Here is a 143049-nt window from a genome sequence, read left to right as displayed (position 1 = left end):
TTTAGCCAGATGTACAAATCTATGTTGAACGGTGCTGTGAGGACAGTTAGTGCTGGTAGGTTGATGCTACTGGGTTTTGTTACATCTCAAATGATTGCTCATTTCAGGAAAAACCCTGATCCTGGTGGGAGGCCTCCTAATAAAATACGATGCCGGGGATGAGGATCGTGATGGGAAGGTTTATTCCATGTGTGTGATAACGACAGAGTTGTGGTCCACGAGCAGAGCATGGATAGCAAGACGACACTGTGGACTGATATAAGTTAGTACATTCAGGCTTGTCATGGTTGGACTACACACTGGAATAGCTGTCATCTGTCCTCTAGGGATGACTGACGAGCAGGCTATACATGTGGTAGTGGAGTTTTGTTAGTCTGCCTCGGCTGCTGACGATAATTCATAATACGCCTGTGAATAATAGTATGCTTGGGGGGCGGGTGCTGAGATTTGCTGTAACACTTGGGGGTACACATTCATCACATTAATTGCATTGGCCCTGCTGTGTGGGGGATGCCCTGTGTAGCTTCAGTCACTCAGGAAAGACATGTGAGAAATCCAACTTTGTGACTAGGGCTGTTGTTTAAATGGTGGATCCTGTTGGATAAAATAATTTTGTACTTGTCCATGGCTGGAGTATATTAGATTAAAAGTAAAATCCCACATGAATAGTATGGATGTGGTGGGGTTTGTTGGAGAACAGTTGTTGGGTGCTTCTATAACTTGTGCATTCAATTTTCTTATTAGAATGGAAATACTTGTACAATGTCAGCTTGCTAATAAAATCATGGAATGGTCAGTAGAATGATAGTGAAAATAGGGTTTATTAGCATAGTAAGGATATCAAACAACACTGATAGCAGAATGTGGTGTAATGTGGCAGCATGAACACTTTTAAGTTCTTAACGGAACGATCAATTCCTGTGATTCTAGGAATAAGAGTTCTTAAACCTCTTTTATTTACTGTTAAGATAACTCTTTTGTCAAACTTATCAATGTTTTGGTGGGATGACCGATGCACTGATGGGTAGTGAAACATACACAGGGCTACTGTTAGTGTTAATTTTTTTCATAGGAGATGTATAAGTTGATCATCTCAAAATTGTGGGTAGGCTATTCAAAGCCCCAGGAAGGAGGTTGTTAGGAGGAGTGTTTGAATGACAACATGGGCTGCATGTAATTGGCCTGTATATAATTCTGTTATCTAGGGATTTGAGATGCTCCTAAAAATAGATTATGAAAATATTTATTATCATGATATAGACCTAACCTGCTATAAAGGCCAGAGAAAATAGACCTGCTACATACTCTACATTGAAGCTGGATACAACTTTTGAGTCTCCTTCTGTTAAGTCTAATGGAGCTCCGTAGATTTTTGCTACAGTAGAGGTAAATAAAAATCTGACTAGGAGTTGGGAGGGGACAATTAATCAGATATTCTTGTGTAATAACTGAGAGTACAAATGATCTATTTATCAGTAGGAATGATAAACCAATAACTGCTAGTTTACTTCACATGAGATTGTCTGTGCTGCTGCCCACAGAGCTCCGGTGAGTGTGTATTTTTAATATGAAGGTAATGCAGATCAGGGGGTGGAATACATGGCTAGGCTTCATACAGCCAGTATGAGAAGTGTGCCTAGGTTCACATGAGCAGACAGTGGATAAGGAATGGGAAGAGGAGCTCCTAATGTGGAAGCCATGGTTAAGGCCAGCATTGGTGCAACTATATATATATAATGTACATTGATGTATGATATATATAATTTAACACTGTGTGTGTGTGTGTGTGTGTATATATATGATGATTGGGCCTCTCCAAATTTCCAGAACCTAGGACATCCCTTCAAATAATATGAGAAGTGAAACATGGATTAAAAGTGTAATCATTAGTAAAGGAATGGAGGTTATAACCCTATTCTTAGGAAGAGGACTTAGACTTCAGGAAATAAAGGTTTTGTTTTCATGCAATTGCTGAGATCTGCTACCCTAACAAACCATGTTCTACTGTAGAGTATGTAGAAATTATTTAAATTGTACTGTATCACCAATTAATTTGAAGGTGTTTTTGTAAAGTGACCCTTAACTCTCCTGTCCTCTCATACTGGGACAAATATATAAAACAGAAACCAGTCGAGATTACTCCAGTCTGAACTCACATCTCACAGAACTCTAATCATTGAATAAATCATTTACAGCAGTTGCAACATTGGGATATTCCGATCCAGTTCTGAGGCTATAAACCCTATTGCTGAAATGAACTGTAAATTTGGATTGAACGGTTATCCCTAGAGCACCTCGTTCTGTTAATCAATGTACTGGATCAACACATGCCACAGCATTTTCAATAGCTGGTCTAAATGTTAGTCACTTGCAGTTTGGAGTTTGTTTTATTCACTGGGGCCTCCACAACCAAATATTTTAAGCCATTAAAAGCTGTGTTATTCCTTAATATTCAGTTACTGGTCAGGCAGTGCCTCTAAGGCCAGAAGTGCTAGAGGAAATCTTCCTGGTAAACAGGCAGGACTTGTGATCACCACGTTCCTTTTACTTTTTTTTTTAATCTTTCCTAGAAATTCATACCTGTGTTAGATTAAGAATTACTTTTATAAATAATTAAATATTGATTAGCATTTTTTGCTGTAAACTATCAGTAACTTACTCATTCTGATATAAGCTTATGCAAGGAGAAATATTTCTCACTGCCTATATGAAGAGTATTGCTTTTACTAATAGATTAGTCCAGTATTAAATTATGAGGGTTTTCTCTTTTTTTTTCTTCTTTTCTTTTCCTTTTTTTTTTTTTTTTTTTTTTTTTTTGCTTTTGGTGTTGTGAATACTTTCTTAATGTGTGGCTGTTTTTAAGCCAGCTGCAACATTGTTTATACTGATTCTCTAGAGGTTTTATCCTGTAACTAAAAACCTGTATCTTTTAAAAAAAAACATTAAAAATTATATTAAAAGTTATATTCTTAATTAATAATTAAAACTGAACTAAAGTCTTTTCTGAACAACCTGCTGTCAGCAGCCTTGTTAGGTTTATTACCTCTACTCATAAATCTTCTATTTTACATATAGATGACTCTGTTCCACTGAACTGTTCATAATTACCTCATCTGGGTTCAAGGTACTTAACTTATTTCATCATTCCCTAGTGGTGCTTTATACAACCAGATTTAAATGTCTATCTTCTATACTTTAGATGTTAAATGAATCTTTAATTTAATTATGACGGTTAAATTTGGTAGGAAGCCTCGGCTAGTTTTAGTTCAAATCTTTCATAAAGTATGGAATTGACTGGGTGTAAATCAGGTGCTTTTCTTTAAACTACACTTTGATGTACCCAAGCACACTTTCCAGTGTGCCCACCTTGTAATGACTCCTCTCCTCTTTAATGTCTACTACTTGTTAATGGGTTATGAAAATTTATCGCTATTTGAGGAGGGTGACAGACTGAGTGTGCCTGCTTCATGGCCTGACTGTATTAGGCACTCTTAAGTTACAGCTAAGTTCTCCTTTGGTATTTCATCACAATTTTTTATATATTATTTTGTACTCAAAGTAGAAAATGAAACACTTATCTTCCCATCCCGTAGGTTACACCTAGAGCTAATGTTTTTATACCTGGTCATTATGATCACTATTCCTCCTTTTGGGAGTTTGCTGAAGATGCTGGTACATAGACATTACAGACTGTGTTCATGAGAGTGGTGAGGCTTATCAGGTTTTGTGGATTATAAACACCACTGGAAGCACCACAAATCCTTTTAGTTTTTTTGGATTATGCTAGTATTCATTTGGCCAATAATTTTGTTATAATCATTTTATTTTGATCTAAAGATAAGTATAGTTGGATATCTACCCCCTTACTAACACAGGGATACGACTTTGAATCTTTACTAACCTGTAATAAGGAATGTTACAGTCATTTTAGTAGCTTATTTTCACTTTAGCTATGGCTTTGCACATCGTAGCTAGGACTTAACTTTATTTTGCAATACTCTTTAGCACACGTCACACTGACTTTCTATTATTTGAGGTTCATGTTATGACAGTGGTACCTGGTGAGACAATTTACCAACCCTAATTAGTTATGATAACCTAGTCAAACTTTCATTTATGGCTTAATTATTATCACTGCCACTTCCCATAGGGGCATGGGTCAGTGAGGCATTGAAAGATGCATCCAGGGTGCTTGATATCTGCTGATTTTACTCTTTTAAAATATTTAAAGGGTGTTCTCACGGGAATGCAGAAACTTGCATGTGTAATTTTATTACAAGTTATTAGAAAGGCTGGAATGAAATCTATATGTTTATGGAGTTAGTAAATTCATCCAGGCATTTTCACTGCCTTGCTTTAATTATTAAAGCTACATCAACAGGTTGAGTAGGATTTTCGACATGAGATTTCTGTATTTATCTGAAATCTTGGTATTTGGTATAGTACTCCACATTGTGTTAAAATTAGTATTAAATACATAATATTTCTTTTGGAGACTGTTACAGTGCACTGTGTTTTTAGTTTTGTTCAAAGTAAACAGCAGATCTAGGGGTATGCCTATCGATATAAGCCTCATATATCTAAGCAGTTGGCGGATACAGTTAAAAGGCTACTTTGTAGTTATAGTAACTGGGTGGGTGAAGTAAGGGCAGTATGTTTGTTAGGTGAGTCAGTTGAATCTTACATAGTTACATCCTTTGCCTTGTTTGGAGGGGTTTGGCAAGGTGATAAGGAAGACAAAGTATGAGATTAAGCAGTAAGCAGGAGGTTGATACAGCAAGCTATGTACTGATTTGCATGTGGACATGGATGTGTAATTTCTGAATGTCCTGTGACCACTGACTCAACACATTATGATGGTCGATGACGTTGGTAAATACTATTCAATTTAAGCTGCGCTACAGGTTACTTGACTGTGTTAAGATCTCTGATGATCATAACTGAGTCACAGCTTTCCTCCAATGACTATCACTTGGTTAAGCAACTTCCCTCTTATACATATACATATATGGCAAAAAATTTAACACAGGAGTCCAAACAAAAAATGCTGCACTACACTAATAGTCAAGGCAGCATGATTTGAAACAGCTCAAAGGTAGAAACTATTCAAATGTCCATCAATGGATGAAAGGATATGCAAACTACAGTTCATCAATAAACTGTCATATAATTCTGCCATTGAAAGGAATAAAGTAAAATGGTGCAGCCACTGTGGAAAACATCTATCACCTGTTGATTCAACTTCAGAGTGTAAACCCAAAAGATTTGAAAGCAGGGACTGAAAAACACATTTCTACAGCCATGTTCATACCAGCCCTATTCACAATGGCCAACAGACGTAAGCAACCCAAGTGTCCATCGATGGATGATTCCATACACAAAATGTAGTATATACACATTGAAATAGGATTCAGCCTTTAAAACGAAGGTAATTCTGACACATGTTACAACGTGGATGAACCTTGCAGTGATTCAAGGGAAACAAACCAAATCAAACCAAAAAAGGACAAACGTTCTATGATTCTAAGATGAGGTATCCATATAAGTCTAATTCAATAACAAAACATACAATGTACTTGCCAGGAGATTAGGAATTCATGTCTGATGGATACAGTTTCACTTGGGGAAACTGAAAAAGTAGTGGAGATGAGTGCTGAGAATATTTCTACAACAATGTAAATGTAGTTAATATCCAAAAACAACATGACATGAATGTAATGAAACTATATACTTAAAGCAGTTTAAATGGTACACGTTATATGGAATAGATTTAATCACAATGAAAAACATGAAGTACTGATATTTATTACAACATGGATGAACAATGAAAACATCCTAAGAAAAAGAAGCCACCCAGATCACACTCATCGTGTACCCTTTAATTCAATCAAAGCTGGGGAAATAAGGGAAAGTCTCAAGAACAGTTCCAGGAAACAAAAAAACACTGGATCGGATTGGGAAAACCCATTGCCATACAGTTGGAGCAGGTGCCGACAGTGGAACTGAGCCTGTGGACTGCATTATGAAGTGAGAACCATAATGAATCCTCATTTGGATGTTATGTGGTGACACAGAGTGTCTCTACTCAAGGCAAAAACACACTAGAGATTGTCATGAGAAGTGGCATACGTGCTACATCAATGATGAGTGAGAAACCTGAGCTTACAGATGAAGAGTACACTGTACTGCTACTGCACACATTCTGTATGTTTAAAATTATTGGAAAGTAAATAATTTTTTTAAATCAACCGTATCAAAATCATAACAGGAAAGTAGAGAAAACATCAAACTTCACTATAGAGCCCAAGCCTTTCTCCATTTCCAGTTGATCCAAAATGGTTAAGCTAATCACCCTTGCAGGAATCTACATATTATTGAGACACTGTAAGATAATTTCATAAGCCACTGTGTCTTGGTTGTTGTGAAGGACTTGGATGTGATAAAAAAAAAAGTGGTAATTTTGAATTCTACTTTTCCGCATCAACATACCAAAAAAAAAAAAAACCTGTTAAAAAGTAATCAATAACTTTAGTCAAGTTACATGATACAATATCAATATACAAAGATCAGTTGACTTTCTACACAATAATAAAGAAGTTTCAGAAATATAAATTAATAAAGCAATTCCATTTAACAATTGTACCAAAAATAAAATAAAATAAAACCCAGGAATAAAATGAACCAAGGATGTGAAAGGCCTGCACATGGAAAGTTAGAAAACACTGATAAAGAAATTGAAGAGGATGCACACAAAATAAAAGCTGTGCTCATGCCCTAGAAGAACATTACTATAACATTCACGAAGCCTAAGCAGTGTACACATTAATTGCAAACTCTACCAAACTCTACCAAATGGCATTTTCTTTCACAGAAACAAAAAACAAGAAATCCTAACATTTGCATGGAACAAAAAAGAACCTGGAATAGCCTAAGCAACCTTGAGAAGGGAGAACTCAGTTGGAGGCGTCTCCGTCCCTGGCTTCACAAGACGTTAGGAAGCCACGGTCCCCAGCAGAGATACAGTAAGATATTGGCACAAAAATAGGCACATGGACCAGAGGAACAGAACAGGGAGCACAGGAATAAACCCATCTTTATGTTGTCAGTTAGTCCATGGCAAAAGAGCCCAGAACACAAAATGGGAAAAGGACAGTCCCCTCAATAAACGGTGCCAAGAACATGGGACACCATACCCCCCAAAATTACACTAGACACTGTCAACACTAGACACAAAATCAAGTAAATCTGAAATTTTTCCACATCAAGCCCCTGCTGGATCCTCTGACAATGGACCTCCTTAGTTGCAATCACACACAGGAAGCCTCTCCCCAGTTTTCCCTCACCTTTTATTGCCACAGTGATGCCTCCTGGTGATTCTTGAAGACGTCTGGTTCCTGTCTGGGTGGACCTGGTTGGTCGAGTGTTGTCCTGAAGCTGAAGCCAAGGCGGGTCCTGAAGAGACCCAGCCTCCACCAGCCCCACAAGGAGCCAAGTTCCCACAGGAGTCAAACCCCCCAGTGAGACACGTGCACCTTGAGGGTCAGAGAACAGGCGTGGTGCCACCCGCTAGCCAGCTGGGAACTGCAGGCCACAACCACTCAGGTTTTACCACTCACACCAAAATGTACTCTAAATTGTTCATAGACAATTATAAAATGCACATCTGGGATTATTCTAAAAGAAAACATGTAAGGAAATCGACATAACCTTGTCTAGGTGACGAACTTTTACAAAAATCCCCAAGTCTATCCACAGAAGTAAAATTTATACCATGGAATTTAAAAAATTAAAAATTTAAACTCTGTTTATGACCTTATTCAGAAAACCTAAAGACAAGACACATACTGAGAAACATAAATTTACAAAACACATAACTGATTAAGGATTTGGACTCAAATTACACCAAGAACTTTACAACAAACAACCCCAATAGAAATAGGTAAAGATCTTAACAAACACCGCTCCAAAGAAAACACAGATAATAAATATGCATACAAAAATGTTCTCAAAAATCATATACCAGTAGGAAATAGCAAACTAAAACAACGATGATATAACACTGCACACTCATTAGAACCACTAAACTCCAAAATAATGACATTACTTGTGATTGATGGAAGATGAAGAAAACCAGGAACTCTCCCTCACTGCAGGTGGAATGCATGTGTGGCTACTTTGAAAGACAGTTGGTCAGTTTTTTCCAAAGCTACTCAATGCTCACCTGAGAATCCAACATTCCACCTCTAGTATTTAGACAATTGCTTTGATAAAGTGTCCAAACAAAAACTAGCACGCAATTATGCACAGCAACTCTACTCACAATGGCTAAAATCTTTAAAATATGAGAATGTCCTTCCGTGCATGAATACACAAGCATTTTGGGGTACACCCATGGAAAGAGGACAAATGACACCCTAAAATACATCTCTTTGGCATGAAGATTACAATGGGCAGATTTCTTGAAAAAAATAAGACACATGAGACTCTATGAAACCCAAGTCAACTTTGCCTTTTGTGAGGCAAATTTACATTTATAAGGGAACTCTCCATTTGAAAAGTAACCTCCCTTTCTGTACCAGGAATAAAAGAAAGACCAAATCTAAAAAAAAAAAAAAATTATCAATAGAGAAGGCTAAGACTTAAATCTATATGATGAACATAACCTTCCTTTCTCTTGCTGTTAGAGAAAGATGGTATTTCAGGTGAAGTCGTGGGTCATTTCAGGGAAATACTCAATTTCCTGGGCATCTCCCATGCTTCAAGTAGGCACACAAGTTCTTGAACTTGTTCGTACCATTATGTAAAGGTAGTTAATACCACAAAAATGTGTACTTGAAATGATTTCAGTTAAAAGTGTCATATGCATTTTTAATCACAGTGAAAATCATGTACGGATGTAGAACTGATACAATTTACACCATTACCAAACACTGAAAAGATCCCTAGTGAAAAGAGCCATAAAGAAAAGTTTCACCAGATCACATGGTCACTGTGTGTGCTTTACACCCATCAAGGCTGTCACAGTGAGAGTCTCAGTAACAAACCCAGAAACAGAGAACAAGCAGCTGGACCAAGTGGTGACAGCTGAAGGGGCCGGCAGGTCACACAATAATGTGGAAGCCACACGGCTTCTTCACTGGTGGGTTATATGACGGCTCCTCAGGAGACTACCCCTGTTTGGGGTAAAACGCCCTACGGTATTTTGTATAAAGTGGCAACTGTGAGTAGTTTTTACCAGCATAGAAATCACTGGAAAGTCCATCACTTTTCAAAACAACCATATCAATCCCACAGCAGAGAAGTTGATAAGACAGACATCAAACCTTGCTATAGAAGCCAAGACTCACCCAGACCGAGGTCAGCCAGAGGTGTGATGCTCATTGCCCTTGTCGGAATCCACTTGTTATTAAGAGGCACTGTGGGAGGAGTACACCCGTGGCCAGCAAGTCTTGGATCCTGTGCATGACCTGGGATGCAGGAGAAACAGTGAGATTTTAACATTACAGTTTTCCGCAACACTTAACAAACATTTGTTAAAATAAATAAATTCAGTAAAGTTCAGTAAGAAATCAATGTACAAAAATCAGTTGCATTTCTATACACTAATAACCCATCAGAAGGAAAATTCAAGGAAACAATCACATTTATAATTGCATCAAAAAGAACAAAATATCCAGGAACAAATTTAACCAAGGATGTGAAAGACTTGCACTCAAAAAACCATAAACCATTGAAAAAGAAGTTAAAGAAGACACAAATAAACAGAAAAATGTTCTGTACTCATGGATTGGAAGAATTACGGGTATTAAATTGTTGATTCTACCCAAAGCTATTAACAAATTCACTGCAACAACAACGTAATGTTCAATGATATGTTTCACTGAAATAGAAATAACAATCCTGTTATTAATATAGGACAACTAAGGACCCTGAACAGCCAAACAGATTCTGAGAAAGGAGGACACAACTGGAGGCATCTCCCTCCCTAGCATCAAACTGTATCACGGAGCTGTAGTGACCACAGCAGTGAGGAACTGGCACAAACACAGACACACGGATGAGAGTAACAGCATAAAGAGCCCAGAGATAAACCCGCATGGCTGTGGTCAGTGAATTCATGAAAATAGGGCCAAGGACATACAAAGGGGGAGGGACACTCCCCTCCATAAACATTGCTGGGAAAATGGGACACCAAGCACCAAAGAACGTCACTGGTGACCATCTCGACTGCACACAAAACTAAATAAAACCCCAGTTTTCTACATCAACCTCTTTCTGAGGTTCCTCTGAAGACAGAACTCCCCTGAGCAGTCAGCTGCACACAGGAAGCTTCTCCCCACTTTGTCTCTTTTTCCTCTTATGGCACCTTTTCACAGTGATGCCCAAGAAAACTCAGCCCATGACAGCATGGACACAGTGCCACTGTCTAGAAGACGAAGCTCTGACAGTCCTGAAGAGACCAAGCCCCTGCCTGCTGCGCAAGGGGACAAGTTCATGGGCAGAATGCACCTGTGCCCTGTGGGTCAGAGGTGGATTTGGCGCCCCGCTGTGGACCATCAGAAAAGTTCAGGGGACGCTGAGTTCACAAAGCCCAGGGACCTCATCCTGAATGCAGTTCTGCTCTATGTAGCGCCTTTGGAAATCCAAACTGAAACACAGCCAAATAGCTCATTATGCTGTCTCAAAAACTGGCTAAGGAGCAATTAATTAAAAAACGTATAGAATGAAGAGAACATAGACACAGACTTTAAAACTGATAGCAAAATTCACTCAAGATTGCCCATAGACAAATTTAATTGGCAAAACTATAAATATCTTAGGAGGAAAAGGGAGAAAATCTATAAGACCTTGGTTCTGGTGATGAGTTTAAACTCACAACAACAAGTGCCTATCTTCACAAAATTAATGACATGGACTTTATAGAACTATAGACGTCTACTCTGTGAAAGGTCTTATTCATAAAGGCAAAAGAGAAACCACACACTAGGAGAAAGTATTTGCAAAACACATATCTGATAAAGAATTTTTACTCAAGTTATACCAATAAAATCTAGAACAAACAACCCCATTAAAATGGGTAAAGACATAAGCAAACATCTGGCTAAAGAAGGTACACAGACAGAAAACAATCATACAAAAATATATTCAAGATCCTACTGGAATACAGGTACGGCCAACTTTGGAAGACAGTTTGGCAGTTTCTTCCAAAGCTAAACAGTCTCAACTTACAATCCAAAAAAAATCATCTCTTGAATTTAGTCAACTGCTTTGAAAAATTGTTCCAATAAAAACTAACATCAAGTAATGCACAGGAGGTCTATTCATAACGGCTTAGAAACTCAAGTGGTCAGTATGCCCGTCTGCAGATGAACTCATAAGCAAAGTAGTGCACATTCATGCCACAGGGAGCAGAATGTGCCACCCCCCAAATAGGTCTGTAGCCTAATGACTACTACAATCTGAGTAATTTAAAAAAAAAAAAAAAGATTCTCAGAAAACTGAGTAGAGGTTGCCCTTTTGTGAGGGAGATTTCCATTTCTTACAGAAAAAAGCCGATTACGTGATCAAGTAAGTGGTAGTGTCACCGGATGGAATGCAGGATGTAACAAAGGCTGTGTATTAGGAATGTATGAAAACACTCAGTGATGCCAGTGGAGCAGAAGGGGCCGGCCTCAGTAACTGCAGGAATGAACGGAACGTGTAGACTACAGGGAAAACATACTGCACATAAACAGTGGGATCTGTAAGATCCACCCCACAGGGGCAGGAGCTAAGAATGCTGAAACCAGTCTTCTGGCGTAGAATGAGATATGAATTGAATGGGTGGAAGCTGGTGGGAACCAGGATTCTACTGTCTGACTGGGAGTTACAGATAAGCTGGGGCGGGGGGGGTGCACACTGTCCATATGATGATGGATCAAGTTGGAGGCATCAGTATAAACCTGTCTTCTGCTTAATATGAATATAGACATTTCCACATAGAAATCTCTATAATTAGGAGTGTATACTATTGGGGAGGAGGAAATTTCACTCTCTATCCCTCTTGACTTCTTGTGGCTGGACTAATAATAAAACTAACGCAAGACAGAGCAGCAGAAGAAAAAGACATTTTAATTCCTACACACATAATTCTCATAGAAATGGGAAGTACGAAGTAGTGAAAACAGGCAGATTTTATACATCTAGAAAACTATAAATTTGTTAGGAATTGACAGCCCAAAGAAGTGTAGCTTCTGGGTACTCAGTGAAGAATCTAAACAGAGTCTGGGCTTGGGGTGGTAAATTAAAGGAGTTACAAGTTATGCTTATGTGTGCCTCAGAACCTTTCATGTGAGACTTATTTCCTGCTTTTAGGGAGACAGAGCGGGGGTCAGAGTGTCCCTCTTGCTTTGGCCATTTCTAAGTAACTTAAATTTAAAACACTATGTGGTTGTGGCAGATTGGGGGGGAGGGCGGTGCTCCCTGAGCAACAACATACACTAAGGTGGGAGCACATGCACACATTTCCTTGCACTGGCATCTGAGAGCATTTTCCTTCTATGTGTAAGTTCTTAATACCATTCTCTAATAAAGGGAGTCAGGACTCTTTGAAGAAATGGCTTATACTAGGACTGAGACAGTCAATATATGAGCCAGGATCATCTTGAGTCTTGTATCAGAAAGTAAGGAAGTACCAGGGGAGAAAAAAAGAAAACCCAAAATATGGAATGATCTCAAAGAAAACAGGAGCCAATGAAAGAGTTCTCAATGGCCAAAGCAGGAATGAACTGAGCAATCAAACCTGTGGTGCTGGATTATAACCAAAAGATTAAAGTAACTATCCAGGTGTCCACAATGGTGAAGTTAAATGATGACATAGTTTTTTTATTTTAATGGGATTGAATAGAAAACTCCTATGCAGAAGATTTCTTAATAATCTATGACATCCACCAAGGAGGTGGAGCTAAAGCCCCCTCTCCTGAAGTGTAAGTTCCACATAGTGACCTCCTCCTGTTTAGGTCAGAAGCGAGAAAAGTCCGAGATCCCCCTGCTGGGCATGTATCCAGAGCAACACTCTAATGTGAAGAGATACATGCACTAACTGATTTTTGTTTTTTTACCACAGTGAGCAACATTAAGTTGGGGGGGGGGGAAATTGTGTTTTCAACAAATGGTGCCAGGCAATTGTCTATCCAGTGAAATTTTTTTCATTTCCAAGAGAAAGGAAATTGGATCCTTGCTTGATACCACATGCAAAATTAACTCAAGTTACATAAAAAGCTTATACTTAAAGAGTGGTACAGTGACAATCAGCCCTCATCTGCTGATTCCACATTTGCAGAATCAGTCACTTTCAGATAAAAAATAATAATAATAATTTGAGAACTTTCCATAAAGAAAAACTTGAATTTGTGGCATGCCAGAAACTATTTAAATAACATTATATTTTCTTCACACTTATTTACATATCATTTACATTGTATTATTCATTATAAGTGATCTAGAGATGATTTTAAGTATACAGGAAGATGTGCTCAGATTATTTGCAAATACTACACCATTTTATATAATGGATGTGAACACTGACAGATATTTAGTATCCAGAGGGTTTCCTGGAACCAATACCTCACAGATAGGGAGGGAAGCTGTATACACTGTCAAAAAAACAATGGGGATAAGTCATCATGAACTTGGATTTAGCAATTTTTTTAGATCTGATAACAAACACAAGCAAGTTAAGAAAAAATAAATTGCCTTTCCTCAAAATTAAAGACTTTTGTACATCAAAGTTTCTCTTCAGAAACTGAAAAGACAACACACAAAATCGAAGAAAATATTTGCACATTATATATTTGAAAATAATTTTGTCAAGAATATATCAAGAACTTTAACAACTCATAAAAAGACAAAACAAACCCAATTTTTAACATGGTAAAAGGACTTAAATAGACCCTTCTCTACATGCAAACTAAAAAAAAAAAAATCTACAGTATATTGTATATATGTATTTACATGCAATATACTGTATATGTGCAGTCAAACAGTAATAATTCTACTTAATAAAAATCAAAAAGATAAACACCAATAAATGAATAAAATTAAGTATTTTTTAAATAGACCCTTCTCCAGAAAAGACAAATAGTCAACAAGCACATGAAAAGATGTTAAAAATCAGTCGTGATGGAAATGGAAATGAATACCATAATGCCATGCCTTTTCAAGCAAACTAGAATCGCTACAATCAAGAAAACTAAAAACAACAAATATTGGCCAAAATGTAGAGAAACTGAAACTTTTAAACAATACTTGAAAAATTGGAAAATGGTACAGCCCATGTTTCCAGTTTTGTAATTTCCTCAAAAAGATAAGAAATATGGTTCCCTTATGGTTCAACAACTTCACTCCTAGATAAAGACCCCAAAGCATTAAAAACAGGTGTTCAAACAAAAAAAGTTACACAAATATTCACAGCAGCACTATTCACAATGGCCCAAAAGGTAGAACAATTGAAATGTCCATCAAAGGCTAAACAGATAAACAAATAGGGTATATCCATAAACTGCCATGTTATTCTGCCATATGAAGGAGTAAAATGGTGCAGCCAGGGTGGAGAACCATATAGGAGTTCCTCAAAAACTTACACATGGGGTTGACGTGATCCATCAATTCCACTTCAGGATATATGTTCAAAATATTTAAAAGCAGGAACTGGAATAGAAACGGGTACACCCATACCCATGGCAGCACTAATCACAACAGCAAAAGGTGGAAATAACTCACCTCTCCATCAACAAATGAATGGATAAACTAAATGTGGTGTATGCACAATGGGATACTACACAGCCTTAAAAACTAAGGAAATTATGATGCATGCTACAACATGGATAAATATTGAAGTCACTGTGCTAAGTGAAACAAGTCAGACACAGAAGGACAAGTATTACATGAGTCCCCTTATACAAGGCATCCAGAGAAGTCAGATGCGGAGACAGAAAGAGTGTCACTGCCAGGGGCTGAGGGGAGTCAGTGTTCACTGGACACAGGGCTTCACTTGGGGAAAATGAGTAAGTTCTGGAGACGGATGGTGAGGCATCTGTACAACAATGTGAATTTAGTTAATACCATAGAACTGCATAGTTAAATGTTTAAATGGTAAATGTTACGTTCTGTATTTTTAATGACAATGAAAAATGTGAATGAATCACTAATGACTCAAATTGGATAAAGATTGAAAACATTCTAAGTGAAACATTCTAAGTGAAACACAGAAGATGCCACCCGGATCATATTCATCTTGTGCGCCTCAAATCCATTAAGACTTTGAAAAAGAGGGAAACTCTCAGTAATTGTTTCAGAAAAAGAAAACTGGCAAAGAATGGAAAAAGGATTTCCGTAAGCTGGGGCAAAGGGGAAGGCTGAAGCGGGCCTGTGGCTGGGGTTACAAGGTGAACCATACAATCTCTTCACTTGGGGTTTATGTGCTGGGTCCCTGGGGGAGTATCCCAGTGTTAGGTAAAACCCACTGGAGTATTTTACGTGAAGTGGCAAATGTGAGTACTGCAAAATGCTATTTAAAGTATTTTACATGCAACTTTGCAAGAAAACTTTATAAGAAACTGTATGAGAAACTGAATTACTTTTGAAAACAAGTATGTCAACACCACACCAAAAAAAAGCAGAGGAGACATCAGATTTCCTCATAGAGGCAAACCCTTAACCAGATCCAGTTCACCCAAAGTGCTGATGCTCATCGCCCTTGCAGGAGTCCACACGTAACTTTGAGGCACTGTGGGAAGATTAGGAGCTGCTGTGTCTTAGGTGCTGTGGGGACCTGGATGGAGTCCAAACAGGGTAACTTCTGATTCTAGTTTTCCACATCAAACCATCAAAAAACTCTTAGAACTAATGAATTATTCAGTAAAGATACAAGATACAAAATCAACACACAAAAATCAGTTGTCTTTCTACACATTAATAATGAAACATCAGAGACATTTTTTAAAATCCCACTTACCATTGCACCCAAAAAAATACCTAGCAGTAAACTGAATCAAGGATGTGAAAGACCTGCACACTGAAAATTCTAAGACACTGAGGAAAGAAACTGAACAGACGCAAATAAATGGAAGGATACCCTCTGCTCATGGACAGAACGAATTAATGTTGTTAAAATGTCCATTCTACCCAAAGCAGTGCTCAGACTCAAAGCAAGCCTCATCAAATCACTATGCCCTCCACCAGAAAACAACAGAACATCATGAATTGACTATACTTCTATAAAATAAAACAAACTTTAGTTGCATTTTTCACAGAAACAGAACAAACATTCCTAACATTCACGTGGAAACACAAAGGACCCTGAACAGCCAAAGAGATTCTACAAAAGGGAAACAGGCTGGAGGCATCTCTCTCCCTGACTTCACACGGCATTACAAAAGCACAGTCACCAAAAAGTTGTGGAACTGGCACAACGACAGGGACAAGGACCAGAGAGAGTCTGCAAACAAACCTACGGGGATATGGTCAGTTAACTCACAAGAAAGGAGCCAGGAACCTGCACCGGGAAAGGACGGTCCCCTCGATGAACGGTGCTGGGGAAACTGGACACCACACGCCAAAGAAGGACACGGCACACTGTCTGCACCACACACAGAACCTGACTAAAACCCACAGCGTCCCGCATCCAGCCCTTCCTCTCCCGGGGCCTCTGAGGAGGGATTCCCCTCAGCCGTCAGCCCCTCAACGGGAAGCTTCTCCTCACTTCCCCTCACTTTTCCTTCCTCCTCACCTTCCCTTCAGTGCAGCACCTCCTGTTGGGTCCTGAGGAGACTGGGCTCCTGTCAGCGTGGACATAACCCCCTGTTGTCCTGAAGCCCTGGCAGGTCCTGAGGAGACGTGGCTCCAGGCAGCTGCACAGGACGCCATGTCCTTGGGCAGAACGCACGCATGTTCCCGCCGCAGCTGGGGGAGGCAGGCTCTGGGCCCAGCCAGCCAATGGGGAAGCGCGGGCCCAGCCGCCATCACAGCCAGTGGAGGCCCCGCCCCGACAGCGGCTCTGCTCAATCATGTAAACTGGAAATTCAAACTGAAATAGAGCCAAATATCTGTAACTTCCCCAAATGCTTAGAAACAATCAACTGGAAGCCCTACGGAATGAAGTGAATGGAGACACAAACTTTAAACCTTACACCCTTGTTTACTGAGCTTTCATGGTAACCTGCCGTAAATGACTTCCTCCCTCCCCGAGGCCTCGCTTTTGTTTTCAGCTGAAGGTGTATTTAAGGTGATGCTTCTGGCCATTTCAGGGAGAGACTCAGTTTTCCTGGGTCTCTCCCCTGTATACAGGAGGTATGCATGTTATTAAACTTGGTTTTTTTTCTCCCGGCAATCTGTCTTATTAGGGGCTGGGAGGTCTTGTCCCAGAACCTAGAAGGATAGAGGGAAAGCTGGTTTTTCCTCCCACACACACGCAATGGAATTCTCCTCAGCAATAGACATTACACCATCAGCCCAGGGAAAGACACGGGTAAGGCTTACTCGTGATGCAGGAAACCAGATGCGGGGCATGAGGAGGGCCGTGTCCCAGGTCTCACTTGAGCCCCTGGGACGTGCCCCGCCAAGTGTGGGTCCTTGGCTTCACGCAGGAAAGAATTCAAGAGCGAGCCACAGTTGAGTGAAGGTAGATTTATTCAGAGAGATACATTGAAAGGCAAGAGAAAGGCCACAAGGTGTGGGGGTTGGGTGCTCAGATTGAAATAGGTACATATTCCTTAGACAGAATGCAGCCCATCTCTGAAGAGGGAGAGAGAGGGGTGGCCATGAGGCGCCCTGTTGCTGGTTTTTATGGGCTTGGTGGCTTCATATGCTAATAAGTGGAAGGACCAGTCTAAGGGGAAGGGGTTGCGATTCCCAGGGAGCTGGCCATTTCCCACCCTTTGCCCTTTTGTGGCTAGCCTCGGGACTGCCATGGTGCCTGTGGGCATGTTATTCACCATGTTAATATATTACAGTGGGCGTATAATGAAGCTCAAGATCTGCTAGAAGTTAAATCTCTCATCATCCTGGGCCTCAAGGCCTACGGGAGGTTGAATCTTCCACCATTTTGATGTTAACTGCTGTGGCATTCCTTGAGTGGCTGTGTCCTGCCCCCTTCCTGTCTCACTTGCATGTTACTAAGTGAAAGAATCCAGTCCGAGGAGGCTGCACACAGTATGACCCTATTTACGACAATTATGGAAAAGGCAAAACTACGCACATGAGCAGATCATGGGGTGGGGGTGGGGGGGTTGAAGTGTTCCATGTGAAACTTTAGGTTGGTGTCACTATAAGTATGTCCAACCCCACACCTTTGCAAGGCCCAAAGGTCAATCATAATCTATTCAAATTTAGCAGTTTAGGGTGTAGCAGCATCGCAGGGTGGAACATACAATGTGACAGAATCTAACTGTATTAGAAATGGGTGGAAAAACTCACAGTCAGTGGTGGGGCAAAGGGTGCTGACCTAAGTGAACTTCGGAAACACACAGAACAGTTCTGTGAAGGCAGAATGGACCACTGTTAACCTGTGGGCTTTGTATTATAAAGTTCTTTCTGGGATGTAGTAGCTAACAATTCTGAAACCACTGTGAATGGAACCTGGAAAAGAGAAACGAGTTGATAAAGGGCAGGTGGTGGGAGCCAGGCTCCTCGCTGTGGGAATGGGAAGTCACAGATGAGCAAGGGGAGAGCCTTGGCCCTCATACTCCTGGATCTGAGTTTCCTAGGTGGATGGTGTGGGGAGTGGACTGGCCAGGGGAAGGCACAGCTCTTTACCCTGGGAAGGCCCTGCAGATGGAGGAACCTCACACCCCTTTCTTCCCTCCATACCTGCTGAAAACACCCAGACCTGTGAAATCAGCCAATGCAGCTTTTCAGACATTCTCACCCAGAGGCAGCTAAGGGAACATGAGGGTCTTGTGCCACCGCCAAGCTGTCCCAGAATCCAGGCCCTGGAGGGTGGAGCCAGGACAGGGTACCTTGATCTGTGACCAGCAGGTCAGAGCAAGGAAAAAGACCAGTTCTGAGGGCAAGGGTCTCCTGAAGACTGTGAGCCCAGTGCCCTGATGGGTCCATTCCCTATGGGAACCTGGGCGGGGCCTACAGTGGTTCTGTTTTCCACCTGAGTCCCTTGGATGAAGCCAGGGCAGAACTGGACTCAGGGATTTCCTGGTGGTGTTTCAAACTCTGACAAAGTGGCTTTATAAAGGAACAGGAGACTGAAGCTGATCACCTGACAGCCAATCCTCTCTGGTCTGAGCTGCTTCCATCAGGACCACAGTCCCCTGCATGGAGTCTGCTGTAACCCACCTGCCCCCACCTGGGCTCTCCCCTTCCTCCCTGGACCCCACTCCCAGGCCAGATGCACCTGTCTAGCCACTGCAACCCCCTCTCACCTTGGGGATAACATGTCTGCTGTAACTCACCAGCCCCAACCTGGCCTCTCCTCTTCTTCCCTGGACCCCTCTCCCAGCCCAGATACATCTGTCTAACCACTTTATCCCCCTCTCACCTTGAGGCTGACAGGCCCCTCACAGGGCTGTGATCCTGCCACTCCCCACACCCCAGGAGGCAGCCCCACCTTCCCTGGTTGCTGAGCTGAGACACCTGGGGCTTCCCAATCCCCCACTTTCCTAGTGCCCTGGTGACTGTCAGCTCTTCCTCCCAAAATCCCAGGTGGTGTTTTGCAGAAATTGACAACCAATCTAAAATTCATGTGGAAAAGGCAAGGAGCTCAGACTAGACCAAGGAATCCTGAAAAAGAAGAACATATTTGGAGGTATGGAAAACCAGGCAGAATCCCATAGTTGGTACAAAGCCACTTTAAGCTGAAGATAACTGAGATTTAATAGATGCAGAAAAAAGCCTTCTTGGGGGCTGTGCAAGGCTGACCCTGTGGGAGGCCTGGTGGGGTGGAGCCCCTGCAGGCCTCAGGCCCAGTATTTCTGCTGCAGGGAGGGGAGGAGACTCCAAAAGCACAGGGAAAGGCGATGGGGTGTGGTGCTGCCAAGCACCCAGGTCTGGGTGCCACCTGGTTTGTTATCTCTCTTAGCAAGCTAAGAAGTTGCAAGGCTGAAGGCCCTTCTGTCAGCCCCATGGATGTAGAGAATTGAAACTTCCCAAGGTGCTCTCTACGCTGCTCAGGGAGCTGTTGAATTGCCCAGCAGCATAGTCAGCTTAGTAACTGGCAATAGGGGTTTGACAGGCCCAGGCTGGCCTGAGTTGGAGGACCATGAATGCCTGCCCAGATGGTCAGAAGTCAACGGCTATCCTGCCTGACTTGAGTATCCCTTGATGCCCACTCAGATGGGACAAAAGATCCAGCCAGTCCCAGGAGGGGCCCATCAACACGCACAAAGGGAGCACCTGGGGGCTGGCAGGTCTCTCCACCCAGTCTTGTGTACATCCACACTTGTCTACTGAGTGTCCTGGGTGCCAGTACTGTGCTGGAACCTGGGGCTGCGCAGGCAGAGTGGGGACAGCAATGCCTTGCCCAGGTGAGAGGGCAGAGGAAAACACTGTGTGACTTCTGAGGCCCCACAAGCCTTGACTGAGGTTGAGTTGGATTTGAAACAGTCAGTGACAAGAACAAACATTTCATTCTTCTCTCAGAGCCCAGGACAGGGGAGCAGAAAAACAGTGGTAGAGTCAACTCCCTGACTCATGTGTGCCCCTGGGCTAATCCTGCCCATCCTGGGGACCTCAGAGAGATGGAGAGGAAAGAGGAGGAAGTGGGCCAGGGATGCTTAAACCTAACTTTTCTAACCCTAATGCTCTAAATCTAACACCCTCACCTATACCCAGATCACCTAACCTATAACCCTATACCCTAACCCCAGGCCCCTAGACCCTTGGCCCTGACCCGTAAACTCAAAACACTGACACTTACCCTCAATCTGACCCTCCAACCCTGACTCTACAACCCCTACAATAACCCTAAATGCCGACACTGGCCCTGACCCAGGACTACACACTAGCCCTTAGTCTAGCCCTGACTCATACCCATACCTTACCCTAACCCTAAATTTGACCCATACCCCTTAACCATAACAGGTTTAAAAAAAAAAAAAAGGATCATGTACTACAAGCGTCTCTACACCAGAAACCCAGGTTTTTCAACATATTAAAACCAAGCAATGTAAAATACCATAGTCACTATGTGACATAAAAACACATGGTTATGTCAATTGATACAGAAAAAACTTTACACAAAATCCAGTGCTGTTTCATATTCATAAACACTCAAGACAGTAAAAGGAAATTTGTTCAACATGATAAAATGCATTATGCAAAACCCATAGCAAACTTCATGCTCAATGCTGAAGAACTGAAAGGTTTACTCCTGAAATCAAGAACAAGGCCATGATGCTGGCTTTCCCCGCTGTTACTCAGTATTGCACTGGAATATCTGCAGTGAGCAATGAGGAAAGAAGGAAGATGCAACCACACGTGAAAGGAAAAAGTAAAACTGCTCCTATTCAAAGACACAATTCTCATCATCTTATATATAGACCCTCCTAAAGAATCAACTGAAGACTATTTGAGCTGCTAAACTAATTCAGCAAAAGAATAGAACAAAACATCAATCAACAAAAATCAACTTTATTTGTAGACACTAGCAATGAATAATCTGTAAAAGATTTTAAGAAAACTATTCCCTTTTAAATAATTTCAACATTAATGCAATACTTTGGGAGGAGGTTTAATAAGGATGCAAGACTGGTACACTGAAAATCATAAAGCACTGGTGAAAGAAATGCTGAGTAAGTATGCAGACATCCCATGGTGGTGGAAGCACTTAACCTTGTTAAGACGGCAACAGTACATGATGCAACCTACAGATTCAGTGTGATTCCTGTGAGAAGTCCCAAGGCCTAAGGGAAGAAGTACACAAGCCTATCCTACCTTACATATGGAATCACAAGGGACTCCAAAGTGCCAAAACAATCTTGAAAAAGAAAATCAAAGTTGGAGGCTCACATTTTCCAATTTCAAATCTTAGCACAAAGCAACAGGAAATAAAACATGTGATACTGGCACAAATATATACTTACAGATCTGTGGAACTGGATGGTGAGCCCAGAAATAAACCCATCTGTCTAGGATCACCTGATTTTTGACAACCATGGGTAATATTGAACTGGGAAAAAATAACGTTTTCAACAAATGGTGCTGGGCAACTTGCTACCCAAGTGTACAGGAATAAAACTGGGTCCTTACTTCACACCACACACAAAACTAACTCAAGATACATTAAAAAGCTTAAATTTAAAAATAAAAAAAAATTACAGTCAACCCTCCTTACCTGCAGGTTCCACATCCACAGAATCAACCAACTTCAGATGGGAAAAAAAAAAACATATTTCGAGAAAGTTCCATTCCAGAAAACTTGAATTTGCTGCAAGCCAGCAACTATTTCACATTACTATTTTTCAGAACTATTTACATATCATTTACATTGTATTAGGTGTTATAACTGATCTAGAAATGATTTAAAGTAAACAGGAATTTGTGCTTAGATTATTTGCAAATACTACACCATTTCATATAAAGGACTTGAGCACTGGAACCAATACTTCACAGATAGGGAAGGACAGCTGTATAAACTGTCAAACAAAAAATGGGGATAAATCATCTTACCTTGGATTTAGCAGTTTTCTGAGATCTGACACCAAAACACAAGCAATGAAAGAAAAAAGATAAATTGCATTTCCTCAAAATTAAAATTTGTGTGCATCAAAGATGCTATCCAGAAAGTGAAAAGACAGCCCACAAAATCAAAGGAAATATCTGCACATTATATACCTGAAAAGAATCTTAATCAAGAATATACCAAGAACTTTTACAACTCATAAACAAAAAGACAAACAAGCCAATTTTTAAAACAGTTGAAGAACTTGAATAGACCCTTCCCCAGACAAGACATACAAACAGTCAACAAGCACATGACAATATCATTAGTCACGATGGAAATGCCAGTTAGTTCAATGCCACACCCCTTCAAACACACTTAGAATGCTTACAATCAAAAAACTGAATAAAAATAACAAATATTGGCAAACCTTAGAGAAACTGAAACCCTTAAACATTACTTGTGGAATTGAAAAATGGCACAGACTATATGGACAACAGTTTGTCATTTCCTCAAAAAGATTAAAATACAGTTACCTTACGGTTCAACAACCTCACTCCTAGATATAAACATCAAAGCATTAAAAAGAGGTGTTCAAAAAAACTGTACATGAATGTTAACAGCAGTAATATTCACAATGGCCAAAAAGACAGAACAGTTGAAATATTCATCACAGGCTGAATAGGTAAACAAATGAGGTGTTTCCATAAACTGCCCTATGATCCTGCCAGATAAAGGAATAAAGTAAAACGGTGCAGTCACTGTGGAAAACAACATGGCAGTTCCTCAAAATCTTACACATGGGGTTAACATGTGATCCCATCAATTCCACTTCGGGGTATATGTTCAAAACACTGAAAGCAGGGACTGGAACAGACATGGGCACACCCATGGTCATCATAGCATTAATCACAATAGCAAAAGGCGGAAGCAACTCAAGTGTCCATCAACAGATGAATGGATAAACTAAATGTGGGGTAGACACAATGGGGCACTACACAGCCTTAACAGCTAAGGAATTATGACACATGTTACAAGGTGGATAAATCTTGAAGTCACTGTGCTACGTGCAATAAGCTAGACACAGAAGGACAAATGTTATATGATTCCACTTATACAAGGTATCCAGAGAAGCCAAATTCAGAGAGAGAAAGAAGATCATCGCCAGGGGCTAAGGGGAGTTAGCGTTAATGGATAGAGTGTCACTTGGGGAAAATCAGTAAATTCTGGAAACGGATGGTGAGAATATTTGTACAACTGTGTAAATGCAGTTCATGCAATAGTACTGTGCATTTAAAATGGTTTAAATAGTAAATGTTATGTTATGCATTTCTAATCACAATGGGGAAAAAAATGAATGAAGCACTGATGATTCACATTACAACTTGGATGAACACTGAAAACACTCTAAGTGTAAGAAGTCAGGGGCCCAGGCTGTACAATCTCATGCACTTTAAATCCATTAAGGTTTTGAAAATGAGGGAAATTACTGTAATGGTTTCAGAAAAAGGAAACTGGATCAGAATGGAAAAAGACATTTCCATAACTTGGGGCAACGGTGAAGGTTGAAGCGGGCTTGTGGATGGGATTACAAGGTGGAACCATAAAACTTCTTCATTTGGGGCTTATCTGCTGATTCCTCGAGAGACTATCCCAGTTTTAGCAAAACCCACTGGAGTATTTTTTGTCAGGTAGCAAATGTGAGTACTGTGTAATGCTATTTAAAGTGTTTTATACATTTGAAATTACTAGAAACTAAATCACTGTTCAACACAACCATGTCAACAGCACATGAAAAAAGCAGAGAAGACATCAGATTTCCTCATAGAGGCCCACCCTGAACCAGACCAGTTCACCCAAAGTGCGGATGCTAAACAGCCACTGTGTTTTAGGTGCTGTGGATGACCTGGATGGAGGCCAAACAGGGCAATTTCTGATTTCTAGTTTTCCACACCAAACCATCAAAAAACTGTTAGAACTTATGAATCATTTCAGTAAAGCTACAAGGTACAAAATCCATACACAAAAGCCAGTTGTCTTTCTATACATTAATAATGAAGCATCAGAAAAAGGAATTTTAAAAAAATCATTTACCATTGCATCAAAAAAAAAAACCTAGCAATGAATTTAATCAAGGATTTGAAAGACCTGAATGTTGAAAATTCTAAGACACTGTCAACTAAAATAAATGCTCAGCCTTAAAGTTGACAGTTATGTTTTATTTGACGGAAGGACTCGAGCCGGGATGACAGCCTCTCAGATCATTCTGAGGGATTGCTCCGAAGAGGCAGGGGAGGAGCCAGGATATACAGGAGCTTTACAACAAAGACCAGGTAGTTGGAACAATAAAAGATTACTTGTTATCTAAAGAAAACCAGGTGCCTCAATTTAAAGAATTTAGTGCTTTTCTATGTGTGGGAGGAAGCAAACATTTGGGTTCATGGAATTCATTCCTTTGACAAGCATCTAGCTGTCTAGGGCCAGTATCTTGTCCTTTATTATTCTGAGTCCCTTCACAGTGCACCAAGAGGCTGCGCTGCAGGCTTGTCTTCACTGGAGGGTGGCGGCAGCAGCTGATGACTTGATGGTTTCAGCATTCTTTGCTTACTGATACATTTTGCAGTATTTTTCATTCACAACACTGAGGAAAGAAGCAACAGACACAAACAAATGGAAGGATATCCTGTACTCACAAATAGAAAGAATTAATGTTGTTAAAATGTCCATTCTACCCAAAGCAATGTTCAAATTCAAAGCAAGCCTGGTCAAATCACTATGCCCTACACAAGAAAAAAACCAAACATTGTGAATTGACTATATTTCAATACAATAAAATAAACTTCAGTGGCATTTTTCACAGGAATGGAAAAAAAAATTCTAACATTTGTGTGGAAACACAAAGGACCCTGAACAGCCAAAGGGACTCTACAAAAGAGCAGGCTGGAGGCATCTTCTTCCCCGACTTCACACTCCATTATGAAACTATAGTCACCAAAAAAGTGTGGAATTGGCCCAAAAACAAGGACACGGACCAGAGGAACAGATAGAGAGCCCAGAAGTAACCTATGGGTATGTGGTCAGTTAATTGACATGAAAGGAGCCAGGAACCTTCACCAGGGAAAGGACAGTCCCCTCAATGAATGGTGCTGGGAAAACTGGACAGCACACACCAAAGAAGGACACAGCACACTACACCACACACAAAAGCTGACTAAAACTGACATTCAGCTGGCAATGACAGGTAGGCAATATACTGGGGCTACCGCTGGAGCAGCTTGGAAGGGTCTGGTTGCAGCTGTAAAACTGAGAGACGAGGCACAGACATGGTTGGATGGTCAAGCTGGGTCACAAGGCAACAATGGCGAGCTTTGTGGAGTCCCCGTCAGAGGCTCAATATTCTAAGTCCTGAACTAGCTAGATTTAAAATCTAGTTTATCTTATTCTACATGCTGACAGTAATAGCATTAGCAATGCCTACCTTAAGCTAATACTTTTCTCTCTTTTTTTTTTTAATCAACCATTCAATGACTTCTCACTTTATTCTAAGCATTTGTGGCTTTAAGCACCAGAACTCGAACACAAGATGATTAAAAAATAAGGACAGAGAAGAAAGACTGAAAATGGATAAACTGCAAAACAACATATTCTTACACACGCACAAAAATGTGCTTTCGGAGCAGAAGCCCAAACTCCACTTCTGCTATAGTGGTGAGGTTGAAAATGGGAATCCTTCCCACCTACCCAGGCTGACATTAACAATTAACAACATGGAAACCCAGGAACGGCAGCAGTGAAGGCATAGTTTTTAAATGTCTCTGAATCCACAGAGTCATGAGACAGCAAAACCATAAGTGCTTGGACAACACTTACAGCTAGACAACACACTCCAAGATGCACGTGGCTGAGGACAAACAAGGACTTTTTTTTAATTCATGAAACACTGTATTATCAAATAAACAGGCACAGAGTGTTTGTAATATCACAGTCTTCTGATGGTGCTGCAGAACTTATTTTTTATTATTATTAGTGCCAAATGCTGTAATTTTCGAAGGTCTGTTGAATTCTGATTTCTTAACTGTCATTATATAACATATGGAGAAAATAGTACAGTAGACCTTTGAACAGCGTGGGGGGCAGAGGTCCTGGCCCTCTATGCAGTATAAAATCCGCCTGTAATAAACTTTACAAGTCAGCCTTCTGCACCCATGGATTTACCTACTGCGAACTGTGCAGTAGTAGGACCTATTTTTGGAAAAAATCCACATGTAGGTGAACCCACGCGGCTCAGACTTGTGTTGTTCAAGGGCCAGCTAACTGTGTTTCCGTATACAGATGTAGCTTGTGTCTCTTCCTGGAGATTTAAAGTTGGCATAGTCAAGTTCAGCTTGGAGAGAGAAAGAAAAATACGCTGCTACCTTGTATTTATTTATTTGATTGATTGATTGATTGTCCTGGGGATTGAATCCAGGACCTTGTGGATGGCAAGCCATCCCCTGCTACCTTGTATTTAATTTAAAAAGGATTTTTTGGGATCATTTCCCCATCCCAATATATACTCAACCCATCCTTCTGAACTTTCTGCCCTGTAGAATGAGCAATATATACTGATAGGCTGCAAGAGCTTATGTCCATGTATACTTTATTTACAGCATAAGCAGCTTGTTAAGGCAAGAAAGAATTGTTACTAATTTAACAAAAGCTTACAGATAGACATTAATAGAAAAGGGGCCCCAAGGCAAGTCCTGTAACTGGCTTCTTTTTAAAATCGTAACTTCTAAAGTTTTAGTTCAGGACAGGCTATGAAATTTTTAGGACTTGGAAGTAATATTTTTTTGACAGCTGGGAATCAGAAGTAAGGAAACATACTTTAGCAGAGTGTGTGAAAAAGGCGGAGACCCCGTTTCCTTGTCTCTATGTCTCTGTTTCCTTACCTGTAAGGCACTGAAGACCAGAGAAGAAAGGGGGAGGAAATGGAGGAGGTGGGAAGGGGTGAGAGAAGTGAGCAAATGCACATTCCTCAGAAGGTGCAAGGGACAAGGAAGAAGGTAAAAACCTGAAAAGAAGCTGGAAACTTTGTAGATTTTCTTTAAAAGGCAGAACTTTAAAAAAAAAAAAAAGAAGTATCAAAATGAAACTATGTAATGAAAAGGAAATAGTGTTTAATATTTTTCTTAAAATGCCCTGCAAAATATGTTCTCAAAATCTTTGTTAGTGAGGTCAGAGATCTCCTTGAGAGGCATTAGTAAATTTCTGAATTATTATCTGTTGATGTGCTTTTCTCCCCATTAGAACATAGGCTTCTTAAGGGCAGGCTCTCCTCTGTTGCTCTTCTTTGGATCCTAGGTCGCTAAGGCTAGGCTGGGCTAGGGCTGCCGTGATGCCGTGCTACAGACTGGGTGGTCTGACCAACAGAAACTTATTACCTCACAGTTCTGGATGCTGGAAGTCCAAAGTGAAGGTACTGGCAGAGTCGGCTCCTGCTAGGATGTGCTCCAGGCTTCTTTCCTTGACTTGCAGGTGGCTGTCTTCTCTGCATGTGTCTTTCCATTGTCTTCCCTCTCTGCGTGTCTGGTTCTGTGTCCAGATTTCTTCTTTTATAAGAATATCTATCTATCTATTACCTCAGTTTAATTCAGTTACGTCTGTAAAAACCCTAGCTCCAGATAAGGTTACATTCTGAGGTGCTGGTGGTTAGAACTTTAACATATGAATGAATTTGGGGGGGGGACGACACAATTCAGCCTGTAGCAGCAGATGCCAGCAGAATGCCTGGTACACATTGGGCACCCAGAAATGTTTGTAAATGCAAACTGTTCTCACAGTCTGGCTGATGTCCTTCCTGGAATTTCATTGGAATGGGCCTTGATTTCAAGGGTACCCCTTTTCAGCAAATAAAATGGGTTACTGAGTGATAAATTTATGGGTTTATGAATCCATTATACAACCTGAAAATAGTGATAATTGTATTTCCTGTCCTAGTCTGCTCAGGCTGCTGTTACAAAGATACCATAGACCGGGTGGCTTATAAACAGAAGAAATTTATTTCTCACAGTTCTGGAGGTCGGAAGTCCATACATTTATTTGGGGTCTGGCGAGGACCTCTGGTTCATAGAACCTTCCTGCTGTGTCCTCACGTGTGGAAGGGGCCAGGGGTCTCTCTGGGCGTCTTCTGTGGGACACTGGTCCCGTTCATGAGAGCTCCACCCTCGTAGCCTAATCTCCTCCTGAAGACCCACCTCTTAGCACTGTCACATCGGGAATTAGTCTTCAGTATGTGAGTTTTAGGGGGACACAGATATTTTAGTCTGTAGCATTCCATTTCTTCATTCTGATTTACTTTTCTAGATGCATAATAATGAAAAAAGATCGGTAATGGTTTTTGCAAGTAAGTACACACCTTAGTTTTATTAGCTTTTTAAATCAATGTGGGTTCTTATGTTATTCTGAATGGTTTATATTTAATTTTATATTTTGAAGGATAGACAACTTTAGCAACTCTAGATGTTCAGGGCACAAAGTAAGTGTTTAGTAAATGTTTACTGTTATTTCATGTTTTTGTGCCTTTGTACATGTTGACTTTCCAGACATCATTTTGTCAGTAAATCTTCTTTTCCTGATCAATACAAAGTGGAGCATCTGTTTTTGTTTTTGTTTTTTTGTGTGTGCCATCAGTGTACAATGACATACCTCTAATCCAGTGTTTAATTTTTCTTTTCATGATTAAGTAGTGTGCCCTTTCAGAGCATGCATTCCTTGAAGGCAGGAGTTTTCTTTTTGTTGTTGTTTCCTCAGGGTTTACTATATCAGAGGCGTTATATTAATACATATTTAATGAAGCCATTTAACTTTTTTTTAAGTTTTTATTTATTTTTAAATTTGTGCGGGTTATTAGTTTTTGGGGTTTTTTGTTGTTGTTGTTGTTGTTTTAATGGAGGTACTGGTGACTGAACCCAGGACCTTGTGCATGCTAGGCATGCACTCTAACACTGAGCTATAATCATCCCCCACCATTTAACCTCTTCTGGAAAACTTGAGTTGTAATGTCTAATCTCTTAATCTCATAGTATATTGAAATGTAACTAAGAAAGGTTTTTGTATATTTGTTTTAGCATTATAACTCAATTATCTACTCAATATGAGTAGAAAAATTGATTTTTATTAGATATCTATTCCTTTTCTGATCTGTGTCAGTAAAGTTTCCTGTTGGGACTTCTGGTCCCACCAAGGTGGAGCCACTACATTCCTTCCAAGTTTCCTGTCTATCAGAATGGCTAAACTAAAAAATAGTGACCACACCAAATGATGTGGAGAAACTGGATCACTCATACACTGCTGGTGGGACTGTAAAATGGCACCGCTACCCTGGAAAAAAAGTTTGGCAGTTTCTTATGAGACTAAACATGCAGTTACCATACAACTTAGCAGTTGCACCCTTAGACATTTATCCTAGAGAATGACAATTACATTCACATAAGATCATGAGCAGTGTTCACAGCGGCTTCGTTCATAGTAGCCCCAAACTGGGAACAAAGAAGGTGTCCTTCAAAGGATGACTGGTTAAACAAGCTGTGGTCTGTCCACAGTAGTAAAAAGAACGTACCTGTTGATACACACCTGGTGAATGACCAGGGAATTCAGCTGAGCATAAAGAGCCAGTCCTAAAAGGTGACATAGGTGATTACATGTATATATTATTCTTGAATTGACAAAGTTGTAGAAGTGCAAAACTGATTAGTGGTTGCCAGGGATTAGGAAATGAGGTGGGGAGGAGGCTGTGTTTTGCTTTAAAAAGGCGGTATGGGATTTGCTCTCGGTGATGGAGTTGTTCTCTCTCTTGACAGTACAGTACCGGTATCAGCATTCTGGCTGTGAGGCTATACTGTAGTTCTGTAGAATGTTACCATTGCAGGAACTGGGTGAGGCATACAAGGGCTTCTTCTGTTTCTGACAACTGTATATGAAACAGCTGTTATCTCAAAATAATAAGTTTAAGTAAATAAAGTTTTCTTAAGCATTTTAAACAAATTGCTGTTATCAGGGCTCCTGAAGCGGCAGAGGAAGCACACAGAAGCATTCCTATCATAGATAAGTAGTGGCTTTGCAGTTTGTTTTATGGTTTATTTGGTTTTTTCCCTTATGGCTTGGTCAAATAGTCTATGAAGTTATAGCTTTATAATTATTTCAGGGTTATTTTTTGAGTTTTCATTTGTGCTCCAGTCATTTTCCTTGTCTTTTATAACTTAATCAGTTCTAATTACTACTTTTTCTTCTTGTCATTTGGCTTTAATTCAGAGAATCTTAGCAAGATTGTGCATAGGCCTTTAGTCAGGAAGATTTGAAATAAGACATTGCTTTTATTTGAATTTTGTGTTATTTGCGACTTTGGAAAATTAACATGCATAAAACCTCATTTTGATAGGTAACCACATCAGTTGGCCATTTTTATATATTTTCTTTTTCTTTAACAGAACCTACAACATCTAAGAGCACCAGTGGGATTACAGCTATAACATGGAGTTCCAGTGGAAGTGATCTGCCAGATGAAGATAAAAATTTTAAACCACAAAGAGATAGCAGACATGGTTCTAGAATAGACAGATTTTATAACAGGAATATTTCATGTCCACAGGATGGGACCAGTGAAAGTAAATTGATTTTGTAAGAAATTTAGTTTCTGTTATAGATTGGATTTCAATATTGGAAAAAGCTTATACTCCTTTTCTAATACTTAGCATTGATTATGACCGTACTAGGTCCCAGCCTCCCAGCCGTTTAGAAACATTTTCTCATAATAATTCTCACAGTAACTCTAAGAAATAGGTATTACCAGTATTATTTTTACAGTCAGTAGTTTAAGCTTGAACACATTAGAATTGGTTGATTTCCACTTTGGGTCTCTTTGGTGACAAAGCCAGTTCTCTAAAGTACAGGCACACCTCTGAGATACTGTGGGTTTTGTTCCAGACCACTGTAGTAAAGGGAATGTTGCAGTAAAAAGAGTTACATGAATTTCTTGGTGTTCCAGTGCATATAAAAGTTGTTTCTACACCACTGTAGTCTATTAAGCGTGCAATAGCATTATGTCTACAAAAGACAAAGTACCATACCCTAATTAAAAATGATTTATTGCTGAAAAATGCTAGCCATCATCTGAGCTGTCAGCGAGTTGCAACTTTTTGTTGGTGGAGGGTCTTCCCTCAATGTTGATGGATGCTCACTGATCGGGGGCGGGGGGGTGGTTGCTGAAGGTTGGGGTTGGTGTGGCAGTTTCTTAAAATAAGGCAGCAATGAAGTTGGCTGCACTGATTGACTCTTTCACAAATGATTTCTCTGGAGCATGCAATGCTGTGTGATAGCATTTTACCAACAGTAGAGCTTCTTTCAAAGTTGGAGTCAGTCCTCCCAAACCCTGCTGCTGCTTTACCAACTAAGTCTGTGTAATATTCTGAATCCTTTATCATCATTTCAACAATCCCCAGAGCATCTTCACCAGGAGTAGATTCCATCTCAAGAAACCACTTTCTGGGGGAGGGGGTGTTATAGCTCAGTGATGGAGTGTGTGTTTAGAATGCACGAGGCCCTGGGTTCAATCCCCGTTACCTCCATTAAATGGGAAAAAATGAGCAAAATTATTTTTTAAAAAATAAAGAAAGAAACCACTTTCCTTGTTCATCCTTAAGAAGCAACTCCTCATCCATAAAGTTTTATCTTCAGGTTGGAATGATTCAGTCACATCTTGAGGCTCCACTTCTGATTCTAGTTCTCTTGCTGTTCCCACTATATCTGCAGTTTCTTCCTCCACTAACCCTAGCTGTTACCCGAACCTAGCCCTCACCTAGCCCTCACCATTGTAGCTCTATCCTTAAACCTAACCCTACTCAAACACAAAGCCTGGCCCTAACCCTAAACCTAACCCAACCTAGACCTCACCCTAGCCCTAAACTTAAACCTAATCCTGAACCTAGCCTGAACCCTAGCCTTTACCATAGCCCTTACCCAAGCTATCCCCATACCACTAACCCAAACCGTAACCCTAGCCCTAGCCCTAAGCTGAACCCTAACACTGACCCTAAGCTTAGCTTTAGTCCTAGCCGTAACTATAGGCCTAACCCTTGACCTCACCCAAGCCATCATACTAGCCCTAACCCTGACCCTACCCCCAACCTTAAGCCTAACCAAACCCGAACCCTACCACTAACCCTAAACCTAGATCTGATCCTAGCCCTAACCCTAGGCCTGACTCTAGCCCTAACCCTTGCCCTAAACCTATTCCTAACCCTAGGCCTTACCCTAGACCTCACCCTAACCCTAGCCATCATCATAGCCCTAAATCTAGCCCTCATCACAGCTCTAACCCTAACCATAGCCCTAGGCCTAACCCTACACCTCACCTTAGCCCTCAACCTACCCCTAAACCAAGCCCTCATTGTAGCTCTATCCCTAAGGCTAAACCTAACCATAGCCGTAACCTTTGCCATCATGATAGCTCTAACCCTAGCCCTAAACGTAGCCATAACCCTAACCTTAAAGCTAGACACAACTCAAACCCAACATAGCCTTCACCCTAAATCTAGCCATGACTCTAACCCTTAACCCTAGCCATAGCCCTAGCCCTAGCTCTAACACTCTAACCCCCTGACCCTAATTCTGCCATAACCCTAGCCCTAACTCTAGCCATCCCCTTAACCCTCAACATAGCCCTAAAGCAAGCCCTCATTGTAGCTCTAACCCTAACCTAAATGCTAACCCTAACCCTAGCCTTACACCAAGCCCTAAACTTAGTCCTAACCCTAGCCCTCAACCTAGCCTTCGAGACAGCAGTAACCCTAACCCTAGCCCTAACCCAAGCTCTCACCTTATCCCTCAGCCAAGCCCTCATCATAGCTCTAACCATAACCCAAACACTAACCCTAAGCCTAGGCCAAAAACTAGCCCTAAACATAGCTCTAAGCCAAGCCCTAACCCTAATCCTCACCTTGGCCTTCAAACAAGCCCTTCACCAAGCTCTAACACTAAACCAAACACTAACCCTAACCCTAGCCCTAAACTTAACCGTAACCCTAGCTGTAAACCTAGCACTAACCCTCGCTCTAAAATGAACCCTAAACCAAACACTAACGCTAGCCCTCAACTAAGCCCTCAGACTAGACTTCAACAGCGCCCCTGTCGTAGTTCTAACCGTACAGTTAAGGCTAACCATAGCCCTAGACCTAACCCTAACCCTAGACCACCTACCCCTAGCCCCCTTCTTAGCCCTCAACCTTCTCCTAACAGAGCTATCGTTGTAGCTCTAACCAAACGCTAACCCTAAGCCTAACCCACATACGAGCCCTCAACCAAGACCTCATCGTAGCTCTAACCTAAGCCAAATGCTGACCCTAACCCTAGCCCTAACCTTGGCCCTAACAAGAACCCTAACCCTAGCTCTCAACATAGACCTCAACATAGCCCTAATCGTAGGTCTAACCCTAACCCTCTAATCCTAACCCTCACCCTCACCCCAGCCCTAGCCCTAACCCTAAATGTAACCCTAACCCATAACTCCGAACCCCGAACCCAAACCCCTAACCCTAGCTCCAGCCCCTAACCCTACATTCTCCAGGCACTATTTGGGAAGATCGAACTTTCTTCCTGAGTCCTCTGGGGTTTCATTGTTTTCAGCTCAAAATAATCCGCATGTCAGAATAACATTTTTGGAGTGGCAACTTTTGCTCCCCTACAAAGGCATGCAAAACATCTGCCAGAAACTCGAGATACCTAACATTCAGACCCTTGCCCTAAAATACCTCATGACAGCCTATCTATTTGTTGGACCCCGCCCTTAAACAGCTCCGATTTTAAGGAACTTTCTGACTCACATTAGAATCCGTCACATTACTCACAGGGCAAATTTTAACAAAATCATGGCTGTATGTCTATAAGCCCCTGACTCCATCTCCCCAGAATTTTTTCAGTTTTACCTGAATCTGTTTCTTCGTTTGCAACTTTTCTTTATTGTGCTTTAAATTTTTTTCTTCAAATTTTTCATAGTTTTTAAAGGTTACTTTCCACATTTACATTTTTTACAAAATATCGCCTATATCCCCGTGTTGTACAGTACATCCTTGAGCCTCTCTTATACCCAATACCTTGTACCTCCCACTCCCCCACCCCATTGTTGCCCCTCCCCCAGCTCTGGTAACCTGGTAACCACTAGTTTGTTCTCTGTATCTGTGAGTCTGCTGCTTTTTTCTTGTATTTACTAGTTTGTTGTATTTTTTAGATTTCACATATAAGTTATATCATACAGGAGTTGTCTTTCTCTGACTTATTGCACTTAGCATAATGCCCTCCAAGTCCATCCATGCTGCTGCAAATGGCAAGATTTAGTTCTTTTTATGACTGAGTAGTGTTCCACTGTATCACATCACGTCTTCTTTATCCATTCCTCTGTTGATGGACACTGAAGTTGCTTCCAGGTGCGGGGCTGACCTGTCCCCATGCACCAGCAGCCCAGGATGGTCTCAGTGTTTCTCCTTTCTCTCTGCAGGGGCTTTTCCCCATAAACACCTCAAATCTTTAAAAACTATGGTGTGCCCCTAAAACTGTGCCCCATGGGGTTAACAGAAATTCGTGACTAATGGAACTTCTTGAGCTTGTCCTACAGAACACTAGGCAAGGGTCCAGCTTATTAAAAATCCCTTCACTTGTAACCTGCCTTCACTGACCAAGCTCACCTTAATTATTTTTTGACTCCTTAACCACCCCTATAGATAATGCCTCTTGACATCTGGGTTGCTGTAGTAACAGGGGCTTAAATTGTTTTCCAGGAACTTGGAGTAGGCTCCAGTTCAAGCCAGCTAAAACTAGTTGCAACCACTGACCTTAAAACTGGGCCTGCACAGGTGTCTGGTGACATCTGATGAACAACCAATCAGGGCCCGAAACCACCACCCTCAGACTATGCTAAGTGCCTCCACCTTCAAACACACATGTGACTCAGATACCTTTCCCCTACCTCCAATCTCCTTTCCCCACCCCCCAAAACCACCCTGCTTCCTCATCTCATAAATATCTCAGGCGCCTTGCCTTCAAGGAAGTGGCTATGATATTTGTTCTCCTGGGTCCTCGTTTGGCTGTCTCGTGACCTCAGCGTCTCAGCATCTGCCTCCTGTGTGAGGGGCAGACGAGCTTGGTTTTGAAACACCGTAAGTAAGAGCTACTTTACCCGGAGTCACAGAGCAGGGGTGCTTTTATAAAATACATCCTGCCGGAGGAACTACACAAGAAAGTAAAGATACACCCCGGGACACAGGCCAGAAAACCAGGCTTCTGTGCTCACTACTGAATGCAACATCTCTGGGGAAGCGGGGAGGCTGCAGCAAACCTCCCTCCTGCGCACTCGAGGCTGCCGCCCCCAAACTGAACTCCAGTGTGATTACAGAAAGAGAAAGCGGCACAGGCCGTCTGCAGTATACTCCAGCACCAGAAAGGGCGCCCTCACCCCACCACGCCAGCACCCTGATCTCAGACTTCCGCCCTCAGAACTGTGAGAAATAAATGCTTATTGTTTACAAGCCACCTAAAATACCCAACTGGTGTTTTGTGATAGCAGTCCCGAGGAACTAAGATAATCAGCAGTGATGTTTAGAGAATTTTGGACTTTGAAACGGAAAAAGAAAAAAGCTCATTTACAATTTGTAAGTCCAGACCATAACCCTCTGACCTTCGACCCTAAATCCTGACCCTGGCCATGCCTAACCCCAAGCCCAACCCTAAACCCTCACCTCATCCCTTGCTGCCCAATTACCTTGTATTTACCCATTTTCATATTAGAAAATTGTGCCAAAAAACTACCCACAGACACTTGTGTAGTCAGAGCAAGCCACTTTCTCTTTGGCTATTCCAACTTCCTGTGTTTAATTATGTGTGCTAGAATGGTACAGAATTCAGCAAAAATACAAATAATGAAAGAAAATACATGATTCGGGGGGGCGGTTAGTTTATTTTTTTTAAGATTTTTGAAAAAAAGAATATGTAGCCCAGAATTTCAATTCCACACAGGAAACAGAAGCAATGCCAAGACGGCTCAGGCGTCTTCACTACCTTTACAGGTACCCTTTGTGTACTAGCTCATGAGAATCTTTTGTTTCTAATTTCTTCCATTAATTCCCTGACAGTTCCAAACTGGCAAAAATGTCTTTAAATACACAGTTGATTTCTACATCACCTACTCAGTATTTATAAATTCATTTGTTTTGCCCATGTCTATGGCTTTACTACTTTAGGACAAAACTCACATAGGAAAATACAGACCCCTCAGAGCACAGCAGTCAGCAGCTGTCTAGAATGTGGTTTACAAATACAGAGCTTGCAGCCAGCACAGACTATACATAATTCATCTATTTGAAAACAGAAGTAGTGTCTCACACCAAACTCTGGTGTAAGGTGCTTAAGCACACGAGAATTCACTTATGATTCTCCTTTATGTTTACAAGATAAACAGCCAACCATTGCACATATATTATATCTATGTATTTTTTAAAACAAATTCTGGTCTAAAAAATCACAAACCGACAATACATAAATACAAAATGTTAGGAAAGGTTTAACATACATAGGGGAAAACATGTCTTACGCACTGTAAAGAGTTTTTACAATCTAGCATAAAGGCAAATACGGTTTTGAAAAAAAATGAAATCCATACAGGGGAAAATCAGTCGAGCCACCTAATAGCAGATTTCATAGATACCATTTACTTAATATTATCTCCCAAACGTCCACGTATTGCAGAGGCCTCTACAAGTCAGTCAGAGTAATGTCAATAAGACCCGCAAACTGAAGTGTTAGCAGATAAACAGAACGCATGCTCCTCCTCTGAAAGAGGTTTGACTTCCAGTTAAAAAGCAGGTAAACACAACTGTGAAGTAAACTTCTTCACAACAGCTTAAATTTACACATCTAGGGCAATACACACGTTTCCCCAGCTATGCACGCACACAGTGTTCTGTGATGAAATGACTCGGTTACTAAAAAATAAAAGCATAAAAGGTAAAAAACATAACTAGAACTCAGTTAAGCTGGCGAAACCAGAGACACTGAACCCCAGCAACACCCATGAAGCTAAGGGATAAACTTAATCACAAACTCTGGACGATGAATCCTCCATCAGCACTGATTCTGGGTTTACTGTTAACATTTCCTACTGGTCTTTGGGTAAAATTAAAAAGTCTGAAAAGAACCAATGTTTTGGAAGAAGCAGTATCACCGGTAAACATGCTACCACCTGCCTGACCTGATGGCTTTTTCTTCCAGACCCACGACCTGATGAAGGTAGAAAGTTAGGCCTGGAGAAGACAGTTTCCAAAGTCACTGAGAGTTAAACTGTTCTAATGAAATGGAGCTACTAAAATACATGTTTGTTCTTAAGAAAAACTACAAAACTAATGAATCTTTTTCTCCAGAATTATAAAAGATAAAATCTACCAATCAGTATTACAATGATTACAGAAAAATAGCCAACTGAATTTAAAAAAAAAAAAAGGTTCGGGCTGCCTGTACCATGGCCCCCACCCTACTTCCTGCAACCAGCATCTTCCACCTGCGCCGAGGACTAAGCAGGCAGTACACCCGCTACTACTGAAAGTAGGATCAACAGTCAGCCCTGACCCTGGGGGGAGTAACACAGCTCATCACATTCGCTTTAGTCCTCAGGGCATGCTCTGAGGCGTTACCCAGTACTGGTTCTTTTAAAGGTAACAAAACATGTCAGGAAAACACTCTTTGGAATTCTTCTGGAATTCCAGAAAGACACCTGGCACTTGGATACTTAAGCTCCTCCTCCCACATCACAATTTTTCTTTCTTAACATTACAACTGATGACTCCCATTAAGATTTAATTAACTTTCTTAGAATAAGGGAAGGCTTTTCAACGTCTCCCCCTCTAGATAACTAAAGGTTCAGTGAAACTCAGTGCCAGAAATTAAGAGGCTGATACGGTAAAATTCAAACCTGGACACAGGTGTCCCACCCAGAAGAGGTTTTACACACTTATGCTTTGTCTCACATTCTGTAAGCAACACAGGTTAACTTCAACCTCAGTTTTCACTTTTGATGCAAATATGGGCACCTCCCGTGAGAGCAGGTCAACAGCCGTCTCCATGTGAGACCGCAGCGTTTCCTGAGAGCGGAAAGGCACCCCTTCTCCAGGAGATCCTCCCCCTTCTGAGAACACGTTCTCCCTACAACTGCTTTTGTCGGTCAGACTATGTTTAAAGAAATCAGACCAATGAATGAAACTCTAAAGGACAGTCAGAAACAGACCAGAAGCAGAAACACAGAGTGTGGAGCTGCTCCTTCCCCGCTGCACCTGCTCCAGGCGGCCCTCGGGGCGGAAGGCCGCCTGTCCCCGAACCACAGACTTACTTTTCCCTGTAATAAAGCAGGTAGTATTTCAGGGGGTCTGGCAGCGGGAGGCTCAGGACCTTCTCACGCAAGAAGTTCACCGGGGGGTCTGGCTTTGTTTCTGATGGGGTTTTCACCTCTTCTTCCCGCCGGTCCTCCTCCAAGTCTTCACAGCTGGTATCGTCAGAGGGGTTGGAAACCCGACTGGCAAAGACCTCCTTGTCCAAAAAGACAATGGTTTCCATGCGGCGGCGGCGAACTCGCCTCCGTTTGAACTTGGGAGTGTTCTTCAGCCCATTTCCGGCTTTGTTCACCGTTTCCTGGTGAATGACCTTTTTAATGGTGCCCCGGATGGCAATGCGTGCCAGGTCCTGGAGACTGCGAACTGCCAGGGGTGCTGTGGTACAAAGAACGAGACCATCAACGTCCCTACACGTCTGAGAAGACCCTGCCTCACCTCCATCCACTGGCACATTAACAAATACGGTGCGAGAATACGGGTGTTCTAGGCAAATGTTAACTACTGCTCTCATCTGCATTCACACGTAGGTTCCAAAGATATTTTCAAATACACTAACCCTTAAAAGAGATGAGAAAAGGAAGCAATACTGCTTGCCTAATCAATCAGTGGTAGAATAAAAACCTGAGTCATGGTTTTTTGGTTCTCTGGCAACCAGTTTCATTACCCTATTCACTGTGATCACTGAGGCATTCTGTCTCATCCTCACACAGAGACTGCAGGACTCCAGCATTCTTTTATCTATTTTAATTTTTCATAGTACCTTAGAAATTTAGTATTTGTTCCTTTTTTATTACAACAGAGACAAAGCAGTTCCAAAACATTTTTAAGAAGAATGAAAATCTCAAACCACATAAAGGAAAAATAAAATCCGGCAATTAAATTAAAGCTCAACTGAATGGAGGCAAGACACACATGGTGACATACAGGCTTTTCTGAGGGAAAAGAGTTACAGGGATTGTGTGTTTAAATACATTAAACTGAAAATCAGCATCATTCTTTACTTCCCGGGACCTAACTTCTCCAAAAAACAACCTACCCCATAGGGAGGTTCCTAGGCTGCCCAGGTCACAGGCCCCCACCTCTGCTGCTCTGCCCGCTGCTCCACCGTCCCTGCTTTGTCCCTCCAGGACATCCGGCACTTACCCGCTCCTGAGCACCCCTCATGGCTTCCAACTCCAAGGCCACAGCCTTTCCTCCTCTCACCCCCCGTGCTGTTGTCCTGAATCGACTCCTTCACAGGCCAGGTCTCCCACCTGCCAGCTCTGGCCCCTCCAGCTCTCCCCCAAGGTGTCCCCTGGCCCAGGTGTCTCTTGCTATCTCTTCCTCATCCACCCAGCCTAGCAGTGCTCCCTTGAGAGGCCCCCTCTGCATACGCCTATTGGTCCTCGGTTTTACATCCATCCCATGGCTTCAAGTGACAGAGACTAGCCAAAGGCTCCCAGGATTCTCATCCAGGCCTGACAGGTGTCTGAGCCTCCCACAAACCAACACCCAAAACAGAGGGCAGACACCCCAGGCTCCCACATCCTTCCTCAGAAAAGCCCCACGTGCCTGCTTGAGTCCTCGCCACTGTGGAGCCCAGCATCTCAGTCTCCATCTTTATCTCCTGCCTGGAAAATTCCAACAGCCTCCTAACTGGTTCCGGCCTCGGTGTGAGAGCTGCCCCTGCCTACCTGTTCAGCACACATCCACACCCTCACGACTTCTATACGCACTGTCTCCACTCACGGTTGTTCTACTCCATTGTCTTCATCAACATGACTTTCCTGGTCTAGAAAACGCTGGCCCAGGAAGATAAAGTTACAAGTAATTGGACAGTTCACCTCAGGAACCCTAAACAGCATCACATGATGTTCAACAGGCCACAGTGGCACTGAAGCCTTGGCCCAACGCCCGCATCTTGGGGTGCTTCCACACCACCATGATTCTTACCCAGGTGTGATCAAGCCCCCACACCAAGACACATCTTCAACCAGACCCCCAAAAAGCCTCACAGATCCCCAGGTGTGCCCTCGCCTTGCGAAACTCTGCTCAGGCTCTGGAAGGTGGTGCCCGCCCCCACTACCCGCAGCCAGTGTTTGCTCAGTTATTCTGGTGGGATTTTCAGAGAGCACACTGACAAACTCATCCTCCCCTTAAAAAACATGACAGCGCTCTACATGATGAACTCAGGTCTAACCCTCCTCCCCACCTAGCTCTTCCAAAGACCCCACTCTGACCACACGGGGGCGTCCACATCAGGCACTTGGCCTCTGCTGATGTTTCTCTTTTTCTTCTCTCTTTAGGTAGTTCCTTTTCACCCCTGAAGACCAAGCACAAACGTCCTAAAATAACCCAAAATAGGCTAAAATAGATTATAATTTTTAAGTGCCTAAAAATCACTTATAAAAATTTCCATTGGGTGGAAAATGCTCTTTAATACTGAAAGGTTCCTTATGAATTTTATTTCCCGTCAAATTTTAATGAGAGTAAAAAGATCTAAAGGGTAGGAAGGCTCTTTATACTTACGTAACTGGACAAGTCTTGATTTTCCTGACTCTGAATGGCAGGGCTGGATCAATGGAGCGAAAGAAACAGCCAGAATCTTTTTGGTTTCCCAAGCAGAAGGACCAGTACGAGTTATCTTAGTCAACTATCCCAAAGACAAAAACGAGAATATTCAAAAAGTTTGACTACTGGTAGCTTACATGTAAATATAATCATTCCCATATACAATCTAAAAAAACACAGACACACTGATAATGAAATGACCTGACAATACGGGCTCTCTAATGTGATGTGACATGAATTACACATAGCTTATTGATATTCCTGCAAATATGTTTAGCCTGAATATACTCAAGCTTCTAGTACAGGAAATACATCTGATACAGAAAGAGGTTAAAGTTAACAAGAGAGGAGACAATCAGATAAGGAGAGTGGGGATTCTGATATGACAAATTTCTTGGACTCTCCAAAAATGTCAATGTTGAGGGAAACATAAGGAGACGGGGGCTATTCTAAAGCAAAAGTCATCCAAGACATACACACAACCACCTGCAATGCTTCAACCTAGACTGAACCCTGGGCTGTTGGCTCTGGTGGACGGGACTGTAAAAAGACCTTCCTGCAGTGACTGGGAACTCATGACCCCACCAGGGGGCAGCAACTATTGCAGCCAGTGCTGCTTCCTTCAAGGTGGCCTGCCACCTCAATGTGCAGGAGCTCACTCTCACTGGCGTGGGGTGCGAATATGCTTAAATGAGCTTCCCAGTGACATCACCCCATGACATGCGGACTCAGCCAGCTCACACACCGCAGTGCATGCAGGGCATCAGAGTTCTGTGAACCATAGCAAAGGGGCACCAGGAGGACCAGGTCAGACCCCACGGTCCTCCTGTGTGTTCTGTGACTGAGCCCGTCTCCAAATGGCCCAAACAGGTCACAGTCCTATTTCTGGTCAGCTCTGACACGCCAAGATTATTGCTCTCTTGTCTAAAAATATCTAAGACAGCAAATCCTCTAAAAACTAAGAATCTGTGTCCTGGATCTTAGAGCTGGAAGAACCAAGTGGCCATGTAATAGATGAATTAGATAAACATCATTAACTTACTGCATTCTTGTATACCAGCAAAATCTTTTTTTTGAAAACCTTTTCTTAAAAGGAGAATTTCTAGTTTTAATGAAATATTTGAGTATAATCAGTAAACTACACATCCCTCTGTCCTGTTCTACATAAGCTAGTGAAAACTGAACAGACGTCTTCAGTCCCCAAAGTAATCCAGATGTTGACACACATCCAATAAAAAAGTCCAGTTATTTCTGCAATACAACAAAGATTTCTAAAGTCACTTGGTAAGTAAACATGTATTTAAAACAGCATTTTGAGAAAGAGGAGCAAACGTGGGGACGTGAGCCTTGTCACACAGGACGAACTACTAAACAGCAGGCAGGACCGTCAGCAAGGCCTCTGGCCAGCAGCTCTTCCATGCTGAGAGCACTGCCCTTGAAACGACAAATGGCAAAGGTTAAAATACAGAGGATTTGATCAAGCACTTCTGGAGGAAGTCCTGGATATAGACAAAAACTAAGAAAAAGAATATCCACAGAACAATATATGCACAGGCTCTTCACAGCAGCACTGCGCCTAACAGCAAAAGGCTAGAAAGAACCCAAATGCCCATCAAAAAAATCCCATTTTATATATCAACAAAAATTTTTTAAATAAACAAAACAGGGCCAAAAAAGAATTCCTAGTTAGAATGAACATCAAATACTTAAACAATAAATGATGTATAAAACTTAAAACTACCATTTCTGGGTGGGTGGATGGAGTGTAAAAAAGGGCATGCACCTTCACTGAAGGAGGTTATCAAGAGATGTGTTTGCCTCCATCCTTTTAAATGAAAGAGACCAAAAAGAAACCAAAAAAAAAAAAAATTTTTAAAAGTTACCTACAGGTGAAGGGAGCAGGGTGGCGGGGACACACGTGGAGGAAAATTCTGAGTACCCCTTATTTAGACTTTGGACTCTAACTACTTTACACAGTTATGGTACCTAAAATGTCCATCCTTCAAAACTGAACAAAAAGCAATCAAATGGGCTGTGTCGAGCCAGTGCCATAACTTCACAGGGAAGCACCATTTCCAGTGACATTAAGTGTAATAACTGTACGTCTCCAGTGGAACATAAGGACAAACGCACCACGCCCATCAAAAAAAAATTCTGAACCAGTTTCAGATTAGAAATCAGATTTCTGATGATGACAGTGCTACACACTGCAGACAAACAGTGCATGGGGTGGGGCGGGGGATCAGGACTTGTGGCGAGAGAAAGGTAAAACTGATGTTAAGAATGAAAAGGTGAGAAAAACCCTCTGGTCCTGATTCTGAGTTGGAAGTACCAATAGGAATTTATGGTGTATTTTCTCTCCAAAACAACAAACCAAACAAAAATGCGCGCACATGTACGCAAACTTCCTAGCTATTAATACAGCATCAAAGATTACCCACAACGTGACAGATGTGGTCTCTGGACACCAATTCCTACTGAATTAAAAATGAATAGGAATCCTCAGAAATGGTCAATTCCAAGTTTGTGGTAAAAAAATTATACAAAATAAGTGTGGAACATCTTTTCTTACCAGAAAGCAACACAGCTCTCAGAGACGACGGAGGTTGTATCAGAGCCCAAAGGCCAGTTTGGGGAGGCTCCCACTGGCCAAGGTGGGGCAAGCTGAGCTTCAGTAAGAATCATACAATGATTAAAATATTAAGTATGTTTAAATCGATGAATTCCTTCTGAAACTAAAAAAAATCAAATAAAACCTCATTGGTCACTATCTTTGGCAGATGCTAGAAAACCAGTTATTAAGAAAACTGATCAACAAAGGTTATGTATGAATCAGAATTCTCCTTATAAAGTATACCTCAGGGTAACCAAGTAAGTAATGAGCGCATTTCTCTTTACGTAAGCATTCTACCTACTAAATGACGAGAAACAACAGAATCAGAATGCATTATTCTGCAGCCCTTAATGAAATACTGGAACAGGACCACAGTCACGCTGCTGGCATCAGAGAGAAATGGCAGGCGTGACGTCTCACACACGGAAATACATCATGATCCCGGTGAGGATTCCTGCATCCTTTCTCTCCCCCAAGAAAGATCACACCAGAACCTAATCAAGTCTTCAGATCCAACCACCAATTTATAGGGGATACAGAGGCCATAAAGAAGAATCTGCAAAACATCACCACAGAGGAAAGTAACCTCCAAATCAAGGCTGCAGGAAACTGAAAGACTAATGCCCTGATTTCTTCAACAAAAAGACTGCAAGAAAAAAGTAAAAAAGAAAGAAGGAAAACTTACAGATTAACAAACACTGAAGAGCTAATCAACAAAGCACAGTACATAACCCTAAACGGAGCCTCATTCAAATACCTATTCAACCCAATATTGAACACAATCAGGAAACTCTCAAGGCTCGTTGGACATTTGAAGATATTAAGAAATAACTATTAATTTTTTAGGCTGATAATGGTTTTGTGATGCCGTTTTAAAAAAAAAAGCCCTTAACCTTTCACAGGTACAAACTGAACTATTATGGATAATTTTTTTTATTAAGAACATTCACTACAGCCTTTACATCAACAGTGGAAAACCACACACCTGACGAGCAGCTGCAGGATCGGAGGATGCGCTAAGGCGACAATCCAACAGGCTGCCACGCAAGCACCAAAAACGACGAGGTGGGACGCCAAGTGACCTACAGTCATACTCACGGCCTCTGTTACTAACACACCTTGACTTCCAAACCACATGTACAATAGCCTTTTTTTAAGAGGGTATAAACTAAGAGAAAAATGCTACAAGAATCACACACTAACAGTCACTAGGGATTGTGAGCAGTTTTTCTTAATGTTCATCTCTTCTGGATTTTCCAAAATAAATGATATGATTACTTTTCAAAAAAAATGAATTAAATGCCAACATTTAAAAACTGGAGAAAATTACACCAAAATGCACAATCTTCTAATGGTTATCATTTCTGTTTTCCTTAGTTCTTTGTGACTGAGAAATTCTTCCTGACCAATTCATGTCTAATTAACTTGCTCATTTATTATAATTTGTTTTTCCCAGTGAAACACAGTATCTAAAATATACAGAAGCATGCGTGGACAAACATACTCGGACAAGATTCCCACCAAGCAAGGGATTCTAAAGATACTCACCACCATGGAATTTAAGTCGGACAAACGGTCAGAATAGGATTACTCTAACAATTTTTATACATGTACAATAATTCTAATACTAGAACAAGCAAGACCGAGTAGTTACAGAGGAGGGGGAAGAGGAGGAGGGAAGAAAGGAGGAGAGGGGAGGGAGGTGGGTCAGGGCCCATAGTGCAGGCTCTGGGAGGCCCACCTGAGTCTGTCCCGGCCCACCCAGGCGTCTTTGTGACCTGCACCTGCCTGCTTCACCTGTGAAGTGGAAGGAGTGGTTATGAGGGTCACAGGGGAGAGGTATGTCAACTCCCCAGAACAGACCCTGGCGGAGGGGTGAGTGAGCAGAAACGTGGGGTACAAAGGGTCTGACCTTCTCCTCCAGCGGCATGACGAGGATGCCCCCGACTTTGAGCAGCCCCTTCATGTAGTCCTCGTGCTCCTTCTGCACGCCGGCCCCGCAGTACACCCGGTCATACTGAGAGCGGTCCGGGGAGATCTCCAGGCAGTTGCCAGTGACAAAGGAGGGTTCGCAGAAGTCAAACCTGAGAGTGAGAACGTTTTCCACACCTCAACACACCACAGTGCAGCAAGTCTACACAGCACCTCTATGCTAAACACAGTCCATGTTCTCACTGCACGATCTCACAGCAATTTAACAAAATTTGGAGCCAGAAGCCGGAAGCCAGAATTCAGAACGGATTATACCGTTAATAAGCAGAACCCTAGAAATTCCAAACAAAATACTATGAAATTCAGTATCATAACCATGATCCAAGCTTAAATCACCCAGGTGCCAATCATCACTATCTTTTTTCTAATGAATTAAAGAAAAAACATGTGTTTGCAAACAAACACAGGCCTGTCTTCCATCAAATATTATCTTATTATCTTTCCTCTCTATTATCTTTTACTATTTTATTCAAGATCTACTAACTGGGTGAAATGAGGGAAAAATATATTTGGTTTTTCTAAAAATTTTAGTCCCTAAAGTAAGAACTTTACTGTCTTACTTTAAAAATGGCAAGATCTAGTTGTATACTACCATTTAAAGACAAACGCAACAATTCTGTTTTAGAAACAAGCAGATGATAAAATGTTGTCTCTACTGGAAACATGAAAACTGAGAAAAATAAACATTCTATTTCCTTCTCTTACTATATTGGTGAGAAATCACCTTTACGTAGGTATCATGGCTAAAAAAAAAGGTCCTCAAAAACAAAAAATATTTTTTAAATAATTAGAACAGATACATGTATCTCCCTGAGTCTCTGTCACATGAATATGAGGACCAATAAACCGGTTTCTTTCCATTTAATCCCAAGTTGAAGCTATAACTGACAAGCAGGCCCGTGGACAGATTTGACCTCACTTGTCAAAGCTCTCGCTCGTCCTGATGAAGAAGTCTAGCTTCTGCTTCGCATATTCTGTTACATCTGAGTGAAGTTCCACCCCGTGGTTCACACCAAAAGGACCTAAAAGTTTCAGGATAAGAAAACATTTAGAATTAGGGCAAGAACTCTTACTCTTCATTTTGTTATTTCATCAAATGCAATGCAATTTGCCTTAGCATGTTCACCCACAGAAATTCACACTACTGGGCCTAAGTCACCCAGCCTAATCTTTAAGCACACAGGTGAGCGTCTGCTCACCACATCGTAAACACTCTTCCCTATAACATTACCGACTCCCAGCCTCCTAAGTCTGGGCCTCTCTGTTCTCAAACTTCTAAACAATCATTTGAAAATGTAAAAAAGCAAAGTCTGAAACCAAAAGTTCAAGGCCTTGCTAATGAATTAAAGAAAAAACATGTGTTTGCAAACAAACACAGGCCTGTCTTCCATCAAAGGTATCCCCAGACACTCAAGATGTAGGCATTTCAATAATCGTCACAAAGTAGGTTTTAATCATCACCATCCAGAAAAACCCCATAACTCCAAAGTCACAATGAAACATTTTTTAATCGAAGGAAATTTATCAGTAATTGGATATAAAACTGTGAGAAAAGTCAGGAGACCACTTAGTGATGAAAATGCTCCCTCCACACACAAAAGCTTCGGGGTTCAATCGCAGTGAGAACCACTGACTCAAACAGCTGAGGTGACTCTCTATGTTGTCAGAATCCAAGCAGGCAAGACCACCTGCATGATGGGGGGCAAGGGCAGTGCCCACCCCTCTGGAGGGTGGGGTCCTCCACGCTGGGGGGCGCTGGCCACAAGAACCTCAGGCACAGAGTCTGCCCTGTACCCTGTTCCGAGGGGTGCCTGCATGGAGGTGGATGTAAAAACTCACCAAGTTCCACATTTCAGGCTTGTTAGTCTACTGCAAGTGAGTTATCCCTCAACTTTACAGAACTCTGCATGTGAAAACGATCAGGACATACAGGCCTTTATCCAGAAGACACACTGAAGTCACAGTGTAGCAAGCAACCCGAGAGCCCACCAGAAATACCAGTTAAGTGAGCACCCCTGTGCTCGCGCATGCCTGCCTCTCGACACGTGGGCTCAGTCTGGTCCTTCCTAGTGTGAGAGCCGCCACCCCAGGCCACGGCTTCCCTGGCCCCCGGACCCCTCACCTGCCCCCTCAACACCTGTCACACACCAAGCTGCTGCGAGGACTTTCTCCCATCCAACACACCCTACTTGAGAAGTCACATTTCCACTATTTACAACATCAAATTCAAACTATTCCACTTTCAGTCCCCACTGCTCTCTTGGTCACTTGCCGGAGTTGGAGAAAATTTGCCTTTATTTCCCACTCATCATATTTTCAACAGCCCCTCACCCTGTGTCAGACACATTTCTAACAGATACAGGACACAGTCCCCGTTCCCAAAGAAGCTTCACACTAAACAGAGCAGTAACACATACCCCCTAACCCGCCGCAAGAAGAGACGACTAAATGAGGAGGAAGTCCAGGGCCTCGGGGGTGGGGGGGAAGGGCAGGATGGTGGCACCAAGGACACAGCACTGAAGCCGGTCCCCACCCCACCCCTAGGCAGACCAGCTCCTGCACACACTCTGCTCCTGAATCACACGCAGTTTGGGTTCAGTGCACGCGCCACTAGCTCTAAAGCAGGGGTCATGCCCTCCCCTTGCTCATTAAAACCACAAGAAACGAGTGTCCTGAGCAAAGGAGAGGAGCCCACAGAATGAGCACACGAGTGTGACAGAAAAAGGACAAAGTTCAAGGCCAGGGAGAAGGCAGCTGGGGTCAGAAAGAACAAGGACCACTGTGTCAGAAGAAAGACTTCAGGCCTCACATTTGCAGGCACTGGGAGGCCAACAAGCTTTTCACTCTGGGGTGACCTGCAGGAAGCAGTGCGAAAGGTAAATAAACCACAGCGGGGGGGGCCCAGGACACACAGCAACAGTCCAGTGCTTGCAGCCTCCCCTATAGCTCCCAGACGTCTACCTGTGAAGGCGGACTCTCAAGTTACCTCCTTCAAATACATCAAAGCAGTATGTAGTGCCCATTTCATTTCCACTAAAAACACAGCTTTCCTTCCTTCAAATGCTCCTCCCCCAACACCTAGTGAAATTCCCAGGAAAGGAGGGGCTCAGAAAAGAGAAGCAACACCACCAAGTTGTAAGCCATCTCTTTACAACTCCCAGGGAAAGTCAAGCGCAGCATCACTGGAGGTTTGTCTTAAGTCATCTTTTCCGAAGCATTTGGTTCTTTCAACAGCATTTATAATCCGATCAGTTTGATGATCCGTTCCCCCTTCCCCAAATACCACCTATCCTTAGCTCCTCCAACTTCCCAGCTTCCATAAAGGGAATTATAATGCACGAATTCTAGAATGATGGCTCTCTTCGCGAAGCAGTCTCAATCCAAATTAAGTTCAAAAAGCATTAAGCTTAAAAAAGATACACATTTAATAATCTGAGGGTAGCAAATCTAGCCTAAAACCAAATGATCAAAATCTCAAAACTTCACCAAGTTCCAAAGTATATGAACTTAAAAACAAAAGATTTCATTCCATATCCACAAAAAGCAACTGTTACTGCTAAGATTTTCTAAAGCAGCTGTAACAGCTACAAAGAAACAAAGTCCTGATGTACCTGCCAATGATTACATACAATTTTAAGTTGTTACTTTAAATCTCCAATATTCAGAATCTTACAATGACTTGACAATAACATAAAGATATTTAAGCCAAAAACTTTGCTATTTCACACACCCTATCTGCTCCAACAACCAAAAGGATGCAAACCCCCAGCACCCAGCACCCAGGGTCCGGCCTCTGCCCCTTCCACCCGAACCACTGCAGCAGCAGCTCCAGCCCACTTCCTCCTCAGAGCTACCTTGGAAAGCACAGATCTGCTCCTATCCCTCCACTCAAGAAACATTCCACCTTGCTCAGAGGGAAAACAGACGCCTTCCCCCGCTATCACATTTTGCACAACGCTGGAATTCAGTAAATCCTGTTGTCTGATCATGTGTTTCAATATTAAAAACAGCCAGTTCCCATGTACAGTCTCACAACTTATTTGTCTGTGAAACTAGGCTAAGTGGCTTCAAATAAGAGAACTCATGAAACCCTTCCCATTCCTGGAATTCATTTAAAACTAAGCAACTTACAGGTAATAACTCTTTCAGTATTAAAACAAACAAAACAAACAAAAACTGCTTGAAAGAACTTTAGCTCCCAGGGGACTTCAAAGTTGATGATTCCCTGTTTAGAGACAGAATGAGAGGGCAGGCGGGGAGCTTGTATTCATCAAGAAATCACCGCAAGGCCCAGATCTACACAATCTCCAGGTCCTCCGCTGTCCAAAATGAGGGTGTGCGGAGTAGACGCTGGTGGTGCGGGCGGGAGGGACAGGGAACAGAAGGGGTCCCTCTGGAAAACTCAGGGCCCTCCCGCCACCACCCACCTGTGACTGAGTGGACAGCACAACGCTGGGAAGGCCAAGGGCCGGCCTCTCCTGAACCGAGACAGAACCAGACTCACCAAGGATAAGCCCCACCATAGAGCTGAGGTAGCCAGTGCCACTGCCCAAGTTCAAGAACGAGAGGCCAGGCTGCAGGTCCAGGGCCTCCATCACCTCCGAGTAGATGCACGGAGCAGAGAGATGGATGTTGCCGTGCTTCCATGCCAAGTCTTTATAGGCATTTTCCTTAAATTCCTCCAGATAGTAATCTGCGCGGTCAACAGCTCGGAAGGCCTGCTCCACCAGCTCAGTCCGGATGTACTGTGCCTCCTTCAGGTTGTCTATCAGCTCATCATTGTCCTCGCCGGCACTCACGGCACCCCCCATCCTCACACGCGCGGTGGCAGGGCTGCGGCTGGACCGGTGTACAAGGAGCCGAGCAAGTGAAAGGTCAGAGCAGAGCAACAGAATCCTAAACACATACCAACCTCAGACTCCGAACTCTGAAAATACAGATGGAATATATTTGGTCAAAACCCACCCGACTCTTCCCCACTCCCAAGGATGCCAGTTTCAAAACAGAAAAAAAAAAAAGTTAAATTTGAAATTCAACCATATCCATCCAGAAATAAGTTTGTACTTTATAATATCAACTGAATACAAGTGAACTTGAGATATCTAAAACTTAAAGACATCATTAATGAATTCAATACTTCACTTTTGCAAGTCACCATTTTAGAAAGTTCAAGTATTCAGGATCAAAATCGTCTTGAATGCTGACCCATCTTAGCAGGGATATATCCACGTATGGCAAAATCATTGAATGCAAACATGAAGAGACAGTAAGTATGTCTACAAAAATTCATGCTAATATTAACTTCTTTGACTATTTCAAGCGCTGTTGATCTTCTTCTTGGAAATAAATCTTTAAAAGCAAAAAAAATTTTTAATTCAGGTAAATAACAAACACTAAAAAGTTATTCATTGTTCATCTGAAATTCAAATTTAACTGTTGTCCTCTGTTTTATCTGGCAACTTCACATCCACATCCACATCAGTATCAAGTCAGAAAATCCATGCAGTCTTTGACTTGGACATCCTGACATACAAATTTCAGGCAAAAACAACATGCATAAAAGTCTCTTCCCCGATGGAACAGACTGTGACAAACTCCTTATTGTAACAAGTAAAACACGTGTTTCCAGGCTACAGCTTAGGAGCAGGAGAAGCCGCTACCACAACACCCAAAATCCCTCTGAAGGGCCTGCTGTCCAACTTCCCAGCTCTTTAACGATAAAAAGTGCATTTCTTACCTTCTTCCCAATTGCCTTCAAGAAGAAAAACTAACAGCATGTGTTCCCCTTTGAGCCAACTACTAACATACAAGGAACATTCATCTAATTCCCAAGGAAAATTCCCCTTCATCTGTAGAGGTTTTACTCTTCCTAAACTATAAAAATATCTTTTCCAATTTTACACTTACCCCATGTAACCTTTACTTCACATAAAATGGTAATGTTTCACAAAACATTTGATACAAATTGTTGGGGGACAAAGGAAAACACCAGACATCACATAAGCTGACTGTTTTTCTGAGTCAGGACAATGTCCGCAACACTGTACTTTCATTATTAACGTTTACACCTGTTTTCCCCCTCACAATCCTGGGAAATTCTACCAGCGGAACAAGAATCATAAAGAAATACTGAGGTTAGAGATTCCATACACACACCCCAAGCACAAAACTGGCAATTGTGGTGGGAGAGGTGTTCCCAGGAATGAAAGTAATGAGAAGGATGAATCTTCATCTTCACACAAGAAGAACACAAAATGTGTGAACGGTGGGGCTTAATGTTCTTCCACTGCATGGCTAGAACAGTTCATCCTCATCATCAAGGTTTTAAAGGTGAATATTAGACAAATCACCAGGATGGTCCAATTGTTAAGACTGTCATCCCCACTTTAAGTTGTTTCAGAGCCCTTGCTATGTTGCAGTTCATGGCCAGTTAACTTAGATGGGATAAAGTGCTAATAAGGTCGAGTCTAATCCTGGATAAGCCAACTCAGTCCTGAGGCTAAAGTCTACACCCCCAGTTTAGGACAGTAATCTCAAAATTTGGGTCACTAGTTAGAAGTGGAGTCATGTTTGGCCACTCAAGGGTCTACTGGGGAAAAGATCTGGTGACCACATATGCCGCACAGCGGCTCTGAAAGCCAGCTCTTCACAGGGTGCTCTATTGTTTTACCTCAAAACAAACCAAATGCCAGTTGGGCATGTTCCATTTTCTACTAAGTGTTGAATCCGTACTTTCAACTTTGCCTCACTTTGAAAGTGTATTCCACATGCAAAGGCTAGCTTTTTTTTTTTTCATAGCAGCACCATTTAATTTTTTTAAACATTTTCTTATTGAGTTATAGTCATTTTACAATGTCGTGTCAAATTCCAGAGTAGAGCACAATTTTTCAGTTATACATGAATATACATACATTCATTGTCACATTTTTTTCGCTGTGAGCTAGCACAAGACCTTGTATATATTTCCCTGTGCTATACAGTATAATCTTGTTTATCTATTCTGCATATGCCTGTCAGTATCTACAAATTTTGAACTCCCAGTCTGTCCCTTCCCACCCTCTTCCCCCTTGGCAACCACAAGTTTGTATTCTATGTCTATGGGTCTGTTTCTGTTTTGTATTTATGTTCTTTTTGTTCTTTTTTTTTTTTTTAAGCTTCCACATTTGAGCGATCTCATATGGTATTTTTCTTTCTCTTTCTGGCTTACTTCACTTAGAATGACATTCTAAAGGGACATCCATGTTGCTGCAAATGGCATTATGTTGTCGTTTTTATGGCTGAATAGTATTCCATTGTATAAATATACCACATCTTCTTTATCCAGTCATCTGCTGATGGACATTTAGGCTGTTTCCATGTCTTGGCTATTGTAAATAGTGCTGCTATGAACATGGGGGGCATGTGTCTTTTTGAAGTAGAGTTCCTTCTGGATACATGCCCAGGAGTGGGATTACTGTGTCATATGGTAAGTCTATTCCTAGTCTTTTGAGGAATCTCCATACGGTTTTCCACAGTGGCTGCACCAAACTGCATTCCCACCAGCAGTGTGGGAGGGTTCCCTTTTCTCCACAGCCTCTCCAGCATTTGTCATTTGTGGACTTTTGAATGATGGCCATTCTGCAAAGGCTAGCTTTTTGTAAAAATAGCTACGACCTTTTTACAGGCACCACCTCCAGTCAAGACCTCATTTTGGCTTCACATTATGAGGCAGAATGGGACTAAGAAGTTATTTTGCTCATGATCACACACCAGTGTGCAAGAAGAGGGCTGGCACTGAAACCAGGACTGTCCAGCCAAAGGTCACACCAAATACAGCCTTAAAAATTCTCAAGGGAGCAAAATTCTTTAACATAGAATATGCTGGTAATCTCTGTCCAAAATGAGACAAAATAACTATGTGGTAACCCTATGTGTTGCCACTAGTAGGGTGCACATGACCATCTGTAGATCTGATGTTATTATTAACTTTGCCTGGTAACCTAACACTCGCCCTCACAACTGACCGTCAATGTCCCGCCACCAAAAAAAAACTGACAAAGGTGCAAAGGTACCCTTGCCAAACCAAATGCGGGTCCACAACCCACTCAAGTCCACTTTTCCAAAGTAATGGCACATCATTTTTTTGGATGCTGTGCTTGATTATACTTTGCAATCCTTCACATACTTCATCACTCTGCAGTAAATGGCCACAGCCCAACAGGACAACCAGACGCTTACTGCTCCTTCCAAAAACAACTGCAAGGGCACAGTGAGGAGGAAGGAGAGCAGCAGCGGGCTCAGGACTGATGACTGAGAAGTCCGCGGCTGTGGTGAGGTTAGGACAGCACGAAGCCCTAACAACGGGGGTCAGGAGTCAGGCCCACGCTGGGTTTGTCAGACTACACGTGGAGGGCCACGTTCCCACCTGAATGTTGCTTATTAAAATCAGGGCAATGTGGACAAAGCAATTCATGTAGAAGATGAGCTGGGAACTAAAACCACACCTCCTGCCGGAGGAACAATGGAAGAAACTGAGGTATTTTTCATCTTGAAAACCAGAACTCTTACAAGGAAATGCAAAGGGATTTTTTTCAAATACTTGAAAGGCTGCCAGCGTATGCACTGTTCACTGGCCTGACAAAGCCAGACCAGTGGAACACACGTTAAAGAGAGAGAATTTCTACTGAACACACAGAAAAGCTTTCTAACAACCCAAACTGCGAAGACCAAAACGTTCTCAGGAGGATTCCCCAGGCCAAGCACAAGCCGGGGGAGGGCCCAGGCGCTGAACCCCACCACCTCCGAGGTCCCCTCTCACCCGAGTGTATGGTGCTCTTTCCCCCAGGCAGAGCCATAAGCTCTGAGTTGTTTATAGGCACCCTTCACTCTACTCCACGCCAGCAGCAGGGCTATTTACTTCAGCAGCTCCTTGAGCAAAGGGTGGCGGGGGCGGAGAGATGACCTTTTTGAGGTGCAAACATCAACTCAAGAGGCCTGTGCCCTCGCAAACAGCAACAAAACACAGGCACCAAGCCAGCAGGGGAATGTGGAAGGAGAGAAGAGAGCAGAGGGAGAAAAAAGGAGGCGGAGGGGAGGGGAAGGGAAGGGGGGAGGAGAGGGGAAGGGAAGGGGGGAGGGAGGGGAGAGGACGGGGGAGGGGGAGAGGACAGGAGAGGGGAGAGGGAATGGAGAGGAGGCGGGGTGGGGAGGGGCCGAGAGGACACACCGCCCCCGGCCGAGGACGGCAGCGACCGTGACCCTACCTCCTCGCTCGGCCAGCCCGCGAGAGCGGGACCTGGCTGCTGGCCGCGCCGGCAGCTCCTCAAGCGCCCCTCGTCCGTCCGCCGAAACGCTACGCAGCCTCGACCTCCGCCGCCGTAAATATCCGCCGTCCCACTGCGCCTGCGCGCGCTACGGCCCAACTGCGCGTGCGCCCCGGCCCAGCCTTAAAGGGGCGATGGCGCCGCGGTGGGCCCCACCCCGACGTCGCGGCCGAACCTGGGCTTGACAGGGATGCGGAGGTCGAAGGTGAGCGTTGTCTCTTCCCGCCCCACCGCGAGCCAGGACCTAGCTGCGAGCAGAGCAAGCAGGGCTCGCTCCCGTGGAAGTAACATTCCACGAGGGGGCCAACAATTGAGGAAGAAAGGAAAACAGAGGTGACGGGCAGTAACCCAGTGGCGGTGGCTGTTGTGGTTTCTGTGACACCAAAGGGCCATTCGAGCGAAGATCTGCAGGATGAGAAAGATCCAGCGGTGTCAAGAGAGGGTCCAATGGCTACAGGCCACAGAGAGCAGAAGTGGGTGGGAACCCCATGCCGTCCCCACACCTGCGAGGGGTCCACGCCGGCCCAGGCCTGCCCGCTCACCCTACTGGGCTTTAGCGGGCTGCCGCCTCCCACCCTGCGTGTGGTGCGAGAGTGGGTGAGGGTCGCAGGTGGACCTGATCTCAGAGCAGGAAGCTGTGCTCCACAGCAGCTGGCTTGGAGATGTTCTTGGCCAGGCAGGTGGCCCCTGCACAGGCTGTCTGATCAGCCCTTCCTGTGAGAGTGGTCTGGACATCAGTCCAGCGACCTTCAAGGGACCTGCCTGTGCGTTCTGGCCCACCGGCAGATCCTCAGTGTTACCTCCCCAACCACCCACAGCCGCCTTGGGGCCTACAATCTTCTGCCACCTGGTGCCACCATCCCTTTGTAGCCAGCCTGCCCAGTAAACTCTGGAATCTGCCTGTCTTCCTTCTGCTTCAGACCAAACCTCACATAGGTTTTCCACGTGAGTTTTTAGCAGCAGAACCCTTTCCTCAAACACAGTCTTATAAGGCACCCCAAGCATTGCTGCTCTGGAGGAGAAGACTTGGGTCCCTGCTGCACCCACATTCCTCCCCTGACTTGAGCTCCACCTGGGGGCGTGGTTTTCACCACTTTCCATCGTTCTGGGGAAGGCTTGCTTCTCCTTTGGTGGTCCACAGCCCTGATCAATGGCCCTTTGGTTGCCACCAACCTCATGACCTTCCCGCTGGCTCTCAGAATCCTTCCTACCTGGGTGCCTGTGGTTTCCTGTGACAGTTTCGAATTGCAGAGGCCCTGGAGCCATCCTTGACCCTCTCCCTGCTGGGAGGGGATACCCCTCATACACACCCTCCCCACCTTATCCTTCTTCCATCATCTCTACTGGGCCATGCTATAGCCTCTTCAAAGGGCTCCTGCCTCCCATCCCACCACCCCTCCCTGGGCTCTGCTGAGTGGTCTTCCTCATATATGCCTAGTATACATAATAGATAACATACCATCGGTATTCATCTCCCTAGAGTGTCATGCTAAGCACTTTACACAGGTTATTTCTGGGAAGTAAATACTAGCGTGCCCCCCGAGGAAAAGAGCAGCCCCGACAATGGGAGTTGGCCTGGCTCTCGCAACAAGGCCCTGTGGCTCTCCTGCTGGACATGGGCATCTTGCAGAGGAGCTCCACGGCGATAAAGGGAGACAAAACAGGGCCACGTCATAACTGTGTCAAAGCACAGACCAAAGCCAGGTCCCTGTGCCACCAACGTGCCCTCTCCCAGCCAACAGCAGTGAGCCCTGCTCCTTGTCAGTACAGCAGAGCTTCCCTCTGCCCTGTCCCCAGAGATACCATTCACTGAGTTAATCCTGCTTCCTGACAGTAGCCAGTCCTGTCAACGTTTCCCTGTCTGTAAAAGAGATGTCAGTGCCCCACCAAAGGCCATCAGACACACCTATAGTTGGATGAGCTGGGATTATTTCTTGTCCCAGGGAGTGAGGTGCACACCATGGGGAGCTGTGAGGTGTCTCTGGCAGGTATCGGGGAACCTTACTGAAGGCTGTGGGCTTTGGTTGGGTGACTTGTGGGCCACCCATGGTTGACAGATCTGGAAAAAGAGTCCCCAGCACAGGGACAGGCGTGCAGAGCCAGAGGCAGGAATGTATCCAGTATTCATGTGGTTGGAGCCACATTTAGGGCTCTGTTGTCATTATCATAGAGGTGTACTAAGACTTCCCTTGGTTCAAGTGGCCCTTTTTATTTTATTTTAAGGGTTGTGTGTGTGTGGTAATATATAGATAACATAAAATTTGCCATTTTAGCCATTTTTAAGTATGCAGTTCAGCAGCATCAAGTTCATGCTCCTTGTTGTACAACCATCACCAACATCTATCTCCAGACTTTGTTCATCATTCCAAACTGAAACTCTGCTAAGAATCTCTGACCAAGATGGAGTGACAGAAGTTGGACTTGCCCTCTTTGCTGAAACAACAAAGAAATAGACAAAATATGTGAAGCAACAGTTCTCAGGACACTGGACATTATGTAGCAAAGCTCAGTGACTCCTGTGAAATGCAAAACCGATAGGCTGAGCCCTGCAATTGCCACCACCACCACCACCACCACCACCCCCCCGCCCCCGCCACTCCAGGCCACAGTGCAGAGCAGGGGACCAAGCAGAGCCTGGAAGACGCCCTGACCTGAGGAGATAAAACTGAGACTGCAGAGCACAGGGCAGAGTGCTGGTGGGGAGAGGGCTACCTTAAACAGGAGCTTGGGACCTGCAGGAGACCACTCCAGTATCCTGTAGAGAACTAATCAGCACCTGTATGTGAAGAAACAACCAAAGTCCAGGGAAAGAATTGCCTGGAAGGATTAGAGGTAATGCTGCTCACAGTCACAAGGCAGGAAGTGGTGAGGCCCCCATAAGCCAGACTGGAAAACCTCCTGGTTCAGGGGACATTGGGTTGACTGCACAGAAAGTCCTTGCCTCAGTGTTGAAGAATAATTAGCCCCAGACCGGGCACTGCACAGACCCCACCTAACAGATTTAAAAAAAGATTTGAAGGAATCAAACTATATCCTTCTAATTGTGCCCCAAAACAAAGCTCAAGAATAGTTTTAAGAACGCAAAATATCCAACCCTCAGCAAGGTAAAATTCACAAAACCTGGCATCTGATCTAAAATTATCAGGAGAAAAGACGGAGAAAAGGACAACTCACACTGAGGAGAAAAATCGGGCACTTGGAACTGGCCCGAGAGCTGATGTAGATCTCAGTGTTAGGAGACAAAGACACTGACACGGCTGTTAAAAGTGAATATGAAGTGTTGAAAACAGTTAAGCAGAGAAAAGAGACTCAAATATCTAGAATTGAAAATTACAGTATCTCAGTTTAAAAACACACCAGATGGTTTTAGCAGCAAATTGGACACTGCTGAAGAAAAGACTGAAGACACAGCAGTAGGAACTAACCCAAATAAAACACGGAGAGGAAAGAGAATAAAAAGTTAACAGTCTCAATGGCAGATGTGGACAACTCCCAGTGCCCTAATACAGGTGTAATTAGTATCGCCGAAAGAAGGAAAGACAGTTTGGGACAGAAAGAGTAATTTGACAAAACAAAGTCTGAGATTTTTCCAAATTTGATGAAAACTATAAAACTCAATGAACCTCAAGCACAGAAATATAAAGAAAACTACACCAAGGCACAACATAGTCAAATTTCTCAAAACCAACGATAAAGAGAAAAATAAAATAGGACAAAATACCCAGAGGAAAAAGACGCATTATATATGAAGGCATAGAAATAAGGCTGACAGCAGATTTCCTGTTGAGAACAACACAAGCAAGACGACAGGGAAGCAACGTATTTAAAATCCTGAAAGGGGGAAGAAAACCCTGTCGACCTAGAACTCTACACCCAGTGAAAAGATCTCTCAAAGACAAAGGGGCGAAGAGTGTAAGTGCCTGGCACGAAGCTCTGATTACCAAGGCACCTACGTCAGAAGATACTGCTCGTGAATAAACATATCGCCAGCCATGTGACACAGCTACTAGCAAAACAACCAGGCAGGGAACTGCTCCCCCAGCATGGAGCCCCCCTTTCAGAAAACCCTGGGTGACCTAGGAAACTGAGCACCTGAATGACCCAGCCTACATCCTAATTCCCGCCCTTATGCTGCAAGCTTACCAGTGATGAGCGTGAAGCCCCAGACACCGCCCCCTCAGACCCTGATAAAGGCAGAGCCCCAGGTTCTCCCTCTCCCCTTCCAACCTAGCTGTGTGGCCGTAGGGTGTGCCATCTGCCCTGCAGGAACTGTGAGTAATGAATCTTGTTCCTCAGCGTTCCCTCATGGTTTTGCTGAAGTGCATCCTCTGGTCACAGTAAGAACCACAAGGTTCCGGTCCAGCCACAGCATCAGTCCCGGCAGCAGGCGTGGGGGTGTCTACGAGGCTCACTACAATAATACAGGCCTAGAAAATGCCACAGGCACTCCATCAACAAGCTGGGAGTGGCGCAGCAAAGAGCAAATTAAATCCAAGTGAGCAGGAGAACAGAAATAACAGAAGTGAGGGCCGAAATCAACGCAGGTAAAGATAGGAAACCAATAGGGGAAGTCAGGGAAGCCAGCAGGTAGTTCTCTGAAAAGACTGATGAAATCGATAAACCTCTAGCCAGGCCAACCGAGAAAAAAAGAGAAGATACAAGTTATTAACTGTCAGAAATGAAATACGATCCCATGGACATTAAAAGGACAATGAAAGAACTTTAAAACAATAAGTTCATCCTGTGTAGCACACAGAACTATATTCCATATCTTGTAACTTATGGTGAAGAGGAATATGAAAATGAATATACGTATGCCCATGTATCACCGAAGCATTATGGTGCACACCAGAAATTGACACAACATTGTAAACTGACTATACTTCAATAATAAAATATACATATATGAGAGAACATTTCATAAAATTAAAAAAATTTAAGAATTTTGTGAACAACTCTACACCCACAAATGTGATAATCTAGGTGAAATGAACCAATTCCCTTTAAGACACAAATATCCAAACTCACACAAGGTTACACAGATCATCTGAGTGGTCCCACATCTATTAAAGAAATCAGTAATGAATAACCTTCCAAACAGAAAGCACCAGGCCCAGATGGGCTCACTGGTGAGTTCTAACACTGGAGGAAGAAATGATACTAATTACTTAATCTCTCCCAGGAAACAGAAGCTAGGGAATGCTTCTTAACTCATTCTAGGAGGCCAAAATTGCCCTAATACAAAAACCAGACAAAGACATCACAAGACAGGGAAAGTAGACACCAATATCCCTCATGGTCATAGACACAAAAACCCTCAACAGAATATTAACAAATCCAATCCAGTAATATATAGAAAGAATTACACACCACGACCAAGTGCAGTTTATTCCAGGGATGCAAAGCTAGTTCCACATTCAAAAATAAAAATCAATGCTATCACTTATACATGGAATCTAAAAAAAAAAAAAAAAAAAGACACAAATGAACTTATTTACGTAACAAAAAGAGACTCACAGACATAGGAAACAAACTTATGGTTACCAAAGGAGAAAGGTAGAAGGAGAGATAAATTGGGAGTTTGGGGTTAGCAGATACAAATGACTATATACAGAACAGAAAAACAGCAAGGTCTTACTGTACAGCACAGGGAACTATATTCAATAACTTCTAATCACCAATGATGAAAAAGAATATATATGTATATGTATAACTGAACCACTATGCTGTACACCAGAAATTGACACAACATTGTAAATCAGCTATACTTCAATAAATTAAAATATCAGTGTAATCCATCACATCGATAAGCTAAAGAAGAAAAATCTTAAAATCATATCAACAGATGCAAAAGAGCATTTGACAAAATCCAACATCCATTCATTATAAAGACTCTCAGCAAACTAGGAATAGAGAACTTTCTCAACTTGATAAAGAATATCCTCAAAGCCCCCACAGCCAACATCATACTTAGTGGTGAGAAACTAGATATTTTCCCATAAAGTTGGGAATAAGGCAAGAATGTTCTCTCTTGCCGTTCCTGATGAACACTGAACTGGAAGATTAGTATAGCATCATACTAATCCAATGAGACGTGAAAAGGAGAATAAAGGTATACAGATTTGGAAGGAAGAAATAAACTGTCTTTGTTTGCAGATGACATAGAATATACCCCAAAAATCTATTAAAAATAAACAAAAACCTCCTGAGCCAATAAACAGTTGTAGCAAGGTTTCAGACTACAATGTTAATATACAAAAATCGATCACTTTCCGATATACCAGCAGTGAACAACTGGAATTTGAAATTAAAAACACAACATTTACATTAGCATCAAAAAAAAGAGAAATACTTAGAATTACTTATAAATCTAACTCCAAAAAAGTAAAAATGGATATGAAAAAGACTACAAAACTGATGAAAGAACTCAAAGAAAATCCAAATGAATGAATAGATAGTCCATGTTCACAGATAGGAAGCCTAAATGTTATTTAAATGTCAGTCCCTCCCACCTTGATCTGTAGACTCAATGCAATCCAGTCAAAATCCAAGCAAGCTATTTTGTGGATATCAACACACTGATTTAAAGTTTATGTTGAAAGGCAAAAAAACAGAGTATCCAATACAGTATCGAAGGAGAAGAACAAAGTTGGAAGATTGACACTCCCTGATTTCAAGGCTTACTATAAAGTTACAGTAATCAAGACAGTGTGGTTTCAATGAAAGACTAGGCAAGTAGATCAATAGAATAGAATACAGACTCCAGAAAAAGACGTACACAAATATAGTTGACTGTGTTTTGACAAAGGAGCAAATCAATACAATGGAGGAAGGATGGTCTTTCCAACAAATGATACTGGAACAACTGGACACACACATACACAAAAATGGATCTAGACACAAACCTCACAATTTTCACATAAAAGTTCCTGTAGATAATATAGAAGAAAATCTGGATTACCTTGGCTGGGCAAGGATGTTTTACATACAACACCAAAGAGGTGATTCATGAAAGAAAAAAAAAATCTATAAGATAGATTTCATTAAAATTCAAAACTTCTCCTCTGTGAAAGACAATATTAAAAGAATAAACAGATAAGCCACAGACGGAGAGAAAATATTCACAAAATGCATAATTGATAAAGGATTTGTATCTGAAATATATAAAGAACTCTTAAAACTCAACAACAAAAAAAATCCCAAACAACCCAGTTAAAAACTGGGCCAAAGACTTGAATAGATGCCTCAGCAAAAGAGACATACAGGTGGCAAGTAAGCAAAGAAAAGATGTTCAACATCCTGTTATCGGGGAGATGCAAACTAAAACAACAAGATACACACACTGCACACTGAAACCCCAGCAATGGCTGAAACCCCAAACACTGACCACACCAAGTGCTGGTAAGGATGTGGAACTACAGGGGATCTCATGCATGGCCGGTGGGAATGTAAAGCGGCACAGCCGCTTTGGAAGACAATTTGGCAGTTTCTTCCAAAGCTAAACAGTCTTATCATTAAATACAGCAATCACACTCCTTGGTATTTAACCAAAGGAGTTGAAAACTAATGTTCACACAAATATCTCCACACAAATGTTTATAGCAGCTTTATTCATAATTGACAAACATTGGAAGCCACCAAGACGTTCTTCAATAGGTAAATAGATACAACTGTGGCACATCCCAACTGTGGAATGCTATTCAGCACTAAAAAGAAGTGAGCTGTCCAGTCACAGAAAGATATGGAGGAAACTTACATGCTTATTGCTAAATGAACGAAGCCAGTCTGAAAAGGCTACATAGTGTATGATTCCATACATGTTGTATGATGTGACATTTTGGAAAGAGCAAAACTGTAGAAACGGTAACAAGATTAGTGGTTGCTAGGAATGGGGGTGGGGGAAGAGAAGAGACAGAGCACAGAGGGTTTTTAGGGCAGTGCAACTATTTTGTGTGATACCGTGATGGTGGGAACATGACATATGCATTGTCATAATTCGCAGAATGTACACCACCAAGAGTAAAGCCTAATGTAAATTATGGACTTTAATTAATAGTGTATCAAAAGATAGTGTATCAATACTGGTACATCGGTTGTAACAATGTATCACAGTAACGCAGGATGTTAATGGCAGAGGAAACTTCGTGATAGGGAGGGTATATGGGAATTCTCTGTACTAGTCCCTTAAAACTCCTCTCAGAAATAAAGTGTACTAGATTTTTTTAAAGAAGATGAAATTTTTTTCAGACATACAGAAACTAGAAGAAGCAGGAGACCCACACAACATGAAATGATAAAGCGAGTTTTTCACACAGCGAAAAAAATTGTGACAATGAATATATGTATGTTCATGTGTAACTGAAAAATTGTGCTCTACACCGGAATTTGACACAACATTATAAAATGACTATAACTCAATTAAAAATGTTAAGAAAAAGAGCTATCTGACAAAGTTTTTTTAAGTAATGAAAATATTTCAGTGAGCAGTTGATGAACAATCTTGAAACAAATGAAATGAAAAGGTGTAACGTATGTAATGGGAATATCAAAAAGAGAATGAAGAATAGAGCAGAATACATTTTTTTAAAAAGTGAGTTTTTCGGGCAGAAAGCAAATAATAACAGATGGAAATTTGGATCTATACAAAAGGATGATAACACTGGTTATCATTATAACTATGTGGGTAAATGTATAAGGTTATTTTTTAGTGTGCCTCAGGCCTGGATAAGAGTGTCTCTTCTCACTTTGTTCACTGCAGTGTTGTCTGACTGTTTCTACGGTGGGCAAGAATTGCTTTTACAATTACAATAACAAAAATATATTCTGTCCTCCAAGGGTCTTCCCACTGCACCCTGCTTTTGAGAAGGAGCTCCATTTCCAAACCCCAGACAGTGGTCAGGGAGCTGATGCAGGGATGCTGATAAAGAGACTCGCCAGTCAGAAACACAGCCCCTCGCCCCCACCGTGTGTCAGCCAGGAAGGGCTGCCCAAAGCCCTGCTCACACAGGCGTCCTCAGCTCCACCTGCTCCCCCACCCCACCCCCGCTTTCTGACGTCTCCCCCAGGGGAGGGGGAAGGTGTCGTGTCCACTCTCAGTGTCTTGGGCCTCTGACTGAGATTATTGCCCACAGACACATCAGACACCACTGAGGGGTTAAGGCAGGGGCAGCATCCCAAGTAAAAGGTGTTAGAGCTGGACCTTCTCTCCTTTCTCCATCAGTGAGACTAGCCAGGGGAGTCCTCATCCCAGGGTCGAGGCCACAGCAATGACAAGATGCAAAATTAACCACAAGGCGTCGCTACTGCACAGCTGTTGTGTTGAGAGCATCCAGATGAGGTGGGCTGAAGAGAGAAAAATTTTGTTCTTCACTTTAAGCCATTTGTAGCCAGAAAGTCGAATTAACCACAGTTCCGGACGTGCGCAAAGGCTTCTCTGCTATCTCTACTGTACAGGTGGCCGCGATTTGATGTTGATCTAAGAATACTGGTGAACTCAAATGTATTCATTCACGGAAAATGATCGGAAAGCTTCTCAAAAATAATTTCTCATCTTACAACGAACCACCTTAGTAAGAGGCTAGCAGCGCCTGGGTCAGGGCAGGAGTCTGCAATGGTTAATTTCATGCGTCCACTGGCTAGGCTGTGGTGCTCAAATGTGTGCTCAAATACCAGTCTAGGTGGTGTTGTGAGAGTTTATTTCAGATGTGGTTAGCACTTCAGTCATTAAACTTTGAGTAAAGCAAATTACCCTCCAGGTGAGGCCCTGAGAGCGAAGACTGAAATCCCAAGTCCTTGAAGTAAGCGCCTCTCAACGCACATGTGTCTGTAGCTACAGACGGAACGCGCTCTGAGTGACGTACTCACAGGACACCTGGGGACCGGGAGCTGGGGGTCTCCCTGCTGCCCTACAGAACGCAGGAAGGGCTGCGGACCAGGGCAAGCAGTCCCCCTCTGAGCATGCACCCATGATTCCTCAATTTCAAGTTGTTCTGACTCCAACAGGCCCCTAGACTCAGCACTTCAAGAAAGAAACGCGCCTGGGGGTCTGTCTGGCCGTGACCCAGGCCTGAGGTTGGGGGAGGTTACTTCCCTAGGGTCAGCACATGGATGAGGCCAGGGAGACATGAACTCCCCAGGAACAGTACGAACACGAGGGGCCCCCCCGGGAGGGTACCTGTGATGGTTGCTCCAGAACAGTCAGGAGTGTTCTGGAAAATGTGCTCCAGGGCAAGGACCACGTCTTACTCCTTTCCGCTTCTGACTGCAGATGTATGCATCGGAAGACACTGCCTTTAGGAGTCTAGAAAAGGGCTCTTGCACAAGCCTGGCCACCCCGTGGGAAACGCATGGCCAGCTCTAGTGACGGTAAATCCTTGCTGAACAACTGGAGCGGGGCTTTTGGGGGCTGGACTGATTCCCCAGGCTCTCAGGGCCCTCCTGCTTACAAGGCCACTCTGATAGCTGATCTGGCCTGCCTGGGGGCTGCCACTGCCGTCAGCTCACAGTGAAGGATGTGATCTCCAGGGTGATCCAGAAACAGAAGAGCACGGCATGTGGCTGGTCCACCCTTCTCCCATTGGAGAATGTGGGGTGTGTAAACCTCGAAACCAAATCAAGAGGAAGCAAATTTTCTGGGTCTGGTAGCCGCAGACCTCGTGCATCCAGGTGGGGCCGCCTGTAGTTACCTCACTCTCTCTGCCCCAGACACAGAGGCCAGCTTCTGCTGGGCTCCCACACTGCCAGTGGAGTGGCCAAGTGCCTGGGGCCACATTACAGACACCCTGGTCTGCAGTAGCCTTGTCCTCACACTGGATAAAAGGCCCAGCCTGTAATTAGCTCAAGGTGAAAGGAGACAAGTGCTTTCTCGTTGTAGCCACTTCACGGTTTAAATCGATGTTACTTAGAAACCAGAAGCACTGACTGCTTTTCTCTCGGGAGCTCCAGTTCCCTGGAAGGAGGGACCGGAGGGTGAGTGCTGGGTCTAGAGTCCACCATGGAGCCGTCTGTCAGGGAGGGTTAGGCTGGGGGTCCTGTGCTAAACACTCCAAGCAGGTTCAGGAACTTCACAACTGCTGGGGCTCCTGCCAGGTGTGGCTCCCGTCTGTGGACTGCCCCAGCCAAGGTGCTGGGGGACACAGCCAGATCTTCCTAACTCGCAGCTTGTCCTCCGGGCCCTCCTCCTGCCTAACAAAGCCACGGTCTCCCCACTCTGGCCTGATGATGGGTCCCCCTGCTCCACCTACAGTCAGGAGGAGCCAGAGGAGCACCAGAGGGTCTACTTCCACCCAAAGGAGACTGCGGGGTCTCTAGCCAGGCCTACGTACCCTGGTGAGTGGTCAGAGCATCCCAGGAAGCAGTGGCATCTGCCTGGCCAACTCTCCCAAGTCTGGGGCAACCAGCTGCAGGGTCGGCCTCTCCATGGAGCCCCTCCCCTCCCCTCCTGCTGGCCTCAGGGCCACAGAAGCTCCCTCTCCCCTGGCTCCTCAGCATCCACTGGGCCTGACTACTCTGTGGGGTCTGGCCAAGCTGACACCTCCTTCCTCTTCCTGAGGAGGGCAGACTCCCAGGACTAGAGGCCTGCGGGAGATCCTGGCTGCAAAGCCAGTCCTCTGGGGCCCCTGAGCAGCGTCCTTGGCCTCAGCCTCCTCATCTGTATGATGGGGACATTTCTAGTGCCTGCACCACAGAGTGAGAGGTTGGAGAAGCCCACGTGAGACCAAAGGGCTCAGGGCCACCTAGGAACTGCCAGTCATCACTTCTCTCCTACACCTGCTCAGGAATCAGCCAGGCAGGGCTTTGTGTGAGGTGACTCAGCTGTGACTGAGCCCTTCTAGTTTTGGTAGCTGGTGGGGTCCCGAATTATCAACCTCTGGATGGGAGTCTCAGGCAGTGGCCCAGGGGACACAATGTGGGCCTTGCAAGCCCTTCTGCTTGGTCTTCACGATGTGGCAGGTGGACCTTGGGTGGATTCCTCACTGTCTTTAGTCATAAACACCACCAGGTTTCTCCTCTGCTGTTTTGACAACTTCTACAGAGAGAGCCGTGTCAGAACTAAAGATAAGGAAAACATTTTTGACAGTGTGTGAAAGAAACTGGCAGAAGTGTATCTAATTTGGCAGAAAGTCTCCTTAGAGCAGAGATAAGCGGGCTCGCCAAGGAGATGTTTATGGGCAGGATGAGGGGAGGGGGCTATCCTTTCCTCCTCAACCCCCTGGGGGCCAGTGAGAGAAGCAGGGCTGATCTGTTGGAGCCTCCCACGAGGTCCCTCGTCCTGGAAGTGATGGGTGCTCGGGGACGGCCCCATGGGGCTGAGCCTGTGCGGCCTCCTCCAGCTCTGTGGGGCTCCAAGTGTGTCCCCCAAGACCTCCCCTGGCTCAAGAAGCTGCCAGGGTTGGGGCCAGAACAACCCAATGTAGACACCTCGGCTAGCAGGAGAGGCTCCCGTGGAGCTCAGGAGTCACCGTGTCCACACGGTCCCCTGTGGTGGGCAGGGCATGGCTGTGCTGTCACACATGTAACCCTGCACAGATCCACATATGGCTCAAATGAATGTCTGTGCTTCTGCACATGGGTAGCCCCATCTGGGGCATACACACCCCTAGGCTGGTGTTCTACACGGCATTCACACCCACACGGCACAGCTGTGGCCTCTCTTGGTGGCTTGCACATGGCCTGATCCCCTCATCTGGGTGAGTCAGGCTGGGACCAGCCAGTGGATGCTCGTGGTCACCTGAGGGTGTGTCCCAGCTACAGAGCCAGTCCTCTGGGGGACCCTGAGCAGTGTCCCGAGGCCTGCGGGGCATCCAAGTGGAGACCCAGAAGGTGCTCAAACTGGTAGAGGCAGGCTTGGGACACTGTGGGCACACACGAGCTGCAGACGGGATAAGAAAGGGAGTGGAGAGGCCAGGATGTGTGCAGGGGCAGCCTCCAGGGAGCATGCGGGGGCCAGTTGGGAGGAAGACCCAGAAGGGGAGGGGAGGAGGGGGTCCGTAAAAGGCTCCAGAAGAACAGAAGCCAGAGGCCGGCATGCTGTAGACCCTGAGAGGAAAGGGAGAGGCAGGAACTCCGTGAGGGGAAAGTGGGGACGGGTAGGAGGCTGGGGTGCAGTGAAGGCTACAGGGGCTCTACCACGGGTCAGCTGCCCAGCTCTGAAGGGTTCCCACAATCACAGATCACCTGGGCCCACAGAAAAGGGCACTCCTGTGTGTTTTCATCTGATTGCCACTTTGCTGAGGTGGGGACTGGGGTTCTGTTGGAGAAGCCAACACTCCACCTCCTTAACTGAAGGAGGAGCAAAGAGAAAGGACAAGCCTGTAACGCCTGGAAGAGATGCTGGCTATACCACCAGGTTGGGAGTCTACTGACGGTTAGGGAACTCCCCCAGCCACAGCTGACACAGCCTCTACCCAATAGCCTTAGGGACACAGTGGTTAGTTTCTCCTGCACCCATGGGGTGGCACCGACGCAGCATCCACACACAGTCAGGTGCTCATCCCCGGGGGTCATTACCTGTGGGTCCAGGTGAGGCATGCAGGTATAAACACCCATCTACCTTGGCGCCCTTTCAAAACCTGGCTAAAGTGACAGCTTTTAGGGTGTAAGTTGACAGGGATGGGAAGATGGAGGAAGAGACAACAATGTGATTAGAAGCCAGAAAACACACAGATACACAATGAATGACTCAGCAGACCCAAAACCGGAATTACAGCCAGAGTGTGGGAAGCTCCAGACGGAGGCAGTCCGCACCTCAGAACCCCCGGGGACTGGCAAGTTCAGGTTCTGCTGGAGGTAGAAGAGGGGGCCTGTATCAAGAATGACTGGTGGAAAGTATGTCTATGAAGTCAGAAGATTCTCAAGACCCCTGTCCTGACTCTGAGAGCCAGGGAACACTCCCCTCCCTCTGGATAAAGCTTTGAGTTTTAGTCTCTGGAGAGTAAAAGAAGGGTCTGCAGGCTGGGAGAGAAGACCCAGTGAGGTTCCCAAACCACAAATAAGTCCTAAGAGAGCGTCTGCCTATGACACCAAGATCCTGCCCCTACCCTGGACCCCAGGAGGCTGGCAGCTGAAGAAGACCCTCCAAGCAGGACGTGGGAGCATCTCCTGGGGGGCAAACAACTGGTGTCATCATCAGACTGCAGGACTGTGCAGCCTTCTGACGTCACAGTAACGCCGCGTCATCTTGAAGCCAGAGGGGCTGCAGGGGTCCCTCCGTCCACAGCATGACTAAGACACCAGCTGGTAAATGCAGAGCCAGTTCCAGCTCAGGTCTGCTGACCCCACAGAGGACAAACCCTCAAAAGCCCAGGACGTCGTGGCAGATGGAAGCTTCTCATGGAGGTACTGAGGACCCAGAACTCTGAGGCCAGGCTCCCTTGTACCTCCCAGAATCCTCGAGCCAGAGGACAGAATCTGGAAAACCTCAAGTTCTTATCAGATCAGAGCAACCTCCTTAGAGCTCATAGTTCTTCAACATCAAGGTCCTTCACACCAGCATAGCGTGTCCACTCTAGGATGTCCCTTCTCCCATGACCACCAGCCACATCCCAAACATGGTCTCCCTGAGACATCTTCCAAATCCCACAGCAGATGGCCCTCCACAGGGAGCGCAGCCCACACACATCTGTTAAGGGCAAGGCTGAGTCCATCCTGGTTGGAGCCCTGCCCAGGGCCAACCTGGGATTGGGTTGGAACTGTCTCTCCCAGGGCAGCTCTCTCGGCCGTTGCCCACCTGTCCCCAACCATGAACAGAGGTCTTCCCTGAGATGTGGCCCGTGGAGGGGGCCCTGCACCACCTCATGCCTACCTTCCAAAGCCTCTCGGTTCCCTCACCACCTGCACACTCACCTGCACTTGAAGCTGACCTCTAGGGCCCTCTTCCCACCCATGTTACTCTTGTGGTTCTTTAGACCAGCCAGGCAAGCACACTTGCACCAGCCGTCACTTTCCCAGGCATCCGTGCCTCTCAGCATGGCTGCTCTTGGGAATTACCTGGCAGCCTTGAAAATGAGTCCTGACGCCGTGCTGCGTGCACTGGGGGGGGAGGGGGGCTTCTGGCTGAGCTGGTGCAGGTGTACCAGGCTCCCTCAACATGTACTGTTTCGGTGTCAGAAAGGGCGAGAGGCCAAGTGAATCTTCAGAGGAAACAGGGCAGAGACCCCAGGAGAGGGTGAAGGCAGGAGGTCCCACGCAGAGACGGATGTGGCGATTCACTCTGAGCATCTTGTTCTCTCCCAGCCCTGGCCTCTTCTACCTCTTCTCCAGGCAGCCAGAGCAGGGGCCTCAAGCGGCTCCCCAGAATGGTGTCACCTCAGCTTGCAGAGGGGACACTGCAGGGTTGGTATTGCCCACATCCCAGCACTTGTGTGCCAGCATGACTGGGTACAACCCAGATAGCAGCTGGAAATGAGGCCCAGAATTTCTAAGAATTTTCCTTCATTCACATGTCAGATGGAAACTCCAGGTTAGCCTCAAGGGCCGCATTCCCAGGGAAGTCAAAGTGTGTTGACAGTTCAGGCTGAAGTGACTAGAAGCCCAAACCTAAGTTTCACCTGGGAGAGATAAAGCCCTACCTGACACAAAAGTGTAAGATACCTTCAGGTACGGCTGAATCCAGGAGCTCTGCAAAGGCCATTGGAGAGCGCTCTCTTCCTCCCCCTCTCACTTCTACCTTTCTCTCTCTATTGCTCAGCTCTGCCTCTCTCCAGATTGTCCAAACTCTCCTCCTGCAGGTAGCTTCCTCCTGTGGCTAGGAGAGAGGACTTGGGGCAGCCCCCGCTTCACGCCCCACACACTGACAACCCCAGCAGAAAGACTTCTCTCTGACCCCGGAAAACTCTGATTTAAACATGCCCGGTCTGCGACTTAGACCTCAGGGGAAAGGGCAGTTCCACGGAGGAGATTGGGTTCCACAGAGGAGATGTGGCATCAGGGAGAGGCCTGAGATGGAGGAGTCCACCCACCACCCAGTCCCCAGGAAGGTGACTCATCAGAGCCATCGGGACAGAGACGGTGTCCTCACCACAGACAAGCTCCCGCTCACAGTCAGAGTGGACTTTTATTAGGAAATCACCCTGCAAACACACTGAGAAGTGCTGTGCTGTGGGTTCCATGTGTTTCCTGAGGAAGGAGGGTCACAGTATCAGAGCTGTCGAAGGAAAGGGGCCGGAGGGCAGGCGGCCTGGGCCCGCGCCCCCACAGCAACAAGACTCGGCCACCGAGAACCTGCACACAGACGCAACACGGGAAACACGCCAGGGCACACACATCTGCACTACACTTAAATAAACAATAAATACAGATTCTGTTTGCTGTTGTCCATGCCTGGAACAGAAGGAGCCAAAGGGGCAAAGAAAACCAGAAAGTCCCTCTTTCCAGTGGACCAGGGGAGAGTGTCCCCAAATTATCAAACCTCCTCAGTTACAAAATACTTTTTCACAATTCCGTTATTAAAATAATAAATAACAAAATATATAAAAAATAACTTGGTTGCATTAAAATTGTAACTAGAAGTTACAGCGAGACTTTTTTGTGGCCTATCTCATAGTCCGATGGGTAATTTTGCTTTGATTTCATTTATTTTCCTCTCATGCGTCCTGGTGTGGGTCTAGGTAAAATAGTACAAAATTAATAAATAAAAATGTCAAATAAATAGCAAATGTTAACATAAGAGGTTGTGAATATAAATACTTACATTTTGACAAAATTAAATAATTTACAGAATAATTAAACTAACTACTTTCTTATTTCTTCCAGGAAGTGCAATTTCTCTACTTTTAAATACTAACTTGGAATTGCAGTCACAATTGATTTGGACTCTATTTACATGTTAAGAACATCGTGTTTTTAACACATTAAATTAAAATTTACCTTCTTTTGAATCTTGAATGGATCTAAAAAGAAGAGAGCCCTTGGTGGTCTCCAATTAGGGATTTCCCCCTGACCTTGCTCAGCTGTGACCCGGGGCACGCGGCAGTGATGGGTCTGGGTCTGGGTCTGGGCGGGCGCATGCAGAGCCAGAGGCCCCGGCCCTGACCCAGACCTCAAGAGGGAGCATGACCCCAGGCCGCAGTGTCTGTATGGGCTCAGGCCACAGCACCCAGACAGAGGAGCTTCCGGTTGGAACTTTCAAGGGTCCCAGGTTAGCTTCCTTGAGCTGACAGTGGGCTGCAGGCATATTCCTAACCTACCCTCTGGAACGTTGCTTTTTTCCATCCTTAACATAAAACTGAATTAAAGGACAACAGAAAACACACTTGCCACAGTGGCTGCACCAAGCAGGCACACGGGCACGCTCCAGGCTGACATGACACACGCACGACCCGCCCCGGCCCACGGCTGCCCTCCCGCCTCGACAGACAAAGCAATACTGTGGTTGCGAACTCCAAAACTTCCCTGAGAACCTTGTCCATGAGCTTCCACTGGAGACTCCAGAAGCAAAAACAAATCACTTGTAACCCTTCGTGCACCTGCACTTGCGTGGAGAGGCCCAGGCTCTGGCCTGGCAAAGCGCATCGCATCGAGGAAGATACGGCTTTCCAGGCCCAGCCCCTCCGGGTGGCCACCGAGGCTGCCCGGGGCTGCCAGCTAGGAGTCACTGTAAGTTGGAAATCTCCACCGGGAGGGCCGGGCAAGGGAGGTAAACAGTGGAGCTGAGTGGGTGCCCGGCGCCCCGGGGTCAGCATGGTGGCTCCCCGAACAGGGAGGCCTAGACCTGGATCCCCCTCACAGCCTGCTTGATGCTCTCCAGGAGGTCCTTGTTCTCCGGGTTCTGGTAGCACTCCTGGTTGGAGTACATGTCGGTAAGGGTGCTTACGTAGGCGTCAAAATTCTGCTCGCATATTGGCTCCTAGAGAACAGAAGCAGTTTCGCAAGGCCCGTCCATGCCGCGGGCGTGTGGTTTTCAGAAGCAAAGGAAATAGAAATCGGTGGGTGAGCCTCAGACCCACATGCCCACGCCCCCGGAGACTAGCCCGGGCATCCCCTGGGCGGCCCTCGGGCTGGAACACCCAGGGGCACAGGCCAGCCATGTGGCCCGCCCAAGCAGAACTCCTGGGCCGGGGCCTTCCACCAGGACCCCAGAGGCAGGGGAGCGCCCCACCCTCCTCGTCCTCCTGGAGCCCCGGGGGCAGGTACCAGCTCAGCTGTGGTGCCCACAGGGCCACTTGCTGCTCACCATGTGCGGAAGGCGGATGTTGGCGAGGCTTCGGATGAGGGCTCGGCTCAGGCCCGACAGCTCCAGAAACAGGGCCTCATTCTGCTCCTCAATGAGCCTGTTCTCCTCCTCGATGGTCTTCAGGCTCTTCTCCATGGACAAGATCTGCGCAAACAGAGAAGGCAGCTGCCTCCTGGCACGCCCTGCTGGGAGCACGCCAGCCACGCCGCTGGCCACACCTCACGTCTCTGTGAGAGGGTGTGGAGGCAGGGACCCTGCCCCCCTGGGGGTCCTGCTGCAAGTGAGGGGCTGGCCTGGGCCCTGAGTGGAGGAGGCGATGCAGAGACTGAGCCAGGGGCTGCAGGGCCACAGCCTTCTGTGCCTCATGGGTCCTATGGGGTGGAGAGGAGCACAGACCGAGGTGCCGCTTGGCTGTGCCACCAGTCCGGCCGTCCTCCCTACTCCTCTTCTGTGATGGGAACACACCCACCCCAGGGTGACCACCGGCCTGCGGGGTTTCCCGCACCAGAAAGACCAAAACATTGTGGAGGCAAGTGGAGCAGGTCTGCCTCTCTCTCTGCAGCTTGCAGCTGGACAGGCCTGACCGACGGCTTCCCCAGCTCCCTGGGGGCATCCTAGGGTTTCCAGCACAAACCCTGTTCCTCTGGACCCAGCAGAATGCCAGGAGAGAGTCCCAGGCAGAAGCCCAGGAGCTCCTCCTCCCAGGGGCTCTGAGGGCTCCACACCAGAATAGCAGAGGACATGTGGGCAGGGCTGGCTGGCTTGGGATCCACATAACCCTGTGCAGAGGCTCACAGTGGGGAAGGCAGCTGGGAAGGCTGCCCAGGGCCTGGCCTGGAGAAGACACGCTTGGGAGGCAGCCCCTGCCCAACCGCCTCTTGAGGGAACCTGAAGGCAGAGGCAGGCACACAATGTGTGTGGTACACGGAGCCGTCCCTTAGGTGCGGGTGGTGAGCGCCTGCGAGGGGGCTGCAGCTCTGTGACCTGTGGCTGGGCGCATCCCTCCTTCATCGCTGACTGACCAGCCTTTGGCTTTAAAAGGATTGAGTAGGGTTGGGGAGCTACGCTGTCTTTGTATGAACCCTTCTGCAGAGCACTCAACTCCAGACCCCTCCGTCCTTCCGAAAGGACGCTGAATAGTGAGTAGTCTGTCTATGAACGAGGTAGGCATTGGCAAACCAAGAGAAATCAGAGGTGCTTCCCAAGGCTATTGGCTCTGGGAGGGCCCTTGGACTTTGAGAAGGAAAGAAGCAGGGAGGGACGGGGGTGACAGCCGCCCGTGAGGTGTCTCGGTGCCCAGAGACAGTCCCTGTACACCTTCTCTGCCTCCATTGCCCAGAAACCCCGGGGAAGATGCAGCATGGCGGGATGAAACCCATCCCGACCTTTCCAGGCTGATGCTGCTTTTCTGCCAGTGTATGACCAATAGGAGGTTAGCGTGCAAGCCTGCCGATGGGGAAGGAGCAGCACGCGGGGCCCAGTGCCTCACACCTCCCACTCTCCCCTCTGCCCTCTGACCCTGCGGCGCCAGGTCAGCTCTTTATCCCTCTGTCTTTCCAGCCATAGGGGACACAGCTACGTGTGGCCGCTCCAGCCCCCACTCAGCAGCCAAGGGAGGGACATGGTCTTCTTTTTAAAATAAGACCTTTACTGTTTTTTTACTCATTGCAAATATTCATTTTGGGGAAATGAGTGAGACATGACACACACACTTAGGGCAGTTTGTCACCCCATCACTTGGCAGCAGTGCTCTTTCTGGCTGGGACGCCTGAACTCACTGTGTTCATCTCACAACCACTGAACTGGGCAGGTCCTGGTATTGTCTCTCGCCCTCCTGTGAGGGCGTCCGGGAGCAGACTGGTGACCAGTCCTCCAGTGTGTAGCAGTGCCAGGTGGAACCCAGCTCCAGCCAGGCTCTCGGAACCCACAACCTGGTTCTGCTTCTACTGACAGGACCAGTAGCCCTGGAGGGACCACAGCACCAGACCCCCAGGACTCCTGACACTACTGGGCAGGGCGCGGGCTTGGCACCCCCCCACCCCACCCTGGGAAGAGGAAGCCGGGCACAGGAGGGACTTCCTTGGGGTGGGGAGGGGAAGGTGGCAGCACTGACCTGGGACTGCAGCTGCACCATGGCTGCCTCCATCTCCGAGTTGGACTCGTTCAGGTCACGGATCTCCTGGTTCAGCTGCTTGATCTCCTCATCGGTCTCCAGCACTGCCCGAGAGAGACCGGGTCGTGGCTTGGCCAAGCCCCAGCCCGCAAGTGGGTGCAGTGGAGGCCTGCCCTCCAGATGCAACTAGGGACCCCGTCCAAGCAGAGACACCCAGCTGGTGTCCCACATTCCATGATGGGAAAGTCGGCCTTGGGGACTACTGGCCATGTGTCAGCTGTTTGCCTCCTGGCCCTGGGTCTTACGTGGGAGAAGACACACTTCTTTGGCAGATATTAATTGCTAAGATAAAAATGGAAGTTTTTCCAGATGAGGCTGAATTTCCTCAGCTTCCCTCTTCATTGAGCCTAAGCGGGTTTGCAAATCCATACATCTTGAGAACACGGTTTCCAGTGCTGCTGGCAGGGCTCTCTGGTGCCAACACTCACCAACACCCAGGTCAGAGCAGTCACGGCCACTCTCGGGCACAAGGCAACCAGAAGCTCTGAGCCCAGGTCAGAAGAGCCACTGGCTCAGCTCGAGGACTCAGCCTTCACCAAGACTCTTTCCACGTGGGGCTTAGCCACCTACCCCCGCCCACTGGTACTGCTCACTCAATCAGGTTGCAAAGATCACAGGCAAGATGGCAGCCTTACCATCACTTGTCTTGAATTTTGGGCTGAGAACCTCGTCCCCTGAGAGTTTTCCCTTTTTTCCAGCAAAGGTCGCTCTAGGGCAGCCAGACAAGCTGGAAGCAAAGGTCACACATCAAAAGCCAGCTCGAGGTCATGCACCAGAGGCCATCTGAGGTCACATGTAACAGTGAGAACTAGGTTTAGCTGGCAGCCAGGTAGGGTCCTGTTTGGAACTGTGCCCCTCTCTCCCCAGCTCCAGCCCTCCATCCTCCTCACCCCTCCATAAGCCCAGACCATTCTCAGCTCAGGCCACTGCTCTTAGACGTCACTTCGATGGCTCATCCCCCAGACGGTGCCTCGCCTCCTCTGAAAGGACCTCCTCACCCACTCCCTGCCACTACATTCCCCGGTGCAACCATCCTTCACCAAACTTGTATTAAGTGTATCTGTTGTTTGCAGTCTGGCTCCCCTGCCGCTCCGCCCAAATCAACTCCAGGAGGGCTGGTGGCCAGTCTTGTTCTCCAGAGACTACCTCCAGAGACTGGTCTTTGATGAACTATCTGTATTGGTTTATGGAATGAATGAGCTAATTAATCGTGTAGATGGAGAAACAACAGCAAAAAAATAAAATAGAAAAATGAGGCTCCTGATGGGACCAGGTGGTGACTCCGTTCACCCTGGCTTCCTGGCACAGAGAGGAAGAGGACCGGGGCGGTGTCAGGGGCAGGCCCACTGCCTGGGCAGGAGGGGGCCCTTGTAAAGCAGGCAGAGGCCTAGGCCCAAACTTCAAAGAGGAGGTTCCAGCGGGAGGGGCAGGGCGTGAGCTGTGACAATGCTTTTCAGGAGGCAGCCTGCTGGCCTCGCTCTTGCCAGAGGGATGTAGAAGGGGTCTGAGGACAGGAGACACCTGCACTGGCAAGTCCCATAGCCTTCAGGTGGTCCCACAGACTCTCTATGGCTTCCTCCAGTTGGCTACCAACTGGGTCTTCCTTTTCCCTCGAGAAACTACGGTTCACACCTGACCTCAGTTTCCCTCCCTGGGAGCCCTGCCCCAGCCCAAAGTTGGGGTCCCTCGTGGATGGCGGAGAGGGTAGTTACCTCCGGTGGGTGAGGAAGCTCCCATTGGCGTGGCCAGAGCCATCGCAGCCTGGAGTGGGGCATGTGGGCCCCTCATTCTTCAGAGACTTCCAGGAGAAGGACGAGCCATTGAGGGAGCCCTCTTTCTGCCTCCGGGCAGCCAGGGGGCAGCCCGACGCACTCCTGTGAGAGGCGTATTTGCCGCTGATGTGGCCAAGCCCCACACAGCCTGGAACTGGGCACCTGGGCACAAGAGTTCAGAGGTGAGCACAAGGTGCCGGAGGTGGGAGGAGAAGCCCAGAGACCCTCCCAAGCCAGACCCTGAGACACTCCGGGAGCTCCTGGCTAATCTCCTAGTGTTGGAGGAGAACCTGGGCCTTCCCGACCAGAGGTGAGGGCAGCAGGGATCGTGGTTCCCCTCTAGTCTTGGCTTCGTGTCCACTGCACAGCAAGAAGGCCAGCAGCCACCCTCTCTCCCCACCCCCTGCAACGGTGACCCCTGGGGCCTGGGGCTGGCTCTTGGTGGCCTCTAGGTCCACACCTAGACCTTGCTGCCAGCATCGCTTCTGTATTACCCCAGAGGCCACTTGCTGGGAGCTTGCACTGAGCACGGGGCCTAGGGGACCTGGGGGTCACAGGCAGCTTGGGGACAGCAGGGTCCCCATCACCCCACAGCATCCCAGAGTGAGGCTGGCCGTGGCATGATGCCCATGATGTCCCAACTTGACTGCATCTGGAACGTGTATCCTGGCTGGAAGGTCGGTTGTCCACAGAGCTCCGACTGCCCCTGGCAACTCCTGTCCAAGGCCCCTGGAGCAGCATTTCCTCTGTTCGGGTTGCTCGAGGAAAGGAAGTAAATCCTTTGCAGAGGCAACAAGCGCCCCAGGAGCAGGTGAGGTGATGTGAGCCCCTCGTGCCGCCGCTGGAATCCATGCAGTCAGAGAACAGGACGAGGAGAGGGCTCTGGGGGTCTATCCTCACAGCCAGAGGATGAGCCCCTCCACCTGCTGGTTCCGTCTCCTTCTTCCAATAAACCAGGCTGCTTGTCACCCACTTTCCACATGCCACAGACCCAGCAAACTCACAGGACCCGTTTACAGAGAGGTCCCTGGGGTACAGAGAAGTCAGAGGCAGGAAGCCCTCAGAAGGGCAGCAGAGTTGGGGAACAGGCCATGTGGCCTGGGGGCCCCTGCACTCTGGCCTCATCTCAGAGGTGGCCGCTGCGGACACATTTCCAGGCTCCTCTGCCAGGACTGTCCTCGTGGGCCCCTGGGCACTCATCCCATCCAGGTGGGCCCCAGATGTCAGGGTGTCCACTGAGCCAGCCCCCGGTCACCTTAGACGCCAGTCCAGAGCAGTGTCACTGCTGAGGCCCTGCAGTGGCTGTGGGGAGGGTCCATTCTGTGTCCATTCCCCCAAACCTGGACAATTCCCAACTGTGGGGTCTCAGGGAAACCCTGGGACTGGCACTCTGAGGTGCCTGTGAGGCCTGACATCACAAGATCAAAAGGCCAAATTGAGAGGCAGCATCTCATTTACAACGCAGGTGAATCTAAATTCTTTCTTCCCACTTTCTTCAGTTTCTTTGCAAAGCCCTGGCCCTCCACCTCAGGAGGGGCTGCTTCTGTCTCCCGGGAACTGCATCCACGATGTTTCAGGTGTGTGGGCAGGAACGGCCTCTCTCTCTTTTACTCCACTTGGACCCCAGGTAGGTCCAAGTCTTCAGAGCTGTCAGGTGGCCTCACGTTAAGACGTGTGTGGGGACCCAAGTCGGGCGGCTACTACGCTCCCAGGTGAACCCAGGGCCCCAGGTCAGAGGCATATCTCTGCGCGGTCAGGTGTCAGCATGGCCAGGGACAGCTGGGGGCCTCCCACAGACAATGCACATTAAGCTCTGGAACCTCCATTGACTCTCATGGTCAGTTATTTGGTGGTGGCCAAAAGGATTTACCACAAAATGCTGACCTGGCTCAATCTTAAATGGTGCAGACACAAGACGGCGTAAAAGGGAGCTCTTCCTCCACCAACCCCTCCAAAATCACAGCTCGTGCATGCTAACGACATCCTGTCCGCAGCAGGACCTGAAGCACCTATTAAAGTGTCTGCTGTGGTCTGCACTTGTTTAAAGACAGTAGTCAATTATAAACACAGATTAGGTTTATGGCTGTAGGAAGCCCCATAAAATGGAGGCAGCAATTGGGCAGCCTCCTCTCCTGGCCATGGAGCCACTGGAAACTTCACCCATCCTGTAAATGCTGAACTGCTTCTGACAGTCACATTCTCCACTTGGCTGCAGAAATCTTGCTTTTTTAAAGGCAAAGTTGACAGCACATTAGGAAGAGGAAAATCATTTTTCCCAGTTAACTTGAAAAATGCTGATCTTGATTTGAACCATTTGCAAATGCAGCACAATTCACTTCCAATCCCTTTCAGCAGGATCCTTGCTAAATCCGTAACAGCACTGCATTCGTGTGATCACAGGCAAATTCCTGGATCCTCAGAAGGAAAAATACTCCTTTACCGCCCTCCCATTTAGTGGGCAGCATTCGCAGTACCAGCAACCATGTGTTTTGCATTTCTGATTCAGTACTTGTTACAGTTTTATTGTATAAATTAAATAAACAAGCCGCAGCCTTATTACACCAAGCAGCTGGTGGGCCGTCCCCTCTGAAGGTCAGTGAGGCCCCTCCTCTGTGGCTGAACAGATGCTCTGGGGCAGCTGGGGTGAGGTCCAAAGAGGAGCAACCGAATCTTGGGCCAGATGTGGGGTGAGCATCCAGGTGTTTGTGGCCCGCAGGTAACTCAGGGCAGATCTGCTTCCTGTGGACCTGCGGGCCCTGACCCAGCCAAGCCAGCCCCGAGGCCTTGGGGCCCCCAGGGCCAGCGCCACCCCTGCCACTCCTCAGCTGCCGGAGGACCCACTGCCTGCTCTGCCCACGTCAGCTCTGAGAGTCCTGGGCAAACCGGATGGTGGGTCACCCCGTTCGCACCTGTGGCATGGCCTTGCCCACACCTGCAGGTGGGGAGTTCGGGGGCAAGTTCCCCTCTGGAAAGACCAGCTTGCAACACATCAGCTCCCTTCAAAGATGAGGCAGCATGCAGACACACAGACAGTTCAAAGACTCACCGCTTTCTGACCTCCTCTCCTCCTTGACTCCTGCACTGACCTTTCCCACCGGACATGCAGATTGCAAAGCTCCTGCGTGACCTGGGGGGCCACCCACACCCTGAGGCCTACACCAGGTACCCTAGGTGCCCAGGCAGCAGGGTGCTTTGCCTCTCCCAGCCCTGTCAAACAGCCCAGACCTGGGAAGCCCAGACAGGAGCCAGTGCATGTGTGTGCCCTCATAGGAGTCCACGTGCATAGCACGAGCACGTCTGTGCCCCAAAATGGGCACTGTCACTGATCAGCTATATTACTGCAAAGGGAATCCAGAAGGGGCTTTTAAAATTACAAATGCAGGAAAACCCCAACTCTGCACCACCATGAAGTGGCCGGCAGGACCTAGACTCACTTCATTAGCTCAGGGTCCTCCTTGTCGTCCTTTGCAGGCGTCGCCTTGGCTCCACTCTTCTTGGCACGGGGGCAGCCTGACAGGCTGGTTTTGAAAGAGGAAAAAAATGCCACAGTTGTCCCAGAACAGCAGTATCTCACACCAGCCCCACAATCTCTGGGGAGACTTCCGCTGGGGAGCACCCTGCCCGGCAGCAGGGCCACCGCAGGAGGCAGCAGGGCCACCGCAGGAGGCATCACCACGAGCCCCAGATCTGGCTGTAAGGCCAGCTGTCCAGGCTCTGGGAGCATCAGCAATTCAGATTAAAGACATGAAATGGGTTCTTGATGCAGCAACATTAGTGTCTCACTTGGAGTCCTGCACTTTGAGGAAGAGACCACCCCCGCCCGCACCAGTCTGGCATCCAGGGCGTGGCAGGCTCACCTCCGGTGCGAAGCGTAGTTCCCCGTTATGTGGCCAGAGCCATCGCAGCCGGGCGTGGGGCACCTGCGGAGGACAGTGGAGCTGGGACAAGAGCCAGTGAAGTCACGGCCACAGAAGACAACTCTGCACTCAGCCCCACATGGGCCCACCCACCAGCCAGCACTAAGGTCTCACAAAAGGTCATGTACACCCTGCCGGCCTGCTGCCATGACCTCCAGGCCGCAAGACTTGGCCACCCAGTCTCCCCAAGGGGCCCGGGAGGGCAGAGACGGAAGCACGTCTCCAGTGCAGGGCGACGGGCCCCTGCAGAGGGCCAGGCTGGACTGGAAGGCTCAGAAATTGTATGGGCCTTCACACGGCCACTCAGGATGGGCCGCCTAGCACCTAAGACGTCCTTCCTCAATGCTGCTGGAGAAAGAGGACCCATTCTCAGGGAGGTTTGTGGCTGAATCCACCGAACCCCTGAGACGTGCCATCCACAGCACTGGCCACACCAGGTGTGATTCCCACTTAGTGAGTGCAGAGATCGCTCAGACAGGAGCTTTGGAGGGGTCGCTGGCACTGGCCGAGGGCAGGGAGGGGGACGCAAAACACGAAAGCCCAGCTTTGTACACCCAAGGTGTTTGATGAACAAATCACTGTAGAAGGTAAAAACTTCATTTTAATACACCAGCACGGCTTTCCTTAACTTATTTTTCCCTGAATGTCCACTGAGGGAAAATGTGTAAGTCCCTCTCTGGAAGGCCAGACGCACAGCGGGGGCGGGGAACAGTGCTGCTCCAGGAAGGTGGGCCCATCCCATACTCCTCCTGCAGCCTGATGTGATGTTTTTTCCCCAAGAGTCACGTCCAAGAAAGAATGGTGCTCATATGGCTAGAGAAGCAGGTGTCCACACTGGGCGCTGGCAATATTGGCCACTCTTACGGTCCCAGGGACCCATGGGGCCAGGTTCAGGAGCCCTCCCACCACCTGTTCTGAATGAGTCGTCCGGGCAAGAGAAGGATTCATGTCGAGGGGACAGCACACGGCTTGGCGCTCACCAGGCCCTGCCTCAGCCCCGCCCCTGTCCCGTGGGGGGCTGTCCCCCAGCCCGTGCAGAGGTCCCCGCTCGCTCCCTTGCAGGGCATGTGGCTGCACTCCAAATCCCCGCGACGGGGACTTGATTAAAACACAGAAAACACATCATCTGAGATTGTCACTGCACCCAGGTGGGGAGGGGGCACCAAAAAAGACTCATTTGCAAGGCCTGGCACAGGCGTCTCTGCCCCTCTGTGGACAAGTCATCTTCACTCAACGCTGCCCCAAGGCTGATGAGGGTGCGACGCCCCTGGACTGGGCGGTAGAAAGAGTGGCGGTACACCAGGACAGGCTGGAGCCAGGCCGTGTCCGCACTTGCGGAAAGACCCCTGGGGGAGAGAAGAGCTTTGGAGGGAGTTGGGGAATGATGTGTTTTCACACAAGGAAGACTCTGTTGCTTACTGCGAATCAAGATTTGGGTTACAGTTCTTCACAGGCCCTTTGTCCTACAAGGGTGCCAACCCTCCCAGTTGGCCACATTTCTGGACCCAGACTAAGTCCTCATTTTCCTTTTGGCAGCCCTGACCGTCAGCTTTGTGGGAATAAAGGGCTACTAAGTGCATGTGGTTGCGTCCAGGCCTCTAAAACCAACCAGCCCTCAAACTGGAAAGTCATGAAAACTGATCCATTAGACAAGCAAGTAGAACTAGAAAAGAAAACAGGAGAAAGGACATGAGATGGTAAAAGAAGGGAGGAAGGAAGGAGAGAAGAGGAGGCTGGGGGAGGTCTCACTGGACCCCTGCAGCTGGGCACAGAGGATGATGGGTACACCTGGGAGGCTGCCAGGGGAGCTGAGCCCCAGCATATGCTTGTGTCAAAACCGTTAATTCCCGGAAAGATGCTTCGAGTCGTGAGTCCTGCCCAGCCTTGTCTGCGGGAACGGAAGGCCTCCTTGGTAAAATGGGCCATGACACGCTTCTCTGACTGCTCGGACCAGGCAGCCCTCCCCAGAGCCACGAAGACGAGGCTGGCAATCCCGGGACTCACTGAGAGACCTGGCGCTTCCTGCCCTGTTTCTCGGTCAGCTTGGGTCCCCGGGAGCCTCAGCAGCAATGGCTCCTCGTCTCAGAGGCGCCAGAGCCCCGGCCCCTCTCTGGCCCTTGAACAGAGTGCGCCAGAGAAAGCGGCCTGGATTCAGGGCCCCAGGGAGGGAGGAAAACCTGGGAGAGGGGTGGGACCTCCCTCCACAGCCTCCGTCCAGCCTGGGAGCCCAGGACCAGTGCTGCATGGCTCAGGGTCACACCAGCTGTGATGTCACAGCTCAGCTGAGGGCACCAAAACCAAAGGCAATCTCAGCCCCCAACTCCAGCCCCAGGAGGACCCTGAGAGCTCGGAGGCCTTCAGGTGCTTGCACCTCATCTGGGCAGGACAGTCGAGCAGGACAGCCGGTGCCGCAGGGCTGCCCTGCCCGTGTGTTAGGTGTGGGAGGAGCAGAAGCAGAGAGTGGAGCTCAGGAAAAAGAGCGGGTGAGCATGGGGGAGAGGCGTGTCTGGGAAGGCACCAGGGGCCACGACAGAAGGAGATGAAGGGGCTGCAGGAGAAGGCAAGAGTTTTCTCTGCCACCATCGGCACCCGTCCACTGAGCAATAGCTGCACAGCCTGCAGCCCTCGGAGCCTTGGGGAGACTTGCAAGCCAAGGTCAAGTCTCGGCTTCTCTCACACCTCAAGGGCAGCGAGGAAAGCAGGCCCAGACAGCCCCGTCGGGGTCCTCAGGAGAAGGAGAGGACAGGCTGGGCTACCAGGAGCCAGAGGCAAGTCCTACCCCACCTCGGCCCTCAGAGAGGCTGGCAGGGCCAAGGGCAGCAGGCGAGCCTCCCAAGGGAGCAGGCAGAAGCAGAACTCAGAGCAGGGGCACAGGCAGCAGTGGCGGAAGCCCCAGCCAAGTAGAATCAGCCCCTCCACGGCCCTGCCTCTCTGCCCCCTGGCCCCGTGCCTCTGGCTGGGGCCACCTGGTGCTGGAGCCCTGGAGAAGGCTGATTTTGGCTGGCACCTCATGCAAGGAGAGAGCAGAGCAAGGAAGCCGCCCAAGAGGTGGGAGGCCAGGAGGGCAGACATACTTGAGGTCAGCAGAATGGGCAGCCATGAGGTTTCTGAGGCTCTTGTCAGCAAGAGGGCAACCAGAGAGGCTGAAAGAGAAGAGATGGGATATGGGGTGAGCAAAGAGGGGGAGCAGAGGTGGAGAGGAGGAAGACCCACCACGCAGCACCCAGGCCAGGCCAGACCTAAGCGGGGCACGAACCTGCGGTGGGAGGCATAGTTCCCGGTGATGTGGCCACTGCCGTCACAGCCGGGGGTGGGACAGCTGGACAAAGGAAAGAGACCGTCAAGACAGAAAGCAAGGCACACCAGCCAGGCCTGCCCCCGGCTGAGCCCATGCGGGGAGGGGGCTGGCCCTGCTCCTGGCTCACCTCAGAGGACAGCCCTGACCTCTCCAACTGCAAATTTCTCCCGCACAACTTAACTCAGAAGGAAAAGGGAACCAAATTCATGCTCAGCTTGAAGTCAGGGTGCCTCTGAAGCGCACGTGCTGCACAGGCACACGTGTGCAGGGAGCCCCTTCCTGAGGTGGCAAGGCCTGCCCTGAGAACAAGGCCCCAGACCTGAGACTGAATCGGCCATTCTGGGGAGGCCAGCTACGGGGCCGGAGGAATCTGGTGAGGTTCAGGGTGAGAACCCCAGGATCAAAGTCTGAGCGTAGGTGAGGGCTGGATCACCTGAGGTGCGGGTGCCAGATGTGGCCTCTCTCAGTCCCCTGGGAGAGGCCGTTCTCAGTGGGGACTGACCAGAGGCTACGGGATGGCGGACACTACCAGCCACCTCCCCACTCTCCGGGGACATCTGGTTAAACCCAGGGCACTCAGTCCTAAGGCAGAGCACACCTCGGGCCTGGGCTCTGCGGGTCGGAACGGGGTCTCGTCCTCATTGTCCAGCACCCTAAAGGAGCGTGCTAGAGCCCAGCATGGGGCAGAGCTGACAGGAAACCCTTCACCCATTCTGGCTCAGGACAGTCCCAGTGGAGGATGCCCAGCCTCTGCCCTCCAAGGTGGTCAGGCCAGGAGGAAGGGCAGAGCTGGGCCGGGAGGGGGAGGGCCCGGTCATTCCGGCTCCCACCGGGACGCTCTCCTGTCCAGGCCATGGAGGTTCCCCACGGAGTCCTGTCAGCCAAGGTGGGGACTTACGTGAGCAGCTCCTTCTTTATGTCCTTGGAGAGAAACTTCAGCTTAAAGTTGGTCAGGGTGACCTCCCCAGGGTACTTCCGCTCCTCAAAAGTCTCTTCCGACACTTCCTGGTCATCTGCTTCAGAAGAAGCAAAAGAATGGGCTGCTGGCTCTGACTGCAAAAAACCAGCAGGGAGACGTTTTAACCAGCTGGCGGGGCCGGGCGCCCGGCCCGGGGCGGAGGGAGAGGGACCCTTCAGAACAGCGTCCACAGAGCATTTTCTGGAGGCTCCCATCCTCTGGACAAGGAGGGGAAGAATTACCCACCCCCAGACACAGGAAGCAGTGCCCTGAGCAGCCGGAGTACCCCCACCTCAGCCGCGGCTCCTGAGCGGCCTCAGGAACCAGGAGGCCTGGGTGCTGCCCGGGCGGCTGCCCCTGATCCACGGGCATGAGGTCACCTCCAACTGACCGCCCTGGGCCACCTTCTAAACACAAATGTGTACACAGAGTTCAGCCCCTCCAGGGCCCGGGAGGCCCTCAGTAGACAGGGGGCCCAAGTACGGGGTTTCCTGAAATGCAACGATGAGGGGTTGGCGCAAGGCACAAAGTATGATCAAACTAATCACAGTGACCTTGGGGCCACCTGGCCCTTTGGCCCCCACCCAGCATGATGACCTGACTGCATCAGGCACTTAATAAGCACTTTGACCTCAAATGTGGGATCTGGAGGTGTTCAATCGCCATCCAAGGGCAGGTGCTCTGGACACAGAGGGATCAAGGATAGTCCCTCCGTCCAGGGGCAAGGATGGGGAGTCCTCAGAGGTGGGGAGGTCAGCGCCAGCCCTGCAGGTCAGCCTGTAACAGGCAGCCAGCCCCCTGTGGCGGCTCACGGTTCAAACCCAAGTGCTGGTGCTCGCTGTGTCTAGGCAAGCCGTCCAACCTCCCTCACTTTCAAACTTGAGGTAACAGCAGCCCCTCCCAGGACATCAGGGGATGGGGTGAGGGGAGGCCCTGAAGCACCATGAGGGTCTCAATAAACCAGAGCATCTTGCTGATATTGTACCGTGACTGTCACTGAACGTGGCCCAGGGAAAGGGACTCCTTCGCCTGAGCGAGACGGAGGACACTCCTCAACTTAAGCTGAGTCTTCAGGATAAATGGGGGGGGGAGGGGCACGTCCCAGAGGCCCGTGGACTCAGGGTCCTAGGGTGTTTGGGGAGCAGTGAGGGGGGCTGCTGCCAGAGTCAGGTGAGAGGTGAGGCAAAAGAGCCAGGGCAGCAGCTTTGCCCGGGATGGGTCAGGGAGCCTCGAGCAGGGCTAGGAGAGTCTGAGTCAAGAGTCCAGGGTCGTGGCAGAGGCAATGGGAAGGCCTGATCCAGGAGGCATTTCTGGGTGTGATCCAACAGGACGTGAGCACCTGTACCCAGGAGAAGGAGCTGGAGGAGAGGACGGGTCTGGGGATGGGCTGGGGCTTCCTGCTGGAAAGCAGAATGTCGACCATGGGACAGAGGGGTGGGCTTCCATGGCCGGGGACCACCCCACAGATAGTCGTGACAGTCCTGGGAGGGGACAAGGATGCTCAGAGGGCCTGTGAATGGACAAGGGTGGGGGGCCAGGGGGCGGATACAAAGTGCCAAGAGAGACCAGCCTGCGCTGGGAGTCAAGGAAAGGGACAGGGAAAGGGATGTAGCCAATGGAGGGGCCGAGGAGGGGTAAGGTCACAGGGCAGGAATGGAACAAGGATAAGAGCAGATCTGGGGACCCTGCCCTGGTGGCCCTGAACAGGAGAGTCCCACCAGGCCCCAGACCGGACTCCTACCAACCAGGGAGATAGCGTCCTGCCAGCCCCAGGAGACACCTGCGGCCGGCTGCCCTCCGCTGCGGGCTCACTCTGACAGGTGCCCCTCTTCTGAGGCTGCAGCCATGTGACTGAGCCATGACCTCACCCGGGGCCCAGTCTGCCCTCTGTAAAGTGGGGGTGAATGCGAAGCCAGTAGACAGAGGTAACCTGGCTGACCCAGACAGAACTGTGGAGGTGCCAAGTTCTCAGGGAGGAATCCTCACACCGCCCACCTCCTCCTTCACAGGGACCTGCCCCGCCCCGCCCCCCTGGGCCACAGGGTCCTGCCTTCCTCCACAGGGACCTGCCACCCCTCCTGGGGGTGTGGGCTGGCAGGGTGCGGCAGGTGGGTAGGGCACCCACAGACCTGCCCAAACTGTGTGGAAGCTGCCTGGAGCCGTGCGGTCCTCAGAGCTGGCCTGTCTTGTTCAGGAGGCTCCCCTCCCCGGGGGGAAAGCCCTCAACAGCCCGCATCCACAGCGGGTGGAGGGACTGGGAAGGAAGGGCCCACTGCCCCCAGGCTCCAGGGCCTGGCCTGTTGCTCTCCACTACGTAGTTGCCCTCTTGGGACTCAGGCTGCTGGCCACCCAGGGGCTCCTGAGGCCAGGAGTTTCCTCCTGCATCTGTCCAAGGAGCCAGGTGGCCTGGAGTATCCTGAGGACGGTGTGAAGGGGCTGCTGCCAGAGTACGGTGTATTCCTGATCTGGACGGCAAGCTGCAGGCAGGCCCACAAAACCAAGGAATTCAGAACCATTCCCAAACCCTCCCTCATGGGATTTGAGTAAAAGCCCTTCTGCTCTGCGTGCCCCCAGAGAGCCTGTGCTGGTGCTGACCACCAAGTCTGCAGAGGTGAGAAGACCACCTCTCTCGGAGGGGGCAAGGCCCAGCGGTGAAAACCGCCCCAGGAGGGTGGCGTGAGTCCTGGCTGCTCAGGGCTGCAGGGACAGGACCTGGGGAGACTCTGCCTGGAGGAGCGACCACATTTACACCAGCCCTCAGGCCAGCAGGCCAACCTGCATCACCCGCTCATCTGCTAGCTTGGACCCCAGCACCCACCTCCTCAGGCTCCTCCTCTCGCTGGCGGCTGGGCTTCGTGTAGTCCAGAGGCCGGTCCCACTCGTCCTGGCGGGAGGCGTGGCTGGATGGGGGGGAGGTGATGGAGCTGCTGGGGGCGCTGGTGCTGCTCTGGCGCTGGGAGGCCTCTGGTGACTTCACGCCGGGGCTGCCACCACCGCCAGGGAAGGCGTTTTCCCGCTTGCGGTGCTTGTGCATGCTCAAGTCCAGGGTTCCGTTCTCATCCACCTCGATGTCCACAGCCTGCGTTGAAAGGCGAGATCTGTGGCAGAGCCCACCCTCCCATGCTGAATACCACTCCTTGGCTTTCAGAAGCCAGAACAGTGTCTCCCTCCAAAGGAAGCAGAACCAAACAAGAACAGAAGAGTCTCTGAGAAGAGAGAGGCCTGAAACTCGCACAGACTAGACTCGACTCACTCCCTCGAGTTTCCCAATGCTATAACCAGACCCTGGAGAAGAGAAGGCCATTCGTGTGGTCACAAGAAGGTGTGCAGGACCCTCAGACTCGGGGGACAGTTGAGAACACACGAGTGTACAGCCGCTTGGCACCCCCAGCACACAGAGCACACAGAGCTCGGGGGGTGCCCATCCAACGTCTCTGGTCAGTGTCTTTGGTCAGCGGGGCGACGCCAGGAGGGAGACGAGGAAGAGGAATACCAGACACCGGGCATGCTGAGCACTCTTCACACTGCTGGCGTGGGGTCCTGACTGCAAATCCCACCCTTCCTCTGCCTGAGAAGGGCTCCTCGCAGGGGTCGCACCAACCTTGCTGGGCAGGTCCTGCGGCTTTGTGCTGAGGTTCTCAGGCATTTCCCAGCAGCGCGTGGAGAGGTTCAGGATGGCGGTGGCAGCCATGTGGGCAGCCTCTGCGTCGTGCGTGTAGTCGAAGCCTGCAGAAGAGGATGAGGCGCAGGGGCTGTGCCTGGGGGAAGGGGCCTTTGGGAAAGACTTGGCTGCAAAAAGGGAACAACACCAGGCTGACAAATGACTTGAATAGGAGGCAGCCATGCAGACACGTGGGGGCCTGGGGGGCTAGAAGCACACAGAGCACAGCCTCATGAAGGGGTGCCCACACGCCCCTCAACCCCCTGCTCTCATCAGGCATGGAGAAGGCCATTTCTGGCTTGACCAACATTTGGGAAGAAAGGGCAAAACCCTCCAAAGACTTCCTAGCGCCCCTGATAGTTCATGGAAAGCAAGTTATCTACCAGTGAGTGCTTACTGAGAGACTGCAGGAGTGTGCAGACAGGATGAGTACTTGGAATGCCACTCAAGGAGGAAAGTTTTGTCACAGTATCTCAGACGGATGACTCTGGTGTCCCCCCCAGCAGTCACAGCTTTAATAAGGAGCATTATTGTTCAAGTAACCATGACAAAAGAAGGCATAATATGTTCTCTTTTCTAGTAATTGTGCTGCAGAGATCAGATCACTCTCAGGTCTGACTTCTTGCTCCAGTGTAAGTGGGCAACTTGGTGAAGGCATGAAGCCCCCAGTCCTAACAGGTTGATGAGATGCTCCCACTCCAGCCAGCGATCGTTTCAATCAGTTTCTATTATTAACGATTTGGGCATCCACCAGGAGATGCCAGTTCCAATCTCATGGTCACCAGGGGTGCTTTTCCATTTCACATTCCAGGTGCATTTCCAGGGTTAACGGGCTCGCAACCCACAAATTAGTACAATAAGTGACAAAAAACGGATGGGGTGCTTGTTCTCAAAGGTTTTTAGGAATGAATTTTGTTAGTGTAAGCACCCAGAAACTTTGTTGCTAAAATCACAAATAGCACACTGTATCCAGCAAGATGGTCCCCACGTAGGAAGGGCCTGTCAGGTACCCAGCTCAGCACAGCAGTTGTCTGACCCTCCCCAGACCCCACCCCTTGAGCTGAGTAAACTGGCTGGGAAGGGGGGCCAGAAGAGGGCACTCTCCCCCAGTGAGCCAGGTCAAGGAAGCTGTTCTTAAGCCTTTGGACACGACACCATAATGGACCTGGGTTTTGTTTCACGTATAGTGAGGAGATAAATCAAGTTTGATGGTGGACATGGAGGCGGCAATGTCGGTGAGACACAGACCCTGAGAAAGCTCCCACGACGGATGCCAGGGACGTTAGGGCCTGGGCTACAGTCCCATCCCATTGGTACCCCCAGGGTGGAGATTCCTACATGCTCCTGGTTGGGGGGTGGGGCTCCTCCTCCACTGCCCCTCAGACCCTACACCTCCCAGAAGCAGTTTTCCCCAACTTACATTTAAAGGCTTTAGGTGAGGTTTCGCTGGTCTGAATCTTTGGGGCAAGCATGCGCTTGCCAAAAACCTGAGCATCAAAACTTGCGTAGTCGAAGGTGACCTTGGAGAACTTCTCCAGCTCCTTGGCCAGGTTGGCCCTGGGTGTGGCAGGGGCCACGCTGGGCCGATAGCTTCCATATGGAGGGACCTCAAGCTGCTTCACGAAGCACATGGGCCTGGGGTGCAGGGCAGAGACCTGTGAGGACAGGCTCCAGTGGCCTTGCACTACCCACCCCCAGGGCCCCATCCCACAGCCTGGACAAGCCACCCCTCAGAGCCCAGCGTGGACAGAGACCCAGGGAGCCCCTCCTCATGTCCACCCCCAAAGGGTGTCTGGGTCTGCTCTGCAGGAAGGGTTGCCAGCAGGGAGGAAGCACTGGGACACTTGGAGAAACAAGCGTTATGTCCCCTTGAGCACAGCGTCAGCTGGAGGAGGGAAGTCGGAGAGCAGGTCTCAAGCAGCTCAGTGACAACAAGCACGAGTCCCTGGCAGGGAGCCCCACAGGAGCACTGCTGGGCGGGGGCCAAGGCAGAGCTCTGCAGCTCCCCAGGGCGGAGGGAGCAGGGCACCCAGAGGCAGGCCACTCAGCCCTTCACAGGGGGACCTTGTCCTCCCCTGCCTCCTGCTTGAAGTTGGTTGAGATGCCCCTGGAGGGGGCTGCTGCAAGGGTGAAGGACAGGCCGGAAAGGACCGCCATAAGCACTCAGTTCATTGTCACCAAAGCACTTGGAAATGTTCAGAGTTTTAAATGAGCAGGAGACACCATGAAGACAGTGTCCCAGACAGCACAGGAGCCGGGGCAGGAAGGCCAGCGCCGCAGCAAGGCCATGGGCTTCTGTGCTTTCCATGGAGGAAGGGGCTTGTATATCGTCCGCTCAGAGAGAAGGAAAAGAGAGGAGGGGCCTGGAGAGCCAGGTGGTGACTTCATCTGGAAAGGGTGGGTCAGTGGAACCCAGAAGGGGCCAGTGTAGGACCCCAGGTGCTGGGCACTGAAGACCTGAATGTGGCCTGGAAATTGGGGACTGGTGACAGGAAGATGCTGTAGCCACGGTAAGGCCAGCTCTGAAGGCCTTGGGAAACCAGCACCACCAGAGTATGAGCAGAAGGGCTGAGGACTCTCCGCACCGGCCAGCAGCATCTGAAGAAGATGCTGGAGAGCACCAGGGACCCCGGGGGAAGCAAATCCTAAACTTAACATCAGGACCACATTTTGGTGGCTTCAGCCAGCAGCACAGACTTACTGTCTGTGATGCCAGCAAAGCTTTTTGAAGACTCTCTCCACACCCCAGGATGCAACACTCAGAAACACGGCCCCATGGACCAGACAGAGCCCGAATGGAAGGCTCCTGCATCCGGGCCCCAGTTGCTACCACCCCGGGCTCCTCGCTGAGGGTCCAGGAGGCAATAATGCCACTGCCTCATTCACACCTCATGACAAACTTCTGAAGTCGATAACACTGCTGTCCCACTTGTACTGGCAAACAGACTGAAGTGGAACTCCCGAGGCACAATCTCCATGTTTGGAACCTGTTTGGCCTCCACCCTGGCCTCACCAAGCCTTACCTGCCTGTGGTTTGACATTTTATCAGTAACTTGGATCAAGGCAAGAAAATTGACAAGAAGCTGGAAGGACCAGTAATAACTTGGAGGAAAGGTGCTGCTTCCAGTCATCACGAGAGCTACCCAGTAGAAATAAGCCAACTCGAGCGCAGGACTGAAGGCGCCCACGGACCAGCCTGCAAGAGCTCGCCCGCCCAGGTGGGAGGGTGAAGCCCCTGCCCTACCCAGAGACCCCTCTCGCGGAACTCAGAGCAGGCCAAGTGGGCGTCCCAGCTTCTCTGGCTGAGGTTGTGCCCAGAAAGGGACAGGCCGGTGACGGGGTTGGAGGTGGTTCCTGAGCCTCTGGCCTTATTTGTGGCACTCACAGGGTCACTTGGCTGGAGGTCACACTAAGCAGATTCTTTCTTAATGGTCTACGCACACATATACAGATTCACACACAGGCATGCGTGCTTGCACACACACTCACATACATGGACATGCACCTAAACACTTGCACACGCGCACACACACTTGCCCACTGCTGTCTCAGCACCTCAGGGGCCACAAGGGGGCAGCACTCTGGAGAGCACCGTCTACACTGGCTCCTCTCCTGAGTTCAGGGTCCATCCTTGGGGTAAGGGAGGTGGAGGCAGGACAGCCAGGGAGGAGTGGCTCCCAGGGCTCCCTGGACGGTGGTGACCCTCAGCTGACGCAGCCTGCTCTCTCCAAACTGGGCCAGCATCTCCGCAAATATCCCTGAGCAGTCCAAAGCAATGAGATCAGACACCCTCGGGGAGAGAAAGACAGGGGCAGAGGCACTGGACAATGCAGTGGACACAAGACTCTGTCCTGTGTGCCCCGAAACCACCCTCCAGCTCTGCCCTGGGAGCCTCCAGGGCAACTCAGGGCACGAGCACACACACAACACAAGCAGGGACACTCACATGCACATGTGCACACGCAGCCCTGTGGACACTTCAGGAGGCAGCCCCTGACACCAAGCAGGACCCTACGGGTCCTTCCTGTTACGAAAAACCCTCCACGTCCCCTGTTTCTTGTCTTCAAGTGTCCTAGGCTTTCCCGGAGTTTCAAAGAGCAGGTGCAAGCAGTTAATGATCTGGACAGTAGAGTCCCAGGACTCCCAGTTCCTCCTGAAGGGCCATGGGTAACAATCTGACCCATATCTTTGAGTCGTTCTGCAGAGACTAAGAACCCTCACCCAGGGGAGGATGCTGACCATAGGCACTAGACCTCAGACTGGCTGGAACTAGAAGGCTGAGACTCCTGAAACAGCACACTGTTACCTCACAGCCAACCGACCACAGCTGATCATGCATCCCACCACCCTCCCCTCACACTGTCTTTGGAAGCCCTCGCCTGAAAGCCATTGGGAAGTTCGGGTCTTTGGAGCACAAGCCGCCTGTTCTCTTCGTTTGGGCCTGCAATAAACCTCTCTGTGCTCCAAACTCTGGCTCTGGTTTTGGTTTGTTTGGCCTCAACGCGCGTCGGACATTAGAACTTGGGCCCAGTAACACCCCTTCCGGTCTGTGGCTCGTTTTACTCACCTGAGGATCCGATCTGAATTGGAACTGCTCTTGGAAGGGTCTCCCGTCTGTGGTTGTTGCTTCTCGTGAGATTTGGCTAATTTTTCTGCAGCAGCAATGGGACACCCAGACAAACTAGAGAAAGGACAGGAGGACAGCTGAGCCCTTCCTCCAGGCAGGGGTTCCCCCAGTTCTGTCCTCGAGCCCTCAGGGTACCAGCAGCTCAGTTGGCTTCTGTTTTCAGAAATTCTAAGCCAATGACGCAAAGACAAAATGCACCCTAAAGGTCTTGCAACCTCTGGGCAAAGGCACATCCTGGGGGTGGGTCTGGACGAGGAACCTGCCTCTCGCCTCCCTCCGCTCCCCTCACCACCAACCAGATCTGCTCAGCCAACCTGGGGAGGCCCCGGGCCCCATGGCTGTGAACTGGTTGCTGACCCTGCAAGACAGGGACCAGCAGGCTCCTACCAGCAGGGCACACGCCCTCCCAGGAAAGCAGCCCGTCTGAGACATCGCGGGTGCAGCTGTCAGAACTGAATGACTGCCTGAGAGGAGAGAGGCCTGGAGAGGTGACGTCATCACAGAAGCGTTGGGGAATTTAGCCTCTTCTCCAAAATTCTTAAAGCCGTCTTGGCTGAGCGTGTGCCCGCTGGCGCAGAGGCCCTCCCGTCCCAGCTGCAGCTATCCAGGCACCCCAGGAGTGGGGGGGACACACGAACCTCTCCCCGTGGAAGGCAGCAGACAACGGAACCCTGGAAGCCGCGCTTCTCCCAGGCTCTCAGCTCCCACGGAGCAGCCTGCTGAGCTAGCGCTAGTGTCCAGAGCGGTCCTGAACATCGGCAGGACGCCACCTCCACCTGGCTCTGCACCGCGCCGCACCCTCCGGACCCCCTCCGGTCTCTCGGGACCCCCTCTCAGGGACACAGGCAGTGGGACCACCCGGTGACCGCACATCTGGGCGCCACTCTGCCCCACCACACGCCTGCCCCGGCCTCGCACTGGCCCTCGAGGCGGCCCCAGCCGAGGGGCACCCTGCAGGCCCCACCGCCACCCTCACCGCGCATTTGGCCCGGTACCTCCTGTGGGTGTTGCGGTTGCTGTTGACGTGGCCCTGGCCGGTGCAGCCGGGGGTGGGGCACTTGAGCACGTTCTCGTGCATGGCCAAGACTGCGAGGAAACAGGGAGGGGGTGGTGAGCACAGCCCAGGCTCAGCTCAGGCAAGGCCCCTCTCCCCCCGAGGCCCCCTGCCTCCCTGAGACAGAAAGCGGCTCAGCCTTAAAACCTCCGGCTGCTCTGAGAGTCACTCCCCTGAACGGAACGTCCACAATCACTGCCCCTCGCCCAGAGGTGAGGACAGGCTTTCTCCTCCTGAGCCTTCGGAACAGACATAGGCCCCCCCCCAGCTCCAGGACCCAGCCCCCCAGCGAGCCTGCGGCGCTCTTCCAGGGCCCTGTCCAGGCTGCGTGGATGGTGTCCCAACACTCGTGGGGTCGGGTTTGGGCTTCTGGACAGGTCCGTGGGCGGCCACTCCCATATGTGGGCACCACCCACACAGCAGAGGCAGCCTGAGCGGACAGAGCTACTCACTCTCTGGGGGGATCCGGTCCTTGTGGGGACAACCAGATAGGCTGCGGTGGTGCGGGTACAGCCCCGTGACGTGGCCAGTGCCATCACAGCCTGGCGTCGGACACTTGATCTCACGCTTCTCAGCTCTTGAGGGATCTAAACACATAAGACTGTCAAAGGACAGCCGGGAGGGGAGCAGGGTCGGGGGTGGCAAGCAGGGCACGGGCAGAACATCTCCTGGCCCTTCACTCTGGCTGTCCAGAGAGGAGAGTGGCCAGACTGCCTAAGAGCCTGAGAGGGACCAGGGGCTGGATGGCGAGGGGACGCTGGAGAAACTGCCCACACCGGTGGTCTGGGGTAAGAAGCCCACAGACTGTGGAAACCCACAAACAGCAGGACATGCCAGGCGGAGGGGTGGGGGAACCACCCGATCAGCAGCTGATGTCCTCTGCCCTCTTTCCCGCTGAAATTACGCGAGGTCCCCTGGCTTCGGGGTGGGGGACAGGCCTCCACACAGAGAGGTGAAAGTTTGTGACAAGTCCCTGCCAGGACACAGCCTTTGAGCTGACAAAAGAGGGGAACAAGGAGCCAAGTAACTTCCCCAAAGCACTTAACAAATGCCTGGGCAGAAATTTAAATCCAAGTCTCAGTCACTAGGCGCATCTGGCCTCTGCAGGCCCAGAGAGGTCGCTATGAGCGTGGGGGCAGAGGGAACACCTGTCAGGACACAGATGGTCCCCAGAGCACAGCTGTGCCCTTTGGGAGAACGCAGAGGTCACAGACCACGCTCAGAATGCCCACTAGGGGAGGACAGGATCCTGGGATGGGATGGGGGGCTCTGCCTCTGATTCAAAAGGGGGGATTTGCACCTCCACCAGCAGGCAGGCAGGCAGGGGCACCCCGAGGGGCCCCCAAGTCTCTCCCCAGGGCTGGCTTCCTGAGCTCATGACTGTTGTCGCTGGCCTTTGTCCAGGACTTGCGCTCCATCCACGCCAAGGGTCATTCCCTTAGAACCAGCCGCGGTCCTCACAGCACGGGCCTGCTCAGGGCTGCCCAGGTCTCCCAGCTTGGCCTCCTGCCTCTAAGGGTCTGTCCCCTGGGTCCACGCCCTTAACTCTATGCCTTAAGGCAGGACCTCTGAGACCCCACAGGTCTGTGGCCCCAAACACTCGGGATGGGACCCGTCACTCTGTCTGTGTTCACGCGTATCCCCGTTACACCTCTCCGCTCCCCGACAGCATCCCATCAACATTGGCCCTGATCTCTAGGCCCCAAGACTGCTGCCCCCAGGCTGACACCCGACACAGGCCCAGCACTTGTTCCCGAATCTGTGCCCCCTTCATCTCCTAGAGTCCATGTCCTCCCAAGGCCTGTGCTGGTCTCATCGGAGCCCCCAGACAGCTATCCCCCAAGTCTGTGCCACCCTGAGAGGGTACCTTATTGATAGCTGTCCTCCACGTCCCTGAGTATCTGCCCCCAAGCCCACCCCACGTGAGTGAGTGTCCCCAGAACACCTGTGCCCTTTGTCTCCACCTACCACCAACTGTGACCGCGGAGCTACAGCTCACTCAAGGCCCCCTCAACCCAGGTGCGCATCCCCAGGCTGAGCTCGCTGTCCCTAGAACCCTCCTCGTCCCCCGGCCTGGCTTCCCTCAGCTGTGTGTCTCCAGACCACCCTGTGTGAACAGGCGAGCCCGTTTCCTCAGCATCGATGACCCCCGTCTGCCATGTGCGTATTTGTCCCCCCGTCTGCTTCGGTCTGGCCCACACCACCCCCACCACCCCACCTGCTGCCTAGCCTGTAGAGGCCTCAGGACTGTGGTCCCTGGAGGCAGGGGGAGCGTGAGCAAGCAGGGTCAGTATGAGCAGCCTACCTTTGCTGCAGTAGTTCTTTCGCACGCCATCTGGGGGCCTGGCCACCTTCCCTGGCTCCCCTGGACCCAGCGGGCCTTGCTCCGCGGCTGGGCAGCCCGGCTCACAGATAGCCCGCACCTGCTCTGCCTTCAGGGCGATGGCCTGCTCCAGGAGGCCCAGGTTCCCGCGGGTCATCATGTCATACATCTCCGACTCGTCCGTGACCGTGGACTTCTGGGAGCGCGAGTCCTCGTCCGAGTGCACCTCCACTATGACAGAGCGCTCAGGCGTGGGACTGGGAGGTGATGGGTGCTGGGGCTCAGGGGCCTTTGGGGTGGGGGTGCAGGGGGGGTCCTCTTGACAGATCAGGTCTGGGGGGGCCTCCTCGTCCTCATCCAACTCCTCGTCCTCCTCCTCCTCATCTTCCTCTTCCTCCTCCTCCTCCTCCTCCTCCTCCTCTTCCTCCTCGTTACTCAGGCCCACTTTCTGCTTGCTGGGCTCCTCACTGACCACACCCTCCAGGGACTGGGGACACAGCTCCTGGGAGCGCTCGCTGGTGACTTCGATGACCTCCTCGGCATCCTCCGGTTGGATAAAGACGTCCTTCTCCCCCGCGTCACTGGTAGCCCTTTCCTCAGCCTCCTCCTCGCGCACGGAGCCGGGGCCTGGCTGGGCCGCCTGGCCAGAGCCTTCCCCAACCAGGGTCTCTTCAGCGATTTGGCCCAAATTTAGGAGTGAAGTTGCAATGATTTCCTGATAGCTGCTGTAGCTGCCCTTGGAGGAGCCCGTGGGGCTGCTGATGGGATTGGACCCGAAATGAGCCTTGACAGGGCTCTTTCCTGCACAGAACCAGAGACACCAGGTGGGAGGGGCACAGGAGGAGGGAGGACAGGGCTCCAGGCCTCTGATTCCTGCACTCTGCCCACCGCAGCAGGAACAGAAACCCCTGGGGGTGGGTTCAGCGTGGGCATCTGTGTCTGTCAGCCCCTCTGCCTGGATCTTGAGATCACGGTGAGCCTACTTTAGGAGGTAGATGGAGTAACTGTTGCTGTATTTCTGAAACTAGGAATTGCTCTGCTATTGTTGATTAAAGGTCCTCCCTGTTACGCGCACTTTCTTAAAACAGGCAAACTTGCACTTCATACAACGGAGCCTAAGGGTTAGGGATACGTCAGGGTTTTAGAAGCTGTTTCATAACTCAGAAGCAGTGGAATTTGTTTTAAAGGTTAGGTCTTTCAACTGCCAGGACTAAGCTGCAGGCGTGCTCCCCACACGCAGGTGCCCTGGAGCGCCAACAAGGCCCCCAGGGCACAGGAGCAGCCCTCTCCGCTCCGCCCCCGTCTGGCCATTCCCAGAGGTGCACCAGGGCCAGCCCCAGGGCCATGAACGCTGCCCGGTTTGGCTCAAAATAAAAAATAAAAACCCTGCAAAGTCAGAAAACACGAGAAGCTTGGAAGTGTTGGGGTGGGGTTGGACCTCGGGCCTCAGTCCCACCCTCAGGACTCTACGGTCTGCCGAGGTCTCAGGGGACACGGCTACTTCCCACCTTCACACTAGTGTTTGCCAAGGGCTGAGGGTCCCAACCTGGCCAGTCTTGGGGGCCAAGCAGGGGAGGAGGTGTGAGAAGGGAGACCCGTCAGTTCCCCTCCGCCCCAGCTTCCCTGGACATCCCCCACAGTCTCCCCGTTTCCAAACAGACCCCTCGCACAGCCCCAGGCGGCTCTCCTGAAGCCGGGTCCGGCAGGGCCTGTCTGAAATCCCCACACACACAGCCCACGTCCACCTGTTCATCTGTCTCTGACGCGCACGCAGACACACATCCACAGAACACAGTGTTCACACACAGATGAGCCCTGGGCCCGCCGGCCCCCGCGCCGGCCCCTCCCCAGGAAGCCCCGCAAAGTCGCACAAGAGTCGCTTGTTCTCAGCAAGGGCCTTCCCGCTCGCAGGCGCTGCCCCTTCACAGGCTGCAATTCTCCAGGGCCACACTAAGCCTTTATTTGGAGGAGAAAGAGCGACACAGCACCTTCAGCTGGCTCGGGGCGATGACTCTCCTCCGGTCCTGACGTCTCCGCCTCGTCCTCCTCCGCAGTTCCTTCCGATTCATCCCAAACAGAGGCGTCCTTCACCTCAGCATCCTCACTGCCGTCGCTGTCCACGCCGTAGCCCTCGTCCAGCGCCAGCTTCAGGGGGTGCGCCTTCCGCTTGGACCCCAGGTGCCCAGCCTCAGCACCCTCCAGCTTCCTCTTCTTGGCCAGAGGGCAGCTCTGCAAACTGGGGGGGACAGGGCCGGGCTGCCCCGTCAGCACCTCCCGGGGCCCTCCCTCCTGCCCTCACCCTCTGCAGCCGCCTTCCCTGCTGGGAAAGTTCTCTCCGCCTCTCGTCACTGCCCCGAAGCCCAAAGCCCCTGACTCATGCCTGGCAGGTTGATGTGTTCAAAATTTTACATTAATTGTCCACATTAAAAAGCACCTGATTGGGCTTGAAATTTCACTTCCTGCTTGTCTCAGAAGACCTCAGTGGGCCCCGTCCATGCAGAGTCACTCCCCCAGGGTGGCTGGGGTCGGGGGGCGGCCCAGGCTGTTGACTCCATGCCCTGGTCAGACCCTGCCTACTTCCCCACAAGCAAGCCCGGAGCACCTGGGCCCTTCCTTCTCCACCTGCAGACTCTTCCCACCCTCACCCATCCTCTGAACCTGGTGCTGCACACGGGGGCCCGAGGGCATGCTGACCCCTGGAGTAACAACAGTTGGAGCCCAGGGGCAGCTCAGCCAGGCACCACAGTGTGTGCTGGGTCTGCTCTGAGCATTCCCATGTGGACTCTTCCGGCCTCACAGCAACCCCTATGGGGAGACTCCCAGATGGCCCTGCCTGGCCTCACGGAAATGGGGTCAAGTGCGAGGACAGCGCGGCTCAGCAGCCGAGAGCAGAGATGGAAAGATCTAGATCCACGAAAGGCCCCCAGCAGCCCTACCTCTTCCGCAGGAACCTGGTCAGAGCCACAGGCCTCCTTACCTTCGGTGCCTGGAGTACTTGCCCCGGATGTGTCCTGAGCCTGTGCATCCTGGGGTAGGACAGCTAGAGGGAGACAAGCAGGAGCCGTAACCTGGGGGAGCGGGTCTGAATCGGGGATCTCACCCCAGACCCTCACCCTGTCTCTAAACAGTTCATCTCAGAACAGCTGCTTGCAGTTTGCTAAAAATTAATGAAATAATTCACCCCATTTAAATAAATGAATGGCTCATTACAATTTCATGAGTGTGTTTAATTAAAGATCTGTATGCATGAGATCAAGACTGGACGTCTTCCTTTCTTCACGGGTGAGTCTTTCCCACTGCAGGCAAACTGCCACCAGGCTTTCAAGGGGCAGGGACCAGGACCCTCGGACGTGGCCCCAGAGCCAGCACCTGAAGCCCGAGGACAGAACACAAACACGCATTCTCCAGGCCGTCAGGCAGCTGAGAGGTCCACAGCTACTGAGGACAGAGTCTCTACAGCCCCTGCCCCCAGGCAGAAACGGCTCTGCAGACCTGCAGCTTTGGCTGGAGCCAAGGGCCCAGCTGGAGGTGGGCGTGGTTCGGCGGCAAAGACCCCACCCCAGAACCCGCACCCTACTGTGACTCCAGCTTCCTGCGGAGGCAGGTGAGGCCAGGAGGGCCCACAATCCAGGCGCTGCCGTGAGACCTGGCTGAGGGCGATGCCTGGCCTCTGGCAGCTCCCACACTGCGACAGAGGTAAGACTTCAGGAGTTCCTCTCCCCCTACCATCAACTGTCTCCCCACAGAACCAAATGGTGGTAAGTTCTGGAAACTTCTGATCACGCGCAGGGACCACTCAAACCACTTCCCTAGAAGTCAGCTCCCCAAGGGACCACGTGGGGCTCAAGGCCAGGGTCCCAGGTCGGGCCTTTGGGCACATCCATGGACCAGGACTGCGGGAAGCTGGCACCACCTCGTGTTACAGAGCGGCAGACCGATGCTGAGACGGAGAGCCTGGGGGAGAGGAGCCCAAGCTCCTCCTGGAAGGGGGCACCACAGTGCCCCCATCCAAGAAAGGATGACCCTGTGACGGGGCGGACATCATGGGGTCTGAGCTCCCCACCTCAGATCAGGCTCTCCTAGAACCCGGGAAGGAAGGGTTGTGCTGCCCCACCAACACCTGTGGCTGCCTGGGACCCCAAAAGAGGCACCACTCGGGACCTGTATCCAGACACTCCGACAGTTTCTAATCTGATTGATCATGAGCCTGACCGCAGATGACCGTGGGGTGCAGCCGGCTGGAAGGCCACACCCACCAACACACCGACCCAACCCAACCTGCCAGGGAGGAACAGAACAGTCTGAGGACAGAGCCCGGCCCCCAGCTCCTCCCACAGCCCTCCGCAGTGGGGCCACCAGGGCTCATCCCAGGGCTGATGCTCCTGGTGTTTAGAGGAGGAGAGGAAAGCTCAGGGGCAGACGGGGCGGGGTGGGGGGAGGCTGGGGGGCAAGGGGAGGGGAGGAGGGGGAGGGGGAAGACATGCAAACGTTGCTGTCTGTTTCCTCTCCAGACCCAGAGGACTCCCTGCTGCCCACAGCCTCTCCATTCTGGAATCTACACCCCACACTTGCTGTCACTTTCTCAAGAACTAGCTTTGAGACTCTTCACAAAAGCTCCTTGTTATCGGGGATTTGAAGCTGAGGTCCCAATTAGTCGATTAATCACTGAGTTAATCAGGCAATTAGGTGCCAGCTGCTGTGGAGGCCTGTGGGGCACTGGCACTGCCCCCAAACACGTCACCTGCTCCAAGTCCCACCTCCGCCCACCAGTTCAGAGGGGTCCTGGCTTCCAGCCCCTCAGGGGCCAGAGCTGGCTAGGGCTACTCTGGGAAAGGAAGCTGGACATCCCCTGCTCCCCACAGGGTGGCCCAGAGCATCACCGACATGAGACCCAGCCCCGGTCCCAGCAGGGCAGCACCCGCAGGCTACCCTACAGGGACCCCCAGTGCTCAAATGGTTCCCTGAGTGCACGGGGCCAGAGGGCAGGGTGAGGCACAAGCCCTGGTTCTGGGCCTCTGGAGCCTCTTTCACCGTTGGGGGAGGAAGACCCAGCCAAGCCCTCCCCCGACTCACCAGCATGGCTCTGAGTGTGGCAGAGACAGGAGTAGGCAGGTAAGCTCCCCGAGGGCCTGCCCACAGGTAGCACCACGCAGGGTCCAGGTGACTGCTCTGAGGGCCCAAGACCAAGGCCAGGAGGAGCTCATCCCAGCGGGAGCCCCTGGAAGAGACTGGCTTCCCACCCCTCCGCCCCTGGAGGCAGGTAGAGGACTCCCTACTCAGGCTGACCCCTAGGCGGGAGCTGGCCGCCGGCTCAAGGAAGAAGCCCTCAGGTAAGGACAGGAGGGCAGACGTCCCTTCCAGAACCTGGAGATGTCCCAAAGACACTCCAGAGGGGTCTGCCCACTTCCTTCTGCACAGTAGGGTGGCGCCACCCCACCCCACCTAACCCGCCTCCAGTGGCTGTAGCAGCTGTGTGACAGCGGACGGGCCCGGGGGGCCAGCAGAGGTGTCTGTGGTTCTACACTGGTGCCAAGGGAAAGGCCCAGACCCACTTGTGTTACCTCAGGAATCATGTGAAAGTCAGAGCAAGACTTGAAGGGGGCCAGGGGTTGGGGGCAGCTGGGATTCCTGCCTGTTCCAGGGTGACCGCTCTCAGCTCACCCCCCACAACCACTGAGCTGAGGGCACGTGGCTGAGCTGGGGAAGGGGCAGGGGTGAGAGGCCGATGCAGCCTCTGGGACCACGGGTGTGAGTCCCTCGTCCGTGAAATGAGTCCTGCTCGGGCGGCTCCACCATGACCCTTCCTCCCTTCAGGTGGTCCGAACGGGTCCTTTGAGTCACAGCGGTGAGTTTCCTCGGTGGGTCTCAACCAGCGTTGGGTAGGCACTGGGGGCGTACGCCCACCAGGACAGGGTCTCGTCCACTTGTCTGACCACAGCCCCTGGTGTGCTGAGGGGAGGAGCCTGCAGGCAGCCTCTGCCCCTTTCCACAGCGTGAACCCTCCCACGGGCCGTACCCCACATGCACCTCGTGGACAACAGATGGTTGTGACACAGGAGTGAGGGGCACCTTCCATGTGGAGCACATGTGCTCCTTGGCACAGCCTGATCCATTTTCCTCTAAGCATTGATTCTCAAAAACTTGAAGACACTGTTTCTAGAACATGTCAATGCCTCTGTGCCCAGTTTCTCCACCAAAACTTACGGGTCTCACTCTTGCCAAGTAAACAGGTTGAGACCGCAAGATTAATGAAGGTGGACACGGTCCAGGTGCCCACGTCATCCCCGTACTTATACTATCAGGTCCTCGCTCAGAATATTTCAAAACAAATCTATTTTGAGAGTCATTTTTGCTTCAAAGCTTCGAGAGAAACCTAGCCCTTTGGGCCTGCCTTTCCAACTTCCCCCATTACTTCACCTGAGCCAAAATTAACTGCTGTTACCAAAACTCGAGTCCTGTGCACAACCTCCTTCCCCTTATTGTCCCCAAGATGTCCCCAGGTGGACGTCCCATGGAGAAGCAGCACCTCCTCCTGGAAGCCTTCTCTCCACCCTGTATGCCGTGGCCTCTCTGAGCACCACGCACATCTTCTCCAGTGGTTCGCCCACAGGACCCCGCCACACAGGGAGCTCCCCACAGTGCTCTGTGGACCCGCCGTGGCCCAGCTTGGCTGCTGCCCCACCCTCACCCTCCCGCCCTGTGATTCAGCTATTCCGGCTGCATGAACTTTAACCCTCTGAGCCTCAGTTTCCCCCTTCACAAGTGAGACAATACCACCACCCGGCAGAGCTTCCGTGAGGATCCCTGAGATCAGACAGCACTGTGCAGCCACTGCAGAGCTGCCCAGTGCCCGGGGCTCTGGGCATCCCTCCTGCACGCTTCCCTTCCATCTCCAAGTTACAGCCTCAAAGGCTGGAGTTGTGCTAGAGTGATCCGGGGTCCTCTTGTTTTCCTGATTGGCAAAAGCCATCCATGCAACAGCTCTCTGGTGGAGAATGAGACGGTCCCAGCCCCGGATGTGCTCACTGTTTAGTGAGAACCGTCACCCCTAAGAATTTAGAAGCAGTAGATACCCCAGAATCATGCACTTATGTGGCCAGAGCTGTTCCAGGCCCAGGGCAGAGGGAGCATCCACCCTCAGTAACTGGACTGCTCTGTCTGTCTCCTCCCACAAGCCTGCAAGCCCACAGAAGTGTCCATCAAGATGTGGCTGTCACCCTCAACCCCTCGTGTCACCCTGACCCCACAGCGTGGGCAGAGCAGCTGTTTCCGGGCACCATGGTGTACTCAGAGTCAGAGCTGCCACAGGGGAAGGAGGGTGGGTTCCGAGCCCCTTCATTCCTCCAAGGACGAGCCTCAGGCAGGTTATCTCAACCACAGTTCAAGCCTGGCCCCATCTCACAGGAATTTGTAAAAATTAAATGAGGCACCCAGTGCCCACCTGGCACCCCCTCCCTCCTCCTCCAGTGCTTTGATCCAGACGCAGTGGCACCCTTCCTCAGAAAATGGGGGCGCGAGGGCCTGGTTTTCTTTGCCAGTCACTGGACACCATTCACTGGAGTTCTGCCTGGGCAAGTCGGCACCCGAGGCTGCCAGTGGATACCCAGGAAGAGCCCAGGCCCACAGGCCTGCAGTTGGAAGGCTGTGTGGAGTGGTACTGGGGCAGCCTCAAGACGTAGACATTGGAGTGGCTTTCTCTCTGGCCTCCCAGCACCCCCAGCCCCCCCATACAAAGGTGTTGGCCAAGCCCAGGGCAGAAGCCAGCAGGCAAGGGCAAGTCTACCTCTGGGGAGGAGGGCCCAGACCCTGCTGTCTCAACCCAGCAAACTGCTATGTGTCTGCCCTCCTTCCTCCTCGGAGTGCATGTCCCTGTGAGACCGACCGGGAATCTGGAAAGTCATCAAGCTCGGCCAGCACACAGACCACTGTCTGCACCTCTGACCACCTGAGTCAGTGGAAGACTCAGGACATGGGACAGCCTGACCCCTCGTCTCTGCCCGAATAGGGCTTCAGACCATCTGACATACAAGCGTTTGTGAGAGCCTTGCTGTTGGCTGGGAACATGACAGTGGTGGCTGTCAGGTCCTGGTGGTGACCAGGTGTGGGCATCCCTGCGCAAGTTTGACCGCACGGTGGGGCCAGGACAGAGGCGGGATGCAGACACGGGACACAGGCAAGGAAGAGAGGGGCCTGCTTAGGGAAACAGGCTCGGGCGCAGCTGGCCAATTCCAAGTGCCTAGTGTGGGACATTTAGGATGTCCGGGTCCCAGGGATGCACCATGCTTGATGCTGGCAAAAAGCCTTTCTTACCTGAGGTCAGCACCTGTGGGCTCTGGGGGAGCTGAGTGAGAGAAACAGAGAAACAGGGAAACGCATGTGGGAGTCAGAACTGAAAAGGCACATTGCCCTGCAGCACCAGTGGAGTGAAAAGTGGAGGTGCCCCCATAGGACCTGCCCCTCCAGTAATCCTTGACCTCCTAGCATGTCCTCCAGGGCCCCCAGCGCCAGCTGCCCCCCTCCAAGCCCATGTTCTGCCAGCCCCTCCCCTGGGGGCTGGTGGTTTTGTGGACTGGAACAGACGGCCCACCCAAGGCAGGCTCCCTGGGCGCTCAGGCCAGGGCACTGTCTCCTCCTCTGACCGCATGTAGGGGTCAGCGCCTGGCAGGAAACAGGACCCACCAGATAGAGCTGGACAGAGAAGAGAATGGGGGTCCAAGCAGCTGGTCCCTCAGTGATGGGGCCGTGGGGGCGCTCAGAGCACAAGACCCTCGCCCAGCTGGGCGCTGTGGTGCAGGGGGCAAGGCTCATCCTTGCAGAGCAAACAGGGCCTTGGCCCCTCCCCACCCCACTGCTGGTTGGACTCAACACTGCCCCAAACTCCCGGCACCGGCACCAAGACTGACATCCTAGGAGGCAGAGGCTGGCGGCCTCTCCTTTCCAGACAGAACAGGTCTAACCAGGCTCTGCCTCCTCATCTCCAACCCAGCAGGCCCCCACCCTTACCCCGCGGCCCTCTCAGGCACCCAGAGGCTGAAGAGGCTTGAGGCCTCCAGGCACCTCAGACCCCAGGCACCCAGCGTAGGGGGGCAGCGTCCTGGGGCCTTAGGCACGGCTGTGGGGTCTGTCTTCCTGAGGAAAACTGTTGGGGGACATGGCCTTCACAGCTTCAGGACCTGGGTCTCTGGGCCAGAGCTGGGCTTTGGGCTGCCCAGGCCAGACCCTGGTGGGAGGGGTGCAGAACTCACCTCGGAGGGCCTTGGATCTTGTTCGAGCTCTCTTTTCCTCGTTTTCCAAGCTCATCTGCAAGTGAAAACAACAGAGCTGTCAGCGGAAACCAGCAGGACCACCCTGGGAGGCTACGGCGTCACCTGGGTGGTTTCCTGGCTCAGGCTTTGGGGTACATGTGAATCTGTGACCCAGAACAAGAAATGGGCTCACAAGGCAAGAAAGGCCTGTGGACCTGGGAGCAGCAGGCAGGGAGGAGGGACTTCAGGGCAGAGACCACCAGCCCTAGACGATCCCCCGTCTCCTGTTCTGACTCTACTGCTGCCCCAGGTCCACATCCGAGGAGGAAGCTACACCCACCAGACCTTCATTAGTGTCGAGGTTTGGTAATACGTGATCTCCTGGCGACACCATCCTCTGCTCACAGTGGGCAGGGCAGGGCAGGGCAGGTTGCCCAACACTAACTCTGACCACACCGTGCGCCAGAGCCCAGCTTCCCCTGGGAGTTGTTGACCCAAGCACACTAGGGTTGTCTTGTTAGAAACAGGAGGCTGGGACCCGAGCAGGCCTCCGCAAAGCATCCAGAGGTCAATGGCTTCCATTTCTACCATGTACTGTACCAGGGAGAGCCCAAGGGGGGCAGCCTGAGCCCAGAGACCCAACCATCCCCACATGAGTCCGGACCCCCCATGTGAGCTCCTGCAGGCACAGGGGCCTCCAGGCACCACCACCCAGTGAAAAAGAGTGCAAGTCATCCACATCATGTAAAATTCTCTAATAATCACATTAAAATGTAAAAAGAAATGGGTGGAATTAATTTTCATTCTAAACCTTACTTAGACCAACCTATCCAAAACATTATAATTTCAACAGTATCAATATAAAAATTATGAATGAGATTTTGTTTCGTGCCAACTATTAGAAATTCCTCATGTCTCCTGGACTCACAGCCCATCTGAGTTCGACCAACCACATGCCAAGTACCTGTGGCCACTACGCTGGCTCCAGAGGTGGGAGGCAGACTGGGGTGAGAGCCAAGCTAAGGCAGGAATGCAGGCCAAGGGTCATCTAGGCTAGACTCACGGACCACCCTCCCAAAGGTGTCACTTCTCCCAGGAAGGATGAGTGGAGCCTCCTGAGGGGGACCCTGCATGTCCTCTGGCCACCCCACCTGAATCCATCAGAGTTCTCACCCCACATGCTCTGCCCCAGACCCACTTCCACTGGGGATGTTACCCACATGGTCCTTCAAGGGATTGGAGGGAGAACCCCCAGGAGGGCAAAGCCTGGGGACGAGGATCAGACAGGGACGCCCCCAAGGGCCACAGGTCAGCACACAGAATCCTCCTCCTGGGTCTCCAGGGACAAAGCTGGGCAGGCAGGTGACAGTGAGTTAGAGGTGGGAGAGGGCTCTTCCCACCTGTCCTGGGCCACAGCTGAGGCCATCAAAGTCAAAGCCAGATGGTGGGACAGGAGCAAGAGGGGGCTCCAGCTCCCAAAAGCCGGCACAAGACCGGTGTCCGAAGCTCCACCCAGGAAGAAAAGAAAGGGAATCCTCCCATTAACACACCCCCACCCCCATTAGTAAGATGGAACTTGCAAAGTGAGCTCCTCCCTGGGCAGCATGAATATACAAAGATTCATGTGGTTTGTTAAGGAAGAAACATCAAAATCTGGAATAATTTATGCAGCCTGTCTAGTCGCGGCTGCAGAGCCACAGAGCTGAGCTGTGTGTTTGCAGTCTTCCAGCAGCACGGAGGACAATTAATGTAATTTCTATTTTTAAAGCAGAGGTTCCCCCTGGACCAATGGCTTGCATTTAAAGTGAAGAGAGGAGCAGGTGTCAAAGGGACTTCATTACATTTATGAGCCTTCAAACGTTGTCTGCGCGGAGCGCAAGCCCAGCGGCTTCCGGTGCAGCGGCACAAAGGGGCTGATGAGTCCGACTGCTCCGTGCAACTCTCAGCTGAAACACAATCTACAGCTCTTCTTAAAAAAGTTTTTTTGTCAGTTTTCCCAAGGAAATTGGCAAGCATTCTGCGAGGTTAAAGCGTGCCTTGGCAATTCGGATTTCCTGCAGGTCAATTATTCAAAGAGCAGAGACTGGAGAGGGTTGCAGCCTGCGAGCTCCCCTCAGTGGAGCTACAGCTGCACGTTCACTTTGCCGAGCACCTTTCCACCTGCAATTTGTCTGCATCCTATGGTCAGTAAGTGGGATGGTCTCTTCATTGCCGGCAGCTTTGATTTTAAAAGAAAGACATGGAACTACGGGAGGAAAAGCGAGGGTTAGTGCTTCAACATGAGAATGAGTTGGGAAGAGCCGGGTGGACCACTTAGGCATCGACAGTGAAGCAGGGAAATCTGATTCCCGAACAGCTTAAACTGGCGTGGCGGCTGCCTCGGAAGCACTGGGTGAGGCTTGGCAGAACCTGCCCCGCTGGACTTGGTTGTTTTCCTTCTCAGAGGCGGTTCTCTGCTGTCCGCATGCCCTCAACTGGTGCTGTGCGTGTGTATGGTGGGAGCCCTGTACCCCACTCTCCTGCTGGCAGCCCCCCACCTCCCAGCACCACAGAAAACACACTTCCTGGTGCAAAGACAATGAGACACTTCCCAAGTTTCCACTGACTTATTTTTAAAAACTCTCCACCTGTTCTGAGCACAAACCAATCAAGGCTATTTCCAGAAGGCCCGCAGAAAATAAGTGGCCTCTCATCTTGAAGGTGAAAGGCCCCGTCACAGCCAAGCCAACCTCAGCCCCTTACCCCATCTCTCAAGCACAAGCCCGCAATGTTTCTGTGATGCCAACCGCATTCTGCCACCAGGAGCATGACTCACAACTGCCCTGGGCTCCCTAACCAGCTCTTCGCTCCAATTAAGACAGATAGCTCTGTCTCCAAAAGGAAACTACCGGGAGGAGAAGGAGCTACACGTGCAGATGCAGCCCGTCCTGCTGCTCCCCGCCGTCCCTCCCTGTTCCCCTGAACTCGCTTCACCAGTGTCCTGGCCGTGGCCTCATCCAGGACGGTGTCACTGCTTGGTTCCATTTTGCATTTTCACTGAAGTCGGTCACGTGAGCACTTCTCACAGGACACGTTACAAAGATCAGCCGCTTTCACTCCTATCCACCTGGCACCCTTGACGAAGCTGAGTTCCCTGAGTTGGAGATTTACAAACTCCAAAAACGGGAACGTGCTAAGCAACCTTGAAACTGGTAGACCCTTGGGGTGTGGTTGGGGTGTGGTTGTGAGAAGTCTGCCAGACACATAGCCAGTAACAAAGAGGAAAGGGTGAACTCTCTGTGTCCGCAAGTGTCCAGTTAGAGGCCCAGCAGGCTTTGTGCCAATCTTCACCTTCACCGGCGAGTCCAGCTCTGCCCAAGCCCTGCCCAAGTTCAGAGACCAAGTTTAGGTGGTCTCAGGAGGGGTGGCCCCCTTCTCTTTCTTGCCCGTTCAGTCATCCTTGCTCTCTCTGTCTTTGTTTCTATCGCTGTCTGTTTCTCTCTCTGTCTCTCTGTCTCTCTGTCTGTCACTCTCTTTTCTGCTTGGTCCTTCTGGGGCCTTCGCAGCTGAAGAGGTGGCTGAGGGCTGGACAAAGATCAGAGTCCGTACTGAAGCCTGGCCCCAGCAGCTCGAGACACCGTCCTGCCTCTCTGGCCCTGTGGGGTGTCCCGGCCTGAGGAGCACCAGACTGGCAGGTCCCTCACTCCAGGCAAGGGAGGATGTCAGAGGAGAGCTTGAGCGGTAGGGGCTGCTTGGACATGGGAGCCTGGGTGGGCGTGGGGAGGCTCCGTGGATCAGGGAGGGCGGCCTCAGGGTGGGGGTGTTCCAGACCTGGGGAGCAGAGTGCGGCCGTGGGTGGCCAGGCCTGCTGCCTCCGTCTTCCCAGCCCCCACCCCCTCTCCACCCTGCGCTCACCACCATCTGAAGCAAGCTCATTCACTCATGTTTTTGAGGTCAGTGTCTCTCCTACAGAGACCTCACTCACGGCTCAGTAGGGATTGTGTGAGGACAGGCAGACAGGCAGATGGACAGACCAAGGGGACAATCTGACCTCTCTGAGACCCTAGACCTGGGGAAGGTGGCCAGGAGCCATCAAAGCAGAAACCAGGGCCACAAGTTGCTCAGGGGGGCCCAGACTCCCGGGGAACTCCCTTGGCCTGGGCTAGAGGAGACAGATGATTGTTCCATTTCATTCAGAACACATTCCGACAGCTGGCAAAGCTGAGGAGTTAGAATGGACTTAGGTCAGGTTTTCAAATCCACAAGATTACATGGATGATAGGGTCCCTGTGGGAGGGCTGAGGTGTCTTTCCTCCCAGAAGCCCTCGCTGAGGCTGGGGAGCATCTGCCAATGCCAGGCGGGTCGGGGGGGACCAGGCAGTGAAGGAAACAGTGAGGGGGGCAGGGGGACATAACCGGAGGGGCAGCACCTGCCCAGTCTCCCCTTTCCCCAGGGAGGGAAGGGGCAGAGGAGTGGCACGGTCTGGGCTAGTTCTACCCTCTCACCTGTGCACAGCTGAGGGCAAGGCAGCTCACACATGGCTGCTGCAAAGCCTTGTGGCAGATCCATGTTCTCACTCCTGGGAGAAGCTCCCCTTAAGGATTTAAGAGCAGTATTCAAGTATGCTCCTTTACTCCCTACCCCCACCAAGCACCCCAGTGGAATCTTTCAGAGCCCCCAACCTCTGCCCTGCTTGCTGCTGCTGCCTGCACGGCCTTCCCAGCTCCCCTCACCTGACCACGCACCTGCAGGCCGCAGCAGGTCAGCCTGGAGAGGTAGAAGTCCTGCTGCCTCAGGACCCGCAGCACACATCCTGCTCCCATGCACTGGTCTCTGAGGCTAAGTCACAAGCCTGTACTCCTGCACCTCCTGACAGCCATCATGGCACCCCTGGCTCCTGGCAGTGACAGTCGCGTCCCCTAGGGGATGTTCCACCGTGTGTCTGAAATTCTCTGACACTCCACCCGTCATCCAGCTGACTGGCAGCTGAACAGACCAGCCTTCTCCTTGGGTTGCAGAAAGGACACTCAGGAGCATTATTTAATATGTGTCTTGGGAGGGGTTCTCCTGACATCTCTAAGCATGGGATCATGGCTCGCTCCAACCCCCAAATTAAAAATTTTAGCTATGAAATAGACACCCTGATAAAGCAGCCATGTCTGGGTGTCCATCTGTGTAAAACATCAACTTAAATGGGATTTCCACCTATCCGGGACTAGGAATCTAACCACATCAAGTGAGACAGGCTTCCCTGGTCGGGAGCATCCGCTTCGGCAGCAGGAAGACAGCCCTGCTTGCTGATTGTCCATGCAGCCACCCTGCTCTCCGACTGCATATCTCTAGTCATCTATTGAACATTGTAAGATTTGGGGCCCTAATGTTTCATTCTTCAAGGTCAAAAAGAGGTTTAAGGTCCTACCATCAATGCTTACTCCTTTTCTCCTCTAGTTAAAGGGAGAAAAGCCCAATGTCCAGCACGTCCCCCAAACACACAACCACCCGCTCTTTCCAACAGCCCCTTCCCCCTCGTCTCTGAGCTGTCCACATGCCCGGTGCTGAACTCGGAGGCAGACAGGCTGTACCGCCTCCCACGTAGGGTTCCTCTGCTCCCATGGCCCTCCAGGCACTGAGCTCCCCACCTCGCCACCTCCTGTCTAAGGGTACACGCTGCTCTCCGGTGCCCCTACCTGTCTTAGCGCCCACCACGAGAAGCCACCACTGGCGCCAGCCCCCAAGTCCTGTCCTCTTCACAGGTACGTCCTTCTCTGTACCACTCTTTGTCTTAGTGCCTCTGCTCAGAGCAGTAACTCAGGCCCAAACTAGAGGAAACCACTCCCTAATGGAGCAGTTGTGAAACAGCTGGTGCTTGGGGAGAGGCTGAGCAAGGCCACCAGGCTGGCTCTCAGCAGGTCCCGCATCCTCCAGGCTTGTCACACCTGAGCCACAGGGGGACAGCAACCCTCCTACCCACCCTCACCCAGTGCCAGCCACTGTGGGTGCACATCACCCAGAGCCCCTGTAGCTTCTTGGTTTCGTGATCTCTGGATGCTCAGGGCCGGAGCCGTGAGGCAAGTGAGGCATTTAGCCAGGTGCAGACTTAAGGGGGGAACAAAACCAAGTGATCAAGATAAATAATAATTTAATGCAATATTTGAAGTACCTAAATTAATGCCCAAATTACATGGTGAATAAAATAGCAAAAATTACGTAAAGACTGAGCCAGCTATTGGCTTTTCCTTTCGCCTCAGGCTCCTATATGGCTCAGCAAATTACTGATAATCACACAGCAAGAAAAGTGTGAGTGGAGATGCTTCACAAGGTGTTAGAACAGGCCCATTAAAATGTACATTGCAGCCACCAGATTCACAACGCAGAGTACTAACCACTGTACAATCACGGCCAGCCACCACATTCAAAAGAAAAATGTTGGGCTTCGAGAGTAAAATACAAGTGCCTTGAGTGGAGTCGCTGCCTAAAACTCCATGACCACCTCATCTCTACCCTGGGCCACTACGACTTGGTGGCCCTGCCCTGGATCATGGCTTGGATCCCTGATGGAGAGCATCCACATGCCAAAGAAAATGAGAGATCAGAATTGAGATCCAGGAAGGGATGCCCACCAAGCCTGCTGTCACCTCCACCTCCATCTCTGGGGGTCCGCTGAGCCTGGGGGCCTGGCTTTACCCAGAACACGTCATGGAAGCTCTAGAATCAGAAACTTGGGGTGGCAGTAAGTGCATGTGACATCCGGGGCTTGCAGCACCTCCAGGGAGGCAGAGAGCCTGAGGCACCTCCATCAACGAGTTCCAGGCAGGTAGGAACTGGGCACTATCTGCCCCTACTTGGGAAGATCGAAATAAACAAAGTCAGCAGAACTCAGGAGTCCTTGTGGCAACGTCAGTCCAAGACCCTCAGGCTGCCGGAAGCAGCAGGGAGAACAGAGAACAGGAACTGAGGGGAGTCATGGAGCCCTGGTGTGACTGGACCCAGAGCAGGGACCTGGCAGATGTGAGCCCCTGCTGCCACATTTTGGTTTTACTCCATTCAGTTATTTTTCTTCCTCTGATTTTAAAGTGACCAGATCACTGATGGTCCTAGCCCACTTACTCTTTGCCTGATCTAGACGGACGACCATGGTATCAAAAGTCCCTCCGTGCCCCATGTCGAGGAGGGAGGAGGTCCCGTGCCAGGCCAGGTCCGGGGCGGGGGCTGCCCCTGAGTACCTCACCTTGCCACGTCCACCCAGGAAGAGTCTTGAGGTCCTGCAGTCGTTGGCTTTGTGTCCTTGCGTCCACCTCTGACTCAGCAGCTCCCCCCGGAACTCATTTTCTGAGGGTCAGAAAAAGAAAACCTAATAAACCCTCGCTGTGCCAGCTCCAGGGGAGAAGTTGGGGAACTCAGGCCACTCTTTCCACAGCAGGTGTACAGCCCTTCTCAGGGAGCCACCAGAAAGACATCCAGGGTCATGGCCCCACGGCCGTTTCAGGGACAGGACACAGGAGCTCTCTGAGGAAGACCTCAGTCTGGCTGGGGCACACTCCCTCACCGGCATCCCAGCTCTGGCGCTGTCGTGTGGAACTTGACTTAGAGTTGGGGTGGGGTTCCACCCCCACGGCCCCTCCAACCCGGGCGCTGATGTGAGTCGGGTGCGGCCCCACGCTCGGCCGCCCCTGGGCCCTGGCTCCCAGGTCCTTCCTCTGCCTGTGCGCCTGCCTCTCTCCAGGGCATTGCCTCCAGTTGATATTTAATTCGTCAGGTAAATTCACACGTCGCGAAGCAGAGGCGAAAGGCATCAGCTGGACCTGACAAAGAGAGGCGTTGTGTGCCTGTTCCCTGCACGGCACTCCCTGTCTCCATGACAACCAGCTTTCTACCACTGCAGCTTTCAAAGGAAGGTCGTGAAGTAACCAACAATAAAAACAGGAAATGAATACTCCTGCATTCTGCTCTCTGCCTCCCCTTGGAAGTGAATCTGGGCTCTGCTGGAGGCCGGTCAGGCGCACTGCTGTCACACCCATTATCCTTCTTCTCACGTCTTTGACATGTGTCCCCAAATGCTGGTTTTCTATAATTCCACCACTTCTGCCCCGGGCAGTTCTGTGGCTCTGGCCACAGTGTCCTCTTGTCTGGAAATGACTCCACCCCATTAAAGGGCCGCTGGTGACCCCCAGGAACACAAACAGAGAGGGAAGCAGACAGGTTGTCAAGGAAACAGCCTGATGCAAAGTCTTCAAAGGGATGGGTAATACCACCAGAATTTGGCACCTACTGTGTGTTCCTACTGTGTGCCTCACCCTCTGGGCTATGGGTCACCTGCAGGGCCCCCGTGAGGACTGGCTCAAGTGGAGAGTGGGAAGCTATGCAACTCTTCTCCCACCCGGGCACCAGCAGACACCAGCAGGCTCCACAAGGAACCAGGCTCAACCACTGGGCACCCAAATTCCCAAACCTACGACAGGAGTCGCCCAGGATCCTAAACGCAAAAGGAGGGTGCCACTCACACCACCAGTGGGGAGGAGGGAGCAGACAGCCTCCTCGAAGGGAATGGAGGGAGGAAATTCAGGATGTGAATCACCAGGAATCACCAAGAATCACTCTGGCCACAGCGTGTGTGTCACACTTGAAGATGGTAGGAGGGTTCTGCATCTACAGCGACAATGAAAGCTGGGAGACCCCCGGCCATAAACGGGGTTCACTTCCCACAGGTACCTCCCGTGAGAGAAGGCGCCGCAGAAGCCTGCACGCTGGGCTGATCTGCGAGGCTCCAGTGGACTTTCTTGTCACTGCAACGTGTCAGTGAATGGGGTAACTAGGGCCTGTCTCCCTGACAGCTGGAGGGAAGGACACAGGACCCTAAGTCTGTGCTGCGAGCATCAGTCGTCATCCCAGCAGGTGTCCTGGAAGCACCACCTCAGCTCTTTCTCCCCTCAACCCGCCCGCCTCCCAAGAAGCCCAGCGGGGGTGAACGGCACAACTCTGTGTGAAGGGGCCACTCGTTTTCTGTTTGATGAGAGAGAACCAGCTCACAATGCCTCCCCGCTCGCCTGCCCGGGGAGTCTGAAAGCGAAGTCCTGTTGAGGGGAATTCTCCCCTCGCCTGCATTCCCTGGGTCAGCTCTGGTCTCTGCAGCCTCACAGCTGCTCAGGCAACACTTGGGCCTAAAGGCCGTCCCTGGCATCGTTGCCTCCAAACAGCACCCCAGTGAGGTCTGCAGCACTGGCCCTGGGATGCGGAAGGATTTACGCGAGCTCCCTCTCCAGGACCAGAACCACGTTACCAGGGTCCTGCCCTACCTTCTCCTTTGCTGGGGGACAACCTGGGGCCCTCTTGGTCCCCACTGGGACCTGCATGTGTCTCCACCACAGACAAGACCCCTCCTGCCTGGACGCATTGAGCTGCCACAAAGGCAGCACATGAGGCCCCCACATCCCCAAACAACAGCCGAGCCCCCGATCCAAAGGCAGGCCCTGCACAAAAGAGGGTCTCACAGATGCCCCGTCCAGAAGTCATGCCAGGGGCTGACACTCAGCCCATGGAGGTGGAGGGGCAGTTCTGCCCCTGCCCTGCAAGCCACCTTTCTCACCCATGAAGCTGGGGACAGCCACTTAGAGCCTCCAGCACACAGTGAATGCGGAAGGAGCTCTGCCTTTCTTATCAGGAGTCAGAGGTGAGGACAAGGCTTTCCTCGAGACCAACCCTTTCTTTGGGCTCTGAGGTCTCTAACAAGCTCATCTGAGCCCCTGCTCACAGACACACATGGCCAGCAAGCCACTGGGCAGCAGGTAGTGAGGTCAGCGGCCCTGGCCACAACCCCTCCGTGGGACCTGGGACCACGTGCCTTGCTTGCTCCACGCTGCCCCCAGCATCTGACCCACAGAGGTCCCACCCTCAGATCTACAGGACTCAGGTAGGTGGATAAGGTCAGGGGTCCCCAGGGTGGGGAGTCTCCTGGGAGGTCAGCCGGCACCTTCCTCCATTGGGCAGAGCCCTGACTGAGGCCACAGCTGGGCTCATCCCTCTCCTAAGGACAGACCAGGAGGTGCCACTTTGGCAGAAGGGTTGTTTTGCTCTGAAGGCAGTAGAGACCCTGTGGGCTCAAAATAAACTCCTGTCAAAATGTTTTCCGAGTCTTCACTAGATTTTTTGTCTTTGGTGACCTGTCTTTGGAGCCAGGAGCTTTTACTACCTGCCTACCGCCAGGCAAGCAAAGGAGGAAGGGTCTCTACTTGGAGAGAGCCCACATCTTGGCTCTCCCGTGCGCCCACCCAGTGGGACAGGTCAGCCCCTCAGCCCCAGGCTTCCTCTGTCCTCCTCTGTCCCAGACATGGGGAGGAGGAGCTGCATCCCGGCTGACAACCTCTCCAGCGTGATGGAGAGGGGCGTGATGTCCCCTTCTTCCCACTACCAATTAAAGTGTCCCGGGAGCCTCAACCATATACGATACTCCTCTCAAATCTGTGATCATTCCCCCTCAACTGGACCCTTCCTGGGGCTTTTCAGCTGTTCGACAAGCTTGAGGTGTCCACATCCGAAAAACACTATCTGGCTGGACTCCACACCCCAGCCCCAGTAGCTCTGCATCTCCACCCACCTCATAACCGTATCTTGTAAGGGTCTCCAACTTGCAGACGCCATTCCTTGCTCCCCAGTCTTGCTGGCCTCTATCCACAGCCCGCCACCAAAACAGCAGTCCCTGCCAGGTGCCACCCTCATCACACTGGCTCCCTGCTCCCGTGGCGGTGCCCCACCCCCCTGTGCTCAAGCCTCTCTCCTGGTTTCTCCTTCTGCTCCACTTGCCTTCCTGCCACCTCCTGATCCCACCCCTGCCCACAGCTTTCCCTCCCCCTGCTCTCAGCTGTGAACTCCCTGGGCGTGAGCACAGGGGACCGTCCTGGGCCCCAAGTCCTGCCACTGTTCCTTTCTGAGTCTCCCCAGAATCTGACCACTTCTGACCTCTCTGGCTCTTCTGTTTTGTTTGCAAAATTTGATGAACTGATACTAAAATTCATATGGCAGATCAAGGGACATAGAATAGTCAATAAAAACGAAGCGGATGCACCTCACATCAGAAGTCAAAACCAACACAGGGGTCACAGATCTAAACGTCAGAGTCAAAACTCTGGGAAAACATAGAAGCCAATCTTCCTGGCTGGGTCAGGCAATGGTTTCTTAGATATGACCCCGGAAGCACCAGCAACAAAAGAAAAAGTGGGTAAACTGAGCTTTAGCAAAGTCTAATATTTGGGGCATCAAATAACACCAACAATAAAGTGAAGAGCCAGCCCAGACTGGAAAAAGCATTTGCAAGTCACGTTCTGAGGAGGAGCTTTTACTCAGAGCATGTAAACAGCTCTTGCAACTCCAAAATAGAGCAAATAACTTGACTTTAAAATGGGCAAAGGACTTGAATGGACATTCCTCCAAGGACAACATGTAAGTGGTCGCTAAGCACATGAAGATGCTCCACACCTCGTCATCAGGGAAACGCAAACGAAACCACAGCGTGATCCCACCACACAGCCACCAACACAACGGACAGCAGCAGGTGCTGGAGGGAATGTGGGGAAACTGGGGCCCCGTCCACCCTGACGGGGGAGCAAAATGGCACGACCACTTGGAAAACCATCGGCAGGTCATCAAAATCCTAAACGCAGATTTACTGTAGGACCCGCAGTTCTACTCCAGGTATAGACCCAAGAGAAATGGAAATGTACGTCCACACGGAGCCCTGCACACAGCGATTTGTCACAGGCTTATCTATACTAGCCGAAACGTGGAAATAACCGAATGTCCATCAGTTGCTCAATGGACGATACAAAATACGACTGCACAGTATTTGACGACAAAGAAGAATCAAAGAGCTCGCGCACGGTTCAGCATAGCTGAACCTAAAACATCACACTCAGTGAAAGAATTCGAACGAGAAAGACTACGTTTGATTGTACGGTTCTTTACTTATGGAACATCCAGAAATGGCAGATCCAAAGAGACAGAGAGCAGATTAGCGGCGCCGGGCTTGGGGGAGGGGCAACAGTGGGCACGGGGTCTCTTCGGGGGGCAGGGTGCCGAAAACGTTCTCAAGTCAGACTGTGGTGACAGATGCCTAACCCGTGAACTGGCTGAGGCCACTGAACTCTATACTTGTAACAGGTGAATTATGTGACATGTAAATTATATTTCAATAAAGCTATTTTTTAAAAGTCAACAGCACACAGAGGGAGGAAGCACAGCAGTGCGAGTCCACGGACAAGGTCCTGACACACAGCCTGGCCGCTGCAGCCCCCCGCCACCGGCCCAGGCAGGGTACCAGCCCTCAAGAGGGGGTAGGCCGCAGTGTCCTGCTCAGCTCAGGAGTGCACCTGAGGAACTGGGGCAGGGCAGGCGCTCCTGTCCACGCCAGGGCGCAGTGGGCAAGGGCTGCTTCAAACACCAGGGGCCATCCAGATCCAGCCAGAGGAGTTTCTGTGTGCTCTGGGTGCTTTAGGAGATGCTCACATCAAAAATCAATTTCTGACAACTGGAGCTGCCAGACAAGAGACGAACTGCCCCCTCCGTCGCGTGTGAGCCCCTGGACTAGAGGCAGGTCAGTGAAGCCGCCCAGGGCCTCTTGCACAGGGCAGTAGTCTGAGCAAGTTGCCTTTGCTTCTCCCAGGCTGGGTTCTGTAAGCCTGGGTTCTGGTCCTGCCTGGAGGCCAGGGAGGGCTGGGTCCAGGGGTGCAGGAAGAGGATGGGCCACGGCAGGGATGTGGGACAGGCCCTGGGGGTCAGACCCCACCCCCACCTGCAGCAACTCGGACTCCAGCCAAGTGAAGGCACGGCCCCTGCGCAGCGGGAGGCTCCGAAACCCAGAACAGCACAGACAGCGCCCACTTCTGCCACAGAAGACATGTCAGTGGCTAATCCCAAGTCAGGGCTGCAGCCAACCTCCCCTCCAAACCCCACCCATCACTAACCAACCAAGGGGTTCCGTGTCGGTGTGCTCCAGCGTCAAGCATCGTGCAGCTGCCCTGGGGGCCAGGCCTCCTCACAGGGGCAGTTTGGGCACATTCTCCTCCCTCTGCTCCCCTCCACCTCAAAGCCATAGACTGAACGTACCTCTGAGACACTGGGCCTGGAATGGAGCACAGTCGGCCTCCGCATCTGCAGGTTCTGCACCCACGGATACAACCAACTGTGGATGGAGAATACGCCCCCCCCTCAAATTCCAGAAGTTTCCAAAGAGCAAACCTCGGCTTTGCTGGCAACTATTTGGGCAGCATTTACACTGTGCTAGGTGTTAGAAGTCTGTGGAGGATGTGAGTGGGGGGATGCAAATACATCACTGTTCCGTGTGAGGGACTGGAGAGCGTACTGGGGGGATCCTGGAACCAGTCCCCTGCAGACACCCAAGGACAACTACCTAAACAAATCCTGCCATTTAAAAGGAAAAACTCTTCCCCGCTTTCATCTCAGTCCTCATTCATCCTCTCCTTGCTGCTGTTTGGGTTTAAAGCAAAGCCCAGAGAGGCAGAAAGGTTAGAATAAAATTCTAGTAACCATTTAAGGCCCACACAAAACTGACCACAGTCACAGTAGACACTGGAGGGACGACAGCCCCCAGTTCTGCCCTCTGAACCCAGAGAATCTCCGACTCCAAAGCCCTGAGGTGCAGACCATTCTCTCAGACCTGGGGAGACAGGCCCTTGGAGGACACACAGGCCATGTCCCACGGCTCCCAAGGGCTGCAGAAGGAAGCCTGGCATTCCTCCAAGTCCAGAGAAGGTCCCAGGCCTCCCTCAGATCTGTGGGCCGGAACCTTGGGCAGGGCCAAGGGTGGGGAGCGGGTCCAGGAACCTTCGTCGGATGAGTGAGTGTGGGCCTTGGGAAGCTCCCTTCCTCTGCAGTGTGGACAGCGGCTAGGGGCTGGAGCACGGACAGAGCCAGCGGCGGCTGGACAGAGCGGACGTGGCCTGGCCAGGCAGCAGCAGAGGTAGAGATTAGCACGAGAGTTATCTGAGAAGGCCTGATAGCATCACATCTGTCTTCCCCGGTCTGGAAATAAAACATAAAACCAAAACGAAAAATCCAGCAGGGGAGTTGGGAGGTAGAGTCAAAGAAACATACCAGAAAAATAGACAGAAGGAAAAGACAGAGAGAAACGATGAGGAGGAAAGCTTAGCAGGACCTGAGGGCCAACTCCAGGGTTCCCGAAAGAGAGGACCACGGAACGAGAGGGGAAAGTATGAATTAAATAATAAAAAATAATTTCCCAGAACCAAAGGAAATTACATTTTTAGATTAAAAGGCCCATTAAGTGCCCAACGCAGTGAATAAAAAAGACCTGCTCCAACCAAGCCAAGCACTGTGAAATTCTAAAACACCAGGAGTAGTGAGAGGTCCAAAAAGCTTCCCCGGGGGAAAGGTCACAGACGGAAGCAACCATTGGAGTGGCGTACCCATAGCGCAGCAAGGCCTTCGAACCGTGCCCAGACAAAACACCAGTCCAGGAACGTGGTAGGATAAAAACTCCTCCACAGACACAGTCTCAAAAGCACCTCTGGACACCAGGTAGGTCGGGGGAGGGGATGGGGCAAATTACGCACAAGGAAAACAAAGCTTGCACAGGAAATCATCTCTCATACGTGACAGGGCTCAGCCGTGAAGACGGATGCATGGAGGCGGAGCTCAGGACCGCGAAGGAAGCTGCGAAGGGAGCCACAGCCGCCCTGACTGGAAGTGGGAGAAGAACCCGGTACTGAGGCCACAAGTCCTGCCAGGTTGCCCCGCCCTGTGACCTGGACAAACCAGGCCCGACCCCAAGCAGGGGAGAAGTCCTGGCCGGAGGGAAGTGTGGGGCCATCCCACGACGAGGGGGTGTCAGAGCCCACAGTCTGGGGAGCGCCTGCGGGAAGGGTGAGGAGGTGGGCGCCAGGGTGGAGGGGAGAGGCCTTGATCTGACAAGTAAGTATGTTCAGGAAACCAGGTTTCCCACTGTTGGAGGAAGAAGTTACACATACAGAAAGGGAGACATCTAGACCGTATCCTGGGGGCAGTTGGACTCAGAGGTATAATGTGAACTTGTGGTTTTCAGCACGTATAGAAAATGGAGAAATAAATCCAGGTATGTGTGCGTGTCCACTGAGAGGCTGGGAGCACGCTCACCCTGGGCCCTCCAGCCAAAGGAGCCGGGCGCTGGGGTGGCTCCAGGCCCAGGACAGGGAGAGCACGAAGGCGCAGGAGAGAGAAGGAGAGGCATTAGAAGGACAGAGGGCCAGCATGGACAATCTGCGCATCAGAATGATGCTTGTGACTGGATAAAACAAGTCATGTGCCTCTGCAGATAGCAGTATAAATGAGTAACTGTAGTCTAATGAGGAATGGGGTATTTTCATAGTTTCAAAGTACCTTCCCCCAAAATCCTTATTAATTGCAAAAGGGAAAAGTTTCTTTGCAGCCAGAGATGCTGGGATGGCTCCACTTACCCAGTGAGTGAGCTCACACCTGGTGTCCCCAGACAGCCCACATCCAGCCACGAGGACACCCAGTGCCCTCCAAGGAGGGCCACGCCTGAGCAAGCCTGATGCAGGGTGTGTCCTGAGCCCACCCTCGAGAAGGCTGGATGCTGGGAGGGCCAGATGATCCTCTGAGACAGTAGCTCTGGAGAACCTGTGCTTCGTTGGAAACCCCCAAACAATTGGTCTGGGCGACAGGCTCAAACTGGGCAAAGCTACTCTCAGGTGGGTCTGGAAACAGTTTGTCCTGTATTTGAAGTTTCTGTGAGTTGGAGATTGTTTCCAAAAATATTTTAAAAGATAACATACTGTGAGGCAGGCTCCATGGGACCTCCTGGAGGGGGCAGGTGGGGGTGCCCTCAGAGAGTCTGAGAGCCCGCAAGTCCAGAAGGGGGTGTGGTACACACGCCCTGGACTCTTCGGGGCAGGCAGGTCACTTCGAGACCCCCACCTGCTCCCCTAGATCTTCCTGGAGCCCCCGGAGCTCCTAGACCTGGGTGCCTGTCCTTCCCCTGTTCCAGGACTTGAAGAGCGCAGTTGCCGTGGGGGCTTCTGACTTGGTTTGGGGGGCCCAGAGGCAGTGCTGGTGTCCCACCTGCTGGTCCAGCTTCTGGCAGGAAATGCAAACAGAACCGATGGGAAAATGAGGGTGAGTTTTCCTCTTTTCCTTCCCTTTTTTAAAAAAATTCATATTTTTTTTTAAGGTGGAATTCAGGGAGAAGTAAAATGCAGACTTGCTGAGCGGAGCAAGGACAGACCTGCTGTCACTGAGTTTAGGTGAAAATGGGGGGTGGGGGAGCAGTTCCATCGCTTTGCATGCTCCTCATTATTCTGCCTCTAAATCAGCCTCGCCGGTGCCTTCTCTATTCAGTAAAAGCCAAACGCAAGCCACGTCCCCTAATCTCCCCAACAGCAGCTCACTGCTGAGAAAATAATACAGATGTAACTTCCAGCATCACACACTTTCTTTTCCATTTATATGCAAATAGTGACCTTTCACCCAGGCTGTCTCAAAGAAGTGTTTCCTTAAAAATGCAAATAGCACGTTGCAGGCAGTTACTGCGGCTGAGTCTCTCTTATACTATTATTATTATTTCTTTTAACCTTACCAACGCTGTAAAAACAACAGCTAAACTGCCGGGCAGTAATGATGACTTTCCAAACCAAATCACAGGACTGGCTCTCCAGGCGGCCTGTCAGGGAGCCTGCCAGCAGGGGAGGGGGCCTCAGGATGACGAGGGGTGGTGGTGGCACAGCCCCGGGGCACAACAGAGCAGAGCTGCTTCTGTCAGGCATGCAGGCCAGGCCTCCAACACCCAGGCAGGTGCCAGGACCACAGGCAACAGCAACAGACACTCAGCAGGTCCTGCTTCCTCCAGGCAGACGCCCAGGATTTCACGGAGAGCGTTCCCACTCCAAGTGGAATTCAACACCAGTGACCCTGAACGTGTTCCACCCTCAGCACTGGGAGGCAGCTCCTCCCTCAAGCCCCTCGGGCCAACAGGAGAGACCAGGAGGCCCAAGACCAGGAAATAGGCGGGGATCCCACGGGCACAGACGGCACTGGGTGGGGCCTCCCTCCCACTCCCCGACCCACCCAACCCACCAAGTCTGGACACAGTCCAGGGGAGGAGCCAGGGAAGGCATCCACTTTACCGCCTGTGCCCACCCACAGCTCCCAGGGTCCCCGCGGGAGTCCCAGAAACAACTTTCTCAGTCAGAATTCTCCAGCCCAAGAGGACAAATGGCCATTTCCTTCTTCCCTGAAAGCACACTTTACTCTGCTCTTGAGGCAGCACTTTCTCCTGTATCAAGGGAAAAAACTAAGCTGCTCAGAGGTCCCTTTAGGTCTGTCTGTGCCCCTGCTCCGGTCCAGTTCAGAAGAGGGAACCAGGCAGGATCGGGGAGCACCTCCTGCCAGGTCCACGCAGCTCTGGGGCCTCAAAGCCCTCGGACTCTCCCCTCCTCCTCCCTCCCCAGTCCCTCCAACTCCAGGAAGTGGAAGCACTCCTGTTGAGGGACAGGGGTGAGCCCCAGGAGGCTGGCATCAGGCAGCTGCTCCCTGGAGAGTTTAATTGTAGCCCGGGCCCAGGGCTCAGAGTGGCCCCCATGTGGTGGCTGACTTTCCTCTTCCGGAGTGGGGGCAGAGACCCACCTGTCAGCTTGCCACACTGCCCAGCAAGAACCCACTCTGCTGCCTTTTAAGCTTAGAAATATGGGGGGCCGCACATGCTGGCTTCCCAGTCTAGACAGGCGAGCTCAACACGCAGACACAGAACAGAGTCTGGGAAAAACACTAACCACACAGATCAGAGGCAGCCGGCCTCCCGGTGGCTCTGGACAGTAAGGGCCCATCCCAGCAGGGGGTGGGGGCCAGCCTTTCCAGGTCCCTGCACTGACACGCATGCTCCAGGAGCTTGAGGACGCTCTGGGAATTGTCCCAGCAAGAGTGGGACTCTGACTCTCACATCGGCGCCCTTTTGGGGTCCCCTAGGTGCCAGAGGTGCTGGCTGCAGGCCAAGTACAGGAGTTTAGACCCCGGGCATGAAGGGAACCCCACACCCAGCAGCAGATTCTGAACTTAGAAGCTGAGTGTGTGATTTGCAGCTGGGCAAGCAAACCAGGGCCCAGAAGCCGGTTCTCATGACATGTGCCAGCAGCCTTCGAGGGGGCTAAAAATTGTGCTGATGCAACTCAGATTTCAAGTCCAAACCGCCTTTCTTCTCTCTTTGTGCTGATGCACTGGCTTCAGGGTCTACAAGCTTCCCTAGCGACATCTCCCGGAAACACCAGACCCGTGGGATGATCTCACAGCCGTTCACAACTCTCACACATCATGAAAATTCCTGCTTTATGTGTGTGGAGGGCGGGGGGCCTCACAGCTAACCTGCTTGGTGAAAACGAGGGCTCGGGAAGAAATGAGGTCGGGCGTGGGCTTCAGGAAGTTGAAGGAGATCACACAAACAGCCGAGTAATCCAGCCAGCACGTAACCAGACCACTGGAAAGTCATGACAGAAACAGCTCTCAGCTTGGACCGCAGAGTCTGACCCTCTTTCTGGGCCAACGTGGTCTTACTTCCCCAGAAGGCAGGCGGTGGAGGGAAAACTTCCCAACCAAGCCCCTGAGTAGCTTCTCTCCCCACTTCGATTTAGAGCCCTCCCTGCCCACGTCCAGCCCGGCACTGACAGCGCACTGCCTGTGTTCCCAAGGATTCTGGGCCAGCACCTGAGTCCGTACCAGGACTGAATGCAGGGGCAGTACCCCGCCAGGCGGCCTGCAGGCTCTCCTCCAAGGAAGTGGGGTCACTCACGGGCTGATACAACGTGTAACAGAGATGTCTCAAGGGTAAGACACCTAAGGGAATGACACCTGGGGGGTCCACCTAGGGACCCAGGGTGGCATCTGTGTGAGGTCTTGAAGGAGAAGCAGGAGGTGAAGGGAGCTGGGAGGAGGACCAGGGGTCTCGGGGTAGACAGCTCGGGGATGGAGAATCGGGTTGGGAGACAGGCTGGAGACAGACTAAGACGTCTCCCAGGCCGGGGGGAAGCTCCCAAGAGGGCAGTGAGGTTCAGACGATGGTCTGAGGACGACCTCCTGGGCTGTCTAGGGTGTGGGGCAGCCGGAAGGCGTAGGCCTGGGTGGGGCCAACATCATAGGCTATTCCGGAAGAATTTCAAAACCAGGCTGCACTCTCACCTGGGTTCCCAGCCTCAGGGCCTTGTCTGTGAAATGGGGCTGCAATGGTGTCTACCCACTGGGCGTGTTAGTGGGAACTAAATTGGTCAGCACAGCCTTAGGCCACACGGTTGAAATAACAGTGTCAAGTGCATCTGTTTGCCCCTCACAACAGAGCCACTCCTGGTCCCGTTGTATGTGTGTTGTGGGATAATGGCCCAGTATCAATGAAAACAGTGTTAAATGTGGCCCTTCCCATCACAAGTCCCTGGTTCTACCCCACAGAACCTTGGTAGAATGTGTGAGAAGTTGCACAGTTACACGTAAAGCAGTCTGGTGACCCAGCAGAGTCACTGAGGCTGGGGGCCCTCACCCCCAGGGCACCTTGCTTAGAGCAAAGGTGAAGCTCTGAGTCTGTGAAACATGTCGTGGCTGCACCTTCACTCAGGAACCACCGGGCTGCCCAGAGCACAACTGTGGCTGAGCTGTGTTATTTCTGGAATTCAGCAAGCCCTGCGGGTGCAGCAGAGGTGCTTTGACAGGTGGACTCAGCACGATGTGCAGGGACAGCAGAGATGTGCCAGGGGCTTCAGAGCTCAGGGGTGTCCGGCCCTCAGGGACCTTGTAAGGCAGGGACAATGGAGCACCGAGCTCCCTCCCAGCAGGCACAGCTCCACCCTGGGTCCGGAGGGGCTGAGGGCCAAAGCGAAGGCAGTCTGTCCAGCCCCGACTCCGGGGATCTCTCACTCATGCTGCTGCTGTAAAGTGGAGTTTTTAGGCAACGAAATGGGGAAGAAGGAGAGGACCCAGATGGCTTGTGCCAGAGCCCTCAGACCGATGTCGAACATGATCAAGGTGTGAAGCCAGGCGTGAGGGGGAGGTGGGAGCCAGGGGCTAAGCTGCCCGCAGCTCAGGCCATATGGCGCGTCCGCTCTGCCTCCGAGGTCTGGATGGACGTGCCCACGCACCTTGCCTGGGGCCTGCCCCACAGGCACCCTCCCTGCAGGCCCTACTCCCAGGCCGCAATCCCAAACGAACCCCTGGGCACACACACCACACGTGTCGGCACCAATCCAAGGGGCCCCTCCAGTGGCCTGAGCACCGGGAGGGGGGCCTGTGGATGCAGAGCTGGCAGCGCCCAGGCAAGGGGAGCCGCGAGCTGGACCCTTTTCCCCTCTCCGACTACCGAACTAATCCTGACAGCGGGGGCAGATGTGGTCACAGCCCCGCAGTGGCAGATTAAAATGTCCTCTGAGCACGTTCATTCCATCTGAATAAAACAATGCTGCATTTTTTAAAGAGCAAATTTAAAAAGGAAAGAGGGAGAAAGGGTGGGTGCAGCCTCTTCTCACAGGAGCTCCTCGCTGCCCGGCCGCCAGAGGGGCCGGGTGGGTGGGCTCCACGCGGACAGGCAGGACGGAGCCCTGTCTCTGCCGGCAGGTGCTGGTTACTCTCCTCTCTCTGAAGCAACCTCAAGGGAACTCAGAGCAGAAGCGTTCTAAGTCTCATTTTGTCTTTAGGGTTTTCTAAGCAGTATTTGGGGAAATTTAGCCATCTGTGAAAGACAGGAAACACGCCACCCGAAAGCCCCCTTGGCAAGCACTCTGGCCTGCACAGTGGTGGCCCCTGAGGGGTCCCCAGGGGAGGGCGGGGGGGGGTGTCTTCCGGGAGCGGAGAGCTGGCTGGGGGCAGCTATCTCCTCCCTTCTGGGAAATGGCATTTTCCGGGCTGACTAATCTCTTGATGGTGCCGGCTTCCAAAGACTGTTCGCCTGTAAACTCACACCGTAAAATTCCTGCTAACATTACATCTGTAGACAAATAACTTCTAGCTTATTCATGAGGGAGTTCACAAGGAAGGAGCAGATGGGAGGATCTAGGAGCTGGTGGGAGTGGAGGGAGTCGGGGGAGGGCCCTCTGGGCCAGCCCCTTCCTGGCTCCCAGGCCGGCTCTCCACCAGATAAAAGCCAACAAAAAGCAGATCTGGAGTGGGTGTCCGAGGGCTGGACTGGCACAGCATTGACCTCTCTAACATGCAAGTCTGAGTGGTCGCTCGGTGCCCTGCCGGTCCGAGGGTCAGGTGACCAGGCAGCCCCTGCCCACCTGGCAGCCAGTTCCCTGCCTCTGTCCACTTAGGGCCCAGTGCCCACCAAGGAGTTCTGGTTGCTCCTGGTCCCCCTTCCCAGCCCTCCTCGCTCTCTTTTCCCCACAGCAGAAGTGCCTCTTGCTTTCAGGAGGAGCCCAGCCCGCACCAGCCTGCCCACTGCCCTCAGAGCAGCTGTGCAAGGACCAGAGGCACTTGTCAGTCTGCAGTGTTGGTCCGTGCAAAGCAGCATCCAACCTGTGCGGCCGTCACCCAGGCCTGGGCACCACCACAGGAAGGGGCGGCACACAGCCCCTGGGCTCCCCAACCCAACTCCCAGAGTTAGTACAGGTCCTTCTGCCCCCACCTCACATGCACCACCCGCTTCACCCAGAGTCATCCATGTCCTCATGGCCACATTTGGCGACCCCAGGCCAGAGGTGGACAGTAAGGCCCAGGGAGAAGGGGCCCTGGTTCTGGGCAGCACCAGGGAGAGCGTCCACCACAGCCAAGGGGGAACAGGTCTCGCTTCAGCCAGAAGGGGCACTGCTGTAGGTCAGTTGCCTGGAATGCGTCTGAGAACACTCCTGTGTCAGCATACACTCTGCCAGCCTCTCCCTGATGCCACTGGGCAGTGATAGGGCTTTCCAGTACAAGCGGCCATGACCGCAGGGACAGAGCAACTTTGCACCCCAAAGGCTCTGCCCACCGCATGGGGTCATCTCAGAGCAGGTCCTCCTCCCTGAGGCACCAAGCGTGTTCAGGGCAATGGGTGACTGTTGCCTTAATCAGAATCTTCCGAGATGGTCTGGGGCATTGGCTCTGACTATCTGGGCTGCCTCCAGACCTATGGGCAATGCCTGAGGGTCACATAGGCCCCCTGGGTTACACTTTAGACAGAAGAAACCCCCTGCCCTTGGTGAGCTCCCCGGCCCATGTCTGGGTCCATGGTCCAAAAGGGTCAAAATCCAGGGGGTTCCAAGATTGAAGGCCTTCATATCCAACTCTCCAAGGCCCCTGCTCAGCCCCCTGGATCAGCAGACATCCCTGTGAGTTCCAGTGCTAACCAAGTTCCCAGGAGGTAAGGACACCCTGCAGGGGCCTCAGTCTCCAGCCCCACGGGACAGAAGGGTCCATGAAGCTGCCCCCTTCTCTTTGCAAACAAACTGCCCTGTAAGCCCTAAGCTGGCCTCCTCTGCATAGCAAACAGCCCTGGGTCCAGCCCTGTTGGTGACACCCTCCCCTCTGGTACCACAAAACTCCAATCCCTGCTCCCTCTCTCTTTTGTTTACCATTAATTAGCAGAGCCATATGGAAGGAGGTGAAAATCACAGCCAAGGACCAATGGGAGGGGAGCCCCCACCCCCGATGGTGAGGAGCCTGGGCCTCCCTGGGCCAGAGCGAGGGCAGGGCAGGCCATGCCAGCATCTGGAGGAGGCAGAGTCCAAGTACGTCCTCTCGCACCAAGGCTGAGGGTTCACTTCCTCTGGGTTTGCCCAGCACTCTCCTGCCTTTTGTTCACTCCGCCGCTAGCCTCACAGATGTCCTCAGGTCTCTTTGATTTTTTTTTTAACCACTGGGGCAAAATTCCTCATCCCCCTTCCCCAAAAGGATAATGATAATAATCGCCGTCATTATCGCCATTGTAACGGCCTCGTCAGACGGCCCAGGACCAAGCCCACATCCCGCTTCCAGGCCTACCACTCGGAGGTTGTTTCAGAAATTAAAGCCCAACTTTACCAGCCAATGGCATCCACTGGTGCAGAGGTGATGCTGAGACCAGAGAGCCCTGGGTGACTCAGAAAGAGCAGCTCTCATGAAGAGGACCCACCGCACCGCAACCCAAGAGCCACCGCCAGCTCGTTTATTTTCCTGATTCACAAAGAGGAAAGTGAACCCAGCAGACAAAGTCCACGGCCCCAGAGCACATCACCCTACAGCCAACAGCATCACATCGTTCAAAGCTCACACTGACTTCTTGGCTAAATCTGATTTCTAGTTTTAAATATGAAGACCCAGTTACACTAATTCCATAAACAACCACGCTTGTGACCCCGATCACACAGCAGGAGAAGGAGCCCGAGGAGCAGCGATACTGAGTTCAGTGCGTCTATTCCTCAGACACATGCAGCCTAGATGCTGCTCCTTAAGTTTAGAAATACGTGACACGCACAGACAGAGCGCTCACATGACCATCTCTACGCCGTGTCTCGGGTGGGGGTCGCCCACGCGGTACTGACTCTGCGTTCCCCGCTCCTGAGAGGTCTTCCACTTTAAGGAGCCAGTGTTTCCCCGAGCACATAGCTGCTGGGTCCCACGGCTGCAGCTATGTCTGTGCTCCTCTTCCAGAAATGCACATAAAGTTTCTCATCTCGACACAAGGTCCCCAAATGTCTTTTCTGTCAGACGCACAGTGTACCCACTGGACACTCAGAGAGGCCGAGCGCGTGAACAAGCCAGAGAGACGGACAGAGGAAGCCAAGGAAAACAGCCACAGGCAGACCCAGGAGAAGAAAAATCCCCAGTCCAACAGAGCGGCTTTAAAAAGCCATCCCCAGACCTGCTTTTCCAGCAAAGAAAGCCTTCATCTTAGAAATCAGCTCTGCTCACGCCCTCTCCCCATCTCCGTCCGAGGGGAAAAGCCAAGCTCTGGATGGCTGCCTTTGTCAGCGAAAGAACGTAACATTGACTTACCTTTCCCCACAGCTATTGTCTGTCCTCCTTCAAAATGACATCACGGAAAGCAATCATGAAATTTACATGGGGGTGCAGGGTGGACGGGGTGGAGAGGCGAGGCAGCTGCCTCCCTCCCAGCGGTCACATGTGGGGAGCCTGTGTGCGGGTTTCAATTAAATATCTTCTCCCTTTAGTGTGCGAACTCCTAAGCCAGCTAAAGGCGACGTCTCATTTACTTAATGACCGCTCTCATTAGCAGCGGTGGCACGGGCTGGCGGAGAGGCTCCTTTGTAAATACGCTACCCATGAACCCTTGGGGCTCCAATATATCTGTTTACTCTCCGAGGTGAAATAAATTTACAGTATAGCATCAGAAAGATGGATCTGCTGACGGGGAGTGAGAGGTGCCCAGGCCAGCCCAGCCTCTGTCTCCTGCTCCAAGCCTCAGCCAACAGAAGGTGCCTGCATTTGCCCACACGGATTCATAATTAATATGCAGCACGGTTTGGTTTTTTTACTGCAAAACACACAGAAGGGCAGAGAGCGTCACAACCACCAAGCTCACCCCCCCTCTGCTTTCTCCACCAGTGGTTCAGTCCAATAATTCCTAATAGCAGCGACCGGAATGACAGATGCCCTGGGTTAGCACGGCTGCAGCGAAAGTACTTCACAATATTTATTGGTGGTTGGGAATACGACCTACCGTCATAAAAAAACGGATTGCAGAATTTATTACTCAGATGAGCCAGGAGGGTCACACAGTGGCTCATCTGCATATTCAAGTATCAGTGACTTAAATGGGTAAGTATGTACGTACGTGTTTTTTTAAGTGTGTAAAAGGTACCTATGGCCACAGACCAAAAAACAAATAAATAGAAGTCACACACACAAATAATAGATCAGGAGAAGATACTCTGCAAGATACTTTCTTTTATCACATGTTTCCTTTTTGTTTCAAGTCTTAAAATAATAAAACCCTCTCAAAGAGGGCTTGAGCCCTCCTGAAGCCACAAGATCCTACACCTGGAAACCACTACGCTTATCCCAGCCAGAGGGATGCACACCACTCAGCTCCCTGTCTTTCTGAGTCTTTTTCAAACTGCCTGTGAGGAGCTAGCCAGTGAAAGTCAAGAGGCGAAAGTCTGTAACACACAATAGCAGTGCCCACCCACTCTCCACGCAGCCCGCTGTCTGCTTTCTTTGGCGTTGGCTTGTGATTTTTTTCTACATTCAGGGACAAATGCAGAAATGTCCTCAGTAGGCACACCCAGGAGCCAGGGTATTCTGGCTTACTGTTCAAATTCCTTCTTCTTACTGATAAAGCAGGCAAACACTTGTCCATTACCGTACTCAGGTTGTCAGAAGCTGTTCTATGAAACATGACACAAGCTGAATTTCAGACACCTGCAAAGAATGGACTGTCACGGGCCAGCATGACTCCTGGCCCAGAATTCAGAGCAGAGATTGCAGCAGACAGTAAGTATCACTCCTTGGTAAGTTATGCATGAACACAGCACCGCCAAGTTAATTAAAGCTAAAGGGCTCAGGCCACCACAAGCACACGAGACAGAACTGAAACATTTAGCTTTCTTTAAGAGAGCAAGTTTTGAAGATCAGCTAAACTCTTCCACAACCAACTGTTTCTAACTTCCAGAGCTGCTGCCCACATTACAAGTGAGCCAACGAGCTTCGTCCTAAAAGGAGAGATGTTCAGTCTTTATACATACACGCTATTATCCACAAGTGAAATACAAACTATACTCGGAGCGATCTCTCAGCTTGAGCAAAAGGAAATAAAGGCAAGCCCTCACTGGTCAAACTGAGGATGCAAGATTAATCAGCCAGATGAGAGCAGCTTGGGCCACGCGATGGCTGCGGAACATTGTCCTCACTCTCCCCTAAGCCCACACCCACCAGCACAGGGAGAGTGTTCAGTTAAGAGCTTTCCTGAAAGCCATTTTCTGTCTCCTCTGGACACGCTGCAAGTGCTGGGATATTTTACATCCCAAACCTTTGGCATTCAGAAACTCTATTAAACTCTTATCGGCAGGCTGCAGGCGCAGACAGCACCATTGTTCCAGATGAAGATAGAATCACAGGGAGGGCCGGTGCTGAATCAGCCATATTCTCCAACAATACCCAGTGTTTCAAAGTAGTTAATTCAGATGTGTGACACTCAAACCCAGGAAACAACAGCGAGCAGAGGTAACGTCAGTGCACGCAACAAAAAGACCGGGATGACAGCTGTTTTTTCAGGTAACGTTACAGTTACATTTGTGGTGCTTGCCACACCAACCCCCCACCACCACCAGTCAGCAGGTTTCCCCAGGCTTGTAGCCCAGTGGTCTGGGATGGGGCCTCTGGACTCCACCTGAGGCTAACCAGGGAGCATTCACATGCTCAGAACTTCAAGTGGGTGCCTGTTTCAAGCGCCTGGAGAGAAGCCCTGGGAGCCCCTACTAGGGGGTCACAGTTGAAAGAGCCTGTTCAGAAGACAGGTTTTGATGAGTAAAGGTTCAAAATCTTTCTCCAACGCCATCAAGAGAACAAAGGAGGAGCCACAGGAAGGGAGCAGGGAAGGTACTCAGCCGGCAAGTTTCCAGGGTTTGCCGGCTTCCTTCAGCCAGAGTGGTGGGGTCGGATCAGCACGCTGGACAGCGCTCCCTCGTTCGCCGAGGCCTTTGTTCTCTGCAGTCATGGCAGGCTCTCGGCAGTCACTGAACCTGGCGGGGAGAGCCGGCTCGAAACCAAGGCTCCCAGCCTTTCTTGTAAGTGACAGCAGCAAGATGTCACTGAAAACTTTCTTTCCTACACAGGGGGAAAGTCAGGATTTCTTAAAAATCATAAAATACTTCCTTTTCCATAACTAAGCATAGAGTTCCTTTAAGCTTTATTTCATTTAATGAGTCTGTGGGGAAGTTGCCTGTGACTTAAGTTTGGGAAGATCCATAGGGAAGCAACTTCTAACTGGGGGGTCCTCAAATGCCACACGGGAGAAATGGGGAGATTTGCAAAACCAGACTGGAAGCTGCAGCACTTGCTAAGGAAGGTTTGTGGGAGCTGGGGAGGCGGGCTCAATGGGCGCCTAGCTGGTAAGATCATTTCAAATAAAGTGTAATTACTTGTGCAAATCTGCACACAAGTGTCAGTTCATTTGCTTCATAAAAACTCTTTCAAGTAATTTTGGTCTAAACTTTCTGCATCTGTAATTGGCACCACCTTCTCCGGTGACCAGCTGGGGGTGAGGGTTTTCTTGTTTCCTTCTGAAAGCTTCCCTGCAGATGGGCGCCCGCCTTAAAGCTGCAGACGACAATTAGGGCCGTTGTGTGTGGAGCCGCAATGGTCAGCATTAATATTGTATACGAACAGCTGAGGGCGAGGGGGGGCGCTGCCCCAGGCAGGCTCTGGCAGATGGAGCAAACAAAACCGAGAGCCACTCTCACCAGCACCCTGGACTGACTCCGTGTGCCTGTCACACACACACACACACACACACACACACACCCCCCCGTATCGAGAGACTGTTTCATGCTAAAACATCAAACACACCGACACTTTGGCACTGTGTGAACACTTACACACACAAACACACATATGATTGGGACAGTATTACACTGAATGTTTCTCACACATGCAGAGCAACTTTGCATGTGATGGAAACCCAGGGAGCAGTGGCCCCAGCAAAGCCTCTTACTGCAGTAAGTCCCAGGTGGGCATGCCGGTCACACAACACCCCTTCAAGACGCCCTCCCCACCTCGTCTTGGGAGGCGGGCCCACAGACAGGACAGCCTCCACAGAGTTCTGCAACCGGCTTGAGCGTCTGGAAGGGGAGATTAGCAGGCCAGTTTCTGAGGGCCCCGGCCTTGCTCTAAAGAGAGCATGTGTCTGTCACCTCCTCCGCTGCCCAGAAAAGAGCACTGAGGGCGGTAGGGACACACAGCTAATTAGCCCCTTTGGCGTCTTGGCAGAAACCCGTGAACAGGCCCGGGGAGGGGTGCTGAAGCAGGGAGCAGAGAGGTACGCACCCAGGAAGGTCCCGCAGAGCATCATCCTGGCTGGCGGGCACACCTCCACTCCAAAGCTTGTATACACGGTCACTTCATGGTGCAGAAAGTTGCTTCACGAACTTCTGTGTCCCAGGGCCCTGAAAAGCTCCCTTCTCATCCAGCCAATCAGGGCCAGGGAGCAGATAAACACAAATTGATGCCCTGCCAATGAGGCTCCCTCCCCACACAAAGGGGCCCCAGGCCCCAGACAATGAGCCCCGCCTGCAGGTGGGGGGGAAGCAAAGACACAGCCCCTTCTCACTAATAGGCGAACAAGTGAGGGAGGGGAGGGGCCTTTTGCTCCCCAGAGAGCCTTCCCCTCTGCACCCCCCCTCCTCCCCGACTTCCCTCTCCCCTTCTTCCTCCCACTTCCCCTCTCTCCCCGCGTCACTCTAGACCAAGTAGGCCAAAAACCTGGTCAGGCCAGTCAGGACGACTGGGGTGGGATTAGGCCTTTGGAGCCCCTCCTCCCAACACAAACACTGGCTGCCAAGGAGGCAGGCCCTTGTGGTAATCCCCACTCAAGTGTGGAGCTTTGGGGGATGGGCCAAGGAAGGTGAGGAGAGGACCAGCTCCCTTAGGGACAGAGGGTCAGGAAGGGGCATGGGAGGTGGCGGCGCGCACATGTATGTGTGTGTGTGTGTGTGTGTGTGTGTGTGTGTGTGATGGGTTAGGCCATTCCGGGTGAGCCCTCCCACCCCACTCCATGTCCAGGAACCTGTGGTGCCCAACAGGGCCTTTGGAGAAATAAACCAGACCTGGCTGGACACTGCTGGCTTCTCCTGATGCTGGGAGGAAGCCTCCACTCACCCCTAAGGCAACTCAGGTGTCACCTCCCAGGAGGTCTCCATCCCATCCTCAGCTTACTGTGTGCAGGTGTCTGCCCCCCAGCAAGTGAGGCTGGTGCAGCCTGTGGCAGCTAAGATTAAAGCAGAAATTCTAAACTCACTGGTTCTTTGGGAGGCCTGGGAGATAGGGCTGGGTGGGGCTCCCTCAGGCCAGGGAGGTGGTTAGGGGCAGAGGAGGACCAAGCACCCCTCCCCCATTCCTCTAGAGCAGAAGGTCTCAAATCTGGCCCCTGGAATCATGGGGGGAAGAAAAGGAAATGCCAGGTCCTGTCCTCACAGACCCATCCTTAAATGAAGCCTGACGGTGGTGCGTACCATGCACTCAGGCCAGAGGGAGTCACAACACCCCCAGCTTGCCTTGCAAGCTGGAGGGATGGATGCTGGGGGAATCAGGCTTCACTGTCCCGGAGCCAGGAGGCAAGAAATCTGGACGGAACCCGGGCTGTCCCCCATCCCCTCACATCCCTGTGACCACCAACAAATGGTCAAATGTTTCCATGCCTGCAGGGAGGCCTCCAGGGAGGACAGCTGGGCAGGAAATGGACAAGCGGGTGCTCCAAGGCGGAAGGCCAGGTTAGGATACAGGCTGGGGGAAGGGCCAGGCTGCTGAGAGTCCCCGAAAGGGACACACGGGACTCCAGAGTTTGGCCTGAGAGCAGGTTTGTGGGAATTGACAGCCTGTTGTCCCCTGACATGGTGCTCAGGGCCAAGGTCAGACTAGAAATTGTGAGTCACCTGCTTAGAGGACATCAAGGTGTGGAGGAAATGTGCTGAGAGGCTGGTGAGAGTGCAGTGAGAGGAGGAGAGCAGGGGAGAGGTGGGGGAGGGCAGGGGAGAGGGGTAGGGCAGGGGAGGGGGGAGGACAGGGGAGAGGGGGAGGGCAGTGGAGGGGGGGAGGACGGGGAGAGGACAGGGGCAGAGAGGGGAAAAAAGCAGAGGGGGCGGATGGGGAATATCAGGGGCAGATGGTGGACCACGGGCACACAGGGAAGGGATTCTACAGTTGACTGGAAGGTCCCCTCCACTTCTGTCACTGTCCCTCCAATGCAGTGACAGATACACTTACCAGAGAAGTTACCTAGATCGAGTTATCCAACCCTTCTGCAACTTAGTTTTCTGCTGTGCAGAGTGAGGTGCCAGGGACACCTTCTTGTGGGTCCCCAGATGGGGCCACCCCAGTTGGCTGGTCCAGAGTCCTTGCTGAGCCCATCACCTCACACCCCAGGCCTCCCAACCTTGGACCTCCAGGAAGCCCAAGAGTCTCCCCCCTGGCACAGCAGACTCCAGGCTCCTGCGTGAGCAGTTCTGACTCCACCAGGCACCCTGCCCTTGGGGACAGGCATTCTCTGGATAGAGTCAGTTGAGACTGATTACTGAAAGTAACAACGCGGGCAGTCCAGGAATGCTTGTGCTGCTCCCCTTATTAAAACCAAGTGGCCTCACAACCCATCACACGACAAAAGCACAAAGCAAGTTCAGAGCCAGGTAAGACAAAGTCAGTGCACTTTCTGAAGGCCCGGGGGCTCTTCTGCCCCCTCCACCCCGACTCAAAGTGTGCTCAGGGACAGTGGGACTGAGATGGGACCAGAGCATGGATGGCTGAGTCACACTCCATATTTCCTCAAGACCCCAGGTGACCTGTGAGCCCTTGGAGGTGAGCACTCCCTTCGGCCCAGCGGCCCTGGGAGGCCCCAGCCGCAGGACTAGCTCTGGCTGCTGAGGGCAGCGGTCCTGTGTGGCTGTGGCACCTCCCTCTCCTTGACCAGAGCCAGATCAGTGCTGAGCACTGCCCTGAGGAAAGCCCTCCGGACACACCTGCCACAGCTGTGTTCCCAGCTGAGACTCAGACAGGCCCCAGCCCTCAGCGCCGCCGTAGACTGAGGTAACACCGGAGCAGAGTCTGCCCCAGGGGCCGGTTGTGGGCTCCCAGGGCCACGGGGCACTCGGGCTGGGGGGCATTTCAGCCTCGTGCCCGTCGGCAGGTCAGGCTGACAGCAGCTTCCGGTGGTGCTTTAGTAGAGCCTCCACCAGTGCACCCAGAGCCCCTCAGGTCTGACCTCTGGCTCCCCTGCCAACCCTGCCCCACCAGGAGCCCGCAGAGCCCAACACATCCCCCTCCCCTCCCCCGGCCTTCCTCAGGCCAGAGAGGGCTCCAGAAGCAGGTAGCTCCTTGGAAGGAGTTGTCCTGCAGGACCGCTGGGGCAAGGGGTCACACAGAGCGGCTGCCTGCTGGGTTCTGAGTGCAGGGCCGTGGGGGATGGCAGCCACTCCCTGGGCCCACGTTGTGGGGCCCTCGGGCCTCTAGGTGGAGGCTTGAGCCCAGTGGTCCTGGGTCTGCGGGCATCTCTCAGCGGGTTTAGGAACAGCTTGGTGCCAGGAGCAGCCGGGGTGGAGGGAGCACATCCAAGAGAAGAGAAGAGCCTTGCACAGCATCAAGGTCTGACCCCTAGAGGCCTCACATCCCCCCTAATCCCAGGCTGGTGTCAGAGGGCTTCCAGCCCAAAGGGAGGAGCCAGAGGGGAGGGGCCAGAGAGGGAGGGGCCCAGAGAGGGGAGGGAGGCAGGTAGGGAGGCAGGTGGGCCCGCAGGCCCCAGGAGAAAGTGAGGGCTGGACTGGAGCCCCCTCTGGTCTCGTCCTTTTTCTAGGCCTCGTGCCGGCAGGGGTCGCGCTCACCTGCATGTACGTGTGTGTGTGTGTGTGTGTGTGTGTGTGTGTGTGTGTGTGTGCGCGCGCGCGCACAGGAGGAGGAGGGCAGAGGCTCCAGGCTCCGTTCAAACGGCTCTGGAATTCTGCTCCCGAACAGATGGCCTGGGAGATAAAGCAGCCCAGGCGCCTGGACTGGGAGTGAGGCTCGGCGGTTGCCATGGGAGGCCAGGCTGCCGGCCTCTGCTCACAGCAGCCATGAGAGCATGGCCACAAGCGCCAACAAGGCTCTGGGGAGGGGAGGCCCCAGCAGGACCCCAGAGGGAAACACCCCTGCCTGAACGTCCAGCCCCCGCCGCAGCGAGAACGGAGCTTGGTGGAGCAGGTGGGCACTGGCTGGCCACGTGCTGAGGCTCAAAGACAACACTCCCCCAAGACTCAGTCCTGAGACCCCAGGCCACAGCCCAGGACACACTGATCGGGGGTGGTTCCAGCCGTACCCAGCACTGGAGCCTGCACCACACTCCCATATAACAGGACGGCTTCCTGGGGGAGTCAAGGAGAGCCCTGGGGCCCTCTCAGCAGCGGGGAACCTGAAGCCCAGAAGGAGAAAGGGCAGCCAGAGCCCTGGACGGAGCCAGCATCAAGACAGGCCCTGGTGCCAGCTCTCCTGTCCCTCCCCCAACACACCAACCCCATGAGGGTGCGGCAAGACGGGTCCAGCCCCTACGTGGGGGTCCTGCAGGGCCAACAGCATGGGTCCCACCTTGCAGACAAGGCTGAAGAGGGCAAGGGCCCGCAGTTCCCAGGGCAGGGCCGGGACTGGAGCCAAACCCTGGATCTGGGCCTTGCGCCCCACAGGGGAGGCCTCACTGGTGAAAGCCTCTGGTTGAGGACGGGCCCCACCCTGGGCTTCCAAGGGAGAACGGGACTGGGGGCGGGCACAGGGGGTGTTGAGGCCTTACCCTCGTCCCAGCCCTGGAGTGAGCAGGAGGCACCGGAAGGGAACGTGAGCGAAGCAGAAGGATGGGAGGCAGCGGCGATGGCTGAGGGGTTCCGGGCAGGTATCTGGAGGACACACCCACCGGGACAGCCACGAGGGACACTGACTGCAGGGCCTACAGGGCGTAGGCCTGGTTAGCCCAGGACCGCCCAGCCCGCCAGTGGGCCTGAGCCAGGCTAGGCCTCGCAGCACTGCCCAGGGCCCAGGCCACACCTTCCCTGGGCCCTGTCCCAGTTCAAGCCTTCGCAGGCTAGAGTGGCTTGGAACCTTCCAGACCCTGTGCAGACCTCCAGTCCCCAGTACACCCAGAAGCAGAGCCTTGAGCCTACTGGATGAAGCTGCAATGAGTCCATTAACAGCCCTGACCTCCCCACACCCCAGCTCTGCCATCCTCGAGTGCATGAATGTGTGGGTGGGGAAGTAGGGGATGGATGGCTGGGTGGGTGGGTGGATGGAGGGTTGTGCACAGAGGAGGCAGGCGAATGAGCAGGTGGATACATCAGGTTTGCTGGTGCAGATCAGTACATGTGGGAAGGGCTACCTCCAGTCTCAGACACGGGGGACAGGGCTCACTAGGGGCCACCAGTGTGACTATCCACAATGCCGTGGAGCCCAGAGCCCATGTCCCCCTACCTACCTGATCCCCACCACACCACACACACCTCCAGAGTCCTAGACACATCCAGGCAAGGCAACCCAGTGTCCAGCCAGAGGCCTGTGGGACAACATCGACCCCAGCCCTACAAGCTAGACATCCCTGAGTCTGGAAGGAAAGAGGGGCAGGCCAACAGACCCTGGCCCCCCCAGCCCCAGGAGCACAGGCAGGGCAGGGGGTGTGGAGGAGGCTGCTGGAAAAGGGCCCAGAGCTGGCTGGGAGGGGAGGTGCTGTGAGCCCAGGACCATCCCCGACCTTCACCAAGGTGGTAATCAGGTGGGTGGGACACCTCCCATCCATGAGGCCTTCAGGCTGTTAGGAAACAAAGAATGCTGAAGCTGTGTTACAAAAATCAGGGTGCGTGTCCAACACTTGCATTTAAAATTCAACCCTTCCATGGTTGGCATGTTCACTGGATAATTGCTGGGTTAATAAACATTTCAGGCACACAGCGACATCTCAGTCTGTCAACAGACCTGCCAGGCTCACTGTCCTGCTGGCTGGGCACTGCCCCACTGGGAGGGAGCCCAGAAGGCTTCATGGGAGGGCTCTGTGAACGTGCAGCCTGGGCTGAGAGTCCTCCTGCACCTGAAGGGACACCCCCAACCCCATCCAGCTGCAGCGGTCACAGGGCCTCAGCTTACACAACCCTTGCAGGCACCCCCGTCCCCACAAAGCTACAGACCAGGAATGGAGGCTTGGACAGTGGCTGACGCGACAAGGCTCCAGAGAGACCTGGTGGCACAAAGGCTCCCCGGGGCCCCAAACACCAGAGCCCACCTCCCCCCAGGGCACGGGAGCCAGGCTGCAGCTCTCAGGAGGTGGCAAGGAACTAAAATCCACTTTCCAAGTGGCCATTGTCCCAGCACCTGTGCTCCCGTGCTGCCGCCCTCCCAGCATGGGCCCTGGCTCCACCCCCAGCCCTTCAGCTGCTACCAGCAGGGGCACCTGTATGCAAATCTCACAGAGAGAGCAGGTGGGGTGGGGGCTGGTGGTGGGACCAGCCAAGCACAGGGTGTTGGAGGGGAGGGCAGGGGAAGAGGGCGGCTTCAGGGAAGCCCCGGTGACCTTGGGGGAACAGCCACCTGCATGGGGTGGCCAAAGGCCCCCACCCAAGAAAGGATACGCAGGATTGTGGGAGGAGAGGCGCACAGTCCTGCGTCAGCCAAGACAGACCTGCTGGAAGCTCGGAAACCACCCCCAGTGTAGCAGAACAAGAACATGGGACAGACACTCACGTGCGCACTGTGTACACACAGAGCTTGGGAGGTGGGTGCCGGACAGGCACATGGAGTCCTGAGACCCCACAAAGCCCTGGGGTCCGGTGCAAGGTGGCTGAGGCTCAGCTGCACATGCAAGGCAGAGAAGGAGCCCACAACCCTGTCCTGCGTCCTTGCCGCCTGTCCCAGGCTCCCGCCCCCCAGCCTGACTCCACGGGGTCCCCAGAAACATGGGGACTGTCCTGCCACTTGTTTCTAAACCAAGGAAGACCCCAGACACCACGTGAGACTCCAAGGAAACAACGCAGCCTGTGCTGTCCCAGCAATGCCGCACCCTTCGTGTGAACGAACACGCCATCCTGTTTGAAGGGTCCTCCAGTGCCATGGGGACGTGAATGGAAAATCAGCAGCAGAGGCTTACCTGTGGCTGATGCCCCTAGGTGGTTGCTGCCACCTCCAGCTCCACCTTCTCCTGGAAGGATGATGATGGGTGGGAAGCTCCTGGCAGCCAAGCCGCATCCCGCGGAAGAGAAGCAGGCTGGGGCAGTGCAGGATCCAAGCTCAGACCCACACCTCGTGCAGGGAAGGGGCTGCCACATCCCCTTCTTGGCTCAGCTCCAAGGCCCATTCTGGACTCATCCTCAGCCCAGGCCAGTCATGGCGGCGGGCTGGGGTGGGGGCAGTGCGGCTCATGCCCGCTGCACTCGGCCTACCCCAGCAGCCACACTAGCCTCCTCCCTACACATCCAGCGACACTGGTTCTGACCAACCTGAGCACCTCAGACACCCCAGCTGGCCATGCCACACCTCCCACCCTTGAACCTGGCTGGCTTTCACCCACTGAGACACAAGCCCCACAGAAGGACAGCGCCCAGCACCTCTGGGGCACTCATGAAATGACTGTCCAGTGAACGAACAAACACTGAATGGCCCAACTGGTCCTCTGAGTTCTCTTGTGGCAGCTCAGTCTGGCTTTCTCTGGCCCTTTGGCAGCTGCCCACGGAGCCCCTAACCCACACTCCTCCGGTGTCTGGACCTGACATCCTGCTGTGGCTCTGTGGCCCTCCCTCCACTTGTGCTCTCTGGCCGCAGTCCTGTGCTGACACACTCCTCGCCACACAGCCAGCCGCCTAGGTGTCCCCTCCTCCAAGGGGCCCCCCAACACCAGCTCGGGCACCCCAGTCCTGGTGACCTAGATGTGGGTGTCAGCCCAGTTGTTCCCATGGCACCCCTCCACAAAGCAGGGTCCACGTCCTCCGGCACCTCCTGGGGAAGGCATCCCTCGCAGGATCGGGCACCCTGTGTGTTTCCTGAATGAACGGCTCTCAAGACAAGAAGAGGAAGGGACACAGGGCTCCTCTGGGGGAGCTGGCCTTGAACCCGCTGTGAGCCCTCTGGTCTCTGTGCCCTTCATGCAGCCTAGAGGGGGGATGAGGAAGCCACGCCCAGACTCAGGAACCTCTACAGCCCGAGACCGGGGGCTCTCTCACAGCTGTCCTCAAGCGCCCTGAGGTCTGCAGACCCCCACGCTCCGGGGCACCAACCTCTCAGCAGGCAAGTTCCTGTAGTTGGAAACAGAAACGGGGCTCTGGGCGTCCCTCCCAGAGCCCCCACAGAGTAAACCCTGGCCCGAGCCCCTGGGGCACAGAGCAGCGACGCCGGGCCAGGCCAGGGCTGGACGGGGTGGGGAAACACCAGTACCTGTCAGCCGCGGGAGGGCCGTGCGGCGTCCCCGAGCTGGGGACCCTCCAGCACCGACTGCTGGCCCACGCCCTTGGTGGCCTCAGCAAATCACCCTATGAGGGTGCAGAGAATCAGCCGTCTCAGGGGCTCTCAGAGCCCAGCCAAGCACAGTGGAGCCCACAGCCCCATCCAGACCTTCAAGGGTCATCAGACTTTGTCCTCAAGCCAGGGTTCAGAGGTGAAAGTTCTCAGCTCGCTTGGACCCTCTGAACCGTAACCCAGCACCAGGCACCAGCCCCTCGCCTTGGTGCACTAACTCCCTCCAACAGCCTG

General features: G+C 50.7%; 2 protein-coding genes across 3 annotated transcripts; both read right to left on the bottom strand.

Moving 5' to 3' along the window:
• Window positions 1–36612: 36612 nt before the first annotated feature.
• On the bottom strand, window positions 36613–55587 carry PCMTD2 (protein-L-isoaspartate (D-aspartate) O-methyltransferase domain containing 2). Of its 2 annotated transcripts, none has more exons than XM_072944628.1 (6): window positions 55453–55587; window positions 50715–51137; window positions 47130–47232; window positions 46131–46302; window positions 41563–41686; window positions 36613–39429 (listed from the first exon to the last, which is right to left on the bottom strand). In XM_072944628.1, exons 2-6 carry the CDS (start codon window positions 51019–51021, stop codon window positions 39050–39052), a joined length of 1086 nt encoding a protein of 361 aa, XP_072800729.1. In that variant the 5' UTR covers window positions 51022–51137; window positions 55453–55587; the 3' UTR covers window positions 36613–39049. The 2 variants fall into 2 exon arrangements, with proteins under 2 accessions (XP_072800729.1, XP_072800730.1); XM_072944629.1 differs by having other exon boundaries at window positions 50715–51049; window positions 55453–55584.
• Window positions 55588–73216: 17629 nt separating this feature from the next.
• MYT1 (myelin transcription factor 1) lies at window positions 73217–130933 on the bottom strand. The gene is made up of 23 exons (XM_031687590.2): window positions 130636–130933; window positions 113921–114021; window positions 106713–106767; window positions 105778–105808; window positions 100445–100507; window positions 99456–99703; window positions 97450–98268; window positions 95597–95731; window positions 95086–95176; window positions 94031–94144; window positions 90884–91098; window positions 89404–89528; window positions 88621–88881; window positions 85743–85897; window positions 84803–84865; window positions 84621–84689; window positions 81487–81549; window positions 81064–81147; window positions 77570–77791; window positions 76493–76584; window positions 75798–75901; window positions 73685–73828; window positions 73217–73357 (listed from the first exon to the last, which is right to left on the bottom strand). Exons 3-23 carry the CDS (start codon window positions 106765–106767, stop codon window positions 73217–73219), a joined length of 3294 nt encoding a protein of 1097 aa, XP_031543450.1. The 5' UTR covers window positions 113921–114021; window positions 130636–130933.
• Between the last annotated feature and the right edge of the window lie 12116 nt (window positions 130934–143049).

Source organism: Vicugna pacos, chromosome 19 (genome assembly GCF_048564905.1).
Source record: "Vicugna pacos chromosome 19, VicPac4, whole genome shotgun sequence".
Taxonomy (NCBI): domain Eukaryota; kingdom Metazoa; phylum Chordata; class Mammalia; order Artiodactyla; family Camelidae; genus Vicugna; species Vicugna pacos.
The sequence above is the reverse complement of the archived record's forward strand: the minus strand, read 5'-3'. Positions and strand labels throughout refer to the sequence as shown.

What these genes read in the sequence shown, in the direction of transcription:
- MYT1 (XM_031687590.2), bottom strand. Translation starts at nt 106,767, where the DNA reads ATGAGCTTGGAAAACGAGGAAAAGAGAGCTCGAACAAGATCCAAGGCC. An exon ending in GGACCGGATCCCCCCAGAGA is followed by an intron (nt 95,177 to 95,596) that starts GTGAGTAGCTCT and finishes GTTTCCTCGCAG; the next exon opens with TCTTGGCCATGCACGAGAAC. An exon ending in AAAATTCAAGACAAGTGATG is followed by an intron (nt 75,902 to 76,492) that starts GTAAGGCTGCCA and finishes TCTCTCGGGCAG; the next exon opens with TGCTGGAGACCGATGAGGAG.
- PCMTD2 (XM_072944628.1), bottom strand. Translation starts at nt 51,021, where the DNA reads ATGGGGGGTGCCGTGAGTGCCGGCGAGGACAATGATGAGCTGATAGAC. An exon ending in ACGAGCGAGAGCTTTGACAA is followed by an intron (nt 46,303 to 47,129) that starts GTGAGGTCAAAT and finishes TCTCACTCTCAG; the next exon opens with GTTTGACTTCTGCGAACCCT. An exon ending in ATCAAGACTTGTCCAGTTAC is followed by an intron (nt 39,430 to 41,562) that starts GTAAGTATAAAG and finishes TTTGTACCACAG; the next exon opens with CACCCCTGGCAGTTCGCAGT.